At 40.6% G+C, this 121,896-nt stretch overlaps 3 protein-coding genes and 1 long non-coding RNA gene across 10 annotated transcripts; all 4 read left to right on the top strand.

The window, feature by feature from the left end:
- The first annotated feature begins 250 nt into the window (after positions 1–250).
- Positions 251–47,194, top strand: LOC105027987 (adhesion G-protein coupled receptor G7). Of its 7 annotated transcripts, none has more exons than XM_010900397.4 (16): positions 251–297; positions 18,281–21,064; positions 22,947–23,051; positions 23,190–23,296; positions 23,441–23,587; positions 23,669–23,754; positions 24,784–24,917; positions 25,303–25,416; positions 39,714–39,883; positions 40,503–40,655; positions 40,742–40,854; positions 43,977–44,308; positions 45,882–45,963; positions 46,336–46,494; positions 46,643–46,802; positions 46,909–47,194. In XM_010900397.4, the coding sequence occupies exons 1-16, from the start codon at positions 261–263 to the stop codon at positions 47,134–47,136; spliced, it is 4,911 nt and encodes a 1,636-aa protein (XP_010898699.3). In that variant the 5' UTR covers positions 251–260; the 3' UTR covers positions 47,137–47,194. The 7 variants fall into 7 exon arrangements, with proteins under 7 accessions (XP_010898699.3, XP_019897807.3, XP_028972381.2 ...); XM_020042248.3 differs by having other exon boundaries at positions 23,187–23,296; positions 46,366–46,494; XM_029116548.2 differs by having other exon boundaries at positions 23,187–23,296.
- Positions 47,195–58,942: 11,748 nt separating this feature from the next.
- On the top strand, positions 58,943–61,118 carry LOC114830085 (mucin-2). Its single transcript, XM_034289916.1, has 3 exons — positions 58,943–60,064; positions 60,716–60,960; positions 61,092–61,118. Exons 1-3 carry the CDS (start codon positions 58,945–58,947, stop codon positions 61,116–61,118), a joined length of 1,392 nt encoding a protein of 463 aa, XP_034145807.1. The 5' UTR covers positions 58,943–58,944.
- A 632-nt stretch (positions 61,119–61,750) lies between these two features.
- On the top strand, positions 61,751–63,617 carry LOC117593724. The gene is made up of 4 exons (XR_004575136.1): positions 61,751–62,224; positions 62,985–63,089; positions 63,212–63,321; positions 63,482–63,617. It is a non-coding gene; the product is annotated as an uncharacterized LOC117593724 (long non-coding RNA).
- Positions 63,618–63,756: 139 nt separating this feature from the next.
- LOC105027986 (adhesion G-protein coupled receptor G7) lies at positions 63,757–73,903 on the top strand. Its single transcript, XM_034289624.1, has 11 exons — positions 63,757–63,821; positions 67,769–67,902; positions 68,127–68,240; positions 68,794–68,963; positions 70,175–70,327; positions 70,438–70,550; positions 71,321–71,643; positions 72,490–72,571; positions 72,967–73,125; positions 73,301–73,454; positions 73,565–73,903. Exons 3-11 carry the CDS (start codon positions 68,183–68,185, stop codon positions 73,778–73,780), a joined length of 1,428 nt encoding a protein of 475 aa, XP_034145515.1. The 5' UTR covers positions 63,757–63,821; positions 67,769–67,902; positions 68,127–68,182; the 3' UTR covers positions 73,781–73,903.
- The last annotated feature ends 47,993 nt before the right edge of the window (positions 73,904–121,896 follow it).

Raw genomic sequence — 121,896 nt, 5'->3', positions numbered from 1 at the left:
CTTCAAAGGGGTAGGCATGTTGTGTAAATCAAATGAAACAAACCCCGAAAAAAATATTAATTAATTCCAAGTTGTAAGGACAAAAAATAGGGGGGTAAGAAACATTTTGCAAGGCGCTGTAGCTCCCCCTTTATGGTTCATTGTAAAACATTAACTGCTACTGACAGGTTTACTACTGCAGTCTATGGGGCTGGTATTGAACAGGATACCATAACAACATCAGATGCTTTACTTTCAGTATATGCCGGGGACCAGCAGAGATGAATAAGCTATGGATCATTGCAATCTTAACTACAGGTCAGACATCCTCTGTGTTTTAAATATGTTTGTAAGTACATTATGGTTTACATTGTATACCGAAATGTATCTGCATAGGAATGCGTGCATCAATGTTTGATGCATTTAGCAACTCATTATTACAAATGTATAACATTAACTGTATTTTAAAGTTGGTTTATGTATTTTACAGTTTGGTAAGAGATGCAATGGCCTTAATGATTACCATACCATCTTCTTCCGCTTATCCGGGGCCGGGTCGCGGGGGCAGCAGTCTAAGCAGGGACTGCTGCCTTAATGATTACTGTTTATTAAAATATTATTCATTATTATTGCTAACCTGTTATTTATGGACCAGAACATTTAGGTTACCATATCAGTTTTTCCAGTTTTTATCTAACCTTAGATCTTTTACAGTATGACACGATTCATCTGTGTAAAACAAAATGGTTTAGTGTAGACTATGATTGTTTCTTCTACTTTTTAACTTCTGGGAAAAACTGTTTGTCTTGAGGTCCAACTTTGTACATTAATAAAAAAATGTGAGCAACTAACAGTCATTAAGGAAAATCCTTTCCAGATTTTATTGTATGAAATATAAAAACTAAATGGATGTAATCACTGATCAGCACAAAAAGTCAAAGTAATAAAAATTAAATCTACAAATTGTTCTAAATGAATTACAAATACAAAACAGAAAATAACTGATGGCTAAGATAATAATTGAAGTACTAACCAACTGTGGCACCTTCCAGAGAACTGTATTTAACCTAAAATACTTTGAAACATTGTCAATTGTACACAGGTGGCCTCTGTTCAACTAATTAGATGACTTCTAAAGACATGGCACCACAGCTCATTCGGTTATGTCAAAGCAACAGGGGTGAATACTTATGCAATCAATTAGTTTTATATTTGTAATTAATTTGGAACAATTTTCATGTATTGTTTTAAAATTTTACATAATGGGCCTTCTGTTTTGTTAAGTGAAACACCCCTGAAGAAATCAAATGTGAAAAAGTCCAATATGTCTAAATATTTACATAAGAACTTTAGCTAGATCAAGGGCAATAAAACTCACACAGATATATTTGAACTTTCTTAATCCCTTTCAGATGTTATCTCCTGCCCTTTGCAACTACTGGGTCAATAAAAGATAAACTCACAATCTACAGTATGTTAGTTCTGTTAGCTGATAAATTTCAGTTAATAATTTGAAATAAAAATTTCAATATCTAGTGTGATGGTAATTCCATCGATAGGAACTCTTAAAGGAGTAAGTAAAGAGACAAAATACTCTTGGCACAATTAGCAGTTTATTTACAAATAGAGAGACGCATCAAAAGCTTACAGAATAATCCTCAGTAAATACATGAACAGTCAGTATTTATTACAGTTAAAAGGGCTGTGGTAAGTTACTGCCCTGCTGTCTTATGTCACATAGGTTTTACCCAAGGGGCAGGCTGTCCAGCCCCACATTAAACCAAGGACCTTGTGGGTAACCTTTTAAACTCTAAGGGACACAGCATCTGGACAGAGAACAGATAAACTGATGGTTTAAACTGATAGACAATTATTTTAAGGGTTTACTCTTAACCTATAAATCAATACATGGACTTGCTCCTACTTACCTTGCTGAAATGATCCAGCCATACATACCTACACGTAACCTTAGATCGCAAGATGCAGGCCTTTTAATTGTACCTAGAATTTCTAAACAAACAGCTGGCGGCAGGGCCTTTTCTCATAGAGCTCCACTACTGTGGAATGATCTGCCAATTAAGGTTAGAAATGCAAACTCAGTGCAAACTTTCAAGTGTCTACTAAAAACTCATCTCTACAGCACGGTTTATAATTAGGTGTAGCCTGGCCCGGGGGGGTGAAGGTGACCAGTAGGCTTGATACTGTCCACCCTTGCTGTCTTGCCAGGTGGGCTCTCGTCGCCACTGGGATGCCCTCCCTCCAATGCCTTTCGGGGGAAGAGTCACTGGCTTGTTGTTGACTCTCTGTTGCGCACCTGTGCAATTGGGCTGAACGCTGCTAGCAATACTCGGCCCTCATTCAGGGGGGTTGCGGTTGGTGGGTGTCCCTTTGGTTGATGCCTGGCAATGTGGGTGGATTGATTTCCTGCCTGTTGGGCCCTGTCCGGGCCTCCCCCGGGTAGGGCCACAGTGTCACCGGACCCCCCCGTCTCAGTTCCAAGGTGTTACGCTGATATATTATTGTGCTGGGGAATATGAGGAATGCACTACTAACTTTTCTCAGTCTCCTCCAGTTTTAAATTTTAGGAGGAGATGAGGTCCTGGTCCACACCTGCGGATTACCTGGTTTGGGGGGCCCGTTGCTGTCCCTGTACTTGTCCACCTGGTCATATTTCTGACCTAGTCTAAAATCAAATAGACTCTGGATTTAGCCCAGAGAAATGTATTTATTATTCCAATTGGAGTCTTAATATCTCACCCAGCACAGCCAGAAGAGGACTGGTCACCCCTCTGAGCCTGGGTCCTCTCTAGGTTTCTTCCTAAAATTTGACCTTAGGGATTTTTTCCTAGCCACTGAAATTCAACACTATTGTTGTTTGCTCCTTGGGGTTTAGGGCCGGGTGTCTCTGTAAGGCACTTTGTGACAACTGCTGTTGTAAAAAGGGCTTTATAAATAAATTTGATTGATTGAATTAATGGATAACCCACTGACCTCCTGAAACCATCCAGTGATGACCATTAACTGCAACAAAACAGTACTCTTTAACAACATGACCCTGTTGATATCATCACCCTAATGATTAGAGATCAGAACAAATCTGAAATGTCTGGATGCTCATTTAAATGCTTCTAGACCATTACCTTCGTTGTAACTCCAAGACCACTCATTTTCATTACACAGAACTATCACATACAGTGGGCATAAAAAGTCTACACACACCTGTTAAAATGCCATGTTTTTGTGATGTGAAAGAATGAGACAAAGATAAATCATGTCAGAACTTTTTTTTACTTTTAATGTGACATATAATGTAAACAATTCAATTGAAAAAGAAACTGAAATCTTTGAGGGGGAAAAATAAAAACCTTACAATAACCTGGTTGCATAAGTGTGCACTGGGATGTGGCTGTGTTCAGAATTATCCAATCACATTCAAACTCATGTTAAATAGTAGTCATTACACACCTGCCATAATATAAAGTCATTCTGATTAATCACTAATAAAGTTCAGCTGTTCTAGTAGGATTTTCCTGACATTGCATCTCAGAGCAAATGCCATGGTCCGCAGAGAGCTTCCAAAGCATCAGAGGGATCTCATTGTTGAAATATATAAGTCAGGCAAAGGGTACAATATAAATTCCAAAGCATTAGATATACCATGGAACACAGTGAAGAAAGTCATCATCAAGTGGAGAAAATATGGCACAACAGAGACATTACCAAGAACAGGACATCCCTCCAAAATTGATGAAAAGACAAGAAGAGAACTGGTCAGGGAGGCTTCCAAGAGGCATACAGCAACATTAAAGGAACTTCAGGAATTTCTGGCGAGTACTGGCTGTGTGGTACATGTGACAACAATCTCCCGTATTCTTCATATGAATGGGCTATGGGGTAGGGTGACAAGACGGAAGCCTTGTCTTATAAAGAAAAACAGTTTGCAAAAACAAACACATCCCCCAAAAGCACATGGGAAAATGTGTTATGGTCTGATGAAACCAAGGTTGAACTTTTTGGGCATAATTCCAAAAGGTATGTTTGGCGCAAAAACAGCACTACACATCACTCAAAGAACACCATACCCACTGTGAAGCATGGTGGTGGCAGCATCATGCTTTGGGGCTGTTTTTCTTCAGCTGGTACCAGGGCTTTAGTCAGGGTGGATGGAATTACGAACAGTTCCGAATACCAGGCATTTTTGGCCTTCAGGTGTCCGTTAGAAAGTTGAAGATGACGAGGAAGTTCACCCAGATGATTTGGAATGACCCAGCCATAGGCCAAACCTGAATCTAATTGAACATCTGTTGGGTGATCTGAAGAGGGCTGTGCAAAGGAGATGTCCTCACAATCTGATAGATTTGGAGAGCTTTTGCAAAGAAGAGTGGGCAAATATTGCCACGTCAAGATGTGCCATGCTAATAGACCATGTGCCATGCTAATAGAGTGCTGTAATAAAATCAAAAGGTGCTACAACAAAGTATTAGTTTAAGGGTGTGCACACTTATGCAACCAGGTTATTGTGAGTTTTATATTGTTTATTTTTCCCCCTCAAAGATTTCAGTTTGTTTTTCAATTGAATTGTTCACGTTATATGTCACGGTGGAAAAAGGTGGAAAAAGGTCTGACATGATTTATCTTTGTCTCATACATCATAAGAACCTGGCATTATAACAGGGGTGTGTAGACTTTTTATATCCACTGTAGTACAGCAAAAGCTTTTATGTTAAAAACACTGGTCAATGGAAGTAATTTCAGGTGACACATATATACTGACAGTATGGGGTAAGTTGCATCGACATGTGGGTGTGTAAACAATAATCACTGAATACATCCTTCAATTTCTTACTGGTACAAGGTCCTCTTATTCCAATTGCTTAATTCACTGAAAAGTCCTCTCGTGTTTTCAATTAGATGTACTTCCAAAGTCATCATAAATGTTCTGCTCCTCCAAATGTCAGACAGTCAGTAATGAACCATTTCCTGACAGAACAATTTAACAGAACGTAAAAGTCTGATGTTTATTCCAAGGTGTTGTCCATAGTTTAAATGCAGGTTACCATGACACAGCTTTAGTTGTCTCCATTCTAGCTGCTTTATCAGCCAGGTCAGGAGAATCTGTGTGTTCTCCTATGTAAATGCCAAGATGACCAGTTTTAGCTAAGGGCTCTATAGCTGCAGGCCGGTCAGAAGTGATGGTCACCAGTCCCAAAAAATTCACTTTTCTCTCAGTGACTTCAATTCACTGCGCCTACTCTTTAAACACCGAAGCCCTCCTAAAGCATGTGTCGTCATCTCCAGGTTCCTCTCTCAGCTACCTGGACAGCAGATGAGATGTACCTGGTATGGACCCAATCAGCGTTGCATGATGTCGTGCAGTTGGTCTTCCACGCCCCAGTAAACGTTGTCCATAACCGGAGCTTTCCTTAGCCTCCATCCTCTTGGTTGGAGGTTGCCTTCTCCATGTCATGGCAGAATCATCAGGACTAGAATTAGTCCAGCTGTCAGGAACCAGGCATCACTGTAGACGTGCGGCACCCCAGGGTAGAGTCCGCTCGTAGCTGTAGGACAGTCTGTGTGTGTGTGTGTGTGTGTGTGAGATCCATCTTATCTCAGCCCACCTCACTGTTGTCCTTTAAGCCAAACTCAGTCTTTCTGGGTCCAACCAGTCCTCTATCGCTGAATCGCTTTCAAGTGTCCTGTACCTGTCAGTGAATTCTCCTTGAAAAGATTAGTTGCAACTGCACAGTACACAATCCGAAATATGTCCATTACATTAGTTTGTTGCATCTAGTAAACGCATTTGAACCCTGCCCTACCAAACACTCAAACTTATATTTCTGCTTCCTTTGTCTCAAGGCAAAAGTCTTAAAACACAAGTATTATCCCAGTTATCATAGTAAATACAAACAAAGTGAAACTACATTATTTAACCAAACCCAATTCAACATTTTAAAATAGGATGTATTATTTGGCTATTCGGGGGAATAAACAGGCTTTGGCTAATTTGCCCTCTGCTGCAGGCCATGACTATATTGGATGCGAATCCAGCCTACATGGGAAACAGCGTATGTACTTAATGTTAAAGACAACGCCATGTGGTTCATCATTTTACTCCATACAAGGAGAGAGAAACACAACATTTTAACCCTTCAATTTTGCGGGTTCGGCACTAAGGCAAAAGCCAAAAGAGTGGGCCTTGCCAAAGAATCACAACAATGACGCAATGAGTGCGTTCACCCAAGTGTACACCAAACAAACAAAACCTGGCAATTTCCAGGTTTACAACAATCTCGGTAGACAAGATCAAATATTCCAGCAAGGAATACACAATGCAGCCAATCGGATCACTCGTGCACAAGGAATACCAAAATGGAAAAAATGCATTTACTAGGTGTTGACCACAACCAGATGTTGACAAATGCCCGGGACTCGTGCAACGATCGTGTACAGAACAAGCACAAACGGCACACTCGCATATACAACTTCATTAACCCTACTATTCACAAACCACAAGCCGACCAACAACTTTGGCATTTGACAGGAGCAATCCCTACTCCATCTTACAGTCTTTTAAAATGGTGGACATAGAGCTTGACAAAATCTGTGAGGGCCCCCGAGTGTAACAAGTGGTCGTGCCCCACAACACGGATACGTAACAGTTAACCTCACAGCACCGGGTAGCCGGTGTCGGCAACAGGTTCGCTCCCCCCATGTCGCCGGAATTCAATCCGAGGACATCCCACTGCTAACCCACAGGGACTGAATCTCCCCTACCTACAATACAGGCCATACGAGGAGACATACAGTGGGGAGAACCAATATTTGATACACTGCCACACTGTCAATTTTGCAGTCTGTAATTTTTATCATAGGTACTCTTCAACTGTGGGTGACGGAATCTAAAACTAAAATCCTGAAAATCACATTGTATGCTTTTTAAGTAAATAATTAGCATTTTATTGCATGACATAAGTATCAAACCTGACATACAAAACCCAACCACATAGTTTACTAAAGCGTATGACAGCTGTATTTGCCCTCTGCTGAAGGCCATGACTATACTGGATGCGAATCCAGCCTACATGGGAAACAGCATATGTACTTAACTATTTGATACACTATTTGATATATATCCCAAAAATAATTTAAGCTGGACGCCCTGACTCTCACCCTTTATGTAGCTAGCCCACGAGCGGGGGAGGATTTAGGCTCCGGGACCCAGTGACCGGCCGTGCACGTTTAACCCGCTAGGAAATTATTTCGAGACACTAAATTAAGTAACCAAGGATGAGCTCCCAAAGTGTGATGGCAATTTCATCAATCAGAACTCATAAAGGAGTAAGGACAGAGACCAAATTATCTTGCGCAATTTAATGGTTTATTTGCAAATAGGAGAGACGTGTCAAACGCTTAGAAAATTAATCATCCGAGGTGTCTCTAACTTAATACATGAGCAGTTCGTATTTATAGTGGAAAAAGGGTTGTGGTAATTTGCTGTCCTAACTCAACAGAACACATTCCCTTTGTTCTATTACTACCTAGGCTTCACACAAGGGGCAGGCTATCCTCCCCCAGATGGGTAACTTCTTCACCCCCCTAAGATGGGTTATACGGATAGGCAAATTTACAAGAAACCCTATAATCTGTTGATATCAGTCAATAATGACCCTAAACACCAGATCCCCCTCTCCTACATTCCTTTTCTTATCCAAACATGGGGACTCAGTACCTTTAACTAGTAACCCATTTATACATGTATAGGACGAAGTATATTTCAGTTCAAGAATTTCCACAACACTGCACAGTACACAATCAGAAATATGTCCATTACATTAGTTTGTTGCTTTTTGTTAATGCATTAAAACACAGTCCTACCAAGTACCTAAACCAACCAAGTACTTAAATCAGTATACCTGAATATCCATGTCTTTCTGCTTCCGTTGCCTAAATAGATTAGAACTGTTGTGAACAGTAACAGTATAGTAGAAACACTAAGATTTCTGGTGATTCTGTTCTGCTAGTGTAGAACAAAATAAATTCACTCTTTCAATTCAATGACCAACCAATAACAAAACTACAAGAAAAGAACAATATCCTATTATGGTTTCAATTACTCATCATCAGCTAAGATAGTTTGCTTACGTTGAAGAATCACTCTCAAAGAGTAGTTCATAAACAAATCTCAGTTCATCATCTAACTACATCTTAGGTGATATAGAATTACATCTGATTGTTGTGTCTAAGAACTACAATCAAATTCACCTTTGTTTCACAGAAATGATCAAATACTTTATTACAAATCAAAACATTTCACACCATCTTGAAGCTCAAATAACTTTATTTGAGCGTTATTTAACCTAATTTCTCTACAAGATGTTGCATAGTGTCAGTTTCGCCTAAGTACTGACACATAAAAGACACTGCAATCCTACCATAAAACATGACCCCGCACCCCTATGCCCTAACCCTGGAGTGTGGGGGGGGGGGGGGGCGGTTTACTGACCTAAGGATAACAAACCCTAGTCTTGAAGAATAGACCCCTGACACATTTCAATTTGTTCTGGGGCCATCTCATATTACAGAGTGGTGTTATCTCGAGAAACAAGCCAGCTAGGCAAGACGTTTTCCATCACTTGAACCAACTCAACATGGAGATGCAGGCAGAGATAAAACAGTCACACAACTTGTGGAGGGACTTAATCTATTTCAAACTAAGCACACTTTTTTCTGCTGATCTATGTCCAGGCAAAATGCTCTACTTCCCCACATTGCGCAAATCAGACCTACAAATCTCAGAGGTGATGACGGGATTTATAAACGCATTGAAAAACAACTTTGCAGTGTTTAACTCTTTTGGTACAGAGGCAGATTGCAAACGTAAGGTAGCTAGCTTTGCTAGCGTTACTTACACTTAGCTTACCCTTTTATATGTTTTCTTTCTAAATGCCGGTAAACGTTTTATGTAGAGCGTCTCTTTGCATAATTTACACCCTGCTGTGTGTTTTCTATTGTAAACTCTCTGGTTCAGGTAACCAAATCTAATTATAGCTGATTTGGTCGACATCTTCCAGACAGCCACTGCTTTACCCATTCACTTTTGGGGTGCAGGGAGGGGTGATGGATAATTTCAAATGAGAAATTAGTGAAGTTATTGGTTGCATTTGAAGCGTGATGTTTTACATCCAATCACAGTATTGATATTAACAAATACATTAAATAATGTACAGGCAATTTAGTGAAATTCCCACAGTTGTGGCCTTGACAAATTCCTCTTTGTCCAAGACCGAGAATATCGTTGAAAAGTTCATTTGTTTCCGTAATTCAAATCAAAAAGTGACACTTTCATATATTCTAGATTTATTACACTTAAGTGAAAAATGTCAAGCCTTTTTTGTTTCAGTCTTGAGGATTATGATTTACAGCTTAAGAAAATCAAAATCCAGTATCTCAAAATATTAGAATAAAAATTTACAGTACAGAAATGTTGATCTGAGAAAAGCTTTAATGAGCTAATTAACTCCCTGAGCCTTCAGTACACACAACCACAATTATGGGACGCTGCTATACTATTGTGCTTGGGGATTGTGTCAGTTCTCCTTCCCCACTAAGTTCTCCTTCTCCACTATAAATCGTTGTTGATATGAGGAATGCATTTTCTGAATTTTCCCAGTCTCCTCCCGTTTTAAACTTTAGGAGGACATGAGGTCCTGGTTCACACCTGCGAAGTACCTGGTTTGGGGGGCCTGTTGCTGTCCCTGTCCTTGTCCATCTGGTCAAACTTCTGACCTAGTCTAAATTTAAATAGAATCCCACATGCATTTATTAATTATTCCAACTGGACTCTTAATATCTCACCCGGCACAGCCAGAAGAGGACTTGTCACCCCTCTGAGCCTGGGTCCTCTCCAGGTTCCTTCCTAAAATTCGGCCTTCTTAGGGAGTTTTTCCTAGCCACTGAAATTCAACACTACTGTTGTTTGCTCAATGGGGTTTAAGGCCGGGTGTTTTTGTAAAAGCACTTTGTGACAACTGCTGTTGTAAAAAGTGCTTTATAAATAAATTTGATTGATTGATGGGGAAGACACTCATTGACAGCCTCAGTGAGGAGGATAAGCCACAAGGCTGAAAGGGCTGGCTGTTTGCAGGGTGCTGTATCAAAGCATAGGAACGGTGTGGTAAGAAAAGGCAACCCAGAGACAGAGTCTTACCTGAGCGAAGGACAAAAAACTGGACCACTACTCAGTGGTCCAAAGTCCTCTCTTCAGATGAAAGTACATTTTGCATTTCATTTGGAAATCAAGGGGCCAGAGTCTGGAGGAAGAGTGAAGAGGCACAGAATCCAAGTTGAAGTCCAGTGTGAGGTTTCCACAGTCATGATTTGGGGTACCATGTCATCTGCTGGTGTTGGTCCACTGTGTTTTATCAAGCCCAATAGTCAATGCAGCCATCTGCAAGGAGATTTTAGAGCACTTCATGCTTCCATCTGCTGACAAGCTTTGTGGAGATGCCGGTTTCCTGCCCACAGTGCCAAAACCACAGGTAACTGGTTTGCTGCCCATGGTATTACTGTGCATGATTGGTCAGCCACCTCACCTGACCTGAACCTGTGATGGTAATTCCATCGATCGACACTCTTAAAGGAGTAAGAAACAGAGAAAATTCTCTTGGCACAAGTTAACCATTTTATTAATTATTTGCAAATAAGAGAGACGCGTCAACTGCTTACAAACATAATCGTCAGAGGAGTCTCTCACTTAACACATGTACAATCTGTATTTATTACAGTTAAAAGAGGTGTGGCAAGTTGTTGCCCATCTGTCTTCTCAATACAACACATAGGTTTTTACTGAAATGGCGGGCTGTCCCCCCACCTTATCTACCTGTATAGAGAGAAAATTCATTCTTACAATAAAGAACTGAGAGGCGCTACACGTAGTGTACAACCTCAGTGCAAGACAAAAGTGTATAACAACGAAATACAGTTTAGGAATCCTTTTGTAATGAAACCACAACAAACTCCAAGTTCCCTCTATTCTTGGCTTAGGGCCTATCTGACCATTTTAATTCAGCTCCTCCCCACTCAATGGATTATCACAGGTCCAGGCTGTCTCCGTACCTCTCTCTGGGCTATACCCAACACAAACAGTACCTCCAGGCACCAATGGATCGATACTTCTCAAGTAACCCAGCACATTCTTCTGCATTTACTAATACGTTTTTTCAGTTCAATAATCCATTCATTTAATATTTGATTGTACCTGAAAGGTCTTCTACAATATCTAAAGAAGTATAGTAGGCTTTGGTCTCTATAATAGTGCACAAACAACATATCAATTTTACTCTTTTGGGAATAGCCAATGTTTTCCCAGGAGTTGACCATCTCTGCCTTCCAGAGATTTCCCAGCCAGGTCGAAATCATTCAGGCTAGACAGGACTGACTACTTCAACACTGGCACAATGGTTGTGGTCTTGAGGCACATGGTGACAACTGCATGGTCCAGTGACAGGTTGAAAATGTCAGTAAAGACCTCGGCCAGCTGCCCAGAACATGCTCTGAGCCCACGCCTGGGGATGCCATCAGGACCAGCAGCATTGCGTGCATCCACCTTGCTCAGTGCTGACAACACTTCTGCGGTTGATAGTCTGAGAGGGAGGTCATCCGTAGGGTGTTCAGCTTTAATGGTTGGATCTTTATAGTCTCTGTCGAAGCGAGTGAGGAACCTGTTTAACTCATTGGTGATGGAAACGTCGCTGGATGTGGGGGTAGTGTTCTTTGGCCTGTAGTCTGTGATGGCTTGGATGCCGTGCCACAAGTTCAGAGTTGTTGAAGTGCTCCTCAATCTGCAGTTTGTGGTTATTTTTAGCCATCTTGATGCCCTTTTTCAGGTTGGCCCTGGATGAGCTGTAAGCCTCTGCTTCATTGAATCTGAAAAGCAGCGTTGCCGGACCTCTCTGTTCATCCACAGCTTCTGGTTGGGGAATGTCTTTATTAGTATATGGGTGGTGACAATGCTGATGCAGATGTTGATGTAATCCAGAAAGGAAGAAGCACATGTTTCAATGTCCATTTGGGAGTCAAGGTTGGCTTGAGTGGTAAACAAACTCCAGTCTGTTTGTTGAAACTGGTGCTACAGAAATGAATCTGACTCCTCTGGCCACACGTTGATAGACCCCACTGATGGTTTCACACACTTATTGAGGGTATCTACTGATACCATTGAAAGATATGTGCTACAAATAAAGACAGAATTCCCTCTCCCACATGTACGATACTAGCAGGACAATGGAATTCATCTTCTTGACTAAACACAGACTCTACTTTACAATCAGCTCAATGCCTAACCATAGATAAACATTGCTGAATTCATTAATACATAAGGCTCTGTACATTTCCGTAACAGCTGAAAAACCTGAGTACCAATAACTCCAGAGCTCCTTTCCACCAATAAATGCAATTCATTTACTTTGTTTATTTGCATGTTAAAAACTTTCCAACAATAAAAACAGTGCCACTGCTATGTTCACAGACTTTTTTTTTTTTGGTAACCATGACAGTTTAATGCAATTGACAATACAACACTTACGAAAGTTAACAACACCTTCAGCTGCTGCCTTGATACTCTGTGTACAAACTTGGTTGATGTTTTTGAATGCTTGGCAAATTATCTACTACAAACAGTTAACAGCTCTCACTTATCAGGCAATTTTCCTACTGTATGGCCCTGAAAATGTCAGTCCTTAAGCCTCTGTTAGGAAAGCATAGACTCTTGTGTAATCAAAAACTACAGACCTATATCCCATTTTTTTTAACAAATGAGCTTGAACTCTTGAACTCAAAAGGTTACATTCATACTTTCCTATTTCAGCCCCATCACAGCACTGAGACTGCCCTTGTTAAAGTTTAAAACAACACTGGTCTAAACACTGATTCTGATAAAGTGTCAATCCTAGTGTTATTGGACCTTAGACTGTTTGACCAAGTTGACACTTCAATAATGCTATACAGGCTGTAAAACTGGGTTGGTCAAAATTGGTCTTATTTATAAGACGGAATACTTTGTCTTCATAGACAACATTGTTTGAAAGAACTTGCAGGAAAGTGCTGTGTCAAATAGTGCCTTAATCCAACTATTCCAGACACCATATGTGACGACTACGACCTCTGCTGGTTCACCTCCCCCTGCAGCGGGCGGGCCCCGGCGGTCGACGTCACCGGCTTTCTGACACCACCGTCTCATCATGCATTTCACCTGTGTCTCGTTTAGTGCACCTGTTCATCATCACTGTTTCCCCCGGTATATATGTTCCCTCTGCTCCCCCTGTCTTTGTGTGTGATTGTGCTCTGCCACTGTGTTTATGTATGCGTCTATGTAAGACGCTCGTGCTGTATATTTTGTTCCAGTTCTATATAAAAACCTTCATCCGCCGCGCCTTCTCCGGTTCCTCCTTGCTTCCTCAACCTCCGCCGTGACAGAATCACACACCTATCAAGAAAAGCAGCAAGGATATGGAGCCCGAAGGAGCTACAGGCGAGGTCGGTGTTGCGGAGGCGGTCAAGGTGCATTCAACAATGCTGGCCAGCCTAGGCGCCGCGATGGACAATGTTCTGAAAGCGGTGCAGCGCCTAGAGCTGAGCCAGCAGCACCCCGCAACACCGGCCGTCTCTCCGCCGGCCCCAGCCTCGCCACCAGCCATGGGGCCGTTGCATCTCCCTTTGCCTAGGGATTACAACGGGGCGGCGGACCGCTGCCAGGGATTCCTATTGCAACTGGACATCGCGCTCCAGGCGATGCACCCTGCGCCGACCGAGGCACAGAAGATCACCTCGCTCGTCTCCTGCCTTTCCGGAAAAGCCCTGGAGTGGGCCACCGCCGTCTGGAACACCGAGCAGCCCACCCAGGGCAGCTACGCCGAGTTCACCCGCCGCTTCCGAGCCGTGTTTGACCACCCGCACGAAGGAAGAGAGGCGGGTGAACGGCTGTTCCACCTTCGGCAGGGGACGAGGTCGGCGCAGGAGTTCGCACTGGAGTTCCGGACCCTGGCAGCGGGATCGGGGTGGAACGAACGGGCTCTGATCGACCACTACCGCTGTAGCCTTCGCGAGGACGTCCGGAGGGAGCTGGCTTGTCGAGACGTGTCCCTCTCCCTCGATCAGCTGGTTGACATGTCCATCCGTCTCGACAACCTGCTGGCTGCCCGAGGACGTCCCGGAAGAGGCCCGTCCGTTCCACCCTACCAACCATACCAACCCGACACCGCCGTCCCCATGGAATTGGGAGCGGCTGCACTGCCGGGCAGACGTCGGGGAGGACAGGTGCGGAGTGCCTCCAGGAGGCAACGAGGCCGTCTTACTGCACCACACCGCACCTCCCTCCCTGAATCAAGAGGCGACAGGCAGGGCACTTCCGCATCACCCCAGGTAGCACATGCACATTCGCCACTAACCTCTTCCCTCTCTATGTGCACTGTCCCTGTTAGGTTCCCCGGATTTTCGCTGCTTGCCCGGTGTAAGGCGCTGGTAGACTCAGGCGCAGCCGGGAATTTCATGGATAGGTCCTTTGCCCTACGGTCACACATACCCCTCCAGGCCCTCGACACCCCCCTGCCCGTGAGAGCTCTAGACAGCCGGCCGCTAGGGTCAGGGCTGGTCACTAGTTGCACTGTTCCCCTCCTCCTGGTCACCGACAACCGACACAGTGAAACCATTTCATTTCACGTGATCGACTCACCCACGTTCCCCGTCGTTTTAGGTTTCCCCTGGTTGTCCCTACATGACCCTGTCATCTCTTGGTCTAGTCGACGTCTGTCGGGGTGGTCGCGGAAGTGTCAGGGTAGGTGTTTGGGTGTTTCCGTTGGCTCGACCTCGGTGGAGAGTCCAGACAGTGCGCCTGCCGTGCCCATTCCCCCCGAATACAGGGACTTGGCTACGGTTTTCTCCAAGGCCAAGGCTGCTGTGTTGCCACCACACCGGCTGGGGGATTGTGCGATAGACCTCATTGATGGAGCCGCACTCCCGAAGGGTCACGTGTATCCACTGTCCCGCACCGAAACGGAGACTATGAACGCCTACGTTGCGGAAGCGTTGGAACAGGGATACATTAGGCCCTCCAAGTCACAGGTCTCCTCGAGTTTCTTTTTTGTGAAAAAGAAGGACGGTGGTTTGCGCCCGTGCATCGATTACCGGGCGCTGAACAAGATCACCATTCCGTTCCGCTACCCTCTCCCTTTGATCTCTGCGGAGGTGGAGAGGATGCACGGGGCCCGCTTTTTCACTAAATTAGACCTCAGGAGTGCCTATAACCTGGTGCGTATCCGGGAAGGAGACGAGTGGAAAACTGCTTTTAGTACCACGTCTGGCCATTACGAGTATTTAGTGATGCCGTACGGGTTGATGAATGCTCCTTCCGTCTTCCAGTCCTTCGTAAACGACGTATTCCGGGACTTGTTGTGCGAAGGAGTGGTAGTGTATATTGATGACATCCTGATATTCACTGCCACCCGCGCTAAACATGTCTCGTTAGTGCGCAGAGTGCTGGCTCGACTGCTGGAGCATGACCTGTACGTGAAAGCCGAGAAGTGTCTGTTTTTCCAGTCGTCTGTGTCCTTCCTGGGATATCACTTTTCCAGCGCAGGTGTGGCTATGGAGGAGCCTCACATTGATGCCGTGCGTAATTGGCCGACCCCAACCACGGTTAAGGACGTGCAACGTTTCTTAGGCTTCTCTAACTATTACAGGAGGTTTATCCGGGGCTTTAGCCAGGTCGCGGCTCCGATCACCTCCCTTCTGAAGGGGGGGGCGACCCGGTTGCGGTGGACCGTGGACGCGGAGCGGGCGTTTGTGGAACTGAAACACCGTTTCACCACCGCTCCGGTCCTGGCCCATCCCGACCCGTCGCTCCAGTTCATTGTGGAGGTGGACGCGTCCGATTGTGGGCTCGGTGCCATCCTCTCCCAACGGACGGGGTGTCGTAACACGCTCCGTCCCTGTGCCTTCTTCTCCCAGAAGCTCAGTGCGGCGGAGCGGAACTACGACATAGGTGATCGTGAGCTGCTGGCCGTGGTTCGAGCTCTGTCGGCGTGGAGGCACTGGTTAGAGGGGGCTAAACACCCTTTCCTCGTCTGGACTGACCACCGGAACCTGGAGTACATGCGGGCAGCGAGGAGGCTGACCCCTCGCCAGGCAAGGTGGGCTATGTTCTTCACCCGGTTTGTGTTTACTCTCACCTACAGGCCGGGGAGTAAGAACGTCGGGGCTGACGCGCTGTCCCGCCAGCATGACACGGAGGAGAGGCCGGTGGATGATGCTCCCGTGCTCCCGGAGTCATGCATCGTGGCACCGGTGGTATGGGAACTGGACGCGGACATCGCCCGAGCGCAGCGCGACGAGCCCTCTCCGCCCACATGCCCTGAGGGCCGTACGTATGTGCCGGCGTCTGTCCGCGACCGCCTCATCTACTGGGCGCATACATCTCCCTCCTCCGGTCATCCTGGCATCGGGCCAACAGTGCGCGCCCTGGCCGGTAAGTACTGGTGGCCCACTTTAGCCAAGGACGTGAGGGTATACGTCTCTTCCTGCTCGGTGTGCGCCCAGAGTAAGGCACCCCGGCACCTACCTGTGGGCAAGTTGCACCCCTTGCCCATTCCACAACGACCATGGTCCCACCTTTCTGTTGATTTTTTGACTGATCTCCCCCCTTCCCAGGGCCATACCACCATCCTGGTCGTTGTGGATCGGTTCTCGAAGTCCTGCCGCCTCTTGCCTCTGCCCGGCCTTCCTACTGCCCTACAGACCGCGGAGGCCCTGTTTACACACGTCTTCCGGCACTATGGGGTGCCCGAGGACATCGTGTCTGACCGGGGTCCCCAATTCACGTCTAGGGTGTGGAAAGCCTTTATGCAGCACCTGGGGATCTCGGTCAGCCTGACCTCGGGCTACCATCCCCAGTCCAACGGGCAGGTGGAACGGGTAAACCAAGAAGTGGGTAGGTTCCTCCGGTCCTACTGCCAGGACCGGCCGGGGGAGTGGGCAGAGTTTCTGCCGTGGGCAGAATACGCACTGAATTCTCTGCACCACTCCTCCACGGGCGTGACACCGTTCCAGTGCGTCCTGGGCTACCAGCCGGTCCTGGCGCCGTGGACGCCGAGCCAGACCGGTACCCCTGCGGTGGACGACTGGTTCCGGCGGGCAGCGGGCACATGGGAGGCAGTACAATCCCGCCTCCGGCTCGCTGTCCGCCGTCAAAAGACCAATGCAGACCGCCACCGCGGGGAGGCCCCGGTGTATCGGCCGGGCGACCGGGTCTGGCTCTCGTCCAGGGACCTGCCCCTCCGCCTGCCCTGCCGGAAGCTGGCCCCGCGGTTTGTGGGGCCTTTTAAAGTCCTGAGGAGAGTCAACGAGGTAACATATCGGTTACGCCTTCCCCCCGACTACCGTATTAACCCCTCGTTTCATGTGTCTCTCCTCAGGCCGGTGGTGGATGGTCCCCTCCAGGGGTGTGAGGTGCGGGAGGTTCCCCCTCCCCCTCTGGACATCGAGGGGGCCCCGGCGTACTCGGTCCGCTCCATCATCGACTCGAGGCGCCGGGCGGGGGGCCTCCAATACCTCGTGGAGTGGGAGGGGTACGGCCCGGAGGAGCGGAGCTGGGTTCCGGTGAAGGACGTCCTGGCTCCCGTCCTTGTCCGCGAATTCCACCAGCGTCGGCCGGATCGCCCTGCTCCGCGCCCCCCGGGTCGGCCCCGAGGCCGGTGCCGTCGCGCGGCTGGGGCCGCGCGTCAGGGGGGGGGTACTGTGACGACTACGACCTCTGCTGGTTCACCTCCCCCTGCAGCGGGCGGGCCCCGGCGGTCGACGTCACCGGCTTTCTGACACCACCGTCTCATCATGCATTTCACCTGTGTCTCGTTTAGTGCACCTGTTCATCATCACTGTTTCCCCCGGTATATATGTTCCCTCTGCTCCCCCTGTCTTTGTGTGTGATTGTGCTCTGCCACTGTGTTTATGTATGCGTCTATGTAAGACGCTCGTGCTGTATATTTTGTTCCAGTTCTATATAAAAACCTTCATCCGCCGCGCCTTCTCCGGTTCCTCCTTGCTTCCTCAACCTCCGCCGTGACACCATATTACAGAACATAAACTACTATCCACCTAGTTAGAGACTAAGTTCCTAACAGTGAAACCGTTGTTTAATGTGCATCGTTTATTGGCAGTGATCCTGACTCTCTCCTATTTTACTGAAGTTTTCTACTCTGCTTGAGACTTGGATCTTTTCTAATAACTTGTTTGCATGGTTCTTTTTCTACAGTGTCTTTACTGCATAAGGGTCTCACCAGACTTTCTGCCATTCCAACGTCCACTGAACTGAATACCCCTAAGAATGACAAAACCACTACCATGACTATACAGACAACTGTTAATACTAATTATGCTACTACTATCTTCAATGCTACTCACCCCCTCATCAGTGATAAAGCCCTTGAAGGCACTCCCTTCCCTGGGGATGTTACTACTATTAACCCTCTAGATGCTACTACAACTTACCCTCTAGATGGTACTACAACTAACCTTCCAGATTGTACTACAATTAACCCTCCAGATGGTACTACAACTAACCCTCCAGATGGTACTACAACTAACCCTCCAGATGCTACTACAACTAACCTTCCAGATGTTACTACAACTAACCTTCCAGATGGTCCTACAACTAACCTTCCAGATGGTCCTACAACTAACCTTCCAGATGCTACAACTAACACTCCAGAGGGTAATACAACTAACCCTCCAGATGCTACTACTACTGAACTTGCAGCTGGTAATACTACTAAGCTTCCAAATGATATTTCCACTGACCCACCAGCTCATACTACCACAAAACTTCCAGATGAGACTACAACTGAACCTCCAGCTGGTAATACAACAAATCCTCCAGATACTACTACAACTATCCCTCCATATGCTACTACAACTAACCCTTCAGATGCTACTACAATTTACACTCCAGAAGCTACTACAATTTACACTCCAGAAGCTACTACAACTAACCTTACAGATGGTACTACAACTAGCCCTCCAGATGGTACTACAACAAACCCTCCAGAGGATACTACAACTAACCCTCCAGAGGATACTACAGCTAACCCTGCAGAGGATACTACAGCTAACCCTCCAGATCGTATTACAACTAACCCTCCAGATCATACTACAACTAACCATCCAGATGGTACTACAACTATCCCTCCAGATGGTAATACTACTAGTCCTGCAGATGGTAGTACTACTCACCCCCCAGATGGAACGACTACTTACCCACCGAATGTCACTACTACTAAACCTCCAGTTGGTTCTACAGCTAACCCTCCAGATGGTACTACTACTAACCATCCAGCCATTACCACTACTATCCCTCCAGATGGTAATACTACTAGTCCTGCAGATGGTAGTACTACTCACCCCCCAGATGGAACGACTACTTACCCACCGAATGTCACTACTACTAAACCTCCAGAGGGTACTACAACTAACCATCCAGATGGTACTACAACTATCCCTCCAGATGGTAATACTACTAGACCTGCAGATGGTAGTACTACTCACCCCCCAGATGAAACGACTACTCACCCACCGAAGGTCACTACTACTAAACCTCCAGAGGGTACTACAACTAACCCTCCAGAGGGTACTACAACTAACCATCCAGATGGTACTACAACTATCCCTCCAGATGGTAATACTACTAGTCCTGCAGATGGTAGTACTACTCACCCCTCAGATGGAACGACTACTTACCCACCGAATGTCACTACTACTAAACCTCCAGAGGGTACTACAACTAACCATCCAGATGGTACTACAACTAACCATCCAGATGGTACTACAACTATCCCTCCAGATGGTAATACTACTAGACCTGCAGATGGTAGTACTACTCACCCCCCAGATGAAACGACTACTCACCCACCGAATGTCACTACTACTAAACCTCCAGAGGGTACTACAACTAACCCTCCAGATCATACTACAACTAACCATCCAGATGGTACTACAACTATCCCTCCAGATGGTAATACTACTAGTCCTGCAGATGGTAGTACTACTCACCCCCCAGATGGAACGACTACTTACCCACCGAATGTCACTACTACTAAACCTCCAGTTGGTTCTACAGCTAACCCTCCAGATGGTACTACTACTAACCATCCAGCCATTACCACTACTATCCCTCCAGATGGTCATACTACTAGTCCTGCAGATGGTAGTACTACTCACCCCCCAGATGGAACGACTACTTACCCACCGAATGTCACTACTACTAAACCTCCAGTTGGTTCTACAGCTAACCCTCCAGATGGTACTACAATTTACACTCCAGAAGCTACTACAACTAACCTTACAGATGGTACTACAACTAACCCTCCAGACGGTACTACAACTAACCTTCCAGACGGTACTACAACTAACCCTTCAGTTGGTTCTACAGCTAACCCTCCAGATGGTACTACTACTAACCATCCAGCCATTACCACTACTATCCCTCCAGATGGTAATACTACTAGTCCTGCAGATGGTAGTACTACTCACCCCCCAGATGGAACGACCACTTACCCACCGAATGTCACTACTACTAAACCTCCAGTTGGTTCTACAGCTAACCCTCCAGATGGTACTACAATTTACACTCCAGAAGCTACTACAACTAACCTTACAGATGGTACTACAACTAACCCTCCAGACGGTACTACAACTAACCTTCCAGACGGTACTACAACTAACCCTTCAGACGGTACTACAACTAACCCACCAGATGGTACTACAACTAACCCACCAGATGGTAACACAGGATTTACCACTACCCCTTCAACGACTTCTACCTTTCTAACTACTGCTACTAGCATTGAATATCCAAATACTCATCCAACTCCTAATACTGCCTCTCCAAATACTACTACAACTACTACTACAGCTACTACTACTGCTCTTCCCACCACCTCTTCCACCACAATCCCTCCATTGGTCTGTATCAATGGCGGTGAGCTGCAGAGTGGAGTCTGTATCTGTCCTGATGAATGGACTGGGACGACCTGTTCAAAGGGTTAGTCTACACCTGTACACTACCACACTACTACACTACATTCTATACCACACTAGTACACTACAGTCTAAACCACATTAATACACTACAGTCTAAACCACATTAATACACTACAGTCTAAACCACATTAATACACTACAGTCTAAACCACATTAATACACTACAGTCTAAACCACATTAATACACTACAGTCTAAACCACATTAATACACTACAGTCTAAACCACACTACTACGCTACAGTCTACACCACACTACGTTACAGTCTACATCCTAATACCACAGTACTGCCTACACCACAATACCACAGTATTGCCTACACCACAATACCATACTACAGTAGTCTACAACACACTACTACAGACATTGTTTAGAATCCTGCCTATAATGTTTACATTTATTTATTAACATTTAATTAAAATAAAAACAACTTGTGTCATCATCCTCTTCCATTACCAAACTAGACCCTAATAGTACTGCATTAGCTAGTCCTGAGTGGTTTAAGGGGATAGTAATTTGAGCATTTAAAGCGAGTACGAGGAAACTACAGGTCAATGCAAGCGGATAGACAGGTCGAAGAGCAAGTCGAAAAATATTTGAATACGTATGTATAAACATATGTATAAACATTTAAAAGATAAACTTAAAATTACTTCAAGTTATTTATTAACTTGACATTTTAGATCAGCATTATTCCCTTTTAAAAATTGGCTTTACTGTGCTCCAAGCGATATGCAATGCCATGGAAATGTTCTAATCCTACCCCTGAGTGGTGCTTTAGAAGAACCTTATTCCAGATTTCCTTTGTCTTGCTGGTGTAGATTTTGTTAGAAATTTGACTAAATAATTGTTGGACCTCCCCAAGACCGGTGTATTTAACCTGAAATCATGTGAAATGCCTTAATTGCACAAAGGTGGACTCCATTCAACTAATTACTATTGGTTGCACCATAGCTCATTCAGGAGTCATAGCAAAGGGCTATGACTCAATTGTTTTCTGTTGTATATTTGTTATTAATTTTGTGCAATTTGTGGATTTTACTTTGACATTATTTACGTTTTTCTATTGATTAGTGGTAAATACTAATTCAATCCATTTTGATGTCATGTTGTTTAAAATTGTTTAAGTCTAAGGTGGGCAAACACTTTTGAGAGGCACTGTAGATGTTGACAAAAAACATACACTATTCAGGTGACCAAGGAAATATTTAGACACAGTGCAGCAATGGGTAATCATAGTATGGCAATAATTGCATTAACTTAAATCTTTCTTTTTTGATAAGAAGCTTAAAATACAATAACAAACCTTTGGATCTGTGCAGGGTTACATTTAAATTGTCATGTATCTGGTCTAATTTGGGCCTAAGAAAGAAATCAAAAATGTGTAGTAATTGTGGAATGGTAGTGTTTCATATCTGTTTAGCAGAACTTATTTTGGGTGCATGCACACTCAAATTGAGAATTTCCATGATAAAGCTGAATCTCAGGTATCCCTGAATGGCAGAGCGGTAAAGTAACTGCCTCAAAGTCACCCAGAGGGTGGTGCATTTGTCTACCACTGAGAGGGTTGTAAGGTTAAGCAGGGCCTCACAGTCTTCAACTGGTGCTTCTTCTGTTGACCAATAGAAATGCTGCATTTTAGGATGTACCTTTGTAAGCACACAGACTATTTTTGGTGAGTAAATGTAATGAAACCCCTTTAATCCACTATTACCACAAAAATAGTATTGAGGTTTCTTTGAATAACAATGCAAACATTAGATATTATGCCCCTTTAATGTCATGAGTCTACACCACACTCCTACAACAAAAAATGTAACATGCAATCTATATAAGCTTCAATAATATATTTTGCTAATACTGAAATGTATTTTACTTCAATAGAGAACTTCTGCAATTCAATCAAGATTGACAGATTCTCCTTCCCAAAGACAACGATTGGCTGGTTTGGTTATTCAGCAGAGTTGTGTCTTGAGAATACCATTAATGGTACTTACTGTATATTGACTTAATATGACATTGAAATAAACAATTGCTTAATCAGTCACAAATCCACATCTAAATAAAATACAAATAAAATGTGTATTATGTGTCAGAAATCTTTTTTGGGTTCCTCTTCTCCAGCAGGTTTATCAATAGCTTCAGCAAGATGCTTGAATTCCAGTGGCTCTCCGAGTTTTGGTGTTCCTCAAGATTTAAAGTGTGATTTGACCCTTAGTGAAATTAAAGAAAACGTAAGTTATTAAGCTTATTACATCCTAATGATAATAATACGTCTAGATTTTTGATGTTTTCTAATGGTCAATTATGGTCATTTTTGTGAGGTGGCAATCTTAGAATTGACTTTTACTTGCAGCTCATGATTCTCCTTTATTCAGGTCACCAGCGGTTCAGATAATCTACTGAATCTAGCCTCCAGTACTCAGATTCTGACCTCCAAACCAGAGAAGCTATCAGCTGACAACATCAACACCGCAGCTGAGATCACTAACAAACTGCTAAATTTTACTCAAAGTATCACCCAGGTATAACGTTTAATATGTTTGAGCTTGAAATTGAGTCATTTTCCTTCAATGATTTGGACATGTTCTGGTTTAATATTTCAGGACATCGCTGTGGCAGCAATTACTACCATCAGCCAGCTACTCAATGCCAGTCAGACGAGTACACAGGCCAGCACCGCCGTTAAGAGGTACAGGTGTGGGTGTGGTCTGTGTTTGTGTGTTTAAACTTTGATCCCACCAACCAAACCACTTAACTCTAGGGGTTGTCTGAGATCCCAGAAATTCCACCCTATGTACATTTGTATTTGGGATACGATAGTTTAACTTGTCTGGCTAAAATCTGAAAATAAATCGTTATCTAATTTCCAGCTTATGTGTTAATACAGTAACCTGGGTTCAGAGTCTTTTTAAATCCAAAAAGACAGGCCCTAGTTGGTTTAACTAAGCAGATACAGAAGTCCTCAATATATAAAGCTCATTCAAAATCTTAGGTGAAAACATTTGCAGTGATGACACAGAATTTAGTACAACGAAAAACAAGCAGAGTTTTGGTTTTATCGCCCTCAATTAATTTGTACAGAAATTAAACTAAAATGTGAAAAATATTGGGAGCCCGATAAGAGATTTGGAAAACCCTGATATACATTTACATTCGATCAAGCTTATGCCAGCCACTTAATAATAGAAAACAGAAGCTAACCAGGTCGAAGACAACAAATCTAAATGCAATGTTTCTTAAATTAGCTAGCTAACCACCCCAGTAAAATATGCCAGGTAACAACAGCAGGGTCTGTAGACATGCCCCAACTGTTTCAAATCAAATTATATACTAATAACATGGCGAGAACGTTTATAAATTCGCTGTGGAATACTGGATGCCCCTTCATTAATTAGTGAATGACTCTTAATTTGACTGCCGTTACATGGCAAACATGGGGATTGTATTAACTCCTTGCTATGAGTATAATTGGGTCACAGGGGGATGTCAAGTTTTATTTCGTTGCCCATTAGTTGTTGCACAATTATCAGAGTTAACATTGTATTATTATTATTTACAGAAAGCAGATGGTTTACATTGATAGATTGTAGGAACACAGGAGTGGTAGATGAAGCGTGTGACGTTTCCATTTTTAAGCATTCAGCATCAACTATCAGATCAGAAAAATGCATGCTTATATTTTTACATTAGATTAAAACCATTATGTATTTTTTCTCAGCCTCACGATTACTTTGGAGCAGTTCTCCCTGAAACAGCAAAGTAACGTTTCCTTGATAGTCCAGCCTAACCTGGTAGTGCAGTCTGCCCAGGTACCACAGGACACCGCAGGGATCAAGTTTACTGCTTTCACTGGTGGGTGGGACTGCTAGTGAACCTTCCCTTACTTATACTATATATTTATGATAGTTACAATATTTTTGACTGACTTGATCATGTTCTATATTCTCATAATTTCAAACTCCATCTCGAATGTTTCTCCACAGCTATCTTAAATATACAGCTACGGAAAAAATTATGAGACCACTGCACCTTTTTCTTTCCTTTCCAAAAAAGTCAATAAGTAAGGTTTTGAGTGAGGAACCGAAGGGTTCAAATTAAGAGACCACTGCAAATTGAACGCTTCTGTTCCTCACTCAAAACCTTCCTTTTCAACTTGTTTGGAAAGGGAAAAAAAAGGTGAATTGGTCTCTTAATTTTAGCTGGAGCTGTATATTTTAACAGAAATCTTTTCCACCAGGAACATCTGATAATTTTGTGGCCAACAGAATTCAGCTCAACACTAATTTCTCTGAAAGGATAGTTGGCAACGCAGGTCCTACTGATGTCCAGATGGTTATAAAATTCACACCAGGTAAGCCAATGTTGATATGCAAGTTATTTCAAACTTTGATTTCATTTTACAACTGTTGACAAAAACTGCTGTTTTGTAGTGTCTAAAGCTCATATTGGGCTAGAATGTTTCCTGGAGTGCTAAAAGGAATTAGTTTTAGTCCAACTTTTTTAGAAAGTTAAAGCTAATTTACTGCGCACTTCAAAAATTATAACATGTGATTTGATATCTCATCTTCTTTCTTTTAACATAGAAGTCCAGCTTGATTTCTATTGGTCTTTTAGACATTGGTTGGTTGCTTTCCTCTCAGATTTCCTTCCAAAAAATTACCAACATTAATCTAATGGTTCACATTTAAACATATACTAATTTACATACACATATACATGTACCTTTGTTTTAAACAAAAAGTGAGTTAAGGTTAAACAAATGACACACGTAGGGTAGTTGCACATAAGATTGAATGAAAGAGAACAGACGGCCGCGAACGTAAAGCGCAACTGCGTCATCGTGCATTAAATTATAAACACGCGTCTATGCGTGTTACGTTCACACACATTACTGTGTGTAATTGTGTTTTCTTGTGTACTGCTCTCCTCTATCCTTCACACATCAGGTTTCCCAGGATTGGTCCATCCCTCTGCCATTCTCTATTTGTCCTCTTGTTCCCGCCTACTCATCAGCCAATCCACTTACCGCCCGCATGTCAGGTCCTTACTGTGCCACCCTTTTCAATATAGCCTTGAAAGCATCCAGAGGAGATGAGCTTCATTGTTGACTTTAGGAGACATTGTTGCCACTTCTGTCTTTAGTCCGCGTAGTTACATTTTGTGTGTTTTCTGTTGTAACCTTGGTTGTGTAACTAGATCTCCCACGTCTGTCTTGTAATTATTGTTATTCATTTAGAATTATTATTAATTCTTGTTTCATTTGAGGAAGAGAAACAGGTAAGACGCCCAGGGGTCTACACTTATCCCGTAGGTGATTTTCTGTTAAATACATTAGGTTAGGTGTGAGTGCCACTCCCTGTAAGTTTGGTTACTCAGCTCCATTGTTGTTTACAGTACGTAGGAAGTCTTTATGTATTTTTTTGGCACTGCCTGCGTGTGGTCTCGCGTGCCCAGTCATGGAAATTTGGCGAAAAGGGGTGAATTATCTGAGTTTGTACTAGCTCCATTATTTACTGAAGATTAACCCTTCTCTACCTCCAAAGCCCCTTTGCCATAAAACCAAACATATTTCTGATTTTAGTGTTGTTGTTAAACAGTTACCAGTAACAAGGGAACAGCTGGCTGTTTCTCAGAGGCCTGATCCAAGCCTTTGGGAAATAGTTTGCTTCTATTGTAAGCAAAGAAGCTGAATGGAAAACAATAGCATATTTTATTGACAAAGAGATCCTGATGCGCAAATCGACTTTGAAGCACCGTCTATCAAATTGTAGTGAACAAGTTCTTTCTCTACCACATGAATACCCCTGGTCTGGCCACTTAGGCATTAATAAAATTTACTATTGTGTCATGAGACATTTATTTTGGCCAGCATTAAAGTCTGATGTAGCTGCATATTTTAAATCATGTCACACGTCAAATCGTAGGAAAGCACCATCAGGTTATTCTGCAAGTTCCTCTTCGTCCTATCCCGGTAATAGGAGAACCGTTTGAACATTTAGTGGTAGATTGTGTTGGTACGCTGCCCAAGTCTAATTCTGGTAATCAGTTTTTGCTATGTGTCTCTCAACTCTTTTTCCAGAGGCTACTCAACTTTGGAATTTCTTTCCTCTTTTGGATTTTCAAAATATTTCCGACACATCAAAGCACAAACTTTCTTTTTAAGATGTTTGCACAGGTTTTAAAGTCTCTTGGTATTAAGCACAACATTTAAACCAAACCGAGTCCCAGGGTGTACTAGTACATTGGCATCAAAGTCTGCACTGTGTAAATACTGTCCAGGGAGTGGAAGGGAGAGGATAGAGGGAATTCCAACTGTGTTGTTCACTGTGCATGAAACTGTGCAGGAATCTCTTGGCATCAGTCCTGCCGAGCTAGTATTTGGCCGTACAGTTCATGGTCCTTTTATAGTTTTAAAAGAACAATTGATGTCGTCAGCCTCTTGTGCTAGCAAATCGGTTTTAGACTATGTAATTCGGTTCCCAGTGTGTCTGCATCAGGCATGAACTCTCACGAAAGAAGCGTTTTTGTATACCCAAGTCCGAATTATGCGTTGTTTCAATAGAAAGGCTGTGCATCGCTCAATCGAACTTTGTGATAAATTTTTACTATTGCTGCCAGTGTTAGGTTCTTCTCTCACCCAGGGGCGGTGCCAGGGAGGGGCTTGGGGGTGCTGTAGCTACCCTAGCAGCCCCTTTGCACCCCAAGAAATTGCTGTGGTTTATTAATTTATATTTGAAAAATGAATAAATACATTCAAACGAATTATTTTTAGACTAAAAAACATAAAGCCAACACAGGTGATCGTATTAGCAAAGTGAGTGTAACACTAGCTTTGGCTAGGTTTTTACTCCCTAAACATCAACATGAGGAGGCTTTATCAAAACCTCCAAATGAGACAGAGAGACAGTGTACCTGTCACCAACCAGGACGAAGAAAAGCCACCGGAGAATGGAGACGAGGAAGGGGAGGCCCTGACCGTGGCCGCGATTGCTGCTGAGGATGCTAACACTGCTGAAAATCACATTAGCAATCATCCCCAAGAGGGCCAGAGGCGACCAGTTCTTTAAAAAAAACCTGCACAGCTTTTTGGGAATCAGCAGAGAAGTTTTAACAAAAGCTGGTTTGCATCATTTTGCTTTGCATGTCAGCATTTTTCAAAACGCGGTCATGGATTTCATTTGGAGCCAGCATTTAACAGCAACGGGATCAACAACTGGCAAAAAGCATCAGCATCTCTGAAGAGTCATCATGAAAGTGCAGGACACAAATTTGGAATGGAAACATGGTGTAAGTTTAAACAAAAAGAGACTAGTGGCTCAAAAATAGCAAACATGCTTGACAAGTGATAGGAAATAGGCATGAGAAACTCAACACAACAAATACAGTGGGGAGAACAAGTACTTGATACACTGCCGATTTCGCAGGTTTTCCTACTTATAAAGCATGTAGAGGTCTGTCATTTTTATCATAGGTACACTTCAACTGTGAGAGATGGAATCTAAAACAAAAATCCAGAAAATCACATTGTATGATTTTTAAATAATTGATTTGCATTTTATTGCATGACATAAGTATTTGATCACCTACCAACCCGTAAGAATTCCGGCTCTCACAGACCTGTTAGTTTTTCTTTAAGAAGCCCTCCTGTTCTCCACTCATTACCTGTATTAACTGCACCTGTTTGAACTCGTTACCTGTATAAAAGACACCTGTCCACACACTCAATCAAACAGACTCCAACCTCTCCACAATGGCCAAGACCAGAGAGCTGTGTAAGGGATAGAATTGTAGACCTGCACAAGGCTGGAATGGGCTACAGGACAATAGGCAAGCAGCTTGGCAACAACTGTTGGCGCAATTATTAGAAAATGGAATAAGTTCAAGATGATGGTCAATATCCCTCGGTGTGGGGCTCCATGTAAGATCTCACCTCGTGGGGCATCAATGATCATGAGGAAGGTGAGGGATCAGCCCAGAACTACATGGCAGGACCTGGTCAATGACCTGAAGAGAGCGGGGACCACAGTCTCAAAGAAAACCATTAGTAACACTACGCCACCATGGATTAAAATCCTGCAGCGCACGCAAGGTCCCCCTGCTCAAGCCAGCGCATGTCCAGGCCCGTCTGAATTTTGCCAATGACCATCTGGATTATCCAGAGGAGGAATGGGAGAAGGTCATGTGGTCTGATGAGACCAAAATAGAGTTTTTTGGTCTGAACTCCACTCGACGTGTTTGGAGGAAGTAGAAGGATGACTACAACCCCAAGAACACCATCCCAGCCATGAAGCATGGAGGTGGAAACATCATTCTTTGGGGATGCTTTTCTGCAAAGGGGAATGGATGACTGCACTATATCGAGGGGAGGATGGATGGGGCCATGTATCGCGAGATCTTGGCCAACAACCTTCTTCCCTCAGTAAGAGAATTGAAGATGGGTCATGGCTGGGTCTTCCAGCATGACAACGACCCGAAACACACAGACAGGGCAACTAAGGAGTGGCTCCGTAAGAAGCATCTCAAGGTCCTGGAGTGGCCTAGCCAGTCTCCAGACGTGAACCCAATAGAAAATCTTTGGAGGGAGCTGAAAGTCCGTATTGCCCAGCGACAGCCCTGAAACCTGAAGGATCTGGAGAAGGTCTATTTGGAGAAGTGAGCCAAAATCCCTGCTGCAGTGTGTGCAAATCTGGTCAAGAACTACAGGAAACGTATGATCTCTGTAATTGCAAACAAAGGTTTCTGTACCAAATAGGAAGTTCTGCTTTTCTGATGTATCAAATACTTATGTCATGCAAATGAATTACTTAAAAATCATACAATGGGATTTTCTGGATTTTTGTTTTAGATTCCGTCACTCACAGTTGAAGTGTACCTATGATAAAAATGACAGACTTCTACATGCTTTGTGAGTGGGAAAACCTGCAAAATCTGCAGTGTATCAAATACCTGTTCTCCCCACTGTGTGTGCTGACTAATGCTGAACAATGGACAATAGATAAGATGTGGTGGCCATTACTGATAGGCCCCATACACCCTGTCAACACCTCCTGCTAGGAACTGTCCATATGATTGTCATAGATTCTATCGATAGACCCATGGACCATAGGGGAGGTTGGAACATACAAGCGTACCATGTAGGATAAACCTTTCTTATTGGAGGATAATAGACTGTGTTATGGTTGGCTACAATCACTGACCGCCTACTATGTGTATTGGAATAAAGGACTGTGTTAACTTGTAATTATTGGAGAGAAAAATGAAAGAAATGGAAGGTTAACATCGTAGCCTCATGCTGAATAAAGATGGCTCTCCTTTGACTTCTGGTTGCATTAATTTTGTTCATGGATCAAAACTGGACACAATCTAACACAAGGGACATTCGGCATTGGTTATGGAGAACCGAAGGTACATGAAGGCTGTGGTAGAAAGCCTACGCTATACAGCTTGCCAGCGGATCGCACAGCGAAGCCACAGTGAGGGTAAGGAGTCATCTAATTGGGGTAATTGCGACAGTGGACAAGAAGTAATTCAACACTGCAGTGGAGTTTTTTGAGACACTAAAAATTCTGTACAGGTTTTTTTCTGGGTCAGTGGTGCACAATCTTTTCATGAAAAGACAACATGAACTTCAGCCAACAGCGCAGCGCGGAGACCTCAAGAAGCTATGTGAAACTCGATGGGCATGCCTGTATAATGTAATCTGAGCAGTCAAGAAAACTCTCCCAGCAATCCGGGCTACCTTGCGTGATGTCATCTGCCAGTCAAAACCACAGAGGCAAGAGCTGTCAGTGCCATCATTGACGAGATGTTTGTTTTGCATCTCATTCTTTTAGAGGACTGTTCAGAAAGACCAAGTTCATGTCGGATCAGCTACAGTCCCCCACATTTGATCTGGTAACGGCAGATGATCTGGCCCAGTCCGTAATCACTGCCATCTCAGAAAAGCGCACAGATGAAACATGGAAAGAAAACCAAAAGCAGACAGAAGACCTGTGCGCAAATACAGGAATTGCAACACAGGCTCCACTGGGTGAGAGAAGGCAGGCCAAAACAGCTCGACATCTGGAAGATTTTGTTGTGGATGCCCCGTTAGAGAGAGGACGCTTAGACAGCATGGATGACCTGAAAACACACTCTTTCTATCCTGTTATAGACAGATTGGTAATGGAGATGAAAAGGCGCTTTTCAAGACAAATTATGTACTTAGAGCTGTGCCAGTCCACATCTTTTATGAACAAACAGGGCATACAGCCCATCACTATGGATTCAGTGAGGAAAACCTGTCCACAGAGCTCTACCAGGCTCCACGGCTACTGCAAAGAAAAGATGAACAGGGACATACGATCCCCAGCACTCAGGAGATGCATTTATAGACTTGTACAAACTGATATCCATATCTCTGACCCATCCCGTGACATCAGTAAGCTGTGAGCGCAGTTTTTCTTGTCTGCCTCGTTTAAAAAACTACCTGAGGAACAGCAGTGGGGACTCTCGAACCAGAACCTGGCACTATTGGCAATGAACACTGAGAGAACAAGGACCCTGGACAGCGACAAAATTACTGATGCTTTTGCACTCAACCAAAACAACTGGCGGATTGTTTTGTTATGAAGATTTCTCATGGTGAGTGCAATTTCCCCTTCTGCTGCTTATTAGAAATGTAAAGCATTTGGTGGTTGAGGCACAATTTGGGACTCCTTATGGTTATCTATATGCTCATTCATATAACATGTAACAGAATACTGTTGATTAATCAGTCAAGGTGTTAATACGTTTGTGATCTGTGGTTGAAATGTGCACAAACCAGTGTCTGTTGTTTGCTGCATAACTGTTTTTATGATTTTGTACGGTTTAGAGTTCGGGATTAGCCAATCTATTATCTCTCATCTCTCTGCCAAGTCGCGGGAATGTGTGGTATGCATGGTCAGTGTGTGTGCTCGTGTTTGGTGGAGTAGAGGGGGGCAGGTCTGGCCAGCTGGTGACTGTTATGGCAGTTTTGAACTAAGGTACATTTGAGAAATGTCTGTCTTTCTATTGGCTGGTTTGTAAATCTTTACTTTGATTGTGACACACATGTCTGTATAATATCAGAGGATTATTAGGTACTTTGACCATATTCTCCTGCCTAGACAAAGAAGGGTGTCAGTCCTTTTGTTTCTTAGGAATGTGGTCCTTGGGGGGAAGTAAGGTCAGTTGTCCCCTTTAGGTAAACACAACAGTAAACATTATGGCTGGAAGGATAAGGTGGGGGAGGACAGCCCTGCCTTTGGGTATAATCCATGTGACACAAGACAGATGGCTATCTATTTACCACACCCCTTTTTCCTTGATAAATACGAGCTGTTCATGTATTAAGTTAGAGACTCCTCGGATGATTATGTTTGTAAGCATTTGACGTGTGTCTATTATTTGCAAATAATAAATGGTTAAATTGTGCCAAGAGAATTTTGTCTCTGTTCGTACTCCTTTAAGAGTTCTGATCGATGGAATTGGCATCGCATGACGTAATCTGTTGTTGTCGTTTTTGTTAAATACAATCTCCCTTTAGTTCGCTCGTTCATTAGATCCCTGCAGAGCGGGTGTGTGTATCTGTGTGTACAGTGTCAAGGGAAACTCAACATTTTAGAGCACACTAACTGAAACGTCGAGCTACCAGCAAAAGAAAATCTATGGCAGCACCACTGCTCTCACCGCTCTTTTTTTCTGGCCCATTTCTTGTGAAAAAGATATGACATATCTTGTCAAATTTTATTGTTAGCACTCCCGATTGAAAGGGAGGAATTGGTAGCTTGTCCCCCTGGTGCCTAATGTATCAATCTAGCGTACGTTTCTAACTAAATTCTGGTGTACGGGAAATCCTACGATTCGCGTGCGCACAAAATTATTATGAATTATCACACTCACATGCTTCCGTTGATAAATCAGACACATTGGCCCAATCCCAATGTCCACACTCACAGACTTTGAAACGTGTTCTCTCTAAGTCTGTGAGGGCTTAGGGCTGTCCCGCTGTCAAATCATCAAGTGCCCAAGGGCCCTTTCGCAGACATGTTGAGCACTTTATGCACCCTTTTGTAAGTCCGCATTTCTGCAGACTTTGCCTGAGGGAATTGCCCACAGTTCATAGCGGTGTGACAAGAAACACGGGTGTTATAAGGGGAAGCCCGGATTTGAGAGAAAAGACCCGGAAAACCCTCTTTATAAGAGAAAAGGATGATAAACTGCACTACATTAACAAGGATTTAAGATGGCACATAGAACACATGAAATCAGAGGAATGTAATAACCTTATTACACACCTAGTATAATCAACTATTTATTTTAGTTTCTGCATAACACTGCTGTTTTGACCAAAAATAGTACATTGATTATTGACAAATATAGATTGCTATTGACAATTACCTCTTGTCCATTATGTAGGACAAGAGCCTGCAAGACATATAAATCAGACAGTCAGTCTATTAATTGCCATAATGTGAAATTCACATAATATGATCTGATATAGAATCAGAAATGTCCTTTTTCAAAACGTATCAAGTAGCCAAACAAACAATCATAGAAATTCAGCATTGCTAGACGTGGCTGCTGTTGTAAATAAAATTAAGTGGTCAGAGATCATTTAAGGTGGATGTGAGAAAGCGATGTGCTGCACTCCAGTGTCCAAACTACAGGAGATGAGCAAAGTGTGACAGATATTTCTCCCATTGACTAGCAAATCGCTGGCATCACTGGGGGATCAATACATATTAATTACAGATATAAAATCAAAGTGTATTGGTCACGCCCAGTCGAAGTCGTTTGGGCCTAGGACGTTGCTGTTATTTTCGCTACAGAACACCTATCTGCAGTGGCATACCAGAGTAGGGTTGCGGGGATCAGCAGTTTGGTAGCGGTCCATATGGTTTAGAGTTAGGACTTACCGGATCGTGGCGGTAAAAAAAGAAACAGTAGCCTGTTTTATTCGATTTGTGGTGAAAAAGCGTACCTATAGATGCCCATTGAAAGCCTAACGTTTTACAACCATTTAGTCCTGACAGTTTTTGGATCAGCTACAGGCTGTAGCGTTTTGACGCTTACTATATCCTTAGCTTATAGGCCTACGATGTTGCTGGAATTTTTTTCCCCATCCTGTAGGCTAATCATATTTCTATTGATAAGATTTTTCTTGAGAAGATAGTTTCTTACAGTAAGCTCCCTATGGCGTATTTATGCTTCATATATCATTCTGGTAAAATGCGCTTTCACAAAATAAGCCAATGAGAAAGGCCAGCCTCATAAAAGGCAATTGGCTGGAAGGCTTGCCTCACAGAAGGCAATTGGCTGGAATGGGATTGCTGGAACGGAATTGGCAAGAAAGAAGCGGCAAGCTCCAAAAATTTGATATTGACATTCCGCTGGCACTGAGCTGTCTGTGTTGTTAAATAACTCTTAAAGGACCTCACTAGCTTACACAACATGTTTCTATACTAAACAAATAACATTTAAAACATTACAGATGTACATCAAACAGTGGAATTATGTAATTTACAGATTTGAAGTAAAGGGACACTTGGAAACGGCTCTTGAAACCACTTACTAAAATAGCTGCACAGATCTTGTACTTATGTCTATCAATCCCCAAATGTTTGGGTAACCATAGGATGTGTGTAAAGCTTGTTATATCAATATTAGAGTTTTAGCCTGTCCATGAAATAATAGAAAAAGTAAAAACGCACAGTATTCAGTTATGGCTTTTGGGATGAGAAATGCCGCTGCTACATTTCAGTGTCTGGTCAATGTCGTCTTGTCTGGAGTTCCGAAATGCACTGCCTTTTTAGACTTGGTTGTATATTCAGACGATTAGGCCTCTCACATGGAGACCATCAAAATGTTTTTTTGTTGACTAGAGCAAGCATCTTTGACTCTAAATTGTGAATACAGGAAGGCCACTGTTACCTACTTGAGTAAGCAGATTGGGCATAGACAGGTGCGTCATGTAAATGCAAAAATTGCTGCTATTCATGATTTCAGTTTTTCCACCACTTAGCGTGAGCTGTGCAGATTGCTGAGTAAGACTGGCTATTATAGGTGCCTTTTCCAGTGTTGTGCCATTATAGCTACATGTGCATTAAAAGAAAATGAAGCCAACACGTTATGTTTTTGAGGAATCTTTTAAGCCACTCCAGTGTGTCTTTTGTATAGGGTCATTATGCTGCTGGAAGATGAATATTCACTGTTTTATTTTTCCTTCACACGATTTCCAGGCCCTAATGCAGAGACTCATCCCCATAGCATGATGCTGCCACCACCAAGCTTCATAAAGATGATTGGTTGCACCACAGCAAATTTTGGTGTGTCATAGGAAAGGGGGGAGGTCGCCCATTCTGGTGGGTCATAGCAAAGGGGAGAGGTCTTTTGCAATCATCAGATTTTCAGTTATATATTTGTAATTAATTAATTTAGGACAATATGTAGATTGTATTTTTCATTTTGACATCATGGACATTTTGTGTTAATCAGTACCAACATCTCCTGATCAAATCAATTTTGATTTCATGTTGTAACACAATAAAATGTATAAAGTCCATGGGGGTGAATACACACTGAAATTAAGTTTGGGCAGCTTTTTATCTTTGTTACTGTCAGCTTGCAAATTAAGCATTTAATAAAGACATTATTTGGTTGTGGTGAACGAATAATCAGGAAAACTAGAGTTCTCAGGCCTCACACTGAACCCCATTAAAAGACAATTATCTTGAAAAGCTTTAGTGTGTAAATGCCCTGTACAGTCATCAGCTCTTCAGATAAATGGGGATGATAATTCTTTTTATTTTTTACAGTAGCCTAAAATAGTAGTTATTGTATTTGGAGCCTTGATCAACATCATGATGGTGAAGATGGTAAAACAATGGGATCAGAGACCAGCTACCTTATATACAAGGGTCCTTGATTATGTCGTGTGCCCTAAGCAGACACCGCTTGCACTGGAGGTCTGCGATGGCTGGAAGCTGGGCACCAGTGATGTGCTGGGTGGTTTTCACCACCCGTTGGGCCTTCCGGTCGGCCAGGGAGCATCTACTGAACCACACTGTGGCACAGTTAGTCAGAATGCTCTCGACTATGCAGCGGTTAAACTTGGAGTTATTGTGGCAATTTGTGGGCCAAGATTTTAGGGCTGTGACACCCTTGTCTAATTGACTGATTTCAAAACAGACAGCCAAGTCAAGCACTGTCAACAGTTTACAATAATGCACAGTATTTCTTTAACATAATGCTTATTCTTTAAACTGAAAAAAAAGTGTGTACTTTAGCCCAAATTTGAACACATTCTAATATTTTGATTAATTAGATTATGCAATAAATTGCAATTAGTTATTTTAATAGTTTAACAGTACATATACAGTACAGGTGCTCATCATATAATTAGAATATAATCAAAAGGTTGATTTATTTCAGGAATTCCATTCAAAAAGTGAAACTTGTATAATGTATACATTCATTCCACACAGACTGATATATTTTGAGTGTTTATTTCTTTTAGTTGTTATGATTATAACTGACAACTAATGAAAACCCCAAATTCAGTATCTCAGAAAATTTGAATAATGTGAATAGGTTCAATATTGAAGAAACCTGGTGCCACACTCGAATCAGCTAATTAACTCAAAAAACCTGCAAAGGCCTTTAAATGGACTGCTGACTTGACAGTTGTCCAAAAGACGACCTTTGACAAATTGCACAAGGAGGGCAAGACACAAAAGGTCATTGCTAAAGAGGCTGGCTGTTCACAGAGCTCTGTGTCCAAGCACAATAATAGAGAGTTGAAGGGAAGGAAAATATGTGGTTGAAAAAAGTGTACAAGCAATAGGGATAACCGCACCCTGGAGAAGATTGTGAAACAAAACCCATTCCAAAATGTGGTGGAGATTCACAAAGAGTGGACTGCAGCTGGAGTCAGTGCTTCAAGAACCACCACGCACAGACGTATGCAAGACATGGGTTTCAGCTGTCGCATTCCTTGTGTCAAGCCACTCTTGAACAAGACACAGTGTCAGAAGCGTCTCGCCTGGGCTAAAGACAAAAAGGACTGGACTGCTGCTGAATGGTCCAAAGCTATGTTCTCTGATGAATGTACATTTTGCATTTCCTTTGGAAATCAAGGTCCCAGAGTCTGGAGGAAGAGAGGAGAGGCACAGAATCCACGTTGCTTGAAGTCAAGTGTAAAGTTTTCTGCTGGTGTCGGTCCACTGTGTTTTCTGAGGTCCAAGGTCAACGCAACCGTCTACCAGGAAGTTTTAGAGCACTTCATGCTTCCTGCTGCTGACCAACTCAATGGAGATGCAGATTTCATTTTCCAACAGGACTTGGCACCTGCACACAGTGACAAAGCTACCAGTACCTGGTTTAAGGACCATGGTATCCCTGTTCTTTATTGCCCAACAAACTCGCCTGACCTTAACCCTATAGAAAATCTATGGGGTTAGTAAAGAGGAAGATGCGATACGCCAGACCCAACAATGCAGACGAGCTGAAGGCCACTATCAGAGCAACCTGGGCTCTCATAACACCTGAGCAGTGCCACAGACTGATCGACTCCATGCCACGCCGCATTGCTGCAGTAATTCAGGCAAAAGGAGCCCCAACTAAGTATTGAGTTCTGTACATGCTCATACTTTTCATGTTCATACTTTTCAGTTGGCCAACATTTCAAAAAATATTTAAAGCATAGACTGTAAAAATAATGGACGACGCCCTTTCGCTCTTTTCCATTGGTGAAAAATGAAGCCACCAGTGTCCTGATACGGCTCTGACATCTTGGACTTGCGTCTGCGCAGATAGCGATCTTGGGACCAGTTCTGCGCAGTAGTTATGCGCAGTAGCGAGAAGGAAGTAAAGCCGTAAAGCCGCGAAATCAACGGCCCCACCCCTGTGCCCCGCCCTCACTCTCCCTCGCAGAATGCGCATACCGTAATCAATCGCAAGTCCAAGTACAGTACAACCTTTGCTTGTTAAACCTAGACGATATGTTATAGCCTAACTTACATCATGTTTAACCTTAATTTAGAATAGGCCTAATACAAAAATAATTGGTAACTTCTAGCTAACGATCACCTGCTAGCTATTAACATGGCTAATAACGAGGCTTGTTGTCTTTTAGCTAACGTTAGCTAGCCCATTACATTTATTTACTAATTAAATAGCTTATAAATTTAACTTACCGAAAAAAATTCAAAGATCGATTGGAAATGCCAGATCGGTTAGCACAATGTACTGCAGAACAACCCATTATGTCCTTGTGAAATTATATCAATTATAGAAATTTAGAGATTAAATGTAAAGTTCCAATCTCCTCAGTCCTCCGAAGATTCAGTGGCTCCTCGGCTCAGATAGCTGTCAATCACAGCTGTGAATCACGACGTCATACCACCATTTTTAGAGCATTAAATAACTAACTAAAAACAAACTTATTTTAAAAACAAACTCTTGAATTTACATTAGCGTGATACAACCTACAGTAAATGACAGAAACCAGCTTCGGAAAAAATATATTTGAAGGGTAATTTAATTGTTTAGTTGGTCTCGCGTCCCATTGAATAACATGGGGAGGGCGGGGTTTATGACCTATACTGGGACCACTCACCAGGGGGCGATCGAGACGTTTTGGCTTCACTTTTCAGGGCTTGTGCGGCACGCTTGGTCTTAAGTAATATTCAAATTTTCGGAGACAGTGAATTTGGGATTTTCATTAGTTGTCAGATATAATTATCACAATTAAAAGAAATAAACATTTGAAATGTATCAGTCTGTGTGTAATGAATGAATATAATATACAAGTTTCACTTTTTCAATGGAATTACTGACATAAATCAACTTTTTGATGATTTTCTAATTATATGACCAGCACCAGTATATATAAATGTTCCCTTTGCCAATGTTTCTTTCATCTTCAATTAAATGTTCCCTGGGGGCCTATGTAATGTTAGTGCAATGTCAGTAGCTAAAGGAACACAGGGCTGAGAAAATATTGGGCACAGTTAACTAAAAGAACAAGGCAGAGGGAGATTAGATTTGCCACCCAAACTAAAAATTATCAGAGATAATTTCAAGAATTTTGCTCAAATGCAGTGAAGAATATCTATGTAAATGTAGTTTCACCAAACATTTCCCTTGAATATACAGTCAATCTACAAAAACTTCTAAGTTCTATATTGATAGTTCTTCAGTAAGGAATTGATGTTCCTAAACAACAACCATGAAAATGTATCACTGTTTATCACAGTGTGATCTTGGTTGGAAAATGTGTCTGAATCTCAATGAGACGACCTGTTTAAATAAAGGGGGAAAAAACATTAAAACATGTTCTTAGATGTTTTTTTTATTATTGCACTGTTGTTTCTATGAACATTCGGCATGTTGCCTTTGTACTTAAGTCACTGCAAACAAATTATATATTAATGGGTAAGTACAAAGTTATTACTTACCCATAAGATACTATCTTATTTTGCTGTTGCTTTCTTTAACTCCTTGAAATTATCCACATATTTCAGCACTGTAAACGTAAGTGCCACAGATGGAAGACATTGCCAAGCATACTGTACTTGTGCTTAGATCCATGATTTGAAAAACAATTTCTCCTCTCTTTCTTTACACTTTTTCTCTCTACCTCAGTATTAAGTCGGGAAGATGCAAACCACTCCGTTGGTTTTGTGCTATACCAAAATGATCATTTCTTCAAGTCCAGGGCATTCCAATCTTCTTTGGGGACTAGCAGAAGGATCCTTTCTGCTAACTTTGGAAACATGCCTGGACTGGATGTTGAGATGTCCTTCAAGCCTACTGTAAGTGCTCTTTTGGACAGTCATTTTACCAATCAATAGACATATTGTACAGCCAGAAAACAGGGGACATTTTAAGGACATCCCGGAAACCATGACAAACTTCCTGATGTACCAGGATGTCCTAATTTATCCTTTTTGTTTATCCTTTTTGTTTGAAGGGTACACAATGGACTGCATTTGTATTCACCCAGTTGGACATTTTCAAATGTTTATTGTGTTGAATAAAATGTGACGTTGAAATTGTTTTTAATTGTTCTTTTTTTGTGATCGATTTACATAAAGTATTCTGCAATGTCAATGCTGATGGATATTTAACTATTGAATAGTTCCCAATGGACAATGGACCAAATATTTTGTGGAGATTGTTGCCAAAAAAAAATCTATTACATTAATTCCAATCTTTCTTTGTAATGCAACAAATTTATCCATTGATGGGAATTTATCCATTGATGCTAATTCATCTGTGTTATTTAGTTTTTTAAATAAGCTGTTCTATCCAAAACGTTTCAATGACCTGTTTTTTTACAACTAAATTCATGACATTTCTCTCATGAGAAACTATAAATGTATGTTTGGTTGAAGGCTTTTCTGTGAGTTTGTTCCTGTTCTCCTCTCTCAGACGGTCCCCAATGCCTCCTTCTATGACTTTGCCTGTGTGTCGTGGAACTACACGCTGAACGACTGGAGCACATATGGCTGCTCCAAAGTCAACCACTCTAAAGACGGCCTGCAATGTCTCTGTAACCACACCACAAACTTTGCTATACTCATGGTGAGTAGCAAGCTTTTCCACTCTGGTTTGCCATGGTTCTATGAACTACCGTCAAATATTAAATGTATTTATGCTTTTCTTTACAGACGTTCAGGAGGGATTTTCTGTATTCTGAATCACTAAACTGGATCACCAAACTGGGATGCTCAATGTCTGTCATAGGGTTGGGTTTAACAATAATATTCCAGATCGTAACCAGGTAAGATCTAGCTTCAATTCAAAATATTCTGTGCACCTCATGTACAGAAGCCATTTATCGAATCCAAATTGGACTAGATAAGTGGGATACAGTGGGGACAACAAGTATTTGATACACTGCTGATTTTGCAGGTTTTCCTAATTACAAAGCATGTAGAGGTCTGTAATTTTTTATCATAGGTACACTTTAGCTGTGAGACACGGAATCTAAAACAAAAATCCAGAAAATCACAATGTATGATTTTTAAATAATTAATTTGCCTTTTATTGCATGCCATAAGTATTTTTGAACGCCAATTTTTGAATGCTATGAAAAACTAACTTACATTGACTCCTTAGTATTTTTGACTCTCTGCTAATCTCATCTTGACTAACAAACAGAACTTAATGGTCATGTACTCTTCTAATGTTCTTTGGATGTGTTTACTGTATGTGAGAGAGGTGTGTTTTGTGTGAGAGCAAAACAGAGAGTGTACAGTGAACAGTCATGTTACATGCATTGTGTTATATTGGTTTATATAGCATATGAATTTGTGTAGTACATAAACAGAACATACACTCACCTGAAGGATTATTAGGAACACCATACTAATACTGTGTTTGACCCCCTTTCGCCTTCAGAACTGCCTTAATTCTACGTGGCATTGATTCAGCAAGGTGCTGAAAGCATTCTTTAGAAATGTTGGCCCATATTGATAGGATAGCATCTTGCAGTTGATGGAGATTTGTGGGATCCACATCCAGGGCACGAAGCTTCCGTTCCACCACATTCCAAAGATGCTCTATTGGGTTGAGATCTGGTGACTGTGGGGGCCATTTCAGTACAGTGAGCTCATTGCCATGTTCAAGAAACCAATTTGAAATGATTTGAGCTTTGTGACATGGTGCGTTATCCTGCTGGAAGTAGCCATCAGAGGATGGGTACATGGTGGTCATAAAGGGATGGACATGGTCAGAAACAATGGTCAGGTAGGCCGTGGTATTTAAACAATGCCCAATTGGCTCTAAGGGGCTTAAAGTGTGCCAAGAAAACCTCCCCCACACCATTACACCACCACCACCAGCCTGCACAGTGGTAACAAGGCATGATGGATCCATGTTCTCATTCTGTTTACTTCAAATTCTGACTCTACCATCTGAATGTCTCAACAGAAATCGAGACTCATCAGACCAGGCAACATTCTTCCAGTCTTCAACTGTCCAATTTTGGTGAGCTTGTGCAAATTGTAGCCTCTTTTTCCTATCTTCTGCTGTTGTAGCCCATCCGCCTCAAGGTTGTGTGTGTTGTGGCTTCACAAATGCTTTGCTGCATACCTCGGTTGTAACGAGTGGTTATTTCAGTCAAAGTTGCTCTTCTATCAGCTTGAATCAGTCGGCCCATTCTCCTCTGACCTCAAGCATCAACAAGGCATTTTTGCCGACAGGACTGCCACATACTGGATGTTTTTCCCTTTTCACACCATTCTTTGTAAACCCTAGAAATGGTTGTGCATGAAAATCCCAGTAACTGAGCGGATTGTGAAATACTCAAACCGGCCCGTCTGGCACCAACAACCATGCCACGCTCAAAATTGCTTAAATCACCTTTCTTTCCCATTCTGACATTCAGTTTGGAGATTTTCTTGACCAGGACCACACCCCTAAATGCATTGAAGCAACTGCCATGTGATTGGTTGATTAGATAATTGCATTAATGAGAAATTTAACAGGTGTTCCTAATACTCCTTTAGGTGAGTGTATTGTAAATTGGAACAGGTGTCTTGGGGGGTGAAGAGAACAGAACACTGCTTTTTGCTTAAAATGAACCAAAACTGGTCCTTTTCAGAATGAGAAGATGGATGGCTAGTGGCTACAAACAATATGAATCTGCTGTTAGCATAGCAAGCATAAAGGAATCAGTGGGTGTAGTAGAAGCAATTTTTTGTGCGGTGATACAGTGGATTATTGACGATGACATGAACAATGGGGTTGACATGTACACCTGCAAAATACTAGTTGTACCTCAATAAAGTGTGAAATACACATACAATGTAGTCTAAATGTCGGCTAAATTAGCAGGAGATCCATGTTTCCCCCACATGGTGCCATGATCTTTCCATTGCTTGGTTAGTCCTATCGACTTCTACACCGCATCTTTACTTGATTTCTAGGTTATGAATGTGTGCACTTGTGGATTGCAGAGCATGCTTTAAAAGGTGATGTATGTCATCCCTTTTCCTTGGTCATTTTCCTTACTGTTTAAAGTAAACATTAACTGACAATGGAAGGTCTAGAGACATTTTCATGGTCAGACATTTTCTTTGATTATGTATTTTTTTTTAAGTGTATAAATGGATCCATGGTCCTGGCAGTTCTTTGTTGACTCTGAACAACTGAGTTTTGGAAAAATATGTATATTTTGAAAAAGTCTGTCATTTGTTTTGTATTTATCATCATACTATGGTTTAAGAAGCTAGTAAATTCATCACTGCTTAAGTAAAGGCATTGAAGTGAACTACACTCAAGGGAATGCTGTTTCTTTATTAGATTTGCACACAAAATATTAAAAATATTAAAATAAACATCTTCACAATCTTTAAAAAAAAACGCAACACCATTTCCTTTCACATTTTCTGGAAACTTGTTAAAGCTTGCTTCTTGTGGCAGATTAATTCATGTTTCCAGTAGTGTGACATCTTGTCTGACCTCTGGTGTAATGACTACAGCTTCAGGTGTGGACCTTTAGCAAGTCACCTCATACAAGTACTAGAGATTCTAGAGAGACATCAAACTGTCCTTGATAAAATAAAGATTAAATGAATAACATTTGCTTCATCAAAGGTACTATGGAGGGTTAAAGTTAGATTCCCGGTTTGGTGGTTAACAAATGTTGGTTGGGTAAGTGGTGGAGTCTGAAATGCCTTGGTTTGGGTTTAAGTGAATTAGTATTGTGACTAAACATATTGAGATGGAGGTCAGATAGTCTACTTGAATGTGATGATATATAGTCTGTCATGACTACAAATTCTTATCAGGACCGTGAGAAATCAGGACACTGTGAGGAGAAATGTAAATGTACAATTAGGAGCATGACTTTACATTATGTTCATAACCGACACATTCTTGTCTTTCACCTATTCCTAGAAAATTACGTAAAACCCTCCCGACACTCCTCTTAGTGAACCTCTGCACATCGCTCCTGATCTCCACCCTCCTCTTCATGTTGGCAGTAGAAAACTCCAACCAACAGCTTGAGAAACCCAAAATAAAGGAGAGCAACACTATCCCCCCTTCAGACATGCACACAGAGCCTGATACAGGGCCCTGTACTGCAGTCACAGCCCTACTGCAGTTTTTCCTACTGGGGACGTTCACCTGGAGCACGCTGTACGCCACACATATCTTCCTCATGGTCAGAAACGTCCTGGCCTTCACCCCGCAACACTTTACAGCCTACACCATGGTCATCGGATGGGGTAAGAGAAAAATCATGTATATAATTTTTTTGGACTGAGCTCTGGTTTCATTTTCTGCACGTGTTTGTCTGAAAATATAACTTCAACTTGCAGAGTGACATTCTTGTGACATTCATTATGTCTTGTGACATTCATTATGTCTTGTGACATTCATTATGTCTTGTGACATTCATTATGTCTTACAGCATTGGTTAGAGAAGGGTAAAAAAATATGTAATTCTGTTAAGTAATTATATTAAAATACAGAGTAAGTAATTCCATGAATACAAAATAAAAAACAACATAAATCTAACAAATTCATGTTGATCAAGTAGTAGATTATTATAAAAAGCAAATTTATTTCATAATGATGGGTTGTATTTCTTAGAAACATTTTTAACAGTTAAGGACTAACTAACAGTTAAAATTAACTGTTAGTAGTTAGGCAAGCAAGTTTATTTTTATAATACTGTTCATACATAGTGTCAGGTCCTGCCTGGGGTCCTCTAAGCATCTCTATGCACCAGGGGACCACAGTCAGAGCTTGACCACAGAGGTGCCTCATGGCATCTCTGTGCTCCCTTTTTGAGTGTCCCCAGTTGGAGGCAGCATTCCTTTTTCAGTTGCCTGTATTTTCCTCAGTTTGTGGTGCATTGTTTGTGTTCAGTTTGGCACCTCAGTTCATGGTTTTTACTCACCTAAGTTTCCTTGTGTTTTTCTATGTTAAAGAAAGAGGGAATTAAAGTATATTTACTAATTCACTCAGTCTGCTCCATGTCTTCTGTCTACAAGCAGTTGTGACACAGAATCAATTCAATGTGCTTTACAAAGAAAAAGAGAAATATAAAAATACAATAGAATAAAAACAAATACTAGAATGAAAACAATCAACTACAATCAACATCAAGATTATGCACTTGTTCCCTGGTTTTTAGGGTCCGAGGATCCAGGTCTTTACTAATACTCTTATTTTTGTTTCCAAACACACTAATCTCTGTTTTATCTTGGTTTATTTGTAGACAATTTTGGTTCATCCAGGTATTTATGTGCTCTATACAGTGACACAGAGAGTCTATTGAGCTGTTGTCATACGGTTCTAGAGCCATATAATTATTTGTGTATCATCTGCATAGCTGTGGTAGTTAATGTTGTTATTCTGTAGAATTTGGCCCAGAGCTAGCATATAGAGATTGACCAGAAATGGTCTGAGAACTGATCCCTGGGGAACTCTGCATGTCCTAGACACCAGATTCATGATTGCCAATGGTAACAAAGTAACTATCTTACTATTGCCAATGGTAACAAAGTAGCCATCTAAATAAAATCTGAACCAATTAAGGACTGTCCTGGAGAGTCCTACCCAATTTTCCAGCTTGTCTAGAAGAGTTAAGGACTACTAACTGTTAAGATTACCAGTAATTTGTTAGTTCTTTAGCACATTCTATTTTTTTAAGGGAAACTGAATAATTACTTGCATCAATCAATTATTTTTTGGGGCAATCAACAAAAAATAATGATGAATTATATATGCTCTAATTTGCCTGAAAATATGACTTGAATCTATTAGGCAATAAAATCATCCTGTGCCATTTAGGACTACCTGCAATTGTAGTTGCCCTCAGTTTAGGAATCAGCTACAGACCGGATAATCCACTGGGTTACAGGCAAGAGGAATTGTGAGTCTATATTATAATATTTTATAATGTACTTAACAGTTTTTTTAGCTACTGTAAATTTACTACTACCACCACCACTACTACTGAAACAATAACTACTTCCTCCACTACTGCTGTTACTAATGCTACCGCTACTATTACTACTGCTATTTTGTACTATGCTGTGCTGTAAAGTACTTGTTTTTGTGTGTATATTTTATAATAGGATCAATGAATATCTTTGTTGGTCTGTACTACCATCCTACTCACTTTAAATGGGTTGTGCCACCTTAAATGCCACCTGCCAAGTTTACTTTGTCACTTTATTTACATATCAGGTATGTTTATGTCACTGATTCTTCGTTTCTTAATAACCCTTTTTTTATTTATCAGCTGCTGGCTTGCTGCCCTTGATTTCTACAGAAACTTTGACTTCAAACAACCACTATTTTGGGGGTTCTTGATCCCTGTAGCATGTATGCTAATCGTAAACACACTGATGTTGATGCATTTTGCAGTTGCAACAAGCAAGACAGACCCAAATTTAAACAGGTAATAGATTGATGTGGCATTTTCAAGTCCAAAATCAAACTCGTAATATCAGTACGGATTAAATTTCTTGCTACTAAATCTGACCAATATAACATCACAGGGGAGAATAACAGTCTGTGGTTCTTAGCATGTTGTTCATATTTTCCAGTACAAGACATGATTCAATGACGAAAAAAATCCTCCGTAGCTTTTCTCTGGCTGTGGTGCTTAGTCTCTCCTGGATCCTGGGCTACCTTTTGCTCATCACCCATGACAAGACCACATATACTGTACTCAACATCATCTTCTGTATTCTCACCACCACTCAGGTAATAAAGACATGTATAATATAGCATGGGAGAAAACAGATCTTTTAGTAGAGTGATGCATGTAAGAAGTGACACCTAACTAGTTATTTTTACTTTCAATCCACAGGGCTTGCAGATTTTCATTTTGTTCACAGCAAGAACTGCAATTGTTAAGAGAAAGATTTCAAGTGGTTTGAAAGCTGTGTCTAGTGTTGACATCCCACTTCACAGCAAGAAGTACATTCTAAGGCAGGGCAAGCAAAGTGAAGAAGTAGAATCTTACACAGAGCTGGACAATGGTCTGTCAACTGCAATTTCAACTTCTTTGTCTTTGCGGACTTTATCAAGAAGCTAACTAGTGGATGTGCTACAAATGTAACATATGTTGTAAAACATGTTGTGTACCATTGTACTATTAAGACCCTTTTTAATCAGTATTTACTATAAATATGTTATCTAATAATGTTTTGGGCTATGCACATACAGTGGGGACAACAAGTATTTGATACACTGCCGATTTTGCAGGTTTTCCCCACTTACAAAGCATGTATGTCTGTTAATTTTTATCATTGGTACACTTCAACTGTGAGTGACGTAATCCTAAACAAAAATCCAGAAACCTTTGTTTGCAATTACAGAGATCATACGTTTCCTGTAGTTTTTGACCAGGTTTGCACACACTGCAGCAGGGATTTTGGCCCACTCCTCCATACAGACCATCTCCAGATCCTTCAGGTTTCGGGGCTGTCGCTGGGCAATACGGACTTTCAGCTCCCTTAAAAGATTTTCTATTGGGTTCACGTCTGGAGACTTGCTCGCCCACTCCAGGACCTTGAGATGCTTCTTACGGAGCCACTCCTTAGTTGCCCTGTCTGTGTGTTTCGGTCGTTGTCATGCTGTAAGATCCAGCCACGACCCATCTTCAATGCTTTTACTGATGGAAGGAGGTTGTTGGCCAAGATCTCGCGATACATGGCCCCATCCATCCTCCCCTCAATATGGTGCAGTCATCCTGTCCCCTTTGTAGAAAAGCATCCCCAAAGAATGACTTGTACTCATCCTTCTTCTTCCTCCAAACACAGCGAGTGGAATTTAGACCAAAAAACTCTATTTTTGTCTCATCAGACCACATGACTTCTCCCATTCCTCTTCTGGATCACCAGACGGTCATTGGCAAACTTCAGACGGGCCTGGACATGCGCTGGCTTGAGCAGGTGGACCTTGCGTGCGCTGCAGGATTTTAATCCATGTAATGTAGTGTGTTACTAATGGTTTTCTTTGAGACTGTGGTCCCAGCTCTCTTCAAGTCATTGACCAGGTCCTGCTGTGTAGTTCTGGGCTGATCCCTCACCTTCCCCATGATCATTGATGCCCCACGAGGTGAGATCTTGCATGGAGCCCCAGACCGAGGGAGATTGACCGTCATCTTGAACTTCTTCCATTTTCTTAGAATTGCGCCAACAGTTGTTGCCTTCTCACCAAGCTGCTTGCCTTTTGTCCTGTAGCCCATACCAGCCTTGTGCAGGTCTACAATTTTATCCCTGATGTCCTTACACAGCTCTCCGGTCTTGGCCATTGTGGAAAGGTTGGAGTCTGTTTGAGTGTGTGGACAGGTGTCTTTTATACAGGTAACCAGTTCAAACAGGTGCAGTTAATAAAGGTAATGAGTGGAGAACAGGAGGGCTTCTTAAAGAAAAACTAACAGGTCTGTGAGAGCCGCAATTCTTACTGGTTGGTAGGTGATCAAATACTTGTGTCATGCAATAAAATGCAAATCAATTATTTAAAAATCATATAATGTGATTTTCTGGATTTTTGTTTTAGATTCCGTGTCTCGCAGTTGACGTTTTCCTATGATAAAAATTACAGACCTCTACATGCTTTGTAAGTAGGAAAACCTGCAAAAGCAGCAGTGTATCAAATACTTGTTCTCCCCACTGTAGTTGTACATATTTATATGCATCTGGTATTTTAGAGCATGTTTGAGTACTCTTTGTCGGACAACTGTATTTAAATTTCAAGTGGCTTTAGACTGAGAGTATCCTGACATTTATATTTAAATGAAAAACTTATAAGTAAAATACAATTCAATTATTTCACTAGAATAAAATGTATGTTAGCTAATGTGCTTTGCTGGTTAGTTTTATTTTGTAAGGAGCTTGAAACACCTTTTAAATTTTAAACACTGAGAAGATATATACTGTCTATCTATAACCTATAAGATGACATATTAGCTAAACTGTGTTTTTGGTTGCCTGATTTTGCAACTGAATTAAATTAGCCTGCTCACTGGCTCTAGAGGGGCAGTATATTTAGCAAGTATACAATGTAAAAAAATTAAAATAAAAGGATATTATGTTATTGTAACCGGTGTAGGTGCGTGAAATAAGGAGCCAACGCAGGGAGGTAGTTCAATTAGCAATAGATATATTAACAAAAGCACGCGTAACTCTCAGGCGCACAGGCGCAAAACAAGCGTGCAGACAGCTCAGATACAAACGTACACCGCACATAGAACAATACCACACAAAGACAGCCAGAAATACAGGAACTTATATATGCGATCTAATGAGGGAATGGACACCAGGTGTGTGCAATAACAAGACAGGACAGTGCCGTGGGAGGAGGAGCGGCGTGGCTAGAAGGCCGGCGATGACGCGCGCCGAACACCATGTCGGGAGGGGTGGCGCGCGTCCTCCATGCGTGTCCTCGTTACAGTTATGTTGTTAGTCATTATGTTGTCTTTTTGAGTGCCTTGTTTTCACCTACACCTCACAGGTTATTGTGTCCATTTTGTTTGACTGTATGGTACAGCGTTATTGCTTGACAAGTCAAAAAAGAAAGAGACCAACCATTGATTCCTTGTTTTGTTTAAATTTTTTGCATCTCCTTTATGCACTCACTACCCTCACACCTCACAGAGGGGCAGTTTATCTAGCTGTTATATTGAAGTACTCAATGTTCAATAATCACTAGTACTTTTAAAGATTGCATGCTATTTGTGATTTTCTCTGAAGCAATGAGATAGTACTGAAAACCGTATTATAGCTGGTATATTTTCATATACAGAACTTTATGGGTAAGTGTGTCCTGGGCTCCCGTGATTGTTACTGGTACCCGATGAAAATGGCTGTGGACACTGGTGAGGGGAAGGATGTCCTCGGGATGATGACCCGGAGGCACCACAGTTAGTCAGGCAAGGGTTATGGTGTTCCTGTCCAGCATCGTCTCCACCTGGCAACCCTGTCGACATACATCCCAGGTGAGTTGACATGGCCCTCCGACCACATAGATGGATCTGTAGGCATGGGTTTGTCATAGGGCAATTTGTTATATTCAACAAGGACAGGGTCTACTCTGTGCATTCTGTGAACCTGACCTTTTCCTGGGTAACTAAACAATCCTAGAAAATGAATACTTTTTGCAAATAGTGAGTAATACCATATAATGATAAATGTACAGAGCAGGTAAAACCTTAGAACATGCAAAGGGGAAATCCTAGACAGTTTAAATGATCAATAAACAATTATTATGTGGAATAGCCAAGATTATTTAAGTCACTAGTCCATTACTGAAATCATTAAAGTGGCGGTTAACCACATTTTGCAATCCTCTGTTATTTCAATACTTTTAAGTGTAATAATCACCATCACAGTATTAGCATAAACGTGCATTGTTATTTTGATAAATGCTGTTCCTAGCATAACCCCCTTTTCAGTTTCTGAGATTTTCTAAGAGGGTTCCAAAACCTGTACCTCTTTAGTTCCTTTTATGTTATTTTACACAATTTATAACTGATTAAAAACGGACTGTTTTTTACTGTCATCAATTTACACACAATACTCCATAATGATAAAGCAATTTTTTTTTTTTGAAATTACTGCAGATTTATTGAAAATATTCTGAAACTTTTTTCCAAACTTTGTTGTGTTCTAGACTTGTACATTTTGTAATTGATTACATATTTAATGTCAATCTACACACAATACCCAGTAATGACAAAGCAAAAACAAATGTTTAGATCCGTGTTGTTATAGATCCTCTAAAGCTCTATAGGTCTGGATGAGGATCGTCAGTGAACTGCAATCTCCACTACAGATGTTCAGTGGGGTTCCATTCCGGGCTTTGGCTTGGCCAATCAAGGGCTTTTGCAGACTTGTCCAAAAGACACTCCAGCATTGTCTTGACTTTGGTAATGATTTGAACATCACTATGATTGATGTGGTGAGTTAACAGGCACATTAATTTGATTGCTGAACATGAGTGATTATACAGGGACCTCAAAGTTGTTTCTCAATCCAGCCCAGACAGATTCACCTGCCAGAGACCAGTAGGTGGCAGTCATGTGCTTGTTTTTCCTGTGTTTGGGCTGTGCAGCGGCAGATCAGACAATTTAAATGTTTCTATAATAAAAGTCAACATTATCACATCCAAAACACTTGTGAGTTCATAGTGGCCCAGTGGTTCTTTTCAAATTGCTTGAATCTCAAAGATTTTCTAATATTTCAATAGGAACTGAACCATAAAAGTAATTTAATGAAACTTAGTCCCACAATCACTTGAAAGTAAAAAACAGTCCTTCCCCCTTGATATCACTGTACCGGAAATGGAATAACATGAAAGCCGTCCTCAGACAGTCACTCTGTTAATTGCAGTGTGTATTTTAGCTTTTGCAATGAAGGTTCCTGTCTTCAACATACCTAACTTACATATCCATAATGCTTTCTGTAATAGCAAACATTGCCTTTTATAATATTCCATCCCATTTATAAAATACTTACTCACATGCCATCCTGTGTAGTTAGGGATTACGCAAAAGACACAACCAGAAAAGACTAAACTGGTCTTTTAAATAAATGAAAATGTAATCTGACACCATTATATAGTGGATGTTGTTAATTGTACAGAAATGACAATTTAATGGATAATGGAGGGTAGTATCTGTATGCATCAGGATTGGCGATTGATTATTGGCCTCATGACATGCCCTGTTACTGTCATTCCAGTCACAATAGCGAAGTTTGGAGTGTGACTGTTTGAGGTTGTGGACAGGTGTCTTTTATACTGACAACAAGTTCAAACAAGTGCCATTAACACAGGTAAAGAGTGGAGGACAGAGGAGCCTCTTAAAGAAGAAGTTACAGGTCTGTGAGGGCCAGAAATCTTGCTTGTTTGTAAGTGACCAAATACTCTTTTTACCGAGGAATTTACCAATGAATTCATAGAAAATCCTACAATGTGATTTTCTGGATTTTTTCCTCTCATTTTGTCTCTCATAGTTGAAGTGTACATATGATGAAAATTACAGGCCTCTCTAATTTTTTTAAGTGGGAGAACTTGCACAATTGGTGGCTGACTAAATACTTTTTTGCCCCACTGTATCTGCGGCAGGCAAATCTCTTTCACTTTGTTTTAGGCATTCGTGTTTTCATTCAGTTACGGTTTTCTTGCTCAAACCTTAAGACCTCTTCTGCTGGATTGCCATGATGTTTAAACATTAACAAGCAAGCAAGTTTATTTATATAGCACAATTCATACATCGAAGCAATTCGATGTGATTTACAAAGACAAATAAATGAAAGTACAATAACATAAAAACAAATACCCAAATGAAAACATCAAAACAAATGAATACATCATAATAATAAAAAATACAATAAGAAAACATAAAGATTAAAAATTTGATAAAAACATAGGAAGCTATAAGGCTAAACAGTGTGGTTAAGTTGAAGTGCTCAGTCATAGGCATGTGAGAAGAGAAGTTTTTAACCTGGATTTAAAAATGTATACATTTGGGGCACGTCAAAGATCTTCTGGCAGTTTATTCCAGTTGTGTACTGCATAAGTGCTAAACGCAGCTTCTCCATTTTTAGTTTGGACTCTGGGCTCTACTAGCTGACCTGTGTTCATGGATTTAAGAGCCCTGCTCGGTTTATATTCTTCAAACATATCAGAAATGTATTTGGGTCCTAAACCATTCAGAGATTTATAAACTAAAAGCACAACTTTGAAATCTATTCTGTAACTGACTGGAAGGCAATGCAAAGATTTAAGAACCGGAGTGATGTGCTCTGTTCTCTTGGACCTGGTTAACATTCTAGCAGCAGAATTCTGAATGAGCTGCAATTGTTTTACAGTCTTTTTCGGGACCCTACTAGAGATAAAAGCATGGATGAGCTTCTATTGGTCTTTTTGGGACACCAAGCCTTTGATTCTGGCTATATGTTTTAGACGATAGAATGCTGTTTTGGTGACCGCTTTGATATGACTGTTAAATGTGAGGTCTGAGTATCAGAGAAATTAATCCCTGGTTTAAGGGCCCGAGAATCCAGCTCTTTACTAATACTTGTTCTTTTATTTTTGTTGCCAAACTATTTTGGTTCATCCAGGTATTTATGTGCTCTATACAGTGACACAGAGTCTATTGACCTGTTGTCATAAGGTTTGAGACCCATATATATTTGAGTATCATCGGTATAGCTGTGGTAGTTAATGTTGTTGTTTTGTAGAATTTGGCCCAGAGGTAGCATATAAAGATTGAACAGAAGCGGTCCGAGAACTGATCCCTGTGGAACTCCGCATATCATAGCCACCCTATCAGATTCATGATTACTAAAGGTTGACAAAGTAACTCTGGCCATCTAGATAAGATCTGAACCAATCAGGGACTGTCCTGGAGAGTCCTACCCAATTTGTCTATGTGTTCTATGATCTACAATGTCAAATGCTGCCCTGAGATCTAATAGAACCAGAACTGTTATTTTATCAGAATCAGTACCGTTTTAGTACTGTGGTGAGGTCGTACACCTGACAAAAATTTGTCTAAGAGACTGCTTGAGGTCACAAAACTGCTGAGTGGATTGAAGACAACCTTCTCAAAGATCTTTGCTATAAAATGGAGATTTGATACAGGTCTATAGTTGTTCATTATAGATGCATCCAGTGTTCTATTTTTTAATAGGGGCTAAATGGCAGCTGTTTTTAGAGACGTTGGGAAAATGCCTGATTTCAGAGAGCTATTAACTATTTGCTGTAGGTTCATTGTTACATAGTTAATTATTATAATTTTTTTAAAGTGAGTGAGTCGAGACAGCAAGTTGAAGCTTTAAGATGATGAACTGTTTCTTTTAGGGATTTTTGATCAATTGTATTAAATGGCGACATAATAACCAAGTTATGTCTTGGTGGTTGTGGTGACGGTACAGAGTCCTTGTTAGACTGAGTAGTTCTAATAGACTGTGTTAGAATGTTAGACTGTGTTAGAATGTTCCGTCTAATGCTTATAATTCTTTCACTAAAGAAACACACAAATTCATTACATTTCACAGTGGACATGAGTTCTGATGCTATGTGCTTTATTGGGTTAGAATCAAACACCTGTAGTTGGGTAAGATTTAAATAAATAATTTCACAGATATTTTTTAACAAACAACATGTGTATTCTCCCAGAGTGTTTTGCATACATGTGGTTTTTGGTTGACATGTTCTCACAGTCATCAAATGACGGTGAGTCAATTTCATTCATTCTTACAAGTTCAATGATTTGCATATTTTATTTTTAAAAACAGAGGTTGACTATTCCCCACCTGCAGTACTTCCCCCTTAAATTTCCATTGTAAAACATTAACTGGTACCAGTATGTCACTGGAGAGTCTGTCAAATGTGTTAACCAGAATACCAATATAACAGTGTGTGAACCAGCAGAGATGAAGGAGCTGTGGATCCTTGTTATCTTTACAACAGGTCAGACTTCCACTGTATTTGTTATGTTGACGGGGTTCTTCAAAGTGTAGCTGCAGTGCTTTTACATTGTAAGATTTATATTTTTGAAAAAGCTTCTCCAGATGTACAAAAATGTACAGTGTATTTTTTAACCGATTAATACATTTGAATGTTGGTTTTTATATTTTCCAGTTTGTTTTATAGTCTGAATTTATGTGATATCTGACTTCTATAAGGGATGCAATGGCATTAATGCATTTTTGAATGCAAGATCATTTTAAAACTTAATCAGGTTCTTAACCTAAGCAGGGAAAACACAGACTATTTTATTAATCGGTTGTAAATTATTTTTTATTTTTTAAGTTTCATATGGTCTATGATAGGGCCAAAGTCTTTCCAATGAGGCCATGTTATTTTCTTCTTCCACCCCTGGAAAATGTATTGGCCTTGGGGGGAATTAAAATCCAAACTGCCAAACCTACATGTCGATATATCAATATATTTTGCAGAAAGAAAAGGTTTCCTACACATACAGCCAAAGCAAAATATTACATTCACATTTGTTACATTTCAGTCACTAAGCAGACTCTCTTTCCAAAGTGATTTAGAAGAGTAATTATGTTTAAGTGTTTTGCCCAACCTGATGGCTCTGGGATTCAAAACAATGATCTTTCAGTTACAACAAGCCTACCAGCCACAATCTTCAATGAACCAAAAAACAAGGCTGAACTTGCTTTATGAACAGGACTTTTCATAGTGTTGTCCTTCCTTCCCTATATAACTATGGGCACTAATTTCAGTTAATGATATTCAATAAAACATTCTAGACAGCCTAGTCATCAAATTCTGAATTCAAATTAAATCTGATCCCAGCACATTAGCTACAAATACTGGCTTGTAGTAATCATGACGGGATCAAGACTTGATGTGGACCCTAACAGTAGTGGATCCGGTTCTTCTTACAAACAAAAGAAAGAAAACATTTAGTCATTTTAAAAATGCACATGGTCTTGAGTCAGACTGAGTTAAACGTATCACATTCGGTAATATCAAAACCATCATCTTTAGGAACATGTCCCTGACGCATCTCACCACTCCCCAGCCCAGGCTGTTAAAATGCCAGGAGTGTCAGAATGCCGCACCCTTTACAGCCAGATACATAAGCTACAAAGAGATGTGTTCAAAATTAAACTTCACAAACTTACCTCATCACCCCTTAAAATGTATTTACATGTATCATGACTGTATGTACTGTAAATGCCAAATGTAAAAAAAAAATCGGAAACAAAAAAATTTAGGATGTGCTGCTGTCACATCAGGTTACAAATGACCCAACAACTGAGTCAAAGCAGAATGTATTTTTCCCGTCCCAGATAAAGCAAACGCCTAAACAAACAAAAAACAAATTCGGAAAACAAATTTACATATTTCTTCTGGAGCACAATGTAACTCAGTCTGGTCTTGCTCTTGGCGGTGCCATCTGTAGGCCTAAGAAGAACATTTAATCACGGTGTCATTTTTCCCGCGGTGGAAAAAGAAAACAAAAGCACTCGAAGTGTGGGATCCTCTACCATCCAGTTATATGTGAACTGAATTCTGGTGTCCATGAAAGGGGCTTGTTTCTGCTGTAGATGAACATATTCACAGATCCTGTTTGAAACACATTTAAATTAAATCAGTTTCACAGAGAAAAGAAAATCTCCATATTCCTCAAAGGATGCCATTCAAATGCTGTTGTGGTGAATGGCTTCCTAACGGAAAAACAGATTCCAATGAAATTCAAAAAGTATTTTTCAGGACAGAATACATTAATGATTCATTAACCTGGGCTCGGACTTTTGGCCTGCCTTGCATTTGTTTTGGAGAAGACAACTTATTCTTAGAAAAACAACATTAGAAATGCGACTATTATAGTTTAGTTATGGAATCCATGATATACAGTGGATATAAAAAGTCTACACACCCCTGTTAAAATGCCAGTTTCTTGTGATGTAAAAGAATGAGACAAAGATAAATCATGTCAGAACTTTTTACACCTTTAATGTGACCTATAACGTGAACAATTCAATTGAAAAACAAACTGAAATCTTTGAGAGTGAAAATAATAAATAAAAAAAATAACCTGGTTGCGTAAGTGTGCACACCCTTAATGTAATACTTTGTTGAAGCACCTTTTGATTTGATTACGGCACTCAGTCTTTTTGGGTCGGAGTCTATTAGCATGGCACATCTTGACGTAACAATATTTGCCCACTCTTCTTGGCAAAAGTGCTCCAAATCTGTCAGATTGTGAGAACATGTGCAAAGCTGTAAACAGCCCTCTTCAGATCACCCAACAGATGTTCAATTAGATTCAGGTCGGGGCTCTGGCTGGGCCATTCCAAAACATAAATCTTCGGGTGAAGCTATGCTTTTGTGGATTTGGATGTGTGGTTTGGGACGTTGTTGTGCTGAAAGGTGAACCTCCTGGTCATCTTCAGCTTTCTAACGGACACCTGAAGGTTTAGTGCCAAAATTGCCCTTCTATTTGGAACTGTTCATAATTCCCTCGACCCTGACTAAGGCCCTGGTTCCAGCAGAAGAAAAACAGCCCCAAAGCATGATGCTGCCACCACCATGCTTCACTGTGGGTATGGTGTTCTTTGGGTGATGTGCAGTGATGTTTTTGCACCAAACATTCCGTTTGGATTTATGGTCAAAAAGTTCAACCTTGGTTTCATCAGACCATAACACATTTTCCCACGTGCATTTGGGGGACTCGTTGTTTGTTTTTGCAAACTTCAGCCATTGTTGGATGTTTTTCTTTGTAAGAAAAGGCTTCCGTCCTGCCACCCTACCCCATAGCCCATTCATATGAAGAATACGGGAGATTGTAGCACACAGCCAGTACTCGCCAGAAATTCCTGCAGTTCCTTTAATGTTGCTGTAGGCCTCCTAGAAACCTCCCTGACCAGTTTTCTTCTCGTCTGTTCATCAATTTTGGAGGGACGTCCAAAATTGTCCAAATTACATTCTTGGTAATGTCTCTGTTGTGCCATGTTTTCTCCACTTGATGATGACTGTCTTCACTGTGTTCCATGGTATATCTAATGCTTTGGAAATGCTTTTGTACCCTTCTCCTAACTGACATCTTTCAACAATGAGATCCCTCTGATGCTTTGGAAGCTCTCTGCGGACCATGGCTTTGCTCTGAGTTGTAATTAAGAAAATGTCTGGAACATCTGAACAGCTGAACTTTATTTGTGATTAATCAGAGTCACTTTAAATGATGGCAGGTGTGTAATGACTATTACATTAGTTCTATTTAACATGAGTTCGAATGTGATTGGTTAATTCTGAACACAGCCACATCCCAAGTTTCAATTGAAATATTCATATTATAGGTCACATTAAAAGTGTAAAAAGTTCTCATTCTTTCACATCACAAAAACCTGGCATTTTAACAGGGGTGTGTAGACTTTTTATATCTACTGTACTTAGGAATTGTCACAATACCGATTTAGAGCACAGTCTTGAAACATTCAGGTGGCAAATACTTTAGGTAAATAAATATGCCATTAGTACATTTGGAAGTTTTTGTCTGTCAGTTCATCCATGGTTGCTTTCGATTGAATGATGTGTCTTATTGATGGTTGCTGGTATTTTCAAAAGTATTTTGATTGTAAACATTGCAAAGATGTTTAGCTCCATTACAAGCGTGCTTGCATATTTGTATATAGAAATTGTGGATGTGACTCAAGCTGTTTTGAGATAGTGTTCAACTGATGTTGTATTTAAAAATTGAGAGTTCAAATTCTGCTCAGTCCATCAAGATTAGGCTTTACTTTGATTTTATCAAAATGTCCCTACTCATTCAAAACAACACTGTAGTTTACTTTTAGACAACTCTGTGTAACTCAAAAACATTTTCCAAGTTATTTTGAAAGACATTCTAAGAGTGTAAAGCATAGTAAGTGAAAGTAATTTAATCAAACTCTGAAAAAGCCCACTGTATGTCTAACTGCTGTTTTTCCAAATAATTTTTGTAGATAAGATAGTTTGGATGTTTCTGCAGAACAACCTGGATAAAAGTTCATGGCGAGGAAGGCCCAGGAAGCATTGGCCAGTAAACATTTGAACAGCATTCAGGCACTCTTGTTTAAAAGGAAAATACTTACTTGTTTTTCCCAGTAGCTCTCGCAAGGATTATAATTGTTTTCTATGATTAGCTACTTCCGTAGCTATTATCACAATTATTACAAAACTGAGGATGAATTATCATTCTGAAATGAAGATGATCCTTGTTTTCCTCCATACCGTTGCTATACATTTTCTGTTGTTTATTGGCAGTGATAATTAATATCCCTCATCAACTTCAGTGAATAAGGTTACTGTAGAAACATTAAAAGGAAATTTATGAAATATAAATTATTTCTTCTTTTTAACAGAGTCTTTGCTAATGATGGGTCTTACCGTGTCCTCCACAGCACTGACTAACCTTCAAACTGAAAGCCCCACTACCATCACTAACCAAACAAGTGCCACTACTACAAATGCTTCTACTACTACCGTCATTGCTACATCCCTCACTGATACTGACATTTTCTCTGAAGCCCCTGAAATCATTCCATTCCCTGACCTACCAACTACTACTGACCTTATTATCTCTGACCTAACAACTACTGCTGATGCTATAATCTCTGACCTAACAACTATTGCTGACCCTATAACCTCTGTCCTACCAACTACTGCTGACCCTATTACTTATGTCCTACCAATTACTTCTGCTCCTATGAACTCTGATATCCCAACTACTGCTGACCCTATAACCTCTGACCTAACAACTAATGCTGATCTTATAACCTCTGACCTACCAACTACTGCTGATCCTTTAACCTCTGACCTACCAACTACTGCTGACCCTATAACTTATGTCCTACCAATTACTGTTGCTCCTATAAACTCTGATATTCCAACTACTGCTGACCCAATAACCTCTGACCTACCAACTACTGCTGACCCTATAATCTCTGACCTACCAACTACTGCTGACCCTATAACTTATGTCCTACCAATTACTGTTGCTCCTATAAACTCTGATATTCCAACTACTGCTGACCCAATAACCTCTGACCTAACAACTACTATTAATCCTATAAACCCTGATATTCCAACTACTGCTGAATATATAACGTCTGACCTACCAACTACTGCTGACCCTATAACCTATGACCTACCAACTATTGCGGCTCTTACAAACGCTGATATTCCAACTACTGCTGACCCTATAACCTCTGACCTACCAACTACTGCTAATTCTCACACTACTAATACTACCCCTTCAACTGCTAATGCTCTTCACACTAGCATACTTACTACTGCTCCTCCAAATCATGCTTCCCCTCCAATTACTACTGACTCTCCAACTACTATTTCTGGCCTTTCAATTACCACTACTACTCCTCCACCTACTACTGAGTCTCCAGCTACTCCTGCTCCTCCCACTAACACTAGTTCCTCTCCAACTATTAATACCCCTTCAACTGCTCTTGCTCCTCAAACGTATAATACTATTACTGCCCCTCCAACTACTAAATCTACTGCCCCTCCAACTATAGCTACTACTACTGTCTCTCCAACAACTCCTTCTCACGCTACTACTACTATGCCTTCAATTATTAATGCAATTACTACAAACCCTTCAACTACTCTTGCTCCTCACATTAATAATACTATTAGTGCCCCTCCAGCTACTACTACTAGTACAGTCCCTTCAACTACTACTACTAGTACTGTCCCTCCAACTACTACTACTAGTACTGTCGTTACAACTACTACTACTAGTACTGTCCCGACAACTACTACTACTAGTTCTGTCCCTCCAAATACTACTGCGAGTACTGTCTCTACAACTACTATTACTAGTACTGTCCCTCCATCTACTACTACTAGTACTGTCCCTCCAACTACTACTACTAGTACTGTCCCTCCAAATACTACTACTACTACTGTCCCTACAACTACTATTACTAGTACTGTCCCTCCAACTACTACTACTAGTACTGTCCCGACAACTACTACTACTACTAGTTCTGTCCCTCCAACTACTACTACTAGTACTGTCCCGACAACTACTATTACTAGTACTGTCCCTCCATCTACTACTACTAGTACTGTCCCTCCAACTACTACTACTAGTACTGTCCCTCCAAATACTACTACTACTACTGCCCCTCCAACTACTACATCTACTGCCCCTCCAACTATAGCTACTACTACTGTCTCTCCAACAACTCCTTCTCACGCTACTACTACTACTATGCCTTCAATTATTAATGCAATTACTACAAACCCTTCAACTACTCTTGCTCCTCACATTAATAATACTATTAGTGCCCCTCCAGCTACTACTACTAGTACAGTCCCTTCAACTACTACTACTAGTACTGTCCCTCCAACTACTACTACTAGTACTGTCGTTACAACTACTACTACTAGTACTGTCCCGACAACTACTACTACTACTAGTTCTGTCCCTCCAAATACTACTGCAAGTACTGTCTCTACAACTACTATTACTAGTACTGTCCCTCCATCTACTACTACTAGTACTGTCCCTCCAACTACTACTACTAGTACTGTCCCTCCAAATACTACTACTACTACTGTCCCTACAACTACTATTACTAGTACTGTCCCTCCAACTACTACTACTAGTACTGTCGTTACAACTACTACTACTAGTACTGTCCCGACAACTACTACTACTACTAGTTCTGTCCCTCCAAATACTACTGCGAGTACTGTCTCTACAACTACTATTACTAGTACTGTCTCTACAACTACTATTACTAGTACTGTCCCTCCATCTACTACTACTAGTACTGTCCCTCCAACTACTACTACTAGTACTGTCCCTCCAAATACTACTACTACTACTGTCCCTACAACTACTATTACTAGTACTGTCCCTCCTACTACTACTACTTGTACTGTCCCTACAAATACTACTACTTGTACAGTCTCTCCAACTGCTACTCGTTCTGTCCCTCCAAATATTACTACTAGTACTGTCCCTACAACTACTATTACTAGTACTGTCCCTCCAAATACTACTGCGAGTACTGTCTCTACAACTACTATTACTAGTACTGTCCCTCCATCTACTACTACTAGTACTGTCCCTCCAACTACTACTACTAGTACTGTCCCTCCAAATACTACTACTACTACTGTCCCTACAACTACTATTACTAGTACTGTCCCTCCAACTACTACTACTAGTACTGACGTTACAACTACTACTACTAGTACTGTCCCGACAACTACTACTACTAGTTCTGTCCCTCCATATATTACTACTAGTACTGTCCCTACAACTGCTATTACTAGTACTGTCCCTCCTACTACTTCTACTTGTACTGTCCCTACAAATACTACTACTTGTACAGTCTCTCCAACTACTACTCGTTCTGTCCCTCCAAATATTACTACTAGTACTGTCCCTACAACTACTATTACTAGTACTGTCCCTCTAACTACTACCAGTGCTGCTGCTCCAACTACTACCACTACTCTTACAATTACAACAACTACTGCCCCTCCAACTATTACTACTACCACTGCACTTCCCAGCACCTCTTCCACCACAATCCCTCCATTGGCCTGTATCAATGGTGGTGAACTGCAGAGTGGAGTCTGTATCTGTCCTGATGAATGGGCTGGGACGACCTGTTCAAAGGGTTAGTCCACACCTGTACACTACCACACTACTACACTACATTCTACACCACACAAGTACACTACACTCTACACCACATTAATACACTACAGTCTAAACCACACTAGTACACTACAGTCTACACCACATCTACACCACATTACTACACTACAGTTTACACCACACTACTAAACTACAGTCCACACCACACTACAACTCTAGAGTCTACACCAGTGGTTCTCAACTACTAGCTTTGGGAACCAAAGTATTTCTGGTTTTCATTCTAGCCCTCTAAATATTGAATAATTTAAACTTGGAACACCAGGTGAATGCAATGAACCACACTAATACACTACAGTCTACTACACTACAGTCTACACCACATCTACACCACACTACTACTATACAATATACACCACACTACTACTCTACAGTGTACACCACAATACTACTCTAAAGTCAACACCACTTTACTACACTACAGTCTATATGAAACTACTACACTACAGTGTACAGCATACTATTACACTACACTCTACACCACACTACTACACAACAGTCTACACCCCAAGATTAAACTACAGTCTACACCACACAACAAAAATACAGTCAAAACCACAGTACATCAATAAAGTCAAAACCACAGTACATCAATACAATCTACACCACAATACTACTCTACAGTCTACACCACAGTACTTCACTACAATCTACACCACACATTTACACATTTAAAGTTAGTCATCGTTCTTTTAATATTGTAATGCCTTTTACTTCAATAGGGAATATTTGCAATTCCACCATTATTTCTGGATTCTCCTTCCCGAGAACGGTGATTGACCGGCTTGGTTATTCAGCAGAGTTGTGTGCTGGGAATACAACCAATGGTATGGTAGTTATATTTACCCAAAAATGTAACTGAAATAAGCAATATATATGTTACAGTCCTAATCAAATAATTGTTAGGTGACAAAATCAACATCTTGAATTTCAACTTATCTTGTTCCAGGGGGTTTATCAATAGCTTTTGCAAGATGTTTGAATTACACTGGATCTCCAAGGTTTGGTCCTACTCAAGTTCTAAACTGTGCTTTGACCCTTAGTGACATTCAAAGAAGTGTAAGTAAATAGGCTTTTGCATCCCCATTTACGTAATGGCTTGATTTCGCGTTATTCTTTTGGGTCAATTCCCAAGTATAATTGTAATGAATCTGAGAATTTGAAAATCAGTGTTTACTGACTTATACTTTCAGCTCATGTATCCTTCTACATTATTCAGATCTCTAACGGCTCAGGTGATTTACTGAATTTAGCAATCAGTACTCAGATTCTGACCTCCAAACCGGACAATCTATGCCCTGAAAACATATCCACAGCAGCAAATATCACCATAAGTCTGCTTCAGTCAAATATCTGCAAGGTATAACATTTAGAGTGCTCACTTGAAATCAAGTCATGAGTATGCCATGTTCTTGAGAACAATGTAAGGTTGTTCCTTTAATGATTTGGAAATGTTCTGTTTTTCTGTTTTAGGACATTGCTGTGTCAGCAGTTACAACCATCAGCCAGCTACTAAATGCCTGTGAGAAGAGTACACCGAACAGCACAGTCGTTAAGAGGTACAGGTGTTGGTGTGTGTGAGTGTGCTACAGTGTGTGATTGTGTGTTTTTATGTGTTTGAACTCCAATCCCACCCTAACCTCAAAACTGATCCAAAATCCATTCTGTCTATCCTCAAACAATCAATTATTTTTTGGCTTGTCTCTAAGTCTGCTGATATGTATCATCAAGAGTGCCACTCGCTGCTTGGAGGTGTTCTCTTAGTCTTGTCAGTAAGGATTTCCAAGTCTATGTTATCAAATTTTTCTATCGAACTTTGCCAGTGGGTTGGTTAGAAGCTGAATTTAAATAATTATCTGAATTCTTGCTAATGTGCTGTTACAATGTCCTGCTATTATTCCCCGCACCTTTTAATTATTTGGGCAGGCCTTAACTATTGGTGAATAAGAACCCTGTCTTATGCCTTCCTTTCGCAGCATGCTAACTGTTCTGTTCTTCCAGTCCTGATTGAATGTGGGAATAACAGCTTAATAAACTTTGCGCACTGAAATTGGGCTACAACAGAATTTAATTACAGGACTCGTTGAGAAGCATTTTCACATTACTCTAAAGGTGTTGTGAAGGAACATTGCACCCACTGCTAACTGTTTTGTCAAACATCATCCCCTCATCCATGGGTCAGATGGCTACACAGAAAACAGTTCCACATGGCAGCTATTTCCCCATCATTTTCAAAGCTGTTTTAGAGTGACATGTAATTCCTCTGTTGTAAAGTTATACAGGCCACGTCACGTCATGTGGATGTTAGCCATAGAGCTAGAATAGCTATGGAACAGAGGAGGTTCATTCCCAGACACTTCAGCCAGTGTGCCATGCTCATTACCCAATAAGCTCGGCACAAGACTAGGTGAAGTGAACTTTGTGGATAAATAAAACTGGGGTGCCAATGATATGCTTTGTCCGTCCGGCTTAGATTGAGGCACGCTTCTCGCTCGTACCATACGCAGCAACAGTCACACTTTGGTCATAAAGTGCCATAAACCCCGGCACTCCCAAACTGAATAGCTTATCCTGGCAAACAGGGGATGCATACTGTACATAACTAATTCTCAAACACCACGAAATGTTGCTATTTCATTGTTAATAAATTATATGACACTCCATGCCCTAGACAGAAACAAAATCCAAGAAAAATGTTCATTCACAATTTCTTAGAGATTTCCTTGGTTATCAAAAGTATCACATAAACATGCTAAATGCAGATATATATACAATGCTTTGGGCGTCTTTGTCTCACTCCTCTAGAAGACCTGCAGTACATTGTTATTTATCTAATACTAATAAAGGAAAAACTATTTGCACACCAAAAAGATGATTGTTCCTTATAAAACTATGGCATGTTTTTCCACCCCCCCTCACAAAACCTCAAACATTTCATTTTTAGTTTGATTATTTTGGCTCTACTCTGAATTGATCATTATATAATTTTCGTAATATTTCGTCATTCAGTACAACATAAATATCTACTTAAAGTACCTATCTACATGAATAGCCTACTTCAACTGTGAACTGTTGATTTAGCAATTTGCCATTGTTTTGCTAAAATAGCACCATAATTGAAGGGCTGTTTAGAATTAGTGTGAGTACTAAAGCCTCCACAGTTCCTCTAGAAGCAGATACAAGCACCATTTCTCAAACAGAAGGACCATCAAGTGAAACAAAAAATTTTCTGCTAGGTTGTTCTGCCGAGTTAGTCATGGAGGTAAGAGAAAAAGTGAAAGGTGTCAGTTGAGTGTCATACCATGGCTGCTAGTGTTTAACCTTTCCAAGATCTCCCATGTCACCTCAATCCTCTGCTCACTCCACCGGCTTCCAAGTCCAGCTTGCATCCATTACAAACCCATGGTGCTTGCCTAGGGAGCAGGGCTTTGCCATCCTAACTTTAGGTGTTGCTCAAACCCTACATCCCTAACCAAGCTTTTCCTTCGGCCACCTTTGTTCTCTTGGTTGTCCAACCCCTACAAGGAAGTCAGCTAAATGACAGCTTATATGGGTGGGCAAAATAAAAGATTAAAGAAAACATGGAACTCTCACTTTTTAAAGAGTAGCTAAACTAACTCAACAGGATTATTATAGCAATTGCTATAATCTACAGAGCCATGTATGATACATATCAAAGTTAAGCATTCTTTATGATAGAATCTAAATGCAACTCCACAAATACCCGTCTTTTGTCAAGTCGACAAGATCTCTTCTAGCAATGGTGGCCCAAAATAATAGGGGAGAGTGCCTGTCACACCTGTGTGGAAACACATATACAGTATCTCACAAAAGTGAGTACACCCCTCACATTTTTGTAAATATTTATGTATATCTGTTCATGTGACAACACTGAAGAAATGACACTTTGCTACAATGTAAAGTAGTGAGTGTACAGCTTGTATAACAGTGTAAATTTGGTGTCCCTTCAAAATAATACAACACACAGCCGTTAATGTCTAAACCGCTGGCAACAAAAGTAAGTACACCGCTAAGTGAAAATGTCCAAGTTGGGCCCAAAGTGTCAATATTTTGTGTGGCAACCATTATTTTCCAGCACTGCCTTAACCCTCTTGTGCATGAAGTTCACCAGAGCTTCACAGGTTCCCACTGGAGTCCTCTTCCACTCCTCCATGACGACATCACGGAGCTGGTGGATGTTAGAGACCTTGCGCTCCTCCACCTACCATTTGAGAATGCCCCACAGATGCTCAATAGGGTTTAGGTCTGGAGACATGCTTGGCCAGTCCATCACCTTTACCCTCAGCTTCTTTAGCAAGGCAGTGGTCGTCTTGGAGGTGTGTTTGGGATCATTATCATGTTGGAATACTGCCCTGCGGCCCAGTATCCGAAGGGAGGGGATCATGCTCTGCTTCACAGTACATGTTGGCATTCATGGTTCCCTCAATTAACTGTAATTTCCCAGTGCCGGCAGCACTCAGCACTGCAGCCCCAGACCATGGCACTCCCACCACCATGATTGACTGTAGCCGAGATACACTTATCTTTGTACACCTCACCTGGTTGCCGCCACACACGCTTGACACCTTCTGAACCAAATATGTTTATCTTGGTCTCATCAGACCACAAGACATGGTTCCAGTAATCCATGTCCTTAGTCTGCTTGTTTTCAGCAAACTGTTTGCGGGCTTTCTTGTACATCATCTTTAGAAGAGGCTTCCTTCTGGGACGACAGCCATGCAGACCAATTTGATGCAGTGTGCAGCATATGGTCTGAGCACTGACAGGCTGACCCCCCCACCTCTTCAACCTTTGCAGCAATGCTGGCAGCACTCATACGTCTAAAGACAACCTCTGGATATGATGCTGAGCACATGCACTCAACTTCTTTGGTCAACCATGGTGAGGCCTGTTCTGAGTGGAACCTGTCCTGTTAAACCACTGTATGGTCTTGGCCATTGTGCTGCAGCTCAGTTTCAGTGTCTTGGCAATCTTCTTATAGCCTAGGCCATCTTTATGTAGAACAACAATTCTTTTTTTCAGATCCTCAGTGAGTTCTTTGCCATGAGGTGCCATGTTGAACTTCCAGTGACCAATATGAGGGACTGTGAGAGCGATGACACCAAATTTAACACACCTGAGACCTTGTAACACTAATGAGTCACATGACACCGGGGAGGGAAAATGGCTAATTGGGCCCAATTTGGACATTTTCACTTAGCGGTGTACTCACTTTTGTTGCCAGCGGTTTAAACATTAATGGCTGTGTGTTGAGTTATTTTGAGGGGACAGCAAATTTACACTGTTATACAAGCTGTACACTCACTACTTTACATTGTAGAAAAGTGCCATTTCTTCAGTGTTGTCACATGAAAAGGTATACTCAAATATTAACAAAAATGTGAGGGGTCTACTCACTTTTGTGAGATACTGTATATTTATCCCTCTATACTCAAGTGTTTCCTAGATTTTGGTACTATTCTGTTTTTCTGTGTTTCACTTCCAGCCTTACAGCTACGCTGGAGGCATTTTCTGTGAACCCGAATCATAATGTGACCTTGATAGTACAGCCAAACCTGGCCGTCTACTCTTTCAGGGTACCAAGTGATACTGTAGCAGTCCAGTTTATTGCTTTCACAGGTGGGTGGGACTGCCTTGAATCTTCCCGTAAACATACATACTTACATTGATAATTACAATCCTTTGACAGACTAAAGTATTTGTATATCATAATGTAAAACTCTTTCTCAAATGTTTCTCCTCAGCTGTTGGTTTTTATTTGTTTTATTTGATGCACTACAGAAAAACGCAAAACTGATAACAGTTTTTTCTAAATTACATGATCAAATAATATTATTCTCCAGAAAGTTCTAGTAATTTGGGGGCCAGTACAATTCAGGTCAACACCAATTCCTCTGAAATGATGACTGGTAATGGAGGTTCTATCGATGTCCAAATGGCTGTTAAATTCACACCAGGTGAGTCAATGTTGGAATGCAAATTACCTCAGCCTTCAGTGTGTTTGTAAATCTGTCACCCAGAGCTTAAGACAATTTCAAGACCCAATCTGTATTCTTCGTAGTCTCCAACCCTTCAGATTCTCCTAGATAGGTCACATGGGATATTTCGAATTTCACAATATGCCATTTCACCCTTAAGATAGAAGGGTAGAACGTTAGCATACAGTGCGGAAATAAGGCTACGTTTTCAAGAAAGAGAAACAACGTGCCGAAAATGCAGTAATTAACCAGTCGTATATATGTTTTATATAAATGTTTTATTGCATCAGTTTTGTCTCCTTACATTATTTAACAAAAGAGGGGTCTGAGAGGTCTGTAGAAATACTTTCAATTGGAATGTATAAAGTTATTACATGATTTGTTGAAGTCATTTTTGCTGTTACGTGGACATTTCCTGGGGGTTCCAGGAAGTCCCAATACAGAGCCCTAATATTAATGATAACTTCTCTCTTCTCACTTTCTCCATCCCATCATACCCCCTCTCCCCCTCTTTATCTCTTACTGAACTCAGTTTTGCATAGTGAAAACACAAACCCATCCATTGGATTTGTGCTCTATCAAAATGACAATTTTTTTAGGTCCAGAGCTTTCAAAGCTTCTTTGGGAACTAACAGAAGGGTCCTTTCTGCTAAATTCAGAAACATTTCTGGACTGGGTGTTGAGATGATCTTCAAGCCCACTGTAAGTGCTCTTTTGGACAATCCTTTTACCAATCAATAAGCGTTCTGTAAACCCAGTCAACAGGAGACATTGTAAGGACATACAGGGGACCACAGCCTTATAATGTATCAGGATGTCCTAATTACTGCTTTTTGTTTGAAGGGTATACAATTCTTGTCTTTACTAGTAAAGTGAGATTAATATTTATTTTGTTGTGCTTTTTGTGCCTGATCTAGGCTACTGTGAACAATGTTTAATACTGATGCAGTATACAGCTCTGGAAAATAATAAGAGACCACTGTACCTTTTTCTTTCCTTTCCAAAAAAGTTGAAAAGGAAGGTTTTGAGTAAGGAACAGAAGGGTTAAAATTAAGAGACCACTGCAAATTAAACGCTTTTGTTCCTCACTGAATACTTTCCTTTTCAACTTTTTTGGAAAGGAAAGAAAAAGGTGCAGTGGTCTCTTAATTTTTTCCAGAGGTGTAGATATGCATATAGTCATGTGAAAAACTGAGCACTTTGCCTAGACAGTTATTTTTGGGGGGGGTATGTCGATATGTAATCTTCACTTCTAACACTGCACTTGACAAATAAAGTTAACATGATTTAACAAATGACGCTGAAAAAATATACATTGCAATCATATATTCGAGACATGCACTGTGACACTGAGTGAGGCACGAGAGGCCTGTAGATCCCTTGATATTGTCCTAAGATTTTTAGAAACCTTTGACTACAGTTGTTTTGTTATCCAGTTCTCAAAACAAATATACTTTGTTGCTGCTTTAAAATCCTTAGCAGGTGGGATGTTGTTGTTTTTGTTGTTTTTTTGCCCAAGAAGGCAGAAGATATCCCGACCACCTATTTCTAACCTGCATTGACTCGGGCTGAATAATCATCTAATCATAATAACTTAGCGTTAAACATTTTTTTAAAGAAAAGTGGACATTCCCAAAATGAAGTGGAGATTTATTCACAAAAAAGCACTATTAAATCAATTTCAGTCACACTTCATAACAAAACAAAATAAGAAAAGATCCTACGGGGTGTTAATCTGCATCCACTTGTTGTTTATTCCTAGGAACGCATTATCCATTGACACTGCTAGTGATCAAAACCTTTGCTATTACATAATTTCCTGATGCATTTGTTTGTTTTTAGGACTAATTAGCGATAAATGCAAGTTTTGATGAAGGCTTTTCTGTGAGTTTGTTCCTGTTCTCCTCTCTCAGACAGTGCCCAATGCCTCCCTCTATGACTTTGCCTGTGTGTCGTGGAACTACACGCTGGACGACTGGAGCACATATGGCTGCTCCAAAGTCAACCACTCTAACGACGGCCTGCAATGTTTCTGTAACCACACCACTAATTTTGCTGTGCTCACGGTGAGTAGCTAGCTCCCAATCTTGCCATTTTACTGCCGACATATCTGCCTACATTTTTACCATTGCAGTATCGACATTTCAAATGTTAACATTTAAAAACCTTTTTACAGCTTTTCAGGAGGGATTTTAAATACATTGACTCATTTAACTGGATCACCATACTGGGATGCTCAATATCTATTACAGGGTTGAGTTTAACAATAATATTTCAAATCATGACCAGGTAAGATCTGACAACATTTGAAATCTGACAACATCTGAAAACGTTGGTTGCATTTTAATACTGTACAGAAGCTAGTTGTATTATCTCACCAGATTGGAAAGGTGAAAACATATGAATCCCACCATTAATGAACCTTATTAACATCCATAAAGCTTTACATCATCCATCAGTCAATTGTATTTATGAAATACTTTATCGACCCAGCAGCTATTATTTGAGGCAAGCCAGACCAGATTGTTCATCAAGATAATCAAAATGTTCAGATAATCAGTGGATCAAAAATATTTCATCCTCAGGTGTAAATGTCTGCTGGTCTAGTGTTAGATCATCATTGTCCAACTACTTTTGGTATCCGAAGCGGAAAGACTTTGTCCACAATGTAATTTCTAAATGGTTCATCCACTATGGGTACGACTATACTCAAATTAAATCAGTCGGCACTTCAACTCCATAGTCATTCTGTCATTTGAAAACAGCCCAAAACATTTGAAACTTTCCAAACACAGTACTCTGGAATTCTTTGGAAGATATTCTCAGTTTGTTACCGAGATTTATTGGCTAGGTGTAGGGAGCTTGGCAGTGCATCTAGCTATCATTGTTTTCTGTGAATATATAGTGCTAATGTTTGTAGTCCTTGGTTGTGGTTCATGTGAAATAGTTATTGTGACTTGAAATTGCATAAAATGGTTGACTGGTAGCCCAAGATTATGAAGAGATCCCCTAATGTTACATATCTTTCTAACATCATTTTATCTGTCATCTGTTCCCAGATGTAAAACCGTCCGGACCCTCCTCATAGTGAGCATCTGCACGTGTCTTCTGACCTTCACCCTACTCTTCCTCTTGGCAGTGGAAAACCCCAACCAACTGCCTCAGAAACCCAAACTGCAAATCAACAATATCCCCCCTTCAGACATCCACATACAGCCAGACAGAGGGACCTGTACTGCGGTTGCGGCCTTGTTGCAATATTTCCTACTGGGAACATTCACCTGGAGCACATTGTACACCATACACGTCTCTCGCACGATCAGAAACTCTCTCACCACCAACCCGCCAAACGTCACTGTCTCTACTGTGGTCATTGGATGGGGTAGGAGAAAAATCAACTATATACTGTAGAGGTCATAAGTCGACACACCGTTATTGAAAATGCAGCTTTTGTTTATGTATATTAAAGACTGAAATTGAGACACATCAAGTAATCCCTTTTGTTTTAGTGTAAAAAAAAGATTTAACTGACAGTATTTAAAGGCTGTATCCTAGTGGTGTGCCGGGTGCTCTGGTAAAACAAGTATCCTTACAGATATGAGAATACACTAATGATACAATTATTTCATGTCATTATCAGTGTTCTGACAAATCTGCACTCTCACTTTGCGGAATGCTGAGCACTCAATTAGTTGATTCGGCTGTCAGTGAAGAAACGGGCGCTTACACCTGCTCTCGTTTTACCAGAAAGGATCGAAATTGACACATCGTAAATTCATGGTCGTGCTACGATGGAGCAGGGCATTGGCAAGGTTCTGTAAAGTCACATTTCACACTCAAACTGTTAAATATAGGATGGAGTGAGTCATGTGCCATCAACAAAGGTAACAGACATGTAATAATCTATGTAGATTAAATAGGTTTAGCAAAAACAGTTTCACTCATTCCATTCTTCGTTCTGCTCCCGGCACTGAATGTTCATTACTGTTGAGGTATAGACTTTACAAGGATTTTAAAAGCACTTCTGGATTTACTGATTAGGAGCATCACGTGTGAAAAACTGATACGATCCTGGATACGAGTGTGATGTGATCAGAACACCTCTACACATGCCTAATTTTCTCCCATCTAGTGGAAGTTAATTGAATAGCACTAACAACTTTAACTTTCACAAACTCTAATTTGCTTAATTAACCAGTCAATAACAGTATCCCCTTCTCTCATTTAGGACTGCCTGCAGTAATAGTTGCCCTCAATTTAGGAATCAGGTACAGACTGGATAATCCACTGGATTACAGGCAAGAGGAATTGTGAGTAAACTACTACAAATACTTCTAACACCACTACTTGTAACCATACCACTAATAACACTACTAATACAAACACTACTTAGTACTGGGCTGTGCCAAAGGTGTACTGTTCTTTTCTCTTCTGTGTTTATTTTATAATAGAATATGATTGTAGGGCAATTGCTGTGTACAATTTTATAGTTAATAACATAAAAGGTTTAACCAATTTTTTATGAACAGACAGTCTACATTATGTTGCGCACTTTAAAAAAGAGCAATCCAAATAGTTAAATATTTGAAGCTTCCTTAATTACTGATACACCATCTGTCATGCTAACTTGATGCCACTCTTTTCAAATTCAAATAACAGCCAGGTATCTGTCAGGTGTTACTAATAACCCCTTTAAACTTTTCAGTTGCTGGCTTGCTTCCCTCGATCCCAAGGGGAACTTTGACTTCAAGCTGCCAATGTTTTGGGGAATGTTGATCCCCATAGCATTCATGCTAATATTCAACACAGTGCTGTTAATACATTTTGCAGCTGCAACAGGCACAAGTAACAGCCTTGTGACCAGGTAATACATTAATGGGGCCGTTTTTATAGGTGCAAAAGTCAGTAAAAACTTCAGAATGGATTTGCATTTCTACTTCTGAGCTTGTTGAATTTTATTTATCCATTATAATGTGACTGTTTAGGGACAGGGGAATACAATGGTCTGTTGTCCTAATCAGGTTTCTCATATTTTTCAGAACGAGATATTCATTGAAGAAGATCCTCAGTATCTTTTCTCTGGCTGTGGTGCTTAGTCTCTCCTGGATCCTGGGCTACCTTCTGCTCATTACCCATGACAAGACCACATATAGTATACTCAACATCTTCTTCTGTATTCTCACCACCACTCAGGTAATAAAATGTGAAAACTAACCATGTGTTAATTCAGTTCCCCGGCGTAGAAGAGCTACCTTTTTGTTTATCCTAAAATATTTGCTTTATGTTTTGTTTTCACTCCACAGGGCTTGCAGATTTTCATTTTGTTCACAGTAAGAACAGCAATTGGCAAGAAGAAGATATCAATTGCTTTGAAATCTTTCCCTCACGTTAAGATTCCACTTCACCATATGAAGTATAGTCTAAGGCAAGGCAAGCAAAGTGAACAAGTGGAATCTTACAAACAGCTGGAAACTGATATTATAACTTTACAATTTCCATATTCTTCTATACCAACTTAATCAACCACCTAACTATGGGCTACAAGATTAACCTGTGTCGTAAAATATATAATATACATCCAATATTAATTTTAACAAATGTTGTATTGCTGTTTACTGTAAAACCTTTTATTGTCCAATTATTTTCAGGCTATTGTGAATTCACTATTTGTTTACAAAGTTAACTGTTTTGAATAAATCTGTGATTTTGTAAGGATAAGTTTGTTTGACTATACTTGCGTGATAATAAAACAACATTACCCAAAATCTCACAGAATTGCTTTAGACACTATAACACTAATTAGACCTCATTAGATGTGAGGTCATATCAAGTACTAGCTGCTGAATGTGTGTATATAGGTCAGAGGTGCCAGAAAATGGCTCGCGATTCAACATAAGTCTGAGCATTTTCAAACTACTTAGTTTAATGAAGTTCATAGATGGAACGTTTGACATTAAGTTACTAGGTCAGCTAGAAATAGTTTTCCACCTCACTCCTCTGAAACCACTGGTGCTGCTTTGATATACAAGCATAGGAACACAGTGAGGCACAAAAGTCGTTTTTTTGGCTCTCCAGTGCTTTTGATTTAAAATCATACAATTACTATTAGTCAAAATACAGACTGCCAGCTGCGATTGTATATCTTCATCCATATCTGGTGAAACGTTTTTAAACATAGTCTGTCATTTTAGGAAACTAAAACTATTTGAAGCAATTCACCATAGCTGAACTGAGTTGTTGAATGTTTGGTATTTTGTCTCATATCCCTAACAAGCATTGAGTTCATAAAAGTGTGTGACTTCAAAATTGTTGGATGCATTTGTCGTATGTTTCAGTTGCATTTCAGATGACATTTTGCCAAAAAGCTATTAATGATACATCATGTGTTTTGTCATTTTGTTTTATTATAAATATTTCTGAACACTGCTAAGTTCATTTGGATGCTGCCATGACTGCTGATAATCCTGAAATTATTGTAAATAGGTATTAGTGAGAAAGTTGCTAAGGCTTAAATGTCAGCCCTGTCAAATGCAAACTAGACCTAAACCACCATGTGATGGCGCCGGCACTCTTAGTTTAGAAGGGATTGACTCTATATGTTATGGCAGTGGAACTGTCTTTCCAAGTTGTTCAAGTTAGTCTTAAAATAATGCATAGATATGTAAAAATGACATATGAAACCAATTTTAACCTGTTTAATGACACTTATGTACAGCCTAAAGGTTTTCAAAATTGCTTTTTTCAAATTAAATGAAAATAATTCCTTTATTATAAAAGAATAACAAGCAATACCTTTGATTCTTCCTTAGGCCATGAATTCACCTTGGCCAGACAGGCAGTTTACTTTAATGCATGAGTCGGTTAGAGGCACAGCAATCTCATAGTCCCCCTCATGTCTGGCAATGGCAGAGTGGTCTTTGGATGGACACTGCCTGGTAACCGTAAGAGAAGGGCTGACATGGCTCTTTAGGCTATTTTAATGGGCACATGTTGACTTTTACTATCACAGTCATTTATTTCCTTCCTCCTGCCCTCCGCTCTCTCCATGTCTTTGTTCCAGACCTTTCCTGGACACACACGTCACCCTAGTGGCAGGAACCGAGACCGTTTTCTCGGAAACTCAGGAAAATACCTAATTCCAAGGTATTGAATGTGTGTGCTGGTGGGTTGCAGGGCGTCCACTGAACGGTGAAAGGTGTATTTCTCCCTTTTTCTTCTAAAATGTTCCATACTGTCTGTCTAAAGTAAACAATAACCTACTCACTTCTGTTCACTCGTGTTTCCATGAGGTATAGATAGGAAAAAAGGCCTGTTTCCATGGAGAGGGGGTGTCCAAGGCCAGCAAATTAGTTAAAGAAGAAGAATGTTGAAGGAATGCTGGTGGGTCACTGTTACACCTTGCTTTAGTGTAGATTTTGATGTGTGACGATCACAGGTTTGTATTGTGCTGGTAGTGCTGTCAATGGAATACCTTTCCACTTCTATAGCCAACACATGTAATTGCGTACGGTCAGCACCTTATTGTCATGATCCTCCATCATGTCCGTGTCAAACGTCTGTCATTTGCGTCACTCCCCGACCATCTCGCACACGTCCATCCATCTTCCTTCTGGAACGCTGCATGGAGGAACTGTATGGAATCTTGTCCATGACACAATTGTGTGTCTCTCATCCTCTACCCTTGTTACGGGGTGTAGGAAAACGCAAGGCTCAGCTGACTGGACCTGGGACCTGAATCAACCCTGGGGTGAGAGCTTGTGAGCCAAGCTTGTGTGTCCTGGTTCAAGCTCAGAATCACACTAGAGTTAGCTCAGCTTCGATCCAAAGCTCGATTTGTGTGCTTGTCGATTCACCTATAGGAGAATGTTGTCCTTGAAAGGACAACATTCAGTCTTTCTTATGGTTCCTTAGGCTGTTAGTCAAACACCACATCTACAAGTTGAAGAGTCAACGAATGTGTTACCGCAGCCGTCACACCTTCCCTCTGCCACAGTGATAGCAGTGAGAATTAAACCTATTCAGCGAGTAGCAATGCACCGTCTTAACAATGCACGGAAATCAAATTCTCCAAGGCTATACAGTGATACTCTGAAATATCCATTCACGCAGAGCAGTTCGCCGTGTACTGTATTTCGCACCAAGATTCCGGAATCCAATTTGGATGTCTGATTCGAATTGGCAACTGGCCACATCATTTACATTGACAACTGGATGATTGAGAAGGTTGAAGCCTGTGCCCTCTCTTCCCCCTCCTCCCCACCCACATGTACACTCCCCCTTCCTGTGCTGTCAACGCTTGGCTCCTGTCTCCATTACGGCCCTGAATGCTTCACCTTCAGCTGACATTAGAACAAGAGTGGTAAAAGAAGAAAGGATAGGAAAAGAAAAGGAGCCTTCACTTTTTTTTTCACCCCTAGAATACCCCGAACAAGAGAAGTAAAAAATGTAGAGGCGTGCCCGTTAGCCTTGCCACGTGCTGGCGCCTGTGACCCAACGTGGGCCTGTCCGTCATGTGGCATGTGTGGCGAGGGTTCAGGCTCGACGCACCCCCCCCCCCCCCCCCCCCGTTCCACTCATTCTAGGAATGCATCCTAGCGCAGAAAAGGAAGAGACGATAAGAGAGCGATTCCCCAGCGTTGATGGTATTCCGAATTCCGACAGTGCTTGCTTCTTCCATAGTGTCTGTTCAGTGTCATTTGGTCAGACGGGTGCTGCGAACACAGAGTGGCCAAGGTTTAGCTGCGGTCGGGTTTGTGGTCCCACTGTTTTTCCTCATGGCTGCGGTCTGCTCTTCCTCCGAGAAACAGGATGTGTGCAAGGATCTAGTGTTGTGCACAATGTTACTGCTGACATCTTATACCCCTCAAAGCAGCCCTGCATGGCAGCAGGATCCCTCTGTACAAATGCAAGGTTTTCATTTCACTTGCAATGAGTAGTGGACAGGCTATACAAGCGCAGCAAAGTAGCCCTATATCTGAGTTTCTTCCCTCCGTTTCTCTAAAATAAAAGGTGACTACTCTGTAAACAGACAACACTGCCACAATTGGGTCCACGTGCGACCAACCAGTACTGTCTGAATGAAGAGGAACCTTCTTATTACAAAAGGGTCTGTTATTTTAAAAACAGCCTGGAGTGGAAACATTCAAGAATCATGTTTCTGGTGACGCGGACCCCGTCCTCTGCCTGTTTTTACATGTCAGCTTTTATTTAAAGCCATTGTGGAGTTTTATTGTGAGTCATTAAGTGGAGTGGTACAAATAGTGAAAATCATAAGGTTGAAATTGAAACAAATTGTTTTACAAAGGAGAAGAGGAAAGGCAAGTGCAACGTTATCAGAAAAAGCCCAAAGGTAGCCTTTTTGGGTTAATTATCTTTGACATTTTTAAAGCCATGTCTAAGCATTCTTAAACGTGTGAAAGAAGTGCCAAATTCCTCATAATGAATTTTAGACAGAAACATTGCTGTAGAAGATTCTTGTAATATCTTGGTGTCTTCGCTCAGAGTTTCCCTCTATTAAAACCTCACTTTGTTCAAAGCTCTGCAGGGCCTCATCTGAGACACAGGCTGATGTTTGTGAGATAAAACAACCATTTGCCTTTAATAACATCGTTGTATGCTCCTAATGACACTATGACATGCCGCAAATAACACAACGCGGAGCTCCTAATGTGTCAGTGATGTGATCCAAATGCATGTTTAAGCGGTCTTCTGTCCCTTCACCTGTCCACGCGATCCTTCTCAGGTGAGAGAGGGGGAGTTGCACACTGAACAGAGGGATGACAGTAGTCTGACTGCTCTGTGACAGGACCCACTGGCCCTGCGCCTTTCTCAGGAACCACTCCGATTCTCATACAGTCCCAGCTAATCACCTGTGAACAATCACAACATGAATGTCAGCAGGAAAAAGAGGCTGATCCTAGACTACCAGAAACCTCCCCACCCACATCAACAGTGCTGAGGTGAAGCGGGAAAGCGCTTTAAGTTCGTCTGTGCCCACATTACCACTGAATGACCGCGGTCCGCACACACCACGCAAGTGTGAAGAGACCATGTCAACGCCTCTTCTCCCTTAAGATCCGCCATTGTCCCTAAGCTCTTCAAAATGTTACACAGCTGCACTACTGAGTACATCTTGACAGACTGCATCATCAGTTGGTATGGCAACCGCACTTGATCAACCCCCCCCCCAACCCACACACACACACCTGGATATCAGGCGTTGGAATGGAGAATATTTGCTGAGTGTCATATCCGCATGGTAATGATAGTAGAGACCATGTGAGGAAATAACGGAGCCAGCTGACATGGTGTCTGAACAAAAGAGGAGGGGGTCCTGAGCCGAGCCCTGGGGGACACCATTTCAGAGCCCATGGAGCAGATACAGATCTGTTAAGATTGGCCTGCCAGGTCGGATGCCATCTAAAAGTATGTAGAGTTCAAAGGGGTTTTTGTAGAGTATTGGCTTGATTGGTATTGGATAGACTCTGGCCCACACATTTTACTAGGGCAAAACTGTCTTTGTTTTGGCGACAGTCTTCCATTTAAGCTAGTTTGTTTAGCTATTGTTATCAGTCTTAAGTTGTTCATTACTTAGATATGTAAAAGTATGAAAGTTCTGTGCCTTGCTGATGGTTCAGCCTTGACTAATTCATGGATTTGTCACAGAACCTGTTTTGGATAAGGGAGGTTAATGAGCACTATTAATGGAGAAGACATCTGCTGGCCTGAAACAAGCAATTGTTCAATCCCAGATGTATTTCCTCTTGTTTGCTTGCAAGAACCAAGTCAGGGATCCTCTCTTGTTAAATTTCAACTATTTAGTATTTGGATTCCTCCCATTCTGTGGTAATGTCTGCAACATAAATCGCTGATGCCCACCCCAGAAGAGCAGTGTGGACACAGAATGTGTGGAAAAATCAACATATTGACACAAATTAAAACAGTCCAGTGGAGATAAAACTCCATAAGCAACTTTGCCATGGGAGAAAGATTAGCTGAGTGATTGGTTCCTCAAGGCCACTCAAATGCATGCATTGGGTTTTGGTGGGCAACACTACTCATTGAGCAAGACATTCTATGTAGTATAGATCCATTTTTGATTGAGGGTTGAGTGTTGACTCTTTTCTATGGTCCCTGGCCAATGAACTGCCTAGAAGTGACAGGGTTGATGGAGAGACAACATTACATTTTTGCACTTTAGCAAGAATTTATTGACATAAAAAAATGATCGATTGACTTCTTCATGCAGTTTATAGTTGAGGGGAATTTAATATATGCGCCCAATTTCTACTTAAATTATCAGAAGCCCTTTTTTCGTGAAGGACCCAGATATAGGGCACATTATTATTCGGCTCATAAATTATCTCTCTCTGCATGTTCTGGTCTCCTTCCTTCTCCTTGTCTTGAGGGATTCCTGGGTGTTTGGCGAACAAGCAGCGTGCTTTAAATCATCAAGATGGATGACTGCACGGCCAGTCAGATGTTTCCCTTGCCTGTGTGTTCACTTCACATGTGTGGAGCAAAAGCAGCAATGCAAAAGACTTTCCTTTGAATTGGGAAGTGGGCCAGCAGTGAGTGCCAAACATTCATAATGACCCTATGCTTTATCAGCTGTTTGAGAACTGCGGCGTGTAAAAATTCATTTCAGTTAGTTAAGCTCTTCTGGTCGCTAGAACTGCTTTGTGTTTCAACAGCTTAGCTTCTGGTCGCTAGAACTGCTTTGTGTTTCAACAGCTTAGCTTCTCAGAAACCTTATACTCACACGTTATCTCCATGTTGACATCAGAGACATGAACACTTCACTGGTTGATCTGTGACATGGTCAGAGCTACTGTATGTTTGTGAGTTCGAACAGCACAAATTCAGATATAAACTGCCTCAATGTAACAGGTGTGTTCTATATTTTCATAAAACTGATATATAAGTGTTATCCTTTCCAGTATCCAAGGCAATCAAGTTTCATAGGACTCTGTAGTATTTCATGGCGAGAAGTCTCCCCTGGTATTTCCGTCAGTTTTCCTACAATGAGTTTCAAAAGCAATCTCGTGCCAGACACACAACATCTTTAATCACTTCACTAGAGTTCACAATTCACCTCCGAAGTGAGACTTTACTGGAAGGGTTATTACATTTACAGAATGTTGTGTATGATGTTACACAGCACATTAATGATTGATGTCACATAATTAAGCTCTCGGCAATATATCACTCAAAAACACACCTCTGACTCTGCAAAGTTTTGAGGTCAAAACTGGTATTTTCCTGAAATGAAAGCCTCTCTTTGAGAGACCTGTGCGACCCGACAATCACTCGTAATGGTGGCTGATGTCCTGAGCGGGTTCAACACTTACGGGTCACATCTTATTTCCTGCTGCTGAGGTGGTCAGAGGTGTTGGGTGGAGGTGATTAGAGGGGGACATGGGGAGAAAAGGGATCGGTGGTCCTACTGCCTCACGCTGACGTATGGCTGGAGGAAGCGGTGAGCGCCGCAGACACATGTGGTGTTTGTTTCGGGTGGGGGACATTGTGGGCGACGCACAGGTGGGACTCATATATCCTTAGCTTTGTTCTCCTTAAATACAGCTGTATGTCAGGGGATGTGATGGGTCAGGTTCAAGAATGTGTGCCTGTGGGAAGAGGAACGAAAAGGCAGTGAGCGTGTAGGATTAGGAGGGTGTGCACTGACTCTCTCCATGCCTATGATTCTCATTATGTGTATGGACTCTCCATGCCTATGATTCTCATTATGTGTATGGACTCTCTATGCCTATGATTCTCATTATGTGTATGGACTCTCAAAGCCTATGATTCTCATTATGTGTATGGACTCTCAAAGCCTATGATTCTCATTATGTGTATGGACTCTCCATGCCTATGATTCTCATTATGTGTATGGACTCTCCATGCCTATGATTCTCATTATGTGTATGGACTCTCCATGCCTATGATTCTCATTATGTGTATGGACTCTCAAAGCCTATGATTCTCATTATGTGTATGGACTCTCCATGCCTATGATTCTCATTATGTGTATGGACTCTCCATGCCTATGATTCTCATTATGTGTATGGACTCTCCAAGCCTATGATTGTCATTATGTGTATGGACTCTCCATGCCTATGATTCTCATTATGTGTATGGACTCTCAGAGCCTATGATTCTCATTATGTGTATGGACTCTCAAAGCCTATGATTCTCATTATGTGTATGGACTCTCAAAGCCTATGATTCTCATTTTGTGTATGGACTCTCAATGCCTATGCTTCTCATTATGTGTATGGACTCTCAAAGCCTATGATTATAAAAATTCTATGGTTCTGCTTCAATATCACTTTGCCGGTCCTGTTTGTCACAGATGTACAGTGAAGGATTTTTTTTTTAACCCTCTGCAGATTTTGTACGTTTGCCCACTGACAAAGAAATGATCAGTCTAAAAATCGATTTATGTTATGAATCAATTGATACTATTTTTGACATGTGTTATTCTGTCTCTCACTTTTCAAATAAAGCTACCATCAAAATTATAGACTGATAATTTCTTTGTCAGTGGGCAAACATACAAAATCAGCTGGGGATCAAATATTTTTTCCCCTCCCTATACATTTATTGGTTTTCAAACTTTGCTCCACAGACCACAAAGGTGAGGAACGGTTTCTGCAGCAAAACATTATATATATATATATATTTCTTTTGTTTCTTCACTTCAGTTCTAACTGTAATGAGGATTCATATTTATTAATCCTGAATACATGCTCTATGCCACACTGCCCAGGTGGTTTCAATAACCATTAATAGTGCCTGGAATTGAGGCTTGTTTTGTAACCAATATACTGTTGATCTGTTCTTACCGTAAGTACATAGTAGATGTGACGTAGATGCCAAACCCTCAGAAAACAAGACTGTATTTTGCATGGGCATTGTTTCAGGGTACTAGCAAAGCACGTATGTATTAACTTGTACTGTAACACTCGAACTACAACTTCTTATTCTGTTTTCAAGCTCGGTAAAAACTGTCAACCCTTGTCAATGTCAGATGGCCTTCTCTGACAGATTCCAGCCTTTAACCTACTCTTCAACTGTATCTTTTCTTCAGTTTTTCCTCTTAGAGATGTGGTCAGACCCAACATTTGCTTCCTACATTGGGTTGAACAAGAGGTTACTCTGTCCGCAGTGGTTTGTTTGCTCACCCATTTAGCGTGGGGGTCAAAGGGTCGTTTCTTTCTAGGAGCAAACATGGTTTGGTTGTGATGGACCACTGGAACAACAGACCTTGGTATAGTCTGGAGAGGATTAACACTGCTCTTGTCTGTAGAAATAATCTAAACATCTAATATAATTTTCATAATTGCTTACAGCTGCCGTGGTTGAAATAGTTAAGGCACGATGATGGCATGCAGACCTCTCTCTGATGTGCTCAGAGAATTGCAGTAATTATACAGCAGGTTGGATTATGGCCGGTTTCTGTCTTTTACTACTTTGCTCTTTGGTTCTGTCTGTCTTTCTGGAACTGGCTATGGTCTTCTGTGCAGACAATACACACATGAGTGGTCCAGAATGTCTGTATGACGCTCGGGTCAAAGGCCCAATATAGCTGAGCGGGAATTGGTTTTTTTATCAAACCAACTTGAGGTCTTCACTCCATGTGGAGTTACCTGATTGGAAAATCGGGGTCGTGAGAGAAACTGGAAACATAGTGCTGGGGTTATGTGAGAAACCTCCTTTTGTCACGAAATGTAGTTGTATTAAACAGAATGGTTTCTGTTTTCTACCTAATGTTGTGGCTCTAACTTTTTTACAGTTTAAGTAACAAAATATTATGACTACATTCTGAAGAAAAGTCTGTTTTCTTTCAGAACGCCTAGGATCAGAGTGGACATGACCAGGCAGTAAATCAGACTGGGAAAGAAAAACCATAATCAATGATAATGTACCTTTCAGAGAAGTTCATTCTAAATTATTGCTTGATACTCCTTGAAAAACTTTACACCTTACTTACTTTAAAATAAAATATTAAATTCAGTCTAAAGCCCTTAAGAAAGTAAACATTTTGTTATTTAATACATTACTTTTTTGACATGGTGGGATATATTTTTTATATTTTAAAAATCTGGGGTCATGGATGAAAAAAACTCTGGTTTAAAGAAATTGATTGAAGAAATGTATACTCTCTGCACATAGTGTCTATTTGACTTTTCTTTTTACTCTGCACAACTTCCTGTGTTTAAGATATTATTGCTGCTTGATGGGGTGAATATGAATTTTGATTGGCTTTGAGGTTTGCTTCCTGAAGGGCCCCATTCCCATGATAGTCCATCACATTCAGATTAAACCCTATTCAGCAAACATGGAAATTAAGGATTTCCCCTCAAATAAATAAAACTGACAAGCGACAGTGTTTAATTTCCTGGCATCCTCTAAGGACTCAACAACATTCAAGTTAAGCTTTTACAGGGAATTGTTTCATCCAAAATGTTGTTATTGTTTTTGCATTTTATAACGCCTTCATCTTTTTGAATACAGGCCCTCCCATGTACACAGGGTCTAATAAAGTTGTTACAAGATGGAATTTCATTACTCTTTGGGATAACTTTTTCGCCAATAAAAACGGTTTCTGAATATTCATTACAGGTCTAGTTTGGCAGCGTATCCTATGTTATTACGACTTGAGGGGGTCAGTAAACTTGTTTACCGAGATCATCACTGTGTTTTTGGACCGATCCAACATCTCTTTCTTCCTGATGCTCTAGGTTTCTTCTCCGTGCCGTTCTGCTTCGTCTCCCAGTCTGTCCGGGAGATTAATGAGCATGTTCAATTTCTTCCTCTCGATTTTCCAGACATTTCAGTGGATCCCATATAATCTGTTTTTTATGTGTATGACTCTTGGGTTACACCTGCACCTGTTACCTGGCACCCAGCCTTGCTCCCACTCCACCAACGGGTGCCTGAGTGAACGAGATCTGCTTCAAAATGGCCACAGAGGGACCTGGAAGCATGTATTGTTTTTATGAATACCCCGGGCAGGCAGTCCACAGCGCAATTCCAGGATCCCAGTGTGTCGACAGGTCGTTTATCTGGGGGTTAGTTGACTAGGATGGTATTTCACTCATTGATTGCAAGAGGAGCATTGTGCTTCCTCTATCTGCTGGGTTAGAAAGCGTGGTCTAATTGTCAAACTGCTCCCAGTGACTTGAGTGGGCCTCATGGGAAGCTGCAGGGAATGTCATCATGGCCAGATAATGACTGTGGGAAGGAGAGGGGAGAGGACAGGGAGAAGGGTGAGGAGAGGAGAAGCAAAGAGGTGAGGAAATGAGAGGGGTAGAAGTGAGCCCATGCCAGTCTCTCTTCACTAAAGCTCACATGATTAGTTCATCTTCTCAACCTCAAACCTCATCTCAAATATGCCTAACCACAGCTTGCGTCTCGTTACACTAGGTGCTGTCAGAGACAGGAAGATTTTGGGATGTTCCAGTGATTATTCTGCGGTCCTGTCTCTCATCTTGTTTTTCATCAGTTGCCCTGCTACAGGCCTCTGAGGCACTCAAAGAGACATTGATGTGGCAGGTCCCATTCATGTTACGTTACAGATAATCCAAAGATGAGTTGCTTTGGTAAACCAGATATCTAAGTGGTGGTAGTTAGTCCTTCCTTAGAGTTTGTATTTAGAAGACCATCCTTATGTATCTATTGTAGTTCCATATGATGGCAAGAACAGCTCGAATAAGCATAGAGAATTGAAAAAATGTCATAACTGTATGACATGAATGTCAGTCAATCTGGAAAGTTTAAAGAATTAGAAGTTTCTTCAAGCGCAATCACAAAAAACATCAAAGCTATGATAAAACCGACTCTTATGAGGACTGCTACAGTAAAGGAAGAACCAAAGTGAACACTGCTGCAGAGGATACATTCATTAAAGCCTCAGAAATCTGCAATTAACTGTACCTCAGATTGCAGCCCTAATAAATTCTTCACACAAGTGATAGACACATCTCAAAATCAACTGTTCAGAGGAGACTTCATGGTCAAACAGCTGCAAAAACAACTAAACAACTGCTTTAGGACATTAATAGGAAGAGACTTGCTTGGGCCAAGAAACCAGAGAAAAGGGCATTAGACCAGTGGTGTTACAATTTTAGATTTTTGGTTCCGACCTGGTTTGTGCATAGTGGAATTCTACTTTGTTTTTCAAAAGGACAATGACCCAAAACATACATTCAGGCTGTATAAGGGCTATTTGACCAAGAAGGTGAGTGATGGTGCTGCATCAGATGACCTGGTCTCCACAATCCCCCGATCTCAACCCAACTGAGATGGGTTGGGATGAGATGGACCGTTAAATGAAGGAAATGCAGCCAAAAAGTGCTCAGCATATATGGCAACTCCTTAAAGACTGCTGGAAAAACAATACAGGTGACTACCGGTAATGTGGTACTTCCTATAAGTGTTAAATTCAAATGTACAAAATGTTTGTTACAAAATTATAAATTTTTATGGGAATTTAATAATGTATTTACCCAATATATTTAAATATACTTCAGTTTAATTAAAATATATCTCCATATATAATTTTTTATGTGGGTATCAAGCTGTTTAAGGCATATGTTATCATTTCTATCTATTCTTGTTCAGTGAAAACTATAACTAATGGATACACCATGTTGTTGCAGAGTGCAAATCTAGTATAATACTGTAAATCTCTTTAGAAGTATATAAGCACATTTGGCAAAGACTATAGCAATGACCAACACTCAGTTGAAATGTTGCTCTTGATTACTTTTCATGGAAGAGGTATCCTAATATAAACATACTTAGCTTTACTTCCTGTGCTGGCCAGCTTGGTGGAACTCAGCCCTTTGAAGTCATCTTTCCACGCTGGGCTGTATCTCCAAGGTGGTGTGCTGGTAGCATTATTTTCTGTCACCGTGTGATCCTGCATAGTCGGTGTGTGTTCGTCCCCCATCACTGCTACTGTCTAGCCTGGTATCCTCAACCAATTAACACGCTATCCCATCATTGCCAGGAACAATCATTACACCAGCCTCTGGTGAGATGGCATGCCCAGCGCCTGTGGTTTGGCAACTAGACTGATGATGTCATTTATAACTACAGAATAACCCAAAGAATGGACTGGTTTATCTGGAAGATCTTCAACCTACAGTTTACCACATTTTATTGAAGTTTTTGTCCCCCGTGATGAAATTGTTGTTGGTATTTCAAATCATTATGTTAAACTCTGTTTTTACATTTTTATTGAAAATATTATAATATAGAGAAAATACCAAATATTGTGTAGGTTTCTTTTAGCCTACTTTGTACTACATGTACTATGTCTACATATTTCACTATCTGGTCTCACTTTCTCATTATGAATTCTCTGGTACAATTTGCGATTCACGATACACTAAATGTGGGCAGGTTGGCCAGGCCCTGAGGAGGCAATGCAGCCCCAAACCCTAATGCCAATGCCTACATTTATGTTAAAGACTTCAGTGAGCATCTTTTGATATGCTATTGGACAAAAGATACTATTTCGTGGGATGACCTGTCCTTTATAGATCACAAGTTGTCTGGAGTTTTCTCAATATCTCTAGATGATCTGTCTGACAGTGGAATAATGTATTTTGCTTGGAAATGGCTTTTGTAGCCCCTCCCAGATTCATGGGCAGCAATACTCTGAAGGTCTTGGCATATGGTTAAGACTAAAACAGACCGAGTTTCAAATCGTTATTGGGGGCTGTCTCTCTAATGATTTCCAAATTATTGTTTTGGTATACCTAATACATTTCAGCAATGCATCAGTTCATGTTATTGTATAAACTGTTTCTAAGTTGAATATTTTGTGTGTGATGTGTTAAGCTGGAGACAACTTTCTAAGGTGTATACTGACTTTTTCATATGTTGTGAAGATGACATGTTCTAGTCCAGGAAACTGCCAACCCCTTTTTAAAGAACATAAAGTAGTAAATCTCTAAAATAGTTACAAGAAGTCATAATCCAATGTACACTGATGTATGTATTTAAAATAAGAAGGTATTATTCATCAATTTCTATTTTGATCCGTGTATGTTTTAGTACTTTCCACCTTTACGCACAGTGTTTGGCTACTCAAAAGTCTCCTCACTTGGAGGATCAGAAAGGAAAAGTTTAGTAACCTCTTCTAAAGATGCTAAATCTCAGGTCAAGATGATTAAACATCCTGTCATGGTTTTGTAACAGATTTCACCACCTTCGTGTGCAGATCCCTTCAGATGACCGATGAAGGACTGGCAGGTCTTTTCTAAAAATAAATTGGGGCCAGTGGTCAGTGAAGATTTTAACATCCCCTTTCGATGATAAATGACTAAATGTCAGATAAGAGCAAAGTTGTGGCTCCTTTTATGCTGTCTAAGATTATACTATTCCTGGCTCACTGAATGAATGGACCGTGGAGCTTAATTGAGCAATAAAGCATTTTCACTTGTTGACAGATAAAAGCCAGACCTTTTCTCTGTAAAGTTCTCTCTCATAATTCTGTTTTGTTTCCTGCGTAATTGTTTCACCAAAGTTTATTTCACACCACTTAGAGCAGTCTGCTTGCCCTTGCAATCCAAAACTACTGTAGCTAGAAAACCTTTAATAAATCAGTCCGGAATAGAGAATCATTCTACACTTGCCTTTTCTCCAAATGTCTGAAAATCTCTGTGTCCATTGCACTTGAAATAACTTTCAGTTCTCTTAAAATTTTGTATTTGTTTTCATAATTTCAAGATAATTAACACCCGTAGACTAGAAAATATTTATTCTCTATTTGAACAATCCGTGGCTACAATCCTCAATCACGGTTTCTCTTGCCATGTCCGGAGAGGTTGGCATTGTTCTTAAACTGGTTTATAATAGTATGTACAGTGGAAAAAGGAACATCTCTGAAGATGGATTTGTGACTTTTGAGATTTCCATTCTTGAATCATGTTTCTGATCTCAAACAAGTATATGGTTTTCTTTATTTTCTCATTGCAGTACACTAAATCTCACAAAACTGTAGAATTATCCCTTTTCTTTATTTGAACTGGTTGAATGTGTGATTTCTATTTTGTAAGAACTACAGTTCAGTTCCATTCCAAAGAAAAAGAAAAGGACCTGCTTGAAATGTAATTATTTCTAACTACTTCCAAGTGCCAGTAATATTGTACAGGCCATTTCATTTTTTATATGTGGAATAAGTTCAGATTTAGTAAATTATTCAGATATTTTTTCAACTGAAAAACAAAGAAACATATATATGCTAGCATTTATGACAAACAATAATGCCACGACTATAATTGGCTGTCAGCCACTGGCCTAGGTAAGTTAGAAATTTTATTTTGTCTTCATTATACTATTATATTCTACCAAAAAAAATCCAACCAATTCACCTCAACAAAGTACAATAAATCTTGACTGATTACAAATACAGATTTTGGTTTGCTTCCTTATTAATAAAACTGCAAAGGACCTTCTGCTGCTTGTCATATTTGTATTGTTTTACACCTCAGTTAAAGAGCAGATGTATTGCATTGCGTATTAGAAACCAAAATTAGGAAGCCACTCATCTTAAACCGACCTCTATCAACAACGTATATCAGACCTGTACCTGAAGAAACCCTGCCAGTCTTTAATGCTGGTGCAGAATGTCACTACCTGGTCAGACAAGGTTACATCTACTGTCTGCTCTCTGAAGAGGAAGAGTGAAGGAATAGAAACGCTTGGCAGTTGCACTAAGGTGGGAATAAGGAGAGGAAAATGTTGTGAAGCCATGGGCTGGCTTTGTCAACTGTAAGACTCCCTTTTGAGGGCTGTTTCAGATTTGAAAACCGTGCTTGCTCAAGTGCCCTGAATCATTTATAAAAAGCACATTTAAACATGACAAGTTGCGCATTAAGCAGATGATTAAGCCTGCTGTAACCTCATCTTCCACTTATGAGGAAATTATGTAAAGGCATCATTGCAGTGTTAGCTAGTAGGACTAGCCCACCCCATCATTGCTGGACAAACAGTAGCAATGGTCATTAAATAAATGTTCTGGTGAAAAGTTAAAGAAAACAACAACATAAAGTGCCTCATTAAGGTGTTGGGCCACCACAAACCACATAACAGCTTCACTGCACCTTGGCATAGATTCTACATTATGAGTCTCAGGAACTCTACTGAAGGAATGGAACACAATTCTTTGAATATATATTCTCTCATTAGGTGTTTTGGTGGTGGAGAATGGTGTCTAATACGTTGGTCCAAAATTACTTAAATCCTTTTTTTTTGCTGTCTTGATTAATGCTTAAGTGTATCGTGAAGTGCACCTGTATGGCAGCATCAGCATTTGCTATGTTCCAACTGTAATTTATTCATTTTTTTCCTTTAATTTGTAACCCATCTGTTTGTTGGCATATTTTTATTAATCTGAATCATGAAGTGATTCTCTCACAAAGGTACAGTGAGGGAAAAAAGTATTTGATCCCCTGCTGATTGTGTAAGTTTGCCCACTGACAAAGAAATGATCAGTCTATAATTTTAATGGTAGGTTTATTTGAACAATGAGAAACAGAATAACAACAAAATAATCCAGAAAAACGCATGACAAAAGTGTTATCAATTGATTTGCATTTTAATGAGTGAAATAAAGTATTTAACCCCTCTGCAAAACATGACCTATTAAATGGTGGCAAAACTCTTGTTTGTCATTGTCATGCTGGAATACCCATCCATGACCCATTTTCAATGCCCTGCCTGAGGGAAGGAGATTCTCACCCAAGATTTGATGGTACATGGCCCCGTCCATCGTCCCTTTGATGCAGTTAAGTTGTCCTGTCCCCTTAGCAGAAAAACACCCCCAAAGCATAATGTTTCCACCTCTATGTTTGACGGTGGGGATGGTGTTCTTGGGGTCATAGGCTGCATTCCTCCTCCTCCAAACATGACAAGTTGAGTTGATGCCAAAATGCTCGATTTTGGTCTCATCTGACCACAACACTTTCACCCAGTTCTCCTCTGAATCATTCAGATGTTCATTGGCAAACTTCAGACGGGCCTGTACATGTGCTTTCTTGAGCAGGGGGACCTTGCGGGCGCTGCAGGATTTCAGTCCTTCACGGCATAGTGTGTAACCAATTGTTTTCTTGGTGACTATGGTCCCAGCTGCCTTGAGATCAAGGACAAGATTCTCCTGTGTTGTTCTGGGCAAATTCCTCACTGTTCTCATGATCATTGCAACTCCATGAGATGAGATCTTGCTTGGAGCCCCAGACAGTGGGAGATTGACAGTTCTTTTGTGTTCTCACCAACTGTTGTCACCTTCTCACCAAGCTGCTTGGCGATGGTCTTGTAGCCCATTTCAGCCTTGTGGAGGTCTACAATCTTGTCCCTGACATCCTTGGACTGCTCATTTGTCTTGGCCATGGTGGAGAGTTTAGAATCTGATTGATTGCTTCTGTGGACAGGCTTTTAATCTCAATTTGTTACCATTATAAAAGAAACCTGGGAGCCAGAAATCTTTCTGATTGAGAGGGGATCAAATACTTATTTCACTTATTAAAATGCAAATCAATTTAAAACATTTTTGCATTTTTCAGATTTTTGTTGTTGTTATTGTCACGGTACGGTGAGCAGCAGTGCCACCGTTCCGTGCACTCCCAGCACTTATGAACACATCCCGGACTTGTTTTGTGTCACATGTCTTTAACCATGCACACCAGGTCCCTATCACATCATTTGTAAGTGTTTAAATGTTTCCCCTCTGCTCCCCACATTTGTGGATCATTGTTGTTGTTGTAGTTTGATGTGTCGTGTGTGTTGCCGTATCATTGTAAGTTTCATTATAACCATTATATACCTTCATTTTGCTGCTTAAGTCAGCCCTTTCTTTTGTTGTTTGGTCGCGCTCTGTATTTTGTTTATTAAAACTGTTATCGACCTCATTCCGCCTGCGCCTGGTTCCTTACTCCCGCACCCGCATGACAGTTATTTTGTCTCTCACGGTTCAAATAAACCTACCATTAAAATTATAGACTGATAATTTCTTTGTCAGTGGGAAAATGTACAAAATTAGCAGGGGATCAAATACTTTTCTTTCTTCAAAGCATGAAAGAATAAAGTTTTCCAAAAGACAACTTTAATTATTAATTGCTGATGTCATTAAGAAATGTTTTTAAGAAATAGCACCAACACGATTTTAACCTCAAAATCAATTTAAAATAAACGTATGAATTTTTAATTAAAATAGGGAAACACCCTGTTTCCAAAACAGTTGGGACGCTGTGTAAAATGTAAAGAAAACAGAATGCAAAGATGTGCAAATCATTTAAAACCTTTTTTCAATAGAAAATTGTACAAAGACAACATATCAAATGTTGAAATTGAGAAATGTTATTGTTTCTTGAAAAATACATGCCCACTTTGAATTTGACACCAGCAACATGCTTAAAAAAGACAGGGGTAACAAAAAACTGGAAAGTCTGTGTAAGGCAAAAAAGATAACAGGTGGACAATCTCAAAACTAATTAGGTCAATTGGCAACAGGTCAGTAACATGATTGGGTATAAAAAGAGCATCCCAGAGAGTTTTTCAGAAGTAAAGTTGGGGAGGGGTTCCCCACTCTATGAAAAACTGCACAGGCAAATAGTGCAACAATTTAAGAATACAATTTCTCAATATAAAATTGCAAAGAGTCATCTACAGTTCATAACACAAGATTCAGAGAATCCTGGGAAATCAATGTACACAAAGGACAAGGCTGAAAACCAATATGGGATGGCCGTGATCTTTGGGGCACTAAAAACAGACACGATTCTGTAGTGGAAAACATTGCACGGGCTCAGGAACATTTCCAAAAACCCTATTCTGTGAACACAGTACATCGCTGCATCCATGAATACAAATTAAAAGTCTACCATGCAACAAAGAAGCCATATATGAACAAGGTCCAAAAACACTGCTGCATCCTCTGGGCCCAAGCTCATTTTAGATGGATTGAGGTGAAGTGGAAAACTGACTCCATAGTAAAAGAGTCCGGGGCCAAAACTGGCCTGCCTGCAGTTCAGACCTGTCACCCATTGAAAACATTTGGTGCATTATGAAACAAAAAATACGACAAAAGAAACCCAGAAAAGTTGAGCAGCTGCAATCCTATATCATGCAAGAATAGGAATATATTTCACTTTCAAAACAAAAGCAATTGGTCTCCTCAGTTCGCAAATTCTTACAGGGTATTGTTAAAAGAAGAGCAGCTGAAACACTGCAGTAAACATGCCCCTGTCCCAACTTCTTTGAAACATGTCAAATTCAACATAGTCATGAATTTTTCTTAACAATAACATTTCTCAGTTTCAATATTTGATATGTTGTTTTTGTACTATTTTCTTTGTGTCATTGCATCCTGTGTTTATTTGCATTTTACGTAGCGTCCCAACTTTTTTGGAAACAGGGCTGTATTAGACATTTATCCATTGTTTATGGTAAGTAGATTTATTTTTTCTCTTTAGAATCTTTAATGAATCTTCAAGTATATTTTATCAGAGTTAAACGTTTTTAAACTAACTAGATTGTTTTCAGAAATACATCTAAAACAGCCTACGAAACTTTTATTTACTTTAATATTTTGTGAGATCAGATTTCATTACAGGATTGTCCTCCTGAAATTGTCTTCTTTCAAATAAGTCTGTTGTGACCAGTGTTTGGGAAACAATTAAATTGTTACACCTAGATTGGTCACTGTGATGCACACAAACTTCCTCTCAAACAATGTATTTCAAGATAAGCATGTCCATTTCCCTTTTAATACAGTGTTTATAATAGGATAATTGGTAATTTATAGCTTTAACTCCTTAAGCTATAAATTACTTAAAAATACAATATAAATAAAATATAAATCATATACAATAATTTTTGGAAGTATTAGTAAAATACACTTATCTATGTGTTATCAATGTGTTAAAAGAGCTGTGGTTTGATTATGTGGTTTTTTTGTACCAAGTTTTTATCATTATCAGTGAAAATTCAGTTAAATTCAAATTCAGCCAAATTAAAGTGATCCCAGGTGGTAGTTTGTTGTTAAACACTGTTTAAAAAGACAAACATGTTTTGTAACACTTCCTTTCACAATACTCTTTTCAAATGAATAAATACTTGGTAACTATGCAACAAAATGGTATTTTAAATCACAAGAAATGGTGCATAAAAGATCATTAGCAAGAACGAGAGAAGCATTTGGAGCTACTGATGAGGCCATGGGGATAATCTATTGAAATTAAATCTTATAGCTAACTTCTTGTAAATGACTTAGCAGGCTAAGGGCCAGAATGTAGTTGCTGTCAAAATACATACTAATCATTTACCTGATTGTTTTCTGTCACCTCTGGCAGTGTAGAATGAAGTGATCCATCCCATCCGACGTATAACAGCAGGTATTACGTGTCAGCATAATAACACTGTTGCTATTTTGATACCTTGTGAATATGTACGTTGGGATCCCAAACTTAAAGCTGATCGTCCATTTTGATTGAATACAGTCCTTACGCTGAATGAGTCACTCGCGCAAAAGGCTTTTACTGGTGGCTATTGAATGTCAGTGGCCACCATCAGGCTTTCACTTCACTGTCATGGCCTTTGGTTCACTCTGTGGAGAAGTTAGTGCTTCACCAACCTGGGCAGTTTGCAAACTTGGTCTGGTTGCATTTTGGCTTGCCAGTGTATTGTGTTGTTGAGAGATGTTTAGGATTTTTATTTATTTATTCGGTGCCACGTTGAGCGAGACATCATCTTTAGATATCAGCGTGTCCCACGTAACCTCGAAAGGTTACATGCGACGATTGAAAGATTTTGCAAATCGGACACCAAGTCTCGTTCCTCTAAATTTAACTGTTTAAGTGTAAAAACACCTTCTCAACAGACACATTTCTCTGCTTTCTATTATTTCAATCTACGAGCCATTGCGCTTAAATATACAGAGCCGTGTGGGAAATAAGTGACCAGTATAAGTGTTTTTAAAATAGACCTCAGCCCTGCTCAGGTGAAAAAACAACCCACCTCACTTCGCAGGCCCGGTCCAAGTCCTACAAATGGGCTGCATATTTTATGACCCATCCCCCTGCCTCTGCTCCTTCAATGGTAATTATGTTTTATACATTAAAAGTGCCGGTTGGTAAGACCAGTTATTAAGCCCCAGGAGAAAAAAGATGAAATGGTCGAATGGACAGTAAAATGGAATAAAGTGAATTGATCCAGATCCACAACTGGGAACAACTGATTTTTAGAGAGTAGAATCCAAGTATTTTCTTTCGTACCGGTTCAGAAGGATGTTTGATCTTGCAGCTTTAGGCTTCAGTGAGATTTATTGATCGAGAAATCTTCCCTGATCTTTGGCTAGAATTCAGTTGGCGCGGTCTGCAATGGCGCATGTGCTGTTTGTACTCCAACACTTGTCAGCCAGGAGTGGGATTTTCAGCGAGACAAAGCTGGCAATGTTATGAAAGACTATAGTCATTTGATTAGCATCCTAACTTGATATCTGTTATTAACAAATAACTGCTGCTTAAATACCAGGCGTAAGTTAATAGTGCCTGCTGGGTGGCATAGGTTTGTGGGAAAAAGTGGAAAAGAGAAAATAGAAAATGAACTAATGTGTAAGTCATCACAACCCTACAGCACGCATTCAGGGCAAAACTTGACTGTCAGCTGTTTCCACAAGCTTATTGTGGGATCATTTCAAAACACCCACTGTCATCATGCAGTTTCAGTGATATTTCACCCCTCGCTTCGACATTGATTTAGCTCCCGTGTCGAACATGATGTCAGCCCTTACAGACGTCTTTATTAGGTGGTCGAGGAGGACGGTCATTTGTCCCCAGCCAGAGGTTTCCTGAGTGATAATTAGGAAACGTCGCCATCGCCTGCCAAGTGTATCATGTCATTTGGAAGCGGGACGTGTCCGTCTCACGTAGAGCATGCAGTAGGCCTGACCTCGGATCCAGCTGCAGCCACGCATTTGCTGTTACTGACGCAATCTGGATGGGAGTCGGTGAGGTACGAATATGCCTTTCGGACCCTCTATGTAGAGCCTCAGAGTAGATTAACACTGGCTAGTGTGTAGTTCAGCTCCAAGACCACAATAGGGGTTGTGAAATGTGATATTGTTTACAGTTCGTTTGGTTTTTCTGCCAGAAACACAGCAGACAATGTGTGACTGATCACACTCTACTGTTAAAGCTTTGTAGGCGGATATATAGACTGGTACCAGCCATGTTTTGACTGTAAGCCTTTTTTCATCCATTTTTGTTTTTTATTATCGTGAAGTATGACCTGAGGCTGTATACATGAAATGCTGCCTATGGTTTGGAATTTACTAACATGTGATGGGGTACGGGACTGTGATTCTGTCCCAATGTGTCCCTCTACAACTCTTTGATGGTCACATCAAAGATCCAGCAGAATGCAGGGCTTTGCCTTTTTAGCTTTGCCACTGGCATACGTCACTGATTTACCATTTTTGAATTGGCTCCTTCTGTGAAGCAGTTAGTAGTTACTTGCTGTACTGATTCACTTTCAGGCCCAAATGTTAATGCAGTACTACTTGCATTGTTATCTTAGTATTAATTTAGGCAATTTTGGTATTAATTTAGATTAAGACAGACATCAATAGGATGTTCTCATAAAATGACATGGATCCTGAAATAGTGAACAAGGACTGAGAGTGACAGAGGTTTTCTTTAGGTAGGATGGTTGAGGCTAACAAGGATAAACAAGTTATTCAAAATGAATTCAATCAGTAGTATAAGTATCTACTGTAATTTTACTTTTTCGAATCACCTTGCCCCGACGTTGAAATAAGAACAGTTCAGATGTAGCCCTAGTCGTTACTTGTCTTGTTGCCTGAAAAGCCTCTTTGGTAACATATCCTCTCTTCCCGAATGGTTTCTTCAATCATAATCAGAAACATGCATTACAGATTGGCTATGGAAAGTCATTCAGTAGAAGTTGCCATTAAACAATCAACAGATTAATTCTAGTTAGCCAATCATGCTGGCCTCAGACAGGATTATTGTCCTCCAAATGTAAAACATGGCTCTTTATTTTTGAGAAAGTCGATTCTACCCCATCAATTGGCCTTTTTAACCTCCTGAGGTAGATTTTTGATCTTTTCTATAATGCTCTCTATATTTCTGAATTCATGGTTCATCTTAGAACCTGCCACCCCCGACATAAGGCTCCGTTCATTTCAATGACACATTTAAGAAAATACGATTAATACAGAACTAGAATCTACAGTCTCAACAATAAATAATCAGAAAGGGTTAAAAGGGCCTCTCAGGAATTGTTCTTGCAGCAAGAGACATTCTGCCGTTCAGGCTACAGGGAAACCTACTCCAGACAGACATAATATTCAACAGTCCATCCTCCCTCCCTTTCCCCAGTGTGGATGTCGAATCGTAATTTCACGCATAAATTTAGCGTCTGCCAAACGTTTCAGTTTGGAATCATTCTTCTGGGAATTCATCCCCCTCGTTACTGACAGCCAGACTCTCTGTTGGCACAGCCCAAGGAGGCTCTCCATTCTGTAGAAACAATCAGGTAGTAGATATCCGAACGATTGTGTCCGAGTCAATCTTTTTGTCTGTTTGAACAATCAAGTCCCGGACAAGACAGCAGGTTGGCGGTCTACCTCAGGCAGGCCCGAGAGAGTCTCTGGGGATTGAGATCTCCATCCAGCATTGATTAAGTGAGGTCTTTTGTGAGCTCAATTAGTTATTTCTTTTGTTTAAAACTCCACGGAAATCTCCACGAGAGCGCAGATGGTGCAAAGGCAGATGTAACTGTGCTGTTCCCCTCCCCAAAATGAAGACGGTGATGTTAGGCTATCTCATTCTTCCTAAGGTAACTTACCACGCTGGCATGCCGTAGAGATTGTCATATACAGAAATACACGCCAAAAAGCGATACTTACCTTGTCCCCTTCCTCCACCCCGAGAAGGACCGATTTTACAAATACAATGTCACGCCCTGATGATCAGTTGCGCAATGTTTCAGCAACATGCTTATGTTCACTGTGTCTGGTTTTTGAGCAGTGCGAGAGCATGTCACTCGATTTTCCATTGACTGACACCCACAATCCTGTGTGGTACGTTTAAAGAATGCCGGTGTATATTGAAATGCTATGGAAGTGATCATGCAAAGGACTGTCTAGCGTGTTGTTTTCTCACTCGTGCTGTAAATAAACGCTTTGTAAGGCCTGGCCTTGAATTTTTATCTACCCATTATTACTGATCCCTCAACTCCCAGCAGAGCTCCCTCTCAGGAAATCCATTTCTCCTTACAATCAATATTAGCAGTAAGTGCGGAAAGTGTTGTTTCAATTGGACCCTACAAGTCGGCTGGTTTGAAATGACCTATCACCTGTCTTTAATACCTCTGGTTACAAATACATTCATTTAGCTGACACCCTTATCCAGAGCATCTTGCATTGGTGAGTATATACATTTCCAACCTAGTCCCTGTGGGAATCGAACCCACAAACTCTGGTGTTGCAAGCACCCTTCTAAACCAACTGAGGTACACAGGACTGTTTGTGCTTTATAATCAGCATTAGTCCTAGAGGTTGGATGCCTGCGATTTGGCTAAAGATTGACTGTCAACCATCATGTCCTTATTAATAGACTTCACATCATAGAGTTCTCCACTCCCCTTGTATTTTCTATGGGTGTCCCGCAAGGTTTGATTGTTGGGCCTACCTGATTCTCAGTTTATCTTCATGACATTGCCACTAACTTGCCCATCAATCTTCATGGTACTACACTATCTTGTACACAACAACACGACTATGTCAACCCCTTCTTATGTCTTAGTGTTTGTTGTGACTGTTCACTCTCATTCTGTACCCACATTGCCCACCTGCAGTCTAAAGTTAAATCCCGAATTGGTTTCTTGATCAGCGATAAGGATAAATATGCACAGAAATCATCATCCAGCCAAACGGCTAAAAAGCTCCTCCAGAAATGTACCACTCTCCCATCTGCTTTGTAATCTCTGCTACCCTTACACCCTGATATCCCTTCCTTTCCACTCGACACCACATTGGTTGGTACTCATTTATTTAATAGTCACGTTTAGGTTCATGCCCTCTGAACCTCAGCTCACTTATTATCATCTGCTACTCTCATAGTAATCTGTGCTCCAGAAGATATACTGTATCACTCTGGTTACTCCTAAAGCCCATTTTTCCTTTGGGCAGCACTTGTTTAATTTTGCTGCTGCCAATGATTAAAACGAGTTGCAAAAGACCCTTAAACTTGACACGCTCGTCTCACCTTAGTCTTTCAAATATACAAACTGCACTTGCTAATTTTTCTTTCTTTAATTATTCATGATGTTCTTGTCTATGTCTTGTCTTGCATTTGAATGTCTTTGGCCAAGCCATCCTCAAAAATGAGAACACTTGAATAATATATTTTTTTATCAATTACAGAATTGAATATTGGTTCTACAAAGATCCAGAACATTATATAGAGACACTGGTACCTTTTCTCAGTGAGAACCTATACAATAAAAAGACACCAATGCAAACAAAAGCTACTCAAAGCAAATGTCTCTGTCTTTCTGTTAATGGAATGTACAGATGTGGAGGGTGTGTACTGTATGTTCCCGACACACTCTAAAAGCAAAAGCGTTCAATCACCCCATAACTGGGAAGAAGATTCCCATCCACCAGTAAATAAACTCTATATCAACCTGAGTCGTATATACAGTATGCTTTGCTATCCCTGTGGCCTAGTCTATGTGGGACAGATGAAGCTATGGCTAACGTTACGCATTGGAGAATATGCAGTAAAACCATGATTCATTATGGGAACATGGCTTATACTATGGCCAAATACTTTGCATAAACTAGCCATCAATTCTTATATATTCTTGTGCTAAGAGAATAGGTCCCTCCAAAAGTTGTTGATACACTGAAATGCTTTGTGGAAACTAGGATGAGCCCAAATGACAAATGTTGAGCTAGTTGGCATGTGCAAAGATCAGCGTCCTTCTAGAACTAAACAGTTTGAAATGTCTTTTTATCACTATTTCTAAATGCTGGGCTTCTAGGTCTAGACGTTACAGCTATTGAATTGGCCCAATAAGGAACAGGCATTTCTACACAGTGATGCTCAGTGAGAAAATGTATTGGGTGTACTCTCCTTAAACTAATGTCTGTCATGGTCTCATTGAAAATGTCACCGTAAAACTAAATGTTTCATTATTTGTTTGATTAACTGCTATTTGGTGCTCTATATGTATAGTATGTGGTCCTATTGTGTTGTTGATGGTTGCAGTGATTGCATTCCATGATTGCCTCAGTACTTTAATAATTAACAGCTGTGTTTTTCTACATTGTATGCATATACCCATTTACGCTTCCATTTACACTGCTTTGATGAAGGGAAAGTTGACTAATGTGTATCATTTGTGTGCCATTCATTTACACATTTTATAGTTTCAACATGCATTTTTGTAGGACAAAAAAAAAGTGGGTATATGTCCCTGAGAACAGCAGGGCACAAAATATATTTTTTGTTTTTTTACCACAGTATTTGAGGTAGCTTCAACGGAAACGCCTTGAAAACAGGTGTTTTGAATGCTGTGGGGTTACATTAATGACTGAGGTCAAGCTCATTCACTGACAAGGACAATCAGACCATTACCCAAGGAATGAATAAAAAAAAAATCTCTGTTCTGAGTACTGTCAAAGCCTCTTATCACAACTAAATCAGCAGATTGGGAGTGTCGTCACCAAATGAGTGTAGATTGTGTCTTGATAGCAAGAGTTATGGAAGATAAAGGTTCCTTGCAATTCGTCCTACATTCCCCTTCTGTTGAAAAGACATGAACTTCTCATCGCAATGAGCTTTGACAAGGGTAGCAGGTGAAACCGGATTCTTTCCTGACTTGGGTTATGTAATATTATTTGATGGGTAACAGGCCAAGGAGAAGTAGAGACAGTCGTGGATTTAAACGCACGTGCTCCCTTGCTGGTACTCAGTTCAAGGCAAAAATTCCTTTGAAATGTTTCCTGTTACGGTGCGGCGACCACATCAACTGCATGTTTTTACTCAACGGCCCGGTTGTATGCATGATCAGAGTGCCTTCACAATATTTCTGAGAGGTTTAAAATAAAAACAAAAGGATTTTAAAAAACGGGGTGTTCAAAAGGCTATACCTCAACTCCAATGAATTTGGGTTTTAGATTGCCAAGGATTCTCTTCAGCATAAAAGTATTCGTCAGTTCTTGATGCTAAATTCAGGATGAACCCCAACCACAACTTTGTCACTACTATCTTGCCCTAGTAAGTCTTACGGGTAGGAACCAGCTGCTACTGATCTATTTGGAATTAGGGCTACTGAGTCATCCCAAATAACTTGATTTTCATTTTGTAAAGCCACGTAGAGTATATACTAGGTACAAAAGTTAAGACCAAAAACTGAATTTGCACTAAGTGGCAGAGCTGCTGCTTTTGAAGAGCTGCTGCTCTTTGTTTTAATTTGTAACCTCTGAAAATACCAAATGACACTGATCTAATTCAAATGCTGAAATAATTACGTATTGCTACGGGCTTGCAAGTTAGATAGCTGTTTAAATACATGTTTGATAGCCAAAGGTCTTGCACAAATTCTGAAATTTGAGTTGAAGTGAAATTTTGAAAGTGAGATGCAGGTAAAAATGAAGCAGGCTTGGCTTGACGCACCGGGCATTATGATATTAAATGCATTATCAAAAATGATGAAAGCCCTGTTTGGAACCGTGGCAGGTATCGCAGGTATGTTAGCTAACAAGCCCATGTGGGCACAGCAGCACATTCATTCAAAGGAGCTGGAATCAGACACCCATCATTTGGTTAGTGCGCAGAGCTATTTAACCAGTTTGCTCGATCCCTTGAAATGTTTGCACAGTCTATGACTTTCTGTTGACATTTTGAGCTTGCCTTCTTAGATAGAGTACTTCAAAAGCAAATGGTGGCCTAAATAAAAAAAAGTAGATGTGTTTGTTAAATTATGTTTAAAAGAAATGAATGCACCTACACAGCCCACTGACACAGAATTGTTACACCTGCAGTCACGGACAAAAATGATGTGACAGTTTGAGTCCAGAAGAGACAGTGACTGTACAGTATTTGCTCCATCAGGGCTAGGCACATTTTATAAAACAGATCTACCAGACTGACAGACACACTAAGGAAAGAGCAAAAAAAATTGAAGTGAATAAGTAAGTGCCAATCATGACAATACAAAACACATTTCCAAATCGAAATGGACAAAGATTATTTCCCATAGCAAACATCTTTTGTCAACACAAAAAGATTGAATGCAACAATCCCAAACAGTCACATAGGCTACTATTTGCATAGACAGGTAATGAGTTAGCTGGCACCCGCTGACGATCATTTGAAAGTAACATCTACATATTTAAAAGGAACATTTTAATAAATTAGCCAATGAAAGTGTTGATAATGCCTGCTATAGTTAAAGATTAAATTAGTTAGTGCAAATTACAAAACCACTAGCTTTCGCTTTCATTTAGTGAGCAGTCTAGATGGCCTAATTATGTCATTCATCCCCTCCAAAACTGTCTCACCCATTGCAAGTCAAAATGTGATTTGTTGGATGTCAAAATGCGGTTTTAATACAGTTAACTTGTAGATAACTTCTGTTCAGATCCTAAAAGCCTAGACCTATCTAGGTCTCAATCAATCACATTTATTTATAAAGCCCCTTTTTACGTCAGCAGTTGTCACAAAACGCTTTTACAAAACACCCAGCCTGAAACCCCAAGGAGCAAGCAACAACAATGTTGAAGCACAGTGGCTAGGAACAACTCCCTAAGAGGGGCCGAATTTTAGGAAGAAACCTAGACAGGAACCAGGCTCAGTGGGGTGACCAGTCTTATCTGGCTGTGCCGGGTGAACATTTTAAGAGTACAATTTGTAATAATTAGTAAATGCATTTGGGTTGTGTCCAGAGTCTAATCCAGGTCAGAAGCATGACCAGATGGACAAGGACAGGGACAACTAGGTGGAGGGGGTGGTGTGATTATCAGACTGGCAGCTGGAATCGTCAGGTATCGTCTTTATATGCAACACAGCTAGGAGGACTTTGGACAGTGGCAGCAACAAGTCTTTAGATCCTGGTACTCGGGAGGTGTGAGCCAAGACCTCATATCCTAAATTTGAATGGAGCAGGAGACAAGAAACTTTTGAGAGTGCATTCCTTAGGTTTACAAGATTTTACAGTGGAGAAGGAGAACTGACAATAAACGAAAGTTTAATTCGGTATTATTTTCTCTTTGCTATTAACCCTTCTCTTTCCAACCTATACTGAAGGAATTGAATGAGAAAACCATTGAAATAATTGATCAGTAAAAAAGGCAAAAACAAATACTGAAATAAAATATATAGCTTAACTGAATTTTATTTATTCATAACACAAATTCAAATAAAAAAATATATGAATAATTATGCCTTCTCTGAAAGCATAGAAGGCCCTGACAGTTCACCACTGTTGTAATGCTACTGTAGGAGGGGAGGCCTGATACTGGAAGAACATTCTGACTGTTCAGGTGGGGGCTTTGCATCAGTGATTTGTTGCATTTTCTGTGGGACTTGGGGGGGAAAGGAACATAAAACAGGGTTTTTAATCGTTTCTCATGCTTTTGAAATCCCAGTTATTTTCTGGAACACTAGAGAGACACTTTTGTTCCTAGTTCTGTTTCTGTTCTTTGAAAAATATTGTTCTTTACCATTTTTTTTCCTGAACTGGTTCCAACACCTGATCAGTCTGCACAGCCACTTTGAACACAATCGTGAGAAACCATTGTATGCTCAGTACATGAAAGCCTGTTTACTTTTTTATGGTAGATGAAAGATTTATGAACCATTCCTACTACTTTTGTTCATTGTTTCATTTAGATTTTATGTTTACGTTAATGCCCTACTTTGAGATGCCAGTGGTTTGATGTGTGTGTTTGAAGGGCAAAACTCAGCCATAATAGTGGAGTTGTGGTTGCCCAATAAAACGTATGCTCTCTGTGATTTAGTATTGTTCTGGGCACCTACTGTATGACATAACACTTTCTCATTCTACAGGCTCCATAGCTTCTCTGGACCAGTCTGTCTCTATACCTCCATCATTCTCTTTTTACACCATCTTTCTGTAGATGTTTTAGCTATCTCTGGTTTTCTCACACTCCCTAATTATGTTTCAGTAAAGAACCTCACCTCTGCATCTTAAGGACAGCATTATGTGGAACATGTTGTTAGATTAGCAGGGGACAGTTTGTAATTATGTTATTTTGTAAATACATAAATAAATGAATGGCGCAAGCTCTTCCTGTTATGAGTTGTGGATATCAGACCCAAAAGCAGACTCATGTATTTGGTAGCAGGTGCGTTAATGGTATTTATTGAAAAGGGGAGCGGGGAATGTGGAGGGCTGAGGTTGGAAATGATCCACCTTAACATTTTAATGATTGCAACCAGATATAGAAATAACTGATGCGACTTATGAATGTGTATATCAACTCAAAATGTTCTCTATGTTCTTTTGGACTTTACAGTTACATTGTGATAGGTAGTCTAAATAAGAGGACAATATATGGAGAATTGTTGCAGATTCGAATGATTTTATCTGTGGTATGGTTGCTAATTAACAAATTTCACATAACAAACAATCCACCTACCACTACTGTCACTGTGTGGATATGCAACCTGGTCTCCAATGGATGACGTAGACTATTTTACGTACATTTTACATAAACCCTAGTGCTGTGATACTTAACCTTAACCCAAACCCTAACCTGAACTCCAGAGCTGTGAGACGTAACCCTAACCAAACCTTAACCTAACCTTTTTAGTTTCCTAACCGTAGCCCAAACCGTAACCCAAAACTTAACCCTGGTGCTGTGAGATCTAACCTTAACCCTAACCCCAGTGCTGTGATGCTTAACGTTAACCTTACGTTAAGGATAAAATGCTTTTATAACATATTCTAGTGACCTTGCTATTGCTGTTACTCATCCTAACTCCCCATGTCTAGTGTGGAGAAGACATGTCGCTGGTTCGAAACACAGGTCAAACATTTTGTTAAAGATTTGTCTTTCATTGTTCGTAAATATCATACGTTTGTCTGGCGTTCGTATGTTATTTTACGTTTTAATAGCGCTCGTAACATTTGATACTTTGTAATAGCGTTCATAAGATATGTTACGTTTTAATAATTTCGTTATGTATCACACGTTTTGGTGGCGCATTGTAATGTAACCTAACCTAACATCACATATCATATGAAATCGGGTGCCATGGATTTTTGTAAAATAGTCTACGTAGGTTCCTGAGACCAGGTTGGGATATGGAGCATGATAAACAGTTGACTGGTAGAATACACTGCCCTGTGGTACTGTAAGGAAAACTAGGGAAGTACAAAAATAACTTCATAGGGCAGTCGCATGCAAGCAGTTGAGGACATTTGCTTAGGATGGAAAGAATTACATAGTAAAAGCTGCAAAAATGTGAATGTAAACAAGAGGGAAAAAAAGCTCTACCATCCTTTCTACCCCCTCAACAAAAACGCACACATGCACACACACAACCCTACCCCCCCAAAAAGAAACATCGACCACCCTCATCCATTTTGCATCAAAGCCCCAATATATTCAGAACTTCCCATTGTGGCTTGTAAGCACCACTTCCAAAACTATTGGCTGACATTACACAAAAAGCTCTGGAGTCCATTTTTGATGGTGAAGTTTTGGTGAAGTTATTAACTCGGAGAATTGTAGACTTTGGTTTTTCAACATCAATTCTCAATGTCCATCATTTTGATGTTGGACACGAGTTATTTGATGTGCTGGTTAGTTTGTAAATAGTGCTTTCAATAGAAAATAGGTGTGTGTGTGCATGTGTATGTGTGCGAGCGTATGTGTGGGACAGCATCCCAGCTGAGTGGACAGGATTTTGTAGCAGGAAAACATTACATTTGATTAGCAGTGACTTTACTTTGGAAATCCTATATATTTTTCTCCCTGTCCTGTTTCTCTCATGGGCTTCTTTGACAGATGACTTTAGGTCCAAGGTAAAATCCCTAATCCTATTCAGGCAGGGATTCCCTGTTAAAGGAAAAATATCATTTTGAGGGATGAATGAAGAGATGGAAGGAGATTGAATGGATGGAAGGTGGATAGGAAGAAGGCAGAAGAGTGCAGAGTGCTTGACTGTTGGAAAGGTGGATAAGTGAAACGAGGCCTGGAGATTGATGTGGTCTTGCTCTGTGACGAGTACGTCATACAAGTATGGGACCCCTCTATAGAGATCAGCGTTTTGATGACTTTCACAGCCCTGGCTCCATCCACTGCAGCACAGTCTAAATGTGTTATTATGGCCTTCAGGCTGGTAACGGCTGCAGTCTGGGCACATTTTGTGCTGACATTAAACATCTTAATTCGTAAAATGGACCATGAATACAGGGACATCACCAGGACCAGCCTGTCGGGACTTTAGCCCCAAATGATTTTAGGTGAGCCCAGATTCTTTGACTGTGTGAAGAAATTGTATGCTATATACTTATGTCATAGAGCTCCAAAACATGTCAAAATAGAAGCTAAGCTATTGCCCTTCACAATATGTGGCCAGGTAACCGCTGATGGGTGTAAGGCGGCCACAATGTTAGTGGATCCTCGTTTTCTTTTTTTGCAACTGTGTCTCTGCATGGCTTTAAGACAAGGAGTCGTTTTCATAAATTAACTTGCCAGTTACAGAACAGAGCTGTGAAATTAGGATTTCAAGGCCTGCTCTGAGAGAAAAAGTGTTACAATACAGCAACGGTTGTTTTGAATGTACGCCACATAGCCCTGTCTTTTTAGTATGAACAGTGGATATAAAAAGTCTACACACCACAGTTAAAATACCTGGTTTTTGTGATGTAAAACAGTGAGACAAAGAGAAATCATATCAGAACTTTTTCCACTTTTAATGTGATCTATAATTGAGAAGCAATCTGGAAATCTTTGAGGGGGAAACATAAAAAATCAAAAACGAACAATAACCTGGTTGCGTAAGTGTGCACACCCTTAACCTAATACTTTGTTGAAGCACCTTTTGATTTTATTACATCACTCAGTCTTTTTGGGTAGGAGTCTATTAGCATGGCACATCTTAACGTGGCAATATTAAGATGTGCAATGACACATGCATAGACACATGAATGCGAGTGAAGGCGTGACATAGAGGACCTTGTTGACATTGCACATGTGAGTAGCAATAGGGTCCAGGAAAATCACAGCCTTTTATATAAGCTGAGTAGCCCATCTGAGAACAACAAATGTTCTACCTAGCTGGTCCCACTCCTGTGGACTACACAATGACGTCTCCCCTGCAGGCTATGTTGTCCTGTATACTGGGATAGGTCAAAGTCGGTGACACCACTTAAGAAATAGAACTGGTATTTTCTGCCCTTGAGCCAGGCTGGGCAGCCTTCACACATGTGAGCGCAGATGACCATGCCACCTTGTCCAGAACTTTTTGTGGTATCAAAACACATTCTTGTTCTTAAAAAGGGAATTTGCTGTTATGGTGAACCAAGAGGTGGCAACGGAAAATATACTTTTATTTCTGTAAAGTCATCAGATCGTGAGTCCTTTGTGTTTACCCTATAGGGCCTACATAGAATACTGCTGGTTAGATTGTAACACACATTATTTGGACACCCTTAACAGGTGATTAGACTGTGTACATGGCTGGGAACAAGAAAAAGGAGGAGAGTGTGTGTGTGAGATCCAGCATAGGAATTTCAGGCAGACACGACGGCCATGGCCGTGATGCCCCGAAAATCAGTGTACACCATGGCCTTTTTGTGCCCCTGCCACTGTGAAAAACTCGCGGCCACAGCCACAAGAATTGTCTACATGCAGGTAAGCAAGCTAGCTAGTTATCGATAGATAGCTGACTTATTTAGTGATTTCCTGAATCAAACCTCTTTGTTTTGGAAGGTGTGTTCATGAGCAGCTGGGAGGTGGAAAAGTTCAGACTTCCGAGTGGGAGAATACACCTGAATGCTTTTTGAGAGGTCCGAGAAGTAACGTTAGGTTTGACATCACTCGACATGGAAGCGTTTGTGGTGAAAGATTAGAAAACAAGAATTACTTGCTCCGCACACAAAAAAATCTGTATATTTGTTTATTTACGTCATAATCATGCGCTGGTGATTGTGATGTTAAAGGATACTTAGCGATTTACTTTTGGGTAACTGAGATAATGTTATGTCTCAGTTATGCCACAGTTAGCCAACAGTACTGTTGTTTGCTCCTTGGGGTTTAAGCCCAGGTGTTTTGTAAAAGCACTTTGTGACAACTGCTGATGTAAAAAGGGCTTTACAAATAAATTGGATTGATTCATGGCACCCTTAACATTCCTTTACTGTCAATACCGTAGCCTATTTGATTTCATCATGTGAACGCTCCCAACTAATTTCTGAAATTAAACAGTTTCCAGAATCCATACAAATGTTGAGGGAGGAATAGAGGTAATTTCAAGGATTAAAACATGATCATTTAACTTTTTATGTGGAAAGGTTATGATATCAAAATATGATATTAAAAAAGTTAATAGTGTATGTTGTTATGCCATGCATGTTTTTTTCTTATCAACAATTCAAGTTGTTTGTTTGTAAGCTCTAAATCCTCCTATTTCACTCAAATGGCCTTTGTGCCCTGGCATGTGACCTTGGTGCCCTAAACTTTTTGTGACACCGAAGGCCAAATGGGATTGGGAGGTAAATCCAGTAGGAAGAGGAGTGAGGAGTTTTGTGAGAATAGAGTGAACAGAGAGTGGGAAATGAGAGTTGACAGGTGAGGAGGAGGTAGAGGGAGAAAGGCAGGGATTGGCTACTGTTGGTTTGGAATCTTATTAGTGACGTCTCATGACATCTATACTGACAACTTCTTTGCCTCCATACCTCTGGTGAGATATCTTAAGCCTTACAAGTACTGTTGTAGCACAGTAATGCCCAATAGAAAGAATTTCTCCATTATGTTCCACGGAGGTCAGAATATAAAATGGTTGACAGATAACATGTTAGTGTGCTTCTGGAAGTAAAGACGAGGTAATGATAACTTATGTCTGCTTGTCTGAAATGTGTGTGGGAACATTTGATTTATTTTGAGAATTCTCAGTAATCTACAGCAGTATTCTATTATTATGATGAGGTTTAAATGGTTAATAACAACAATAGAATGTTGTTAAGTAATGTTACCTATATGAACAATGAGCATGCTAGTAAAGAACAACAAAATAAATACTTTTTTAAGCCACTATTTTAAGGCGCTTTTGTGATACATATTTTATTTAAGGATGCCATTATGGGCTGGAAGTGTTGTTCTGATGAAACGGGGCACATCGTCAAATTAAGGACTTAGTATATAATTTTCAGGGACCCATTTTGGCTCGACAGCACCACTTTTACAACCAGTGGCCAAAAATCCATAAAGGATGGGGTGCACAAATAGAACAATTAACATGGATCTATTTTCACAATGGACACGTGGACAATACAATGACAAGTACAATGTTAGACAACAACAGTACAATGTTCACCATTGAATTTGTGCTGAAGAAGAGAGTTTTCATGTGAAAAAAATTGATGTTAAAATTACAGGGAACACGTATTGGTATGTTAGGGATCATACCACAGTCATTTCTGTACCCTAATTGTAACGCTAGTAAAAGTATATTATGTTTTTTAAATTTCCAGTTCAGGAGTAACAATTATAGGGTGGACAACTCTGGCGATATTGTTTTTGCTATGAAATTGCAAAGGGCCTTGCTTAATGTTGACAATAGAAAGAAAACAAATTCAACATCTGTTTTTGGTTTACTAAATAACGATTTGCTGAACAGCATTTATTCAATATACCGTAATCTTCTAGGAAAGGAAAATGCCAATTTTGACAACTTATCCGTGCAGTTAGATAAGAAACATTTGCACATATTATCAGAACCTCTTTAACACATTATGATTTGTTGCTAAGTAACTGTGACGAGGGGTATGGCAGAGAGAGTAAGATCACTGTTTGATTTCACAGCAACAAGCAACACATCTCAGATCATAGAGAATAAGAACCTCCTGGTTTCAGTCAGACTGGCTTCAATCAAATGGTCTTTTCCCCAGCAGACATTTATAGATGTGATGATAATATAGAGAGACTTGGATGAGGGACTCCAGTACACAAGAGACTTCTGGAGAAAGAGCGAACAGCGAGCAGTCATCTGAAATGGCAACCTTTTTTTGACTTGGTAAGTAGGTTTTGCTGGCTCAGATTTTTCGAACTGGCAACCTTTCATTTACTGGCCCAAAGCTCTTGACCAGGAGGATACCCTGCCAGCCACTGGTACACTACTTTGGACCAGTGCCTTTTGACCCTGGTCAAAGACTCTATGTGACCTGGTCAAAGACTATGTGACCTGCTCAAAGATTATGTGACTTGGTCAAAGAGTCTATGTGACCTGGTCAAAGATTATGTGACCTGGTCAAAGACTCTATGTGACCTGGTCAAAGGTAATGCCGTATCGAAGATGATCAAGCCCTAGAGAGACACTTCCAGTTGTTCTGCGGAACGGACTACTAGCTACAGTTGTGCTAAAAAATGTCCATTCCCTTGGAGAATTGTTAATAAATTTACCATTTGTAAAGAACACATGAGTGAGCAGGCAAAACACGCATTTTATTTCTTATGGGATTCATCTTCAACTGTAGGTTAAAAATGAATTTACCCTTGTTCAAAAGTCTGCATACACTTAATCCTTAATACTGTGTATTGCCCCCCTTTAGCATCAATGACAGCGTGCAGTCTTTTGTAATAGTTGTCTATGAGGCCCCAAATTCTTTCAGGATGTATAGCTGCCCATTCGACTTGGCAAAATGCCTCCAGGTCATGCAAAGTCTTTGGTCGTCTAGCATGAACCGCCCATTTGAGATCTCCCCAGACTGGCATGATGATATTAGGTCAGGAGACTGTGCTGGCCACTCCAGAACCTTCACCTTTTTCTGCTGTAACCACTGGTAAACTTGGCCTTGTGCTTAGGGTCATTGTCATGCTGGAAAGTCCAAGAGCGTCCCATGCACAGCTTTCGTGCAGAAGAATGCAAATTATCTGCCAGTATTTTCTGATAACATGCTGCATTCATTTTGTCATCAGTTTTCACAAGATTCCCCATGCCTTTAGATCTCACACACCCCAAAACATCAGTGAGCCACCACCATGCTTCACAGTGGGGATGGTATTCTGTCACAATAGGCCTTGTTGAACCCTCTCCAAACATAGAGCTTATTGTTGTGACCATAATGCTCTATTTTGGTCATGTCACTCCAAATTACTGTGTGCCAGAAGCTGTGAGGTGTTGTCGGGCCTATTATAATCAGGCTTTTTTGTGGCATTGGCAGAGTAAAGGCTTCTTTCTAGCAACTCAACCATGCAGCTAAGATTTGTTCAAGTATCATCGTATAGTGCTCCTTGAAACAACCACACATATTTTTCCAGAGCAGCCTGTATTTCTCCTGAGGTTACCTGTGAGTTTTTCTTTGTATCCCGAACAATTGTTCGGTATCTAGCCTGTATCTAGCCTGCTCAGTGCATCCACGTAAGAGCTAACAAATCCATTGATTATTTATACACAGACACTAATTGCAATTGAAAAAGACACAGGTGTCGGAAATTCACCTTGAATTGCCCTTTTCACCTGTGTGTGTCACCTTGTGTGTCTGTAAGAAGGCCAAACATTGAATAAAACATATTTTCAAAATCAGTGTCAAAATTGCACAATTTCTGCCAGGGTATGCAAACTTATGGGCACATCTGTATATACAAAGATAATGACCATCTCTCCAGGGATAACATACTTTTAAGCAGCACTGTACGATACAGTAGACAGGCAGAAAGATCCTTATTTACCAATCATGGTGAGCAAGCAAATGTTATAGTCAGCTTCCCATTTTAACAACAGTAGCCATTGAATACTGAATACATTTAGGATTGCTAATTACAGGTTTTAGGAATTAATTCCCAAAGGCATTGTTCACCTGTGTGTGTGTCAACTTGTGTGTCTGTAACAAGGCCAAACATTCAAGTTTATGTAAACTTGTGCTCATGGCCATTTGTGTGATTTCTGTTATCATTATGATTTATAAAGGAGCCAAACTATGTGATGATAAATGGCTTCACATGATCACTCTCTTTAAAGCATGATCAGTCATATTTTCAAAATAAATGCCATAATTTCACAATTTCTGCCATCGTATACGAACTTATGAGCACAACTGTATATACAGTATACTTTAAATAAACAGGAAGCAGACTTTTATCAAATCCATTGAAAATAGAGGATCTGTTACACTTTCAGTAACAGTGCTGAACTCTTCTGCTTTACGAGAGCAGCCTAATTGGTTTTTAAGAGAAGCCAGATCCCATCCAAGTCCATGTGATTGATTAGTTTGATGAGTTTATTTTCATTTCTCTCAGACATATTGCTTGCCAGGAAAGAAAAATATTTCTCAACATGGATGAGGGCCCCTTCATGTGGTTCCAATCCTTTTCTCTGTTGGTGTGGACAGAGGTCTGAGCACACGCGTACACTGGCCTGTGAAAACTCGCACAGTGTTGGGGAGTAGGGAAATACAAGTAATCAAAGTAATTCAAGACCATTTCCAGTTATTTATGTGCACTGTATGATCCAGTGGCTGCCAGTGTATTTTGATTGTACTTTTATTTTGTGTGTGAAATTAAATGTTATTTTCCCCTGTACCTCAACAGACATTTGTATGTTTGTTATACTTAATATTGTACGAGTTTTGTGTTCCTTTTGACACACGTTTTTTAAAGAGAAAACATTTTGGGCTAAAAGCTTTAATGCATGCTCACAAACATGACAGTGAGTAGTTTGTTAAGTTAAAAGTCGCACTTAAACATTTTAACAAATGTAATTCCTTTCAAACAAAAATACAGTACATGTTAACCAGGCAAAGAAGGAAGATAAGTTAGCTCTGGATGGATTAGTTCTGCTCATTTTGTGTTGCGTGTTTTTAAAATCCTTTTCAATTAGGAGACAGCATACAGCATTCTAAACCAGTGCTTAAGTTTCATAAAAATAAAACCTTACTGCATTTGGCTCAACAACAGCAGACTGTAGACATTACATCCAGGGCTTTTAGTTGGAACAGTCCATAGACATGGAAATGAATTCAATATAAATCCAGTTTGAGTTTCTTTTTTTTTCTTTTTTAGTCAAGGTATTTGTTTCATAACAGCATCAGACAGTGGTGAAATGATCATTGAATGGAGTTCTGTGAACTGGCGTCTGGCGAGCATTTCCATAAATTTAAAACTGATTTGCGTACCCCTCTAACAGAGATCTGTTTTGATATGTTTCTGTATTCCTGTCTGTGTATACACTTTGGGCTTCAGAATGTTATGTGAAATAGACACTAGAACCTTATGTACGACTTTTCTATTCATTGTATACCTTGTCTGAAACCTACAGTATACATTCTGTCTATCTCATTTAAGTTAAGCAGAATCCCTAATGTATATGAATGCTATGCACTGGCTAATGTCTATTACAGTGGCTCTAGAAAGTATTCACCCTTCTTGGACTTTTCAATATTCCACAAGGTTCTAGATGCTTTGTACATCTGAACACAGCTATTTTTATGCGTTCTTCTTGGCAAAATTTCACTTTGCATTGAGGCCAAATAGCTCTGTTTTAGTCTCAACAGACCATTGAATGTTCTTACACATAGTCTCAGTGTCTCCCACATGCCTTCTGGCATTCTTCAGCTGAGATTTGATGTGGGTTGTTTTCTTTTCACCATTCCCCCATAAAGGCCAGATTTTGAAGCACCCAGGCTATAGTTGCAGTAGGAACAGTGTCTCCTAGCTCTGCTGTGAGAGACTATATCTCCTTGGCATAAGCCTTTTGGTGACCTCTCTAACTCACTCGGATACACTACTTTTTAAGGACGGCCTATTCTTGACAGACCCTCTCATTGTCTTAATAATGGACTTTACAGTGCTCCTAGGGATATTCAATGCCTTGAAAAAGTTCTTATATCCTACCTCTGATTGGTGCTTTTAAATAACCTTATTGTGGATTGGCTGTGAATGTTCCTTGAATTAATGTCTCTTCATGGTGTACTTTTTGTAAAATAAATTACTAACTGACTGTGGGACCTCCCAGGGACAGGAGTATTTAACCTGAAATCATGTGAAACTCCTTGACTGCACACAGGTGCACTCCATTCAAATATTTATGTGGCTTTTAAAGATTGTTGGTCACACCACAGCTCGGTCAGGTGTTTTATAGCAAAAGGGGTGAACAATTATGCCATCAATTATTTTTTGTTTCATTTTAGCAGTCAATTTAGAACAATTTGCAGATTTTATTTTTCACTTTCACATGATGTATTGTTTTGTGGCGATCAGTGGCTAAAAACCCCTAATTCAATCAATTTTGTTATCATGTTCTAACACGATGAAATGTAGAGAAGTTCACGGGGGATGCATACTTTTCAGAGCCACTGCATGAGTAATCAGGACCCAATGAGGTAATGCACCGAACATAATGGTTCCACCGCTGGCATTTGGGCCTCATGCTAAGCAGAGCTTATTTATAATCCGCTGAAGCTGAATTCAGCTTGTGATCATTAGTACAGTACATTTGATTAACAGCCAAGCCCCGCAGTCCTACCACTGTTAACATGAGAACCCAGCTAGCTATAAAGGCCGTAATGTGAAACTGTTCCAAAGTGAATGCCTTGGTGTTGAAACAGCTGCGTGGCATTTGTAGGTCCCTTGTGTAGAGCGGTGTGGGTGGGCAGTAAGACATGGCCACTTGCAACAATGTCAGCTGTAGTGTGTCTAGCTCTCTACCCAGCCTCCCCAGGCTTAAGCCATGCTGTACGGTTAGCTACAGTATATTTAACATGCCCATACGGTAGCTCCAACCGGGGACATAGCCAGACTTGCAAAACACATGGCACTCAGGCATACGGGAAAAGGGCTGAGTGGAGTGGGTGTACGTACAACACTGCGTTGTCATACAACTTAGCGCAAATGTGACGAAGAATGCTGTGAAAACGAAGCACTTGTCCACCCTTGTTGCATGCGTTTTTTTAACACCATTCCAGCTGCGTGATTGTCAGCGCGCAAAACAAGCACACATCTGTATATAATAGCGCAAGTGATCAACAACCAAATACAATATATTATTGGAATTGGATTAAAAAATCTGGGGCTAGTCCAAGAAGAACCAGGCCTAAAGCACCAGAAGCCCAAGACTTGGGATGCCACTGGCTTCAAGTTCTGGAAGTTCCTTTTGTATCAACTAAGCACAAGTAACAACTTGCACTTGTCAACTAAAGCATAGCTCATGATCTTTATCATATGGAAATAAAATGTTCTATTTACAACTTTTAGCGGGTAACACCATTTCCCCGCAAAGACTGTTCCATCCTTATTTATACAGGGCATGCTTTTATTTTGTATGTGGGGTTACGTTACAATTGATAAAGCAAAAAGGGTGAAGTGGCATTTTAGCAACATTCACCCTCTTGTTTTTTGTTTAAGATTACTTAATCCTCTTTTTATAAGCCTGCTCATTAAAGCTTACATACGTCAACTGGCAGAGATGCAGCCAAGCTCCTGGATTCAGATATGCTGTATCTCCTAGTTGACTGAACACACCACCTTAATGTGACATTAGATGTAATGCCCAGCCTATAACTTCTCTTGGAAAGCTAATAAAGACATTGAAGTTTTCATTAGTCTTTTTCCCCCTTGCCCCTGAGATATTGAAGAATGTCCCTGTGTTGAATTTGGCATTTGTAGGGCTCTCTCTCTCCGGGTCTGGAAAAGTGTGGTAATCCATGGATCTCTGTTGATTTTTCTAATTGGTGATGTGGTTCTACTTTGACATGGGGAAAGTACACCAGGACGTAGGAGTTGGAAGGGGTAGACACAGCGGTGATCAATGTCAAAATGGAGCATACAAACAATAGCATTTTATTTCTGGGCAATTTAATTGTATTATTGTATTACATTTCTGTCCAAGTATAATATTTTGAAATCTTTTCTCGCAGCACATTTCTTCACATTTTCCTCTTTTTGGAACCAAATGAATTGATCATGAAGCATGAAATTTTTTTCAGTTTTGGTATGTCAACAGATACAAATATAGTATGGCGTAAGCATCCAACAGGCCAGAAGCCAGAGTAAAGTGGCTATGGTGAAGGCACCATGTTTTGGGTCTGCTACCTTTTTCATATGCAACCTTTATCTGTGCCATACCACTGTACTGTCTAACTAACCTAACAAATTATACAGATCTGCATGCTTGTTAGGGCTTTCATATTCACATTTTAGTGAAGTTTCACAAAAGTATAACTTTTCTGTATCTCAAAATGTCTGTTGGACAACAGCTCGTCTATTTGACATCATCGCTTTTACTGTACTGTATATAGCTGTCTTTGTTGATAATACACAGTCTAAATAACGTGCCAGTGTAAAACATTTCTGTATTTCATTGAAGGGAGCCGGAAATCACAATGTTTTATTAGACTGAGTTCTAGGAGATAGTCTACACAAATTTGCTTCTGTAAGTATCAGAGATACAATGGATATAAAAAGTCTACACACCCCCGTTAAAATGCCAGGTTATTGTGATGTAAAAGGATGAGACAAAAATAAATCATGTCAGAACTTTTTCCACCTTATCTCCACTGTAGACAAAGTCAAATAGTCTTGGCTCCAATGTGGCATTGTTAGTTTTCATCTGTGACTTTCACATGCTTCACAACATTTTAGCGGGAATTGGTTGTTTCACAAGATCTCACTGTCACAACAAAGCCGTGAACACATTTTATGATTAGAAGAAAGAAAATGACATTTAAAGAACATGAGTGATATACCAATGCAATACTTTCTATATTCCTAAACAGGTAAATACATAAAGACAAAATATGAAGAATGTGAAAAATATATAAATATCCAGACGAAAATCGAATATAATATGCATTACATTACACATAGGAGTTTGTTCAAATTATTTGATCACATTCATCTCTTTAACCTACTGCAACCAACTTGAAACATTGTATGAACTTTGTTGGCTGCAGCTAGCAAACTTGCAACGTTGTTGCTAGACTCCCTCAGCTGGGCCCACTCACAGACAGACACAGCTGTATTTGCACAAAGCTTTCTACCAATCAGGTATTTAATGAAATTTCCACAGGATTTTTCGGATCAGAGTATGAAATTATTTCAATTTTACACCCAGTTATGGAGGGTTTGAAGGCTGGAAATATTGTGATATTTCCAGCCTTCTAAAAAGCTATATACAACATTAAGAAACATTTATAAATGTAGTTCATTAGTAATTAGCTATAACTACTTTTGACTCCCTGCTATTTGATCTTTGTTCTTGTCAAAATGATGGGAGCCCTGAAGTGGCCAATCTAATATGGGTGTTTGCATCAGTATATTTCCTTTCCAAGTGGGTCTCCATCATCTATGCAGTGTTTCGAGTCATTATCATGTTGGGGGGAAAAAATTTAGTCTTGAAATTGCATTTAAAATTTTCAATTTGCATTAACATCTGAATCAAGTTCTTCACAAGGTGGGGGATGACTTTGAAAATGAAATTCCAAATGGCTTTTCATTCATATTTATATATTGACAGCAAATGTGCATACCAGTACATGAAACTTCTAAAGCAAATCACATGATTGCATTTTAACTTTCATATTGACTGAAATAATTCAGGCAAAAGTGGAAAATGAAAAAGCAATGTGGGATTGCAATAACATTTGAATTTAGTCAACTGTATACTTCCATAGGGCTTGACCATTATCAGCACTGATGAAAAAATCTTCCAGCAGCCATGTCTCCGTCAGAGATCTATTGCATTTCTTTCTTTAGCGTGTTGTTAGAAATCAGCGGTTACGTATACTGGTCTACGTATAAATTTGCTCAGGTTTTTTTGAAAATTGCAGCACAGATATCATTTGGTGAACGTTCCATTATCTTCTCACTGTAAAGATAGTTGCCAGCTAGCCTATACATTTCTACCTAGCAAACATCAGGTTTCCAAGGCAGTTACCCCCATGCCAAATGGTCAATGTAAACATTCCTGTGGTTATCAAAGCGCAACCTACAGAGAGATAATCTAAACAGAGAGGTTTCTGTTGTTCTCATTATCTAGGCACATTCACTTCCAATGAAATGTATATTCACATTGTACTTGTTAATGCTCAGATTCCAAAGTGTTAAGCTAAATTATTCGGTCATCCGAGGTATTCCTTGGCAGAGGGGCCTTATAATTAGGTCATTACATTTTGTTTCCCAATTTCAATTTCTGTTTGTGCTATAGCCACATCATTCTTTTAATGTGTACAGCATAATCTGGCGAATCAGCCGATTTAAGCCATTCTAGATGAATGCATTTTCAGTATGTGGTCTTTTGCCATTTTTTGGCCAAGGTAGAGTTGGGTAGAGTGCCTATAAACATTGAATCGTTTGTGCTACAAATTCGTTTACATTCGTGTACATCAACTGAAAGGGAAGAGCAAGGAGAACAAATTGGTAATCCCCTTTTTGCCGGACCGCGTAAGCAGAGCGGGCCAAGAATAGCAAATGTTTCGTACTGTGAGTGCCTGACTAACTTTCTGACTGACTGACTGCCCATTGTTGAATTGCGTAGTGGTTAGAGATCCAAACTTCCATGTTGCCGACCGTGGTTTGATCCTCACCATGGACAAAACAAATTAGGCATGAGGATTTGTTCAGGATAATCTAAAACGTTGCTGGCTACAAGCTTTAGCAGCTACATTATAGTAAACCTAAATTAAAACTGTTCATGGTTATTTTGCGATGGACGAACTGCACTGACAACGAACATATTGCTCTCAGTTCCGATTTACATAGCATATTTGACATAGCTTAGTGGTTAGCTACTCAACTGATTTTTTTTTTAATTATAGGTACTGTATAGCTATTTGCTGTCCGTCTACAGTGACCTCTTTCTAATTTAACACGGTGAATCTAGTGTATGTCCGCTAATAATGTAGGGAACTAGTTTTGAGAAACCGTGGAGTTTCGACTAATTGGTTTGACAATGCTAAAGTAAACAGACACCACATCTCTACCCATGTATCACGGCCAGCACTGCCACATAGTAAACCGTGGATCAAATCCAGCCAGGGGCATAAACATCTCTAATCACAGGCTAGGCTTGCCTGGTTCCTGTTCTTGTTTCATCAGACTCGCACAGCCTTACATATAGCCGAATCCGTTCGGAGTTGTCAGTGGCAGATGTCTTGTCCCATACAATCACCACGTCCGAATGCTTGGAGTTACTCATGAGTTACTCTTTTCGAATCAGGAGAGTCTCTGGAATGTGTGGATATGTTTAGTTTTGCTGCAAGATGCCAAAAAGCCATACTATCAACCAAAAGGTAAGTTACAGTTGGAGCAAAAAACATGTTTTATTATTCATGACACCTTTGGTCCTCATGTTTGGCCCCAATAAGTCATAAGACAAATGCAAAGCCTAGAATCAAAACTAGATATTGACATACGTCTTACGCCTGCACAAATGATGTGATGGAATCTTTCAAGCCAACTGTCCCAGTATATTTTGAACCCTGAAATAGCAGTGTTTACATTTCTAAATTATGAAATAAAACGCCCATTAATAAAAGCTGACAATCTAGACAAATTAGCACTACTCAAATAAATGGCTTTCAGGTGCCTTAAACTTTTACACAGTACTGTATATATTTTTTAACAAAATTAAATTTTAAATGATTGTCACCTCTAAAATTCCTATGAACACAATATATACCATGTTATGAGTTTTTAAATGCAATTCTTGATTGTACCTTTATTTTTCTCCATGAGACATGAAATCAAAGCCCTACTCTGTAGAGGCTTTTACATGCTGTCAATGATTCATTGCCATATGGAGTGAAACAAACTAGTCTGAGTAACAATCCCCTTAGCTACAATAACATTACAATAAAATGTTGCTGTAAACTGTAAAATAGAGTTAAAAAAATCAGAGTTCAACTGAAATCTGGGAAAATATTTATATTTTGAGGTTTAAAATGAGCACTAAGTTGATTTGTGGTTGGAATGCCTTTAGTTTGAGAATTTAGAAGGGAGTTTGCTAGTTTTTTCTGTACAGGATTAAATCCTCTGTTCTCCCCTCGCTCATGAGAATGTACATTTTTGAAAGACTAAAGGCCTGTCTGTTTGGTTGAGTATAGGAAATTCAACTAAAAAGAGAATAATACTCACACTAGAACCAAATCCCCTAGAACTAAAGAATTAAACATGCCTTTCACCTTAGGGTCCCTTCAGTCGTTAGTGTCATGTTTGATAGATATCTAGTTCAAGGGGATTTATTTCACACATTATTGGCCAGATGGAGCACGGGAATTGGATTTGTGTGCTATTGAAGGGCTAGCAAGATCTCAAAAAAAAAATCATATCTCCAAGACCTCATGTTATAAGGCCGGTTTCACAGACATGGATTAAGCCTAGTATTGGACAAAAAAAACCCCATTGAGCTTGTTGTTTTAGTCCTAGACTAGGCGTAATCTGTGTCTGCATAGTGATTAAGCTACAAGTCAGTTTGTGTGTAGTCACAGTTTCCCTCAATTGATTGAGCCATAGGATATATTTCAGTGATGTTTCCTCTTCCTAAAAGGCTACAACTCTGGTGGGGTGGTACTTCTTGCTCTCATATAGTCCCTCCTCCAACCCGAGTGACAGGTTACCGCTAGCTAACTAACTTTAATATTAAGCAACACAATGGAAGTTATCTTATATGGTGATATTGAAACATACATGTTTGAACTGAGGTAGTCTACTGTATAAAGGATTTGATAGCTGGTTTGGGATATTCTAACCCTTTTGTCACTTCTTTTGTCTACCAATGCCCTGGTAAAACCCATTCAAATAGAGATTGAAGAAGGAATTTACAAATCACATTTGCAACAACAAATTTATACGGACCAATTCAGCAAATAGGTTCATTCTTTTGATCAGTGCTCGGCTTCTTGCTAAACAAAAAGTAGGAATAACCGTTTGTTTTGGATAGGTTAACAAGCTTAGTAGTGAGATCTGTAGCTAGCTGTCTTTATAACATACTCATCTCATCTTCATCCGCTTATCCGTATTGGGTCGCGGGGGCAGCAGCTCCAGCAGGGGACCCCAAACTTCCCTTTTCAGAGTCACATTTGCCAGCCCTGACTGGGGGATCCCGAGGCGTTCCCAGGCCAGTGTCGAAATATAATGTCTCCACCTGGTCCTGGGCCTACCCCGAGGTCTCCTCCCAGCTGGACGTGCCTGGAACACCTCCCTAGGGAGACGTACTGGGGGCATCCTTACCAGATACCCGAACCACCTCAACTGGCTCCTTGCGACACAAAGGAGCAGCGGCTCTACTCCGAGTTCCTCACGGATGGCTGTGCTTCTCACCCTATCCCTAAGGGAGAAGCCAGCCACCCTTCTGAGAAAACCCATTTCAGCCGCTTGTACTCGCAATCTTGTTCTTTCGGTCATGACACAGCCTTCATGACCATAGGTGAGGGTAGGAAGGAAAATTGACCAGTATATCAAGAGCTTTGCCTTCCGGCTCAGCTCTCTTTTCGTCATAATGGTGCGGTAAAGTAAATGCAATACCGCCCCTGCTGCTCCGATTCTCCGGCCAATCTCCCGCTCCATTGTCCCCTCACTCGCGAACAAGACCCAGAGATACTTGAACTCCTTAACTTGGGGTAGTTCCCTACCCGGAGAAGGCACTCCATCGGTTTCCTGCTGAGAACCATGGCCTCAGATTTAGAGGTGCTAATCCTCATCCCAACCACTTCGCACTCTGCTGCGAACCGGTCCAGTGAGTGCTGAAGGTCACAGACCGTTGATGCCATCAGGACCACATCATCGGCAAAAAGCAGCAATGAGATCCCCAGGGCACCGAACTGCAACCCCTCCCCACCCCGACTACGCCTCAATATCCTGTCCATAAACGTTACAAACAGGATTGGTGACAAAGCGCAGCCCGGACGGAGGCCAACCCCCACCTGGAACGAGTCCGACTTACTACCGAGAACCCGAACACAGCTCTCACTTTGGACGTACAGGGATTGGATAGCCCTCAAAAGGGACCTCCTCACCCCATACTTCCGCAGCACCTCCCACAGTATCTCCCGGGGGACCCGGTCATATGCCTTCTCCAGATCCACAAAACACATGTAGACAGGATGGGCATATTCCCAGGCCCCCTCCAGGATCCTTGCAAGAGTAAAGAGCTGGTCGGTTGTTCCGCGACCAGGACGGAATCCGCATTGTTCCTCTTCAATCTGAGGTTTGACTATCTGCCAAACCCTCCTTTCCAGTACCTTTGAGTAGACTTTCCCAGGGAGGCTGAGAAGTGTGATACCCCTGTAATTGGCACACACCCTCTGGTCCCCCTTTTTGAACAGGGGAACCACCACCCCGGTCCACCACTCCTTAGGCACTTTCCCTGACTTCCACGCAGTGTTGAAGAGGCGTGTCATCCAA

The sequence above is a fragment of the Esox lucius genome, chromosome 22 (genome assembly GCF_011004845.1).
Source record: "Esox lucius isolate fEsoLuc1 chromosome 22, fEsoLuc1.pri, whole genome shotgun sequence".
Lineage (NCBI taxonomy): Eukaryota > Metazoa > Chordata > Actinopteri > Esociformes > Esocidae > Esox > Esox lucius.
The sequence above is the reverse complement of the archived record's forward strand: the minus strand, read 5'-3'. Positions and strand labels throughout refer to the sequence as shown.

Coding starts and splice junctions, on each gene's coding strand:
- LOC105027987 (XM_029116548.2), top strand. CDS start 261: ATGAATAAGCTATGGATCATTGCAATCTTAACTACAG. Junction 39,884..40,502: donor AGATGTCCTTCAAGCCTACT/GTAAGTGCTCTT, acceptor CTCCTCTCTCAG/ACGGTCCCCAATGCCTCCTT. Junction 46,495..46,642: donor ACAGACCCAAATTTAAACAG/GTAATAGATTGA, acceptor CATATTTTCCAG/TACAAGACATGATTCAATGA.
- LOC114830085 (XM_034289916.1), top strand. CDS start 58,945: ATGGGTCTTACCGTGTCCTCCACAGCACTGACTAACCTTCAAACTGAA. Junction 60,065..60,715: donor GTATAATACTATTACTGCCC/CTCCAACTACTA, acceptor CTACTACTGCCC/CTCCAACTACTACATCTACT. Junction 60,961..61,091: donor CTACTACTACTAGTACTGTC/GTTACAACTACT, acceptor TACTACTACTAG/TACTGTCCCTCCAACTACTA.
- LOC105027986 (XM_034289624.1), top strand. CDS start 68,183: ATGATGACTGGTAATGGAGGTTCTATCGATGTCCAAATGGCTGTTAAA. Junction 68,964..70,174: donor AGATGATCTTCAAGCCCACT/GTAAGTGCTCTT, acceptor CTCCTCTCTCAG/ACAGTGCCCAATGCCTCCCT. Junction 70,328..70,437: donor CTAATTTTGCTGTGCTCACG/GTGAGTAGCTAG, acceptor ACCTTTTTACAG/CTTTTCAGGAGGGATTTTAA.